The sequence below is a fragment of the Cornus florida genome, unplaced genomic scaffold (genome assembly GCF_030987335.1).
Source record: "Cornus florida cultivar Cherokee Brave unplaced genomic scaffold, ASM3098733v1 CherokeeBrave_3.0.0_Hap2_Chr02, whole genome shotgun sequence".
NCBI lineage: Eukaryota > Viridiplantae > Streptophyta > Magnoliopsida > Cornales > Cornaceae > Cornus > Cornus florida.
This window is the reverse complement of record NW_026775572.1, coordinates 34,976,501-35,120,679: the sequence shown is the minus strand read 5'-3', so window position 1 is coordinate 35,120,679 and position 144,179 is coordinate 34,976,501. Positions and strand designations below refer to the sequence as shown.

At 34.5% G+C, this 144,179-nt stretch overlaps 5 protein-coding genes and 1 pseudogene across 16 annotated transcripts; 2 read left to right on the top strand and 4 right to left on the bottom strand.

Annotated features, from left to right (window-relative positions):
- Positions 1-70,536: 70,536 nt before the first annotated feature.
- Positions 70,537-83,036, top strand: LOC132294674 (protein BONZAI 3-like). Of its 11 annotated transcripts, none has more exons than XR_009478139.1 (20): positions 70,538-71,293; positions 72,119-72,905; positions 73,003-73,185; positions 73,255-73,368; positions 73,637-73,816; positions 74,372-74,511; positions 74,612-74,660; positions 76,421-76,477; positions 77,605-77,784; positions 77,875-78,009; positions 78,334-78,395; positions 78,611-78,707; positions 78,794-78,908; positions 79,015-79,091; positions 79,474-79,608; positions 81,082-81,246; positions 81,330-81,443; positions 81,606-81,702; positions 81,909-81,990; positions 82,625-83,036. XR_009478139.1 is itself a non-coding variant. In XM_059792611.1 (20 exons), the coding sequence occupies exons 3-20, from the start codon at positions 72,126-72,128 to the stop codon at positions 82,714-82,716; spliced, it is 2,784 nt and encodes a 927-aa protein (XP_059648594.1). In that variant the 5' UTR covers positions 70,538-71,013; positions 71,196-71,293; positions 72,119-72,125; the 3' UTR covers positions 82,717-83,036. The 11 variants fall into 11 exon arrangements, 9 of the variants coding, with proteins under 9 accessions (XP_059648599.1, XP_059648594.1, XP_059648595.1 ...); XR_009478138.1 differs by having other exon boundaries at positions 82,613-83,036; XM_059792611.1 differs by lacking the exon at positions 81,909-81,990 and having other exon boundaries at positions 70,538-71,013; positions 71,196-71,293; positions 82,613-83,036.
- Positions 83,037-84,746: 1,710 nt separating this feature from the next.
- LOC132294673 (uncharacterized) lies at positions 84,747-91,523 on the bottom strand. The gene is made up of 7 exons (XM_059792607.1): positions 91,252-91,523; positions 88,914-89,132; positions 88,226-88,312; positions 87,510-87,656; positions 86,463-86,489; positions 86,243-86,338; positions 84,747-85,634 (listed from the first exon to the last, which is right to left on the bottom strand). The coding sequence occupies exons 1-7, from the start codon at positions 91,483-91,485 to the stop codon at positions 85,434-85,436; spliced, it is 1,011 nt and encodes a 336-aa protein (XP_059648590.1). The 5' UTR covers positions 91,486-91,523; the 3' UTR covers positions 84,747-85,433.
- Positions 91,524-97,023: 5,500 nt separating this feature from the next.
- LOC132286474 (probable protein S-acyltransferase 17) lies at positions 97,024-102,934 on the bottom strand (annotated as a pseudogene).
- Positions 102,935-104,064: 1,130 nt separating this feature from the next.
- LOC132294670 (uncharacterized) lies at positions 104,065-109,056 on the bottom strand. Of its 2 annotated transcripts, XM_059792605.1 has the most exons (7): positions 108,679-109,053; positions 107,750-107,968; positions 107,100-107,186; positions 106,421-106,567; positions 105,404-105,430; positions 105,184-105,279; positions 104,065-104,565 (listed from the first exon to the last, which is right to left on the bottom strand). In XM_059792605.1, the coding sequence occupies exons 1-7, from the start codon at positions 108,910-108,912 to the stop codon at positions 104,365-104,367; spliced, it is 1,011 nt and encodes a 336-aa protein (XP_059648588.1). In that variant the 5' UTR covers positions 108,913-109,053; the 3' UTR covers positions 104,065-104,364. The 2 variants fall into 2 exon arrangements, with proteins under 2 accessions (XP_059648588.1, XP_059648589.1); XM_059792606.1 differs by lacking the exon at positions 107,100-107,186 and having other exon boundaries at positions 108,679-109,056.
- Positions 109,057-112,799: 3,743 nt separating this feature from the next.
- Positions 112,800-115,320, top strand: LOC132294669 (gibberellin receptor GID1C-like). The gene is made up of 2 exons (XM_059792604.1): positions 112,800-113,075; positions 113,765-115,320. The coding sequence occupies exons 1-2, from the start codon at positions 113,037-113,039 to the stop codon at positions 114,752-114,754; spliced, it is 1,029 nt and encodes a 342-aa protein (XP_059648587.1). The 5' UTR covers positions 112,800-113,036; the 3' UTR covers positions 114,755-115,320.
- A 2,042-nt stretch (positions 115,321-117,362) lies between these two features.
- Positions 117,363-119,661, bottom strand: LOC132294668 (uncharacterized). The gene has a single exon (XM_059792603.1). It carries the CDS (start codon positions 119,475-119,477, stop codon positions 117,513-117,515), a length of 1,965 nt encoding a protein of 654 aa, XP_059648586.1. The 5' UTR covers positions 119,478-119,661; the 3' UTR covers positions 117,363-117,512.
- Positions 119,662-144,179: the final 24,518 nt, after the last annotated feature.

Below are 144,179 nucleotides of genomic sequence, written 5' to 3'. Positions count from 1 at the left end.
TTCTCTAAACTCACTTTAAACGAGGTGGGGGTAGGGCAGTTCCCCACCGGGTTGGGGTAAATTTCCATCCCTATATACATGTGTCGGGTTTCTACTTGGATTGTAGTAGAGTAGAACTTGTTCGTGAGCCTGACCCACTATTATTTTTCAGGTGTTCGACAATTCTAGTCTTAGAGCTTGATCATGGCGAGCAGAGACGATTATTCACTCTACTGACTTGACGTAGGGTTCTATGTATGTCATCTTTGTTTCAGTTATTTCTTTTGGATTACTATTAGGGGTCCACATGATGGATTCCCGAGTTGTAATACCCCTAGTTTTCAAAAGGATATAAAAGGGATTTAATTATTTGTTTTATTTTATTTTTTTATTGCATTTTATTTAATTATGTGGCTATGTGCTTATGTGGCTATATGTGTATAAGTGTGTTCTTAATAGATTTAATTGTTTGATGTGCTTGGTGTGTATTAACTGGTGTGTATCTGGGTGTTGTGATCTATGTTATGTATCTGAATAGTTGTTTATAGTTGTGTACTAATTAAATGTTTAATTATTGTATTATTTATTTTATTTCATGTTGTTTAAAAAGGAATGGATTTGAATAGTAGTAATAGACCGACTAGACGGGTCACATGGACTACTAGGATATGAAGCCTAGATGTGTATGGAGTATAACCCATGGGCTTTGGATATATATAGATATATTTATACATTGATGTGTATATATATTTATATATAAGGATATTATTATTAGTATTATTATTACAATTAATATTAATAATAAAGATGGAATCAATTTGATATACATATGTATATATTAAAGTGTATATATGTATATAGGTGAATAAAGATGGTATGTATTATTATTATTTGGAATTTGTAGTAATACAGGGGAGTTTTAGTAGAATTACATATATATATATATATATATATATATATATATATATATATATATTATAAGAAGACTTATAATTATTTATTATTATAATAATTATATTACGTTTTTTTTTATTTCTTTTTCCCTAAGCTACGTGAGTTGGTTTAGAGTAAGGATTAGGGTTAGTATGTAGGGTATATATATATATATTTGTTTTGTCTGCCAAGGGTTTTAGAACCCTATTCACGTAACAGTGGAGGCAGGGAGAAAGAATAGAAAGTTTATGAGAGAACGAGGAGAAAAAGAAGGGGTGTTATTCGTGGATTGAACCAAATGCAACAAAGGAATTGAAAACAGTCAAGGGTTACTGGAAAATCTAGGAAGACGACGTTGAGATTTTAATCTGAAATCTCAAAGGAAAGTTCTATTTCTATCTCCTTCCCTTTGATCCGTGTTCTGTGCATGCCTAGGAAGATTCCAGGAACTTTAAATCATTAAAATCAATCTTGTATGCTTACTAAAAGATTAATTACAGCGTTTTAATTGTATGTATATTTGTTGATTAATTTTGTGGAATTATATTGCATAATTCTTGATCGTAACTTGTTTAAATTATGCATAAAGGACTAGAATAATGTTTTGGGTTGTTTGGGACTTAAAAACAGTAGCCTTAGTACCCTTAACGAAGGAAGACGTAATCGCCGGAGTCGTGGAAGACGAACTGTCGCAGTTCGGTCGAGCGGTTTAGGGCACACGTCGACCGGTTTGCATGAACCGATCGACACCTTGGAGATTCAGTCGACTGATTGACTGAAACCGGTTGACACCCGGAGGAAAAACGTTAACTGGTTATTAAACCAGTCGACATCTCTGAGGAACAATCGACATTTTTGACAACCAGTCAACATCTACGACTTTAGGTTGACATCTACCAACTTTAGTTTGACATCTACAATTTTTAGGTTGACATCTAAAGAGAAAACGTCAACCGGTTTGGGGAATTTGTCAACAGTTGGTCCAGTGTTGGGTTGTTCACTTGGAATGTGTTTGGGGTTATTTTATTAACATCAGAGTATGTAAATTAGCCTAACAAATTACTGTATTGCATAATATACCTAAATATGTTAAGTATGAGATTTAATTAACTGAAAAGTTAGTTAGTGTAGGAGTATGATATTAAACTATTTTAAGTCAAATACTTGAAGTTAAATAGTTTAATTATGCTTTGTAAATTAAATCAGTCTATTTGATGTGCATGTTAATTTCTTTTTCTGTAATTAAATGCATACTACTTAGAACTATTTTATTGCTTAGATTAAATGCAATAATTGAATATATGATATTCCTCATGATATTCTAGATTATTTGATGTACCGCTTTATATTTGTACGTCATGAATTGAATTGTATGATTTAATGCACTAGTATTGGACGGTGGCATTATAGGGATAAATTAACCAAATAAGTTAAGTCTTACCTATTTATTTATAAGGAAAATGATCAACCATAGAGTTAAGTCCTCCTTATTCATGTCAGGCCACTGTATCAGATGGATGACATTTGTTTTATCGAATTTTTATATATATGATTATGGTGCCATGATATGAGCTTGAGTCTCAGGATCATGGTTAATGTGCGTATATTGCCTAAGATGGATAATTGGATATAGTAGACATCTGTGTACCCTGATAGATCTAAGTATTCATGCCCACTTCATGTGCGATTTGCATGTTGTCTTCTATTTAGGTTGGGGTAGACCTACAGTCCAGTGGGCGTCTTATAGTGTGTGTGCATATATAAATAAACTATTTAGCTATTATTGAGTTGACTAGGGTGCATATGTGTATCAGGTCTCTACTTGGATTGTAATAGAGTATAACTTGTTCATGGGCCTGACCCAACATTATTTTTCAGGTGTTCTTCTGGTGTAGAGGATTGTTCGTGTTGAGCAGAGATCAGTCTACTTTACTTTTCCGAGTTCACATAGGAGATTCGTTTATGTTTCATCTATTAGATGTAGATAGTCGTTACTTTTATTTATGCAATTTTGGTTTTCTAAGGGTCCACACAGGATAGATTCTCGAGTTGTATTAATGTAGGATTAATTGTATCAGAATGATTTTATTATTTGTGGAAGTTTATTCTGAGGTTTAATTATTGGATTATTAGTTTATTTTTCTTTCAGCAAATTATTTATTCCTATTTATTCTTTTGTACTTTGTGTTCGTTTATTACCGATTTGTTTTTGCTATCCTCGGGTATTCGGGCTAACCCGCATTCGAAAATCTGAGGGTATCACATGAGTTGTATTATCATCAGAGGATTTTGATATTTACTCTGGAGGATTATTTAATTATTAATTTGAGGATTTATAATTTTAGTTTTTCCTTCATCTTATTTATTTATTCTTAGTTATTTATTTTGTATTCAAATGCTTGTTAAATACTTTAATTATTTGATATTCTCTCGGACTTAAATTTGAGCCTGATCAACCGATGTCCCGGAGTCAAGGAGTATCACATGTTTGTTCTGCAAGTGCTGTTTGGCTATTTTTGTTAGGGTAAACTAAAAATAAAAAAATAAAAAATAAAAAGGTCTAATGAATTCACTTCAATACAATCAATCACATAGATTAAAGATTATATTCTACTATATTTTGTTCCAAAATTCTAGAAAGGGAAATGATATTTATGAAATTTATAAACAGAAATATGATTATAAAAGAAATAAGAAATTATGTTATATTAATGCAATGAACACATTAATCTCTTTATCTTATTACATTATAAAGTAGTTGTGACATAAAGTGTGGTGAAAATTCAAAGCTGTCCTTTTTTGTATAACACGTGCTGAAGTGTAATATTATTTAGAGCATTATCATCCAAGTAGTATGGATAATACAACACGGCTGCATTAATATGCCAAATTTAAAAATACATATATTAGGATACGAGTAAATACGACTATATATGTGACACCCCACATTTTCCATGCATAAGTTGATCAGGCTTATACACAAAAAATGAGAAATATCTGGCAATATACAAGCATGGAATACAAAATGATAATAATAGAAGAACTTAGACAGGAAAGGAAAACTAAATAATAAAACATCCATCCATCCTTTATTACATACAATACTCCTTTATACAACTTGGAAATCCTATGTCAAGGATCCCTAAATATAATCTTGAAAGTTCAACTTCGGAAGTAAATAAAACTGAAGTTAAAATAATACATAAAACTTCTACCCTGAACAAGACCGTAAGAGTAGACGAGTTCGGATGGTGGTCCCACACTGCTAAGCCTCAACCTTGAAACGGGTAATGACCGTGTCCTGAAATAACAACAATAGTGGGTCAACCCCACGAGCAAGTCCTCTTTACTATGACCCAAATCAGAGAATCAAATAAATTAATCATTATTATTCGAAAGTATACTATATTTGTATACACCCTAATGAAACTACACAATGTATAATATGACCTCAACCAGAATAGACGGTGATCACTTAGACTCACACGAGGTGGTTAAGTGTCTCATTTCCCTACCTGGGAAATCAGCTATTAATACATGGTGCACAGTACTGACGACACAGACTATAAGTCCTAAACAGTGGTAACACATCTCAAGGTACTAATGAATATACTGAGCATATCACTTAGGCAACACATGCCAATAATATTAAACCACATACCCCGACAGCCACACATCTGTCTATGGCAACGAATGCATAAGGTATAAATGAGTCTAGACTTATTAGTCAGCTCACATGGTTCTATATGGCAACACATCCATATAATATAAATGCGACTTAATTTATTTAGCAGTCCATTTATTACCTGAAATGCACACAGCATAATAGTAATGATTTATATATCATTAACAACATAAATAATCCTGTAATGTATAACGGACAATTTATATGAATCAAATCATGTAATCATTTCATTTAACATTAAATAATAACACAATTAATATTCAAATATGTCATTACATTAATTACATTTATACCATAGCAATCCAAACTGTAAACGATATAATTAATGTTTAGAAATATTAATCAGACAGAATAATAATTAATGGGTAATAAAATAATAATTTAATGTCCCGTTAATCCCGAAAATATCAACCCGAGGCTCAAAATTGAAAGTTTAAGGCTCTGGAAATTACAAAACAGTCCCCAGGGGTATTCTGGACTTTTCCAGTAGCTGTAGGGGTCCCTCACGCTCCGTCACGCGCCTCCCAAAGCTTCCCCACGCGTTGCCACTTGTTCTCACACGCCACGCTCTTACACGCGCCTCCACGCGCGTCTGGAATCAACCACGTGCGCGCACGCGCTGCCACTAGCGCGTTGATGCGTCCTGATGACGTGGCACTTTCTGGTTCGTTGGTTGTATCATGTTTCCGTGGGCGTGCTGCACTGGATTAATCTACTAATCCTAAATTAATCCTACGGCTAATGATTCGTGCGCACCATCATATGGTGTACTTTACTACACTGAATTGATCTAATTATCAACAACCCATCTAACAGCCGTTGATCCATGCGCACACTAACCACAGTGCGCCGCATCACACCGGATTATTCCGATTGTCTTCCCCACTCCCGGTAACCGGAATCTCGCCGGAAAATTCACCGGAAATTATAGAAAAATCCCAAAAAATTCCGAAAAATTCTAAAAAATCCCTAAAGCCTTAAATAATTATTTTTAGCTATATTTTAATTACATAGGCCAATAAATAAATATCTAACACCTTTAATAATTAAAATTTCATTACTTTAATAAACTAAAAATTAATTTATTAAAATTCCTAGCATGGTTTCTATGCTCCAAAATAACCTAAATAAATTAAATAATTAATTTATGGATTCAAACGGGAAAAGTAGATAATAACTTGCCTTATGGATTTGAAACAAATCCGCCGGTTGCGCGTAGTCGGGTAAAATCACCTACACCGGTTCAAGCTTCCTTCTCTCTCTTTTCCTTTCACTCTTCTAAAATAACTCTCTGCTATTTTTTTCTTTCTCTTCTACTTACGTGAGTTGGGTAAGCTAACCAACTAATATATATACTAACTTATATAATATATATAATACAAATATCTAACCTAAATATTAACTAATCAACATTCCCACCTATTTTAAGTTAATGACTTGCTATATAGTCAACCTATTTGACCGACCATTATACCATAATAACAGAAGTCCTATTCTTCCACCTAGTATCTAATGACATGTTTTATTACTATTATTATTATTATTACATAATAATATACTACAATACAAATATAATACTTTAAGTAACTAATATTAATTAATATAAAACATAATTAATTATAATATTTAGAGCATATAATCTATATTACATGTACAAACCAATAATATTAATTTAATAATTTAGCATACACAATTCAAAGGTGAATAAATCTACACATTAAATAATTAACCTAAGATAGAAATAATTTAAATAAACTCTTTAAAAATACGGGGAATTACAATATATGAGTATTAATTTTTATTTATATACATATACTAATTAATAGTATTATAAAATGTTAATGTATTTTTAATTCATATATATATAATGCCATTGTATATTGAAGAAAAAAATAAATATTTTAGAGCATGTTCATATTATTTAAAAGTTTACTGGCAAACTTGTGTTAAAAATATTAAAAATTGCTGATCTTACGGTCGGGAAGTGTTAGCAAAGTGCCGAGAATTATAAATTTTAATTTTTTTTATAAATATATAAAGTATGTATCCAAAGAGTGTCAAGTGTCAAACACGAACACGACACAAGTACGACTCATTCGTAGAAGTATTTATGATTTATAGGTTCTCATAAAAAGATTTATGAGTCTCCTTATTTAATCCTTTAATTAAAAAAATTATAAAATGTTTCATTTGACTTTTGTTGTGTTTTCCACATAGATCGGTTACTTTTCAATAAAATTTCTTTCAAATTCAATAAAATTCCATTTACTGATTCTTGAATTTTGTAAAATATTCATGTCTTATTTTAACGCATTTTGCGTATATGAAAAACGTTCCTTAAACGAAGCTCTTAGTATCTCCATCAATTATACCTATTGAATCGAGTCGACTTTTCATGACTGAAGACAGAATAAAGCTCACAAGACCACAACTACGGGTTTTGGAAAAGGTAAAAAATAAATTTAACTAATATTTTCTTAGAATTTATGGAAAATATCAAATTAAACCCTTTTAGTCATATTTTTAAATGCTCTTATAAAACAATAATAATAATAATAATATCTTTATTTTCGTAGCCTCTCCAAATAATAAATCCTCACTTCCCCTGTTTCCATCTCCATCCTATATGGATTGCTTGGAGAGGACAATGGCTCTCTCTTTCATACACACTGTTTTTTTTTTCCCCTTCATAAATCCCTTCAAAATCATATTTTTACAATTAAAGTTAACTACCAAATCTGCAAACTTTTATTTTCTCATACAAAGAACCATGGTTGATGGAACAATTTCGTTTTATATTCAGAATAAAGTCTATTAATCTCTGAGTTGAGAACTTCGGATGGATTTTAGCTTCCAATGATAGAGCTCAAAAATAATTTAAATCTAGTTACAATTTTCAAAATTAGTCCGAAATAGACACCATTTTTAATTTCAAATTTTGTTTTCTAAAAGTGCTAATATTTTTCTTTCTTTCTTTTTTTTTTTTCTTTTTTTTTTTAATAAAAAAATAAAAAATTTGAGGTATTTTGTGCCAAATGCCTGGTAAATGTAGTCGAGCCTTGAAAGTTTAAGCAAAAATTAGAAAAGAGAAACATTAAACTAATCGATGAGCAGTTGGTTGATGGACATTGGAGCATGAGTTCACTTGACCATTGAACCCGCATGTCAAGCTCTGAACAAGTTGAATGAATAGCCCTCAAGTTTCACCTCGTGAAACTTTTTTTTTTTTAAACAATACGAGAACTGAAAGAGACTAAACTACACCACAAAAGAAACATCAGAAAACAACGCCCTTGAGACATTCGAAGGGACGGATGGCCATTGCAGCAAATGCCCCAAGGCCTTTGGAGCAGACTTGCAAGCTTCATGAGCGGAAAAATTCCCATCTCTAGGGATCCAGTGCAACATGATATTCTCACTCTGGCCAAGCAACCTCTTGCAATCTTCCACAATGACACCCATGGACACCTCCAGCGGACAGAGATGCATTGCAGATTTGCAGTCACCCTCAATAATGACATTGAACAATTTCCAATCCAAACATGCATTAAGAGCCGTACGCAACGTTAAACCTTCAGCCACTACATGAAAGAAATAAATTGAGTCAATTCGGCGCAACACACCCTCGTGATTTCGTGGAACTCAATTTCCCAAATGATTAATTAAGTTACTTCTAAACTTTGAAATCACAGACAGGGGGAGTTTAAAGCATTGCATGGAGTGATTTGGAAGCGCAGAAATTACTGACTTCACCAAGACTTCTCTACCAGCTTTGGACATTAAATCGCTCTTTATGGTCTTCACTTTGGATGAGACTTAATCCATCAGAAAATTGAAGGTGGAAAATTTGGACTGCCCCAAGATAGATGGGAGTCCCAGATATTTATTAATCCACCCAACATTCCGGATTTCAAGAGCTCTACTAATTTGGTCCTTCACACAATAATTTGTTTTAGAGTTGAAAAATAAACTCAACTTCTCAAAATTGACAAGTTGACCGGTAAGAGACCCAAACCTTGAGAGAATGGCCTTCGCGTGCATGCTTGAATAATATTAGCTTTACAGAACAATACAGCATCATGGGCGAAAAATAAATGGCTAATGGGTCTGCAACCCCACCCGAGCAACACACCATTACTATGTTTCTTTCTTTCTGCTTCCTTAATTAGAAGAGATAATCCTTCCATACAAAATAGAAACAAATAAGGCAATAACGGATCACCTTGGCGAAGCCCTCTAGACAGGAAGAACCGTGCCCTACTTTCACCATTAATAGAAACTAAATACGAAACTGTGGTGACACATTCCATTATAACCTTAACTCATCAACTTTCGAATCCTAATTTTCGGAGCATGTGGTCCAAAAAATCCCACTCCACACAATCATATGCTTTTGACATGTCCAGCTTCAAGGCAAAAGATTTGTAAATTTGTCTATTAGTTTTCAAGACATGTAAGACTTCATGGGCTAAGACAACATTAACATGGATAAGACGATTGGGGACGAACGCCGACTGATTTTCTGTAATTAAACCCAGCAACAAAATCTTCAATCTATTGACTAAAACTTTTGAGAACAACTTGTAGATGATATTACATAAAGCAATAGGCTTATAATGAGAAATCTTGGTTGGAGTTCGAATTTTTGGAATGAGGACCAGTTTGGTTTGATGAAACGCCTTCAAAATGTGACCTCCTTCAAGAAATGAATTAAAACCTTCAATTAACTCCTTTTTAACTAAATGCCAATTGTATTGGTAGAATAGTGGGGTGATCCCATCCGAACCAGGGGCATTGTACGGGCCCATGGCTAAAATGGCTTGAAAAAGTTCTGTTTCAGAAGCTGGAGCGAAGAGACTCTGATTCATCTTTGACGTGACCTTAAGCAAAATAAGGTCCCAAAATGCGTTATCAGCCATAGAACCTAAGGCCGTAAATAAGTCCATATCATACGACTCCGCTACCGTTCGAACCTCCAACCTAGAATCTCACCATTAACCATTTGCTTAAGGTCAAAGACAATAGAATGATTTAGACAAAGTAACTAAACCATTTAATAGTCTCGGATTTAGTGGCTTCACCAAAATCCATTGACCACGTCACTAAAATAGAGATGATTAATCCATCTAGCATCAAAATCCATTGCTTCTTTGTGGAGACAATAGAATGATTTAGACAAAGTAACAAAGCCCTATGATCAGAACCAGAGACAGTAAGGTGAGATAATGAGGCTTGGGGAAACTTGAGCAACCACTCCTTCGAGCAAAAAGCTCGATTCAACCAAGCCATAATGAAGTTATTGGGCTCCCTGTTATTACACCAGGTAAAAGGAAATCCCCGGTAACCCATGTCAGTTAAACAACAGTCCGAAACAAAATCATGAAACTTTCTCTAAGGCATTATCTAGAATTACTTTGGGATCAATCTTTGTTGAATGAAATCCCCAAGTATTCTTACTTTTCCATATATGCCAACAAATGAAAGCGGCTAGACCCCTACATTCAGGAAAAACACCTCTCTTTCCAAATTTCCACCAGTGAGCACCATCGTTGGGCCAAGATAAAGAACAAAAATTGCTAAAATCCAACCGATGAGGACTCGTCTTCCATACAATTTGTGAATCAGGACAAAGACACAACAAATGATCCACTGATTCAACATCGAGGTAACTCGTACATACCGAATTGTCCACCATCCTTCTAGCTTTCAAGTTTGTATTCACCGAAATTTTCTCATATAAACACTGCCACAAGAAGAATTGAACTTTCCTAAAATTCAAAATCTTCCAAACATCCTTCCATATGTTCATGAAATGAGAGGAATAACTACACTCAGTTTCTAGGGGAACACGTGTTTGCCTAGTGACATTACATCCCTTTATGTACCGTAAAGCCACAAAATAAGCACTTTTGACAGAGAAAACCCCTGACTTCGTCAACCCCAATACTTCTTATCTTTCGTCTGGGCCAAATTGATAGGGACTTGCAAAATCTTCCATCTATCATGGAGATTAAAACTAGTGTTGATAACATCCGTCTTCCAATAATGAGTCAGCATATCAATCAACTCAGACACCCTCTAGATTAATAACCCATTTCTTTTAAAAGAGATTTTAGAATAAGCATACCAAGGGTCAAACCAAATATTAATAGACTATCTGTCACCAATTCTCCACCTTAAACCTAAATAGATTATGGGTTTGGTGGCATTAAGATTCTTCCAAATCCAAGAAGCACTCCTTTTACAATCAGATTGCAGAAAAATACTGTGTCTGAAATACCTTTGTTTGAGAGTATTAACCAACAAAGAATTATCCCCATTCTCCAGACGCCATGCCATTTTTTAAAGTAAAGCCAAATTAAAGGCTTCTAGTTTCCGAAAACCCCGACCCACCATCAACCTTTTTCTCACATAGAGTATCCCATTTGATCCACTTCGTTTTCCTTGAACTCAATTTCCCTCCCCACCAAAAATTAATCAAATTACTTTTGAGCTTTGAAATCACCGATGGGGGGAGTTTAAAGCATTGCATGGAGTGATTTGGAAGTGCGGAAATTACTGACTTCACCAAGACTTCTCTACCAGCTTTGGACATTAAATCGCTTTTTATGGTCTTCACTTTGGATGAGACTTGATCTATCAGAAAATTGAAGGAGGAAAATTTGGACTGCCCAAGATAGATGGGAGTCCTAGATATTTATTAATCCAACCAACATTCCGGATTTCAAGAGCTCTACTAATTTGGTCCTTCACACAATAATTTGTTTTGGAGCTGAAAAATAAACTTGACTTCTCAAAATTGATAAGTTGACCGAAAAGAGACACATACCTTGAGAGAATGGCCTTCAGATGCATGGCCTGAATGATACTAGCTTTATAGAACAATACGGCATCATCGACAAAAAATAAATGGCTAATGCGTCTGTAACCCCACCCGAGCGACACACCATTAATATATTTCTTTCTTTCTGTTTCCTTAATTAGAAGAGATAATTCTTCCGTACAAAACAGAAACAAATAAAGCGATAATGAATCACCTTGGTGAAGCCCTCTAGACGGGAAGAACCGTACCCCACTTTCACCATTAATAGAAATTCAATATAAAACCGTGGAGACACGTTCTATTATAACCTTAACCCATCGACTTTTGAATCCCAATTTTCAGAGCATGTGGTCTAAAAAATCCCATTCCACATGATCATATGTTTTTGACATGTCCAGCTTCATGGCAAAAGATTTGACATAATCATATGCTTTTAAATAAGATGATTAGGGACGAACACCGACTGATTTTCTGTTATTAAACCCAGCAGCAACAAAATCTTCAATTTATTAGCTAAAACTTTTGAGAACAACTTGTAGATGACATTACATAAAGTAATAGGCCTATAATGAGAAATCTTGGTTGGAGTTCAAATTTTTGGAATGAGGACTAGTTTGGTTTAATTAAGTGCCTTCAAAATGTGACCTCCTTCAAGAAATGAATTAAAACCTTCAACTAACTCCTCTTTGACTAAATGCCAATTGGATTGGTAGAACAGTGAGCTAATCCCATCCAAACCATGGGTTTTGTATTTGTAATACCCCTAATTTTACAAAGGATATAATTAGAATTTTATTTTATTATTTTATTGTTTTTAGGTGCTACGTTGTGTGAATTGATTTGTTGATTTTAACGTAATTATATGTATATTTTTATTTAATTGTTTAATTGTAAATTTTAGATAGATTAAATGTGTATTTTATTTTATTTTATTTTATTTGTTTAAAAGGATAGGCTTGGACAGTAATGATGGGCTAACCGTTTGGGTCTCATGAACTACTCGGACAGGAGAGTAATGGGTACAGTTAATACCCATGGATGATTATACATAGATTCTTGGGTATATGTATATATAAGGTAAATCTAATTATTATGATTTTAGGGTTTTATATAAATATGAAATTCGTAACCGACTTATATATTATATATTTTATATTTTCTTTTCTTTTCTTTTGTTTTTCTGTTTCCTCTTAGAATTAGAATTAGGTTTTGCACTAAGATTATATAAGTATATTATTACGTCTGCTTAGGGTTTAGAAGCAACAAAACATTTTCTCAAACATAGAGTTTTAAGAGAGAAACTGAGAGGAAGGGAACTAAGGTTTTGGCCAACGAATTAGGCCGGACCAAGGACGAAGGTTGAGGGCTATTTGAGGGTTAGAACCAGAGCAGAAGAGTCCTTGACAAAAATCACGATCGCCGGAAATACTTAGGAAGATGGCGACAGGGTTTTTATTCAAAAACCACAAAGGCAAGTTCTTTTCTTTTTCTCTCCCTGTGGCCTGTGTTCTGTGCACACCTAGATGATCTCTTAGACTTTAATTGAAAATTAAATAAATCTTACATGTTTAATATATGATGGATTATTAGCCTTTATGTGTTTAGTTTTGACTGGAACTGTTGTTGTAAAATTGTATCTCAGTGTTTGATCGTAAAGCATGTTAAATCGGTAGTTGTTTTTATTGTTTCTATTAATGTAAACTATTGTAAACAAATGATAGGGATGCTACTGGGTATAAATTAGACTCTTAGGTTTAGTATTAAAGAAGAATAGAAGGGTTGGCGGTGGCAGGAGACGAAGCAGACTGTCGGAAACGGATCAGAAACAAAGCAGGGCTCTCAGAGAGGGAGAGAGCCGGCTCCATGGAAGAGGGAGCTGGCTCCCCCCAAGTGTAGAGACAGCTCTAGGGGATGTAGAGCAGGCTCCACCCCTCTAGAGCCGGCTCCAAGAAGTTTTGGAGCCTGCTCCATTGTTGTTTGGAGCCTGCTCTATAAGTTTAAGAGCAGGCTCACTTCTATGCGTGAAATCTGGACCTTTTGGGCACTGTTTGGGACGAGTTTGGTATTCTGAAATGTTTGTGGGAACATACTGATGGTTTTAAATGTAATATCATGGATTAATAAAACCTCATATGGCATAAATTATACCCCTAGGCTAAAGGATGGAACAGTAGAAAAGTAAGCAACTTTGCACGCTGCTAACGGATAAGAAGGACTAAACTGTTAAATCTTGTTTTTAAAATTTTAATGGATTGTAACATGGATTTCAAACATTATATTATGCTATATTAGAGCCTACATTGAATAAATTAATGTCTTTGTGTTCATGGATTTAACCGTAGGAAAGTTTAACCGATTTTGCATGCTGTTAACGAATAAGCAGTATTAAATTGGTTAGCTTTACTTTAAAATTTTAATGGACTGTAGAATGATTTATGAATCATGTTCTAGATGCAGAATAAAGTCATATACATGTTAGAATTTTTTATGACTATCCTGGACTTTATTTAATGAATTAATAAGTTATATTATATCAAATTACATGGATGTGAGTCTGGATTTTAATTGAAGAATTGTTAAATTATATTTTATCAAGTACATGGATGTTGGTCTGGATTTTAATCGTAGAATTGGTAAATTATATTCTATCAATTTCATTAATGTATTCTGGATTTTTAATTGATGAACTATTCAATTTTGTTTTGTCAATTACATAGATGGATTTTGGATTTTAAACTGACGACCTATTAAACTCTGTGTCAGTTACATGGATACTGTTGTGGATTTTTAGTTGATGAACAGTTTAAATTCTGTTTTATAAACTATATAGATTATGTGGATTGTATTTGATGTACTATATGAAAGGTTGCATTATTTATGGATCATATGCATTATATGCACCGGTATAAGATGGTCGCATATGGAGGGAAGGATTAGATCAAAAGCCTAATTCCTACCCATTTATACATACGAAATGGATTAACTAAAATAATTAAATCATACATGGTTTCATGTCCTATCAACTAAAACAGTTGAATGACATATTGGATGGTTGTTTATATTTCTGTATTAAGAAGGATAGAGATTTAATTAAAATATTTAAATCCTAATTATGTGTTGTATTTTGACAACGAATAGTTGACCGGCACAACATTGTATTTGGATGGAATTTATATATATAACTATGGTACCACGATATGAGCTTGAGTCTCAGAGTCGACGGTTAGGGAGCTCATATGCAGTTGGATGCATAGCTGGCTATGGTGGTTGAGGTATACCCGGTTAGGCTTAGGTAGTCATGCCCACTCAGGTGCATTTTGCGTGATGCCTTCTATTCAGGTTGAGACCCTCATCATAGTCCAGTGAGAGTCCTATAGTGTGTATATATATATCTACAGATTATATAGGTATGGTTGAGATATCTAGGATGTATCTGCGTATCAGATCTCTGTTTGGATTTTAGTTAGGATAGAATTTGTTTGTGGGCCTGACCCACTATTATTTTTCAGTTAACAGATGGTTTTAGGTTTTAGGGCTTGTTCGTACTGAGCAGAGACGGCTACTCATTCTTCCGACAACATAGGAGTTTTCTTCATGGTTTAGCATTGAATTTTCTTCAGTTGTTGTTTCAGTGATGGATTCTTATTAGGGGTCCACTAGATGGATTCCCGAGTTGTATTAGAAATAGAGAAGTTGAATGTATCGGAATAATTCTTATTTATAAAATTTATTCTGGGGTTTCAGTTTCTGGATTATCATTTTAGTTTCTTTTTAGAAATTTTATTATTCCTATTTATCTTAATTGTGTTATGTATTCGTTTATTACTAATTGATTTGATATTCTCGGGTAATCGGGCGTGGGCCTGGCTAACCCGCATTTAGAAATCCGGGGGTATCATAGTATTGACCCATAGCTAAAATGGCTTGAAAAAGTTCTGTTTCAGAAGCTGGAGCGAGGAGACTCTGATTCATTTTTGACGTGACCTTAAGTGAAATAAGGTCCTAAAACACGTTATCAACTGTAAAACCTAAGGCCGTAAATAAGTCCATATAATACGACTGACCATTTGCATCTTCCAAGCCCAAAATCAAGTTCTTCCTGAGTTGAGCTTTACGATGGAAAAATCTGGTGTTTCTATCACCGTGGTTGTAATACCCCTAGTTTTTAAAAGGATAAAATGAAAATTTAATTTTTGATTTTATTGTTTTTATTTAATTAGGGGATTTATTTGTATTTGCTTAATTGATTAATTGATTTATTGTGTGTATTTAAATTGATTGTTAATTAGAAATTGTTTTAATTTAATTGTTTATGTGTTTTGAATGATTTATCTAATTATATTTATTTATTTATTTTTCCTTGGTTTGTTTGTTTTAAATGTATTATTTAGTTATCTATTTAATTGTAATTACAATTTTATTTAATTGTATGGACGTAACTATAAGGTCATTTATTATTATAGTGTTTGCGTATACTTAAGTTTAGGGTTTTCTTTTAGGAGGATTAGTTAGCCGACATATAATTAGTCATGGAATTAGGATTAGGGTTTTAATAGAGCCTATATATATAAGTTGTAAGTCTGCAAGGGGTTTTAAAAACTTTTTTCCCCCGTAACTAGAGAAAGAGAAAAACAGAGAGGTTGAGGGGAAAAACATGAAGGGAAACTGGAAGAGGCTTTCAGTTATGGATTCAAGGTCGTGTTAAGGAGGAAGGAATGGTTTACTGTGAGATAAAATTGGAGCAGTAGTTTCCGGTAGTCATTAGTTCGTCGGAAACTTTAGAGACGGCGTTGAAAGGTTTCAAACCAAAACCTAAAGGCAAGTTTTATTTTATCTCCTTCCTGTAAACTTGTATTCTATGCATTCTAAATAATCTCCAGGAACCTAATTAACTGGACGTTTATACATATTAGATTAGGTTGTAATCTATTTTCTATTTTTGTAACTGAAATTGTATTTTCTTGCGTGAACTGCTTTGATTTGGTTTTAATTTTTGTCAAGCAATACTAGTTGGAATTTAAAGAGTTGTTAGGGCTGGGAGGACTTAATTAGACCTTAAGTAGTTTAAAAACAAAGGATCAAAGACTTGAACTTCGTCAGAAGCGCAGATAGCAACCGGACGAAGCAAAGACGAAGCAATGGAGCAAACTCAGGGAGAGAGCCGGCTCCCATGAAGAGAGAGCTGGCTCTCCATGGGGAGAGCCAGCTCTGGAAGCCATAGAGCTGGCTCCACATGTTTTTGGAGCCGGCTCCCTTGAACAAAACCCCTTCAAGGTGTTTTCAGCTATGTTTGCGACTTCAGGGATTGAAATAAAATTTTCAGAAGGGTCACTAGGAGTTTTTAAATCATTTATACAATATTTTTAAGGCCAAGAATGTTGATTTAAGATATCTTCAGGGACATCATGAAATATGGAAAAATATTATGCATGCTGTAAAGGAAGGAGGAAGGCTAGAGTGCTAGTTTGTTTAAGCAAACCACAGAGTCTGTAATGAAAGTTAGGGCTGGATTATATATAAATAATGTATATATATAATTTAATAAAGGCTAGGGATGTTGGTTTATGTTGTGTTAATGGACTCCATGAAATTTAAATAATTTACATGCAGTTACGGAATATGGAAATTTTATGGCTAAGTGGTCGTTATAATAAATTAAACGGACTACTGGGAGTGTATTTAGGATTAGAGTGTATGTGCTCAGTTTATACTTCTGAGCATCATTATAGCCTGTTTTGGATTCATAATGAAGGATTAATGGACATCATTAAATTTGTATAATAATTTGCATGATGCTAGGGATTGGGGAAGGTTTAAGTCGCTAGTCTGGTTTAGTTTAATTTAATGAACTAGTATGAAAGGATGGTTTGGGATTTTTTAGTATAATGTACTCAGTTTATAATTCTGATAATCATTATACCATGCTATGGATGTTAATTGATGAACTGTTTTAATTTTTGTTTTATCAATTTTATGGATGTGGATATTTTAAATTGTTTATCATTACTTTAACAATTTAAAATGAGGATTTATGACTAGGATCATATACCGGAAGTATGATAGTTCTTAACCATATTTGATTTCTATTGTGTTGGTTTCTGGATATAACTGTTGTGCACTTGAGTGTGCATCATTTGTGGATCATATGCATTATATGCAGCGGTATGGGACAGTGGCATATCAGAGATGGATTAGATCAAAAAGCTAAGTCCTACCTCTTCATACATACGGAATTGATTAACTAAAATAATTAAATCCTACATGGATGCATATCCTGTTAACTAAAACTGTTGAATGACATAATGGATATTTGTTTTATCTTTCTGTATTAGGAAGGAATTTATATATATACTTATGATACCGTGATACGAACTTGAGTCTCCTGATCACGGTTAGGGTGCATATATTGCCTGGATAAATAACTCGACCTAATGATGTTCCCTGGTAGGTCTAGGTGTGCATGACTACACTACGGCATTTTGCATGTTACCTTCTAGTCAGGTGTGATGACTATAGGTTAGTGAGTATCCTATAGTGTGTATCTATATCTATATAGACTATTTTAGATATTACTGAGCTATCTAGAATGTATCTGTGTATCGGGTTTATGTACGGATTGTAGTATGATGGAATTTGCATGTGGGCCCGACCCACTCTTATTTTTCAGGTGTTCGTCAGTACCAGGTTTAGAACTTGATTGTGTTGATGCAAATACAGACATTCATTCTTCCGATTACATAGGATTTCCTTTCTATATTAGCTTTGGATATCAGTATGTAAATTATTTTCATTTGGGGATTATTAGGGGTCTATCAGATGGATTCCCGAGTTGTACGAAATAAAGAATTTTAAATGATATTAAATTATTATTTAAAGTTAGAGGATTTTTATTTTAGATTTCTTTTAGCGCATTATTATTTTATTCTTAATTCAGTTTTTATTCCTACTTGTTTACATATTGATTGTCTGGTATCCCTCGGATCTGTGCTCGGGCTTGATCACCCATGGCTCTAGAATCGAGGGGTGTCACAGTGGTGAAGCCACTTAATCCAAGACTTTTGTTTCCAAAATAATTCCTCTGCTCACTAAGCTTCCCCGAGTTTTATTTCCAATTTGAAAATCTCAGCATCTCGATGCCCATCATCACAATCCTTTAGCTCTCTAAGCTTGCTTTGGAGCACCTTAATTTTCACATCCAAATGAAAGCCTTAAGTCCGACTCCACCGTTGAAGGGTAGATTTATAGTGAGCTAATTTTTGTTGGAGGGTGAATTATATAGAACCACACACCGGATTGAACCAAACCTCTTTGACTACGTCACTAAAATGGGGATGATTAAGCCATCTAGCATCAAAATGCCATTGCTTCTTTGTGGAGACCATAAAATGATTTAGACAAAGTAACAAAGCCCAATGATCTGAACCATAGACAGCACGGTGAGATAACGAGGCTTGGGGAAACTTAAGCAACCACTCATTCGAGTAAAAAGCTCGATCCAATTGAGGAATATAAAGTTATTGGGCTATTTGTAATTACACCTGGTGAAAAGAAATCCTCGGAAACCTATTTCAGTTAAACAACAGTTTGAAACAAAATCATGAAACTTTCTCAAGGCATTATCTAGAATTACTTTGGGATCAATCTTTGTTGAATGAAACCCCCAAGTATTTCTACTTTTCCATATATTCCAATAAATGAAAGTGGCTAGACCCCCGCATTCAAGAAAAACACCACTCACTTTCCAAATTTCCACTAGTGAACACCATCGTCTGGGCTAAAATAAAGAACCAGAATTGCTAAAATCCAATCGAATATGACTCATCTTCCATACAATTTGAGAATCAGGACAAAGACACAACAAATGACCCACTGATTCAGCATCGAGGTAACATCTCGTACATACCGAATTGTCCACCATCCTTCTAGCTTTCAAGTTTGTATTCACAGAAATCTACTCATGTAAATATTGCCACAAAAAGAATTAAACTTTCCCAAAAGCCAAAATCTTCCAAACATCCTTCCACATGTTCATGAAATGAGAGGAATAACTGCACTCAATTTCTGGGGGAACATGCACTTGCCTAGCCAAATTACATCCCTTTATGTACCGTAAAGCCACAAAATAAGCACTCTTGACAGAGAAAACCCTTAACCTCGTCCAACCTAATACTTCTTATCTTTAGTCTGGGCTAAACTGATAGGGACTTGCAAAATCCTCCCTCTATCACGGAGATTAAAACTAGTGTTGATAACATCCGTCTTCCAATAATGAGTCGGCGTATCAGTCAACTCAGACACCCTCTGGATTAATAACCCATTTCTCTTCAAAGAGATTTTAAAATGAGCATACCAAGGGTCAAACCAAATATCAACAGACTGTCTGTCACCAATTCTCCACCTTAAACCCAAATTGATTATGGGTTTGGTGGCATTAAGATTCTTCCAAATCCAAGAAGCACTCCTTTTACAATCAGATAGCAGAAAAGTAATGTGTCTAAAATACTTTGTTTGAGAGTATTAACCAACAAAGAATTGTCCTCAATCTCCAGATGCCATGCCATTTTCAAAAGTATGGCCAGATTAAAGGCTTCTAGTTTTCAAAAATCCAGACCACCATCGAACTTTATCTCACATAGAGTATCCCATTTGATCCACTTCATTTTCATGGAACTCAATTTCCCTCCCCACCAAAAATTAATCAAATTACTTCTAAGCTTTAAAATCACCGACAGGGGGAGTTTAAAGCATTGCATGGAGTTTGGAAGCGCAAAAATTACTGACTTCACCAAGACTTCTCTACCAGCTTTGGACATTAGATCACTTTTTATGGTCTTCACTTTGGATGAGACTTAATCCATCAGAAAATTGAAGAAGAAAAATTTGGACTGCCCAAGATAGATAAGAATCCCAAATATTTATTAATCCACCCAACATTCTGGATTTCAAGAGCTCGACTAATTTGGTCCTTCACACAATAATCTATTTTAGAGCTTAAAAATAAACTTGACTTCTCAAAATTCACAAGTTGACCGGTAAGAGACCCATACCTTAAGAGAATGGCCCTCAAGTGCATGGCTTGAATGATATTAGCTTTATAGAATAATAAAGTATCAGCGGCGAAAAATAAATGGCTAATGGGTCTGCAACCCCACCCGAGCGACACACCATTAATATGTTTCTTTTTTTCTGCTTCCTTAATTAGAAGAGATAATCCTTCCGTAAAAAACATAAACAAATAAGGCAATAATGGATCACCTTGGCAAAGCCCTCTAGATGGGAAGAACCGTGTCCCACTTTCACCATTAATAGAAACTGAATACGAAACTATGGTAACACATTCCATTATAACCTTAACCAATCGACTTTCGAATCCTAATTTTCAGAGCATGTGGTCTAAAAAATCCTACTCCACACGATCATATGCTTTTGATATATCCAGCTTTATAGAAAAAGATTTGTAAATTCATCTCTTAGTTTTCAAGACATGTAAGACTTCATGGGCTAAAACAACATTATCATGGATAAGACGATTGGGGATGAACGTCGACTGATTTTCTGTTATTAAACCCAGCAACAAAATCTTGAATCTATTGGCTAAAACTTTTGAAAAGAACTTGTAGATGACATTACATAAAACAACAGGCCTATAATGAGAAATTTTTGTTGGAGTTTGAATTTTTGGAATGAGGACCAGTTTTGTTTGATTAAGTGCCTTCAAAATGTGACCTCCTTCAAGAAATGAATTAAAACCTTTAACTAACTCCTCTTTGACTAAATGCCAATTGGATTGGTAGAACAGTGGGGTGATCCTATCCTAACCAGGGGCTTTGTACGGACCTATGGCTGAAAAGGATTGAAAAAGTTCTGTTTCAGAAGCTAGAGCAAGGTGTAATACCCTCAAATCCGAGACATGGGTTGATTAGGCCCAAACCCAAACCCGAGGGAATATCAAACAATTAATATATAACCAAACACAGATTTCAAAATGAATTAAGAAATAAATAATTGAAAGCTGAAAGAATTCTAAAATATAATCCTTTAAAATTTAATACTTAAAATCCAAAATCTCCAATAGTTTAATAACTCGGGAATTCATCCAATGGACCCCTAATAAAAAAATCCAAACTGAAATGTAAATATCTGAAAGAACATCCAAAATTAAACCACGAAGAGAAGTCCCACGTCATCGTAAGAGTGAATGATAATCTCCGTTCAACACGATCAAATCTAAGACTGGAACTGGCGAATACCTGAAAAATAGAAGTGGGTCAGGCTCACGAACAAGTTCTATCCTACTAAAATCCAACAGAGACTCGATACGCATGTACATCCTAACCAACTCAACAATAACTATGTAGTCCATACATATATATATATCCACATTACGGGACTCTCACTGGACTATGATAAGGGTCTCAACCAGAATAGAAGGCAACATGCAAAACGTACTAGAGTGGACATGACTACCTAAGCCTAACAGGGTATACCTCAACCAACATAACCAGGTATGCATCCTACTGTATATACGCTCCCTAACCGTTGACTCTGAGACTCAAGCTTATATCACGGTACCATAAATATATATTTAAAGTCCTATCCTGTCCATCTAAAATAAATCCAGTTAGCCATTCAGCTTGTTCAGCTGCACAGACTTACATATAAGTAAGATTTTATTTTTATAATCCATTTCGGCCTTATTCCAATATAGGTAGGACTTACCGTTTTGAGTAAATCCAACCTTAGTATGCCACCGTCCCATACACATGTATACAACTCCCACATCCAGAGTTAATAATACAGATAGTGAATATAAATATCAACCAACATAAATCCAACAATTGATAATAACAATATTAAACATAAACATCATTTGTTCCATACTAAGCATGACAGAGAAAATATATATACTAACATGCTGATTTAAGTGTCTCGAGCTTAGAAAATTGAGCTCGGGCTCGGGCTCGTCTTAATTTTAAAAGCTTGAGCTCGGCTCGCTAATTTTTTTTTTAAAAAAAAAAAATTAACTTCTCAAAATTAATTAGTATTCCATGAAAAAAAAAAATCTGAAAGTTAAACACCACCTGTTTGAAGTAAGAACAACTGAGCAAGTGTGAAGTTACAACACTTAAAAAAAAAAAAAAAAAAACTTACAACACTTGTAATAATAGAAGTTTAGAATTAAAAGTTTGGGGATGGCCAAACCTAATTTTATTAAAAGTAATATTCAAATTCAATAAATTAATATTAGTTAAAAGTATGAACAAAATCAAGTGAAAACTGTAAGAAACTCTTCTTTTGCGAGGCCTACAATCACATAAACTGTAAGCAACTCTTCTGATTTTTATTCATACTTAAATTGATGAGTCTTTGAAGATCATAGAGTCAATTCTGATTTCCATTCATACTTAATTAACATTTGAATATTTTATAATATAATATAGATAAATATTACCCAATTATGAAAAAAAATAGATAAATATTACCAACGGGTCAGTGGCCTAGCGGTATCAGCCTCTTACCTCCCAAAGGGAGGTTAGGGGTTCAAGTCATTCATAATTAAATTGAAGATCATAGAGTCAATTCTGATTTCCATTCATGCTTAATTCACATTTGAATATTTTATAACATAATATAGATAAATATTTGAATTTAAAGATTACAAAATATCTATCTGAGTAAACTGAGTTGTGCTCAATCCTGACTTCCATTCATACTTAAATTAAAGAGTCTTTAAAGATCATATAGTCAATTCTGATTTTCATTCATACTTAATTCACATTTGAATATTTTATAACATAATATAGATAAATATTTGAATTTAGAGATTATAAAATATCTATCTAAGTTGAGCTCAATTTTGATTTCCATTCATACTTAAATCGACGAGTCTTTGAAGATCATAGAGTCAATTCTGATTTCCATTCATACTTAATAGAAACAAAATTATGGTGTCTAGCTTTAGATCAACACGATGATGATTTTCCAATATTATTTTATTTGATATTATTCTTATGCTATTTAGCTTTTGATATGTAAATTATTAATTTAATAATTATCATTTCTACCGATAATGATTTAAAAAATTGTAGTATAGTTATTGATTTTGTTAAAATTGTCTTTGATAATCTATTTAGTATATGTATATTAGTATATATTAATCAATGTTGTACTGTGAAGACACAAAGTGGATTAGTGGTAGCCTGGTAGGAGTGTTAGGAGTTTTATTCTTTCATATTATATTATATTTTATTATATTATATTTTATATATAACGAGCCTTGTCAAGCCCCTGTTCACGAGCCTATACGAGTCGAGCCCAACGTTATTCGAGCTTAGCTCGTTTACTAAACGAGCTTGAAAATTGGGCTCTGGCTTGGCTCATTTACTAACGAGCCGAGCCTGGAGCAAGTTGATGAGCGCTGAAAAGTGCACTTTTAAACTCCTTAAGCTTAGGTATTCTAGGACCTTTATCTATCTTATTTTCCTGCCTTAGATTGATTTCGTATTATTTCCATTTTCAGGTACTTATCCCCAAAATAAGCTAACTCAGCCAAATAAGAGCAGAAATGAAGCAATTCTGGGATAAATCAAAGAAAGGAGCAAAATAGAGCAAAAAGAAGCAAAGGTGAAATTTCAGCATCTTCGATCGATCTCACCTCAAGTTTGATCGATCGAACTTCCATCGATCTCAGCACTTCAAGATAGATCCAAGTCATGATGCCATTTTCAGAGATCCCAAAAGTTCTATCGATCCAACATCATACTTCAATCGATCGAACATTCCTGTCCTTATTCAGATGCCAGATCTTACCCAGCTGTACCACCCTACCAACCGCTTTTGTCCTTTTCCCAAAAATATCTTTAAAATATCTCAGATTTGTTTTTATCCAAAAAGGCGACGCCATTGAGGATTGATCTAACTTCAGTTCAATAGATCTCAGCCATGTTCGATCGATCCAAGTCCAAGGTTCAATCGATCGAACTTTCTCCAGTGCGAAAAAGTTAAATTTCCAGCTCACAAAAAGTTGTCCTTTATCCAATCATTGGAGAATATTTGTTGCACGACCCCAGCTCATTTTGGGTGTCATTTGACCTACCTATATAAGGATAAGGATTACTTTTTGCATCATATTCCATTCCATACTCATCATTCCATATTCTACTCTTTAGAGAACCCTTAATGAGGAAGCAAGAGGAGGAGGAGGCTAGAGACACCGTTGGAGACTCTTCATCTACCAAGGAGCAAATCTTTACCATGAAGTTAACCCTTGAGGGTTGGAGGACACCATCCATGAGTGGCTAGACATCCTCTTGGGGCTAGAGTTAGCCCTAAGTATACTTTCTACATCTTGATTTGTGTATTTTTGAGGGGATTTGTATTGTAATACTTGTTTTGACATAATCATATATATAGATCTTGTTTATTCAATCATTTGTATGGTTTAATGCTTCCAATTGATCATTTCATTTTATCCATATATTTATGTATGCTAGAGTAGATGTTCATGTGTTTGCCTCTATTTCTTGTGTTATTGATGCATATCTATGTGTTTTAATGCATATCTATGTGTATTAATGCTATAGATCTAGAGATTGTCAAGACATAGTGCTTCATGGAATGTCCTTGTGGTTTATTTGGTGGTTCATACTTATTTATTGATGGATTGTGCGTCTCCCTTAGTTTAATTAGTTTAATTCCATACTATTAGCTTAGTTGTAGTGTAGTGGTAGCTAGATGTTAAATGGGAGGACAATCCATGCTTGTTATTTGATGTTCCATACTTATGAATGCAAGTGACATATTTCTCTAATAGTGTGTTGTGTTTGGATTGTGAGCTTAAAAAGGAACTAATGGCTTAATTTGATATATTGTGCTATTTATTGAGTTGTCTAGACAATATATGCTTAAATGGTCATCCATGCTTGTTGAAACAACCACACACACACCATTATTACAATACATGTCTTTCCCCTCATTAATCGCTCATTAAGAGTGTAGAAAGGTTATGTTTAGTGGTGATCTCCAAACCCCAAAATCTCTCTCTCTTATTTACCTCTATTTCACTATTATTTACTTTAGTTTAATTGCATCATTAGCTTAATTTAACCACCAACCAATCTTTTGATCACTCGACCTACTAACACTAATCTTGATTCCACAACCCTTGCGACCCTCACAATCCCTTAGGACAATCCCTACTCACTCTTGCTACGTTAGTAGTAGTAGTGTTGGTAGTTGTTTTATAAATTTAAACTTGACCTAAAAGACTTCTCTTGAACTGCACATTCACTACATTATTTTGGCGTATACAAGTGGCCATCGTCATGAGTCAAGCCTGAGCTGTTTATGAACAGCTCATAAACAGCTCGGTTCATTTGCAGCCCTACTTCCAACAACCTCCAATAATTAACAACACAAATAGTATATGTAACTATCAATTTATCTACAATAAGCATAATGGAGATTTATAAAATTTGCATGCTTATTTGAGATTATTGAAACATGATTAACTAGAAAACCATCACTGAGAATTGCTATAATAAGATTTAGCAATTTAAAATCCTTTACATCCAGGAACAGTAAACTAATTTATTTAAAAACTTTCTACTGTTCAAGTATAAACATCAGTTGATTTATGTTAATTTAACTTGCTCTTGGAAGTTTTAATAAGGCTTAGGACATCTCTAAATACCCTCAATACAGCATTTAAGTGAACCTATAAACTTCCCATTCCAAGCACCGAAGCAAAAATAGTCACTGGAAAACCAAAAAGAAATAAAAATAAAAATAAAGGAGCCAGCTCCCTCAAAGAGGGAGCCGGTTCCAAGCTTTATGAAGCCGGCTCCCTCCTTGAGGGGCCACCTCCAAGGCCCCTGGAGCTAGTTCCCTCTTTGAGGAAACCTGCTCTTTGCTTAGGGGAGCTTGCTCCCTTCAAACGGGAGTCGGCTCTCCTCCTGTTCCTTCATCTCTTTCAAGTCCGGCGACTTTCCGATGAACTGTCCTCCATTCCTAAGGTTCCCAGGTGTCTAACCTAGGTCCCAATGGGTTCCAAAACTAATTAAATTCTTCATTCCTTAATCAACATTAATTCAATCATGAATTATGCAAGAAGAATTTAAAACGAGCAATTAACAGTTCATGAACACACACTGTTTGAAGCAAATCAAACATGCAACCTAGATTAATTTTTAATGATTCCCAATGTGTTCCAGAACTAATTAAATTCTTTATTCATTAATTGACATCAATTAAATCATGAATTATGCAAGAAAAGTTCAAAACAAGCAATTAACGATTCATGAACACATAACGATTTAATCAAATCTAACAAGCAAACTAGATTAATTTTAATATTTATTTACTCCTGAAATTGTGTTAGGTATGTAAAGAACACGAGCCAAAGAAAGAGAGTTAGGATTAGAACTTGCCTTTTGAGATTTCAGTTCAAAACCTCAGCGTCCTCTTCCTAAATTCTCCGGCGATCCTTTACTGTTCTATCTCCTTGTTGTTCTTCCTTGGTTCAACTCATGAACCACACCCCTTTGCCAAACCCTAGGTTTCCCCTCTATTTCTCTCAAGTCTCTCTCTGCTTCACTCTGCCTCCAGTACGTGACTAGGGTTATATTTATAGGTTCAAGGAAAACACTAACCCTAATTCTAATATAATTTAGAGATGGGAACCGACTAATTCATTTTATATCTATAGCGGCTAAATAAAACATGACTACCTAAAACAAAACCCTAAATAAATAATTAAAATAATTAATAAAACTAATACTGCGAATATCATCAACTAAGTCATTTAAACAAATAAATAAGAGAATTTAAAACATTAACAATTTAAAATATTAACTCAAATAAACAAAACAAACAATACAATCTATTCAATTAAATCACCACAATTAAAATAATTAAGTAAATAAGAAAAAAATGACAAATAATCAAATAAAATAAAAAATTAAAATTAAAATGCCGAGACTATCCTTTTAAAATTAGAGATATTACACAAGGAGACTTTGATTCATCTCTAACGTGACCTTAAGCGGAACAAGGTCCCAAAATGCGTTATCAACTGTAGAACCTAAGGTCACAAATAAGTCCATATAGTACGACTCCACTACCCTTCAAACCTCCGACCTAGAATCTCGCCATTGACCGTTTGCATCTTCCAAGCCCAAAATCAAGTTCTTCTTGAGTTGAACTTTACGATGGAAAAATTAGGTGTTTCTATCACCGTGGTGAAGCCACTTAATCCGAGACTTCTGTTTCCAAAATAATTCCTCTACTCGCCAAGCTTCCCTTAGTTCTGTTTCTAATTTGAAAATCTCAGCATTCTGATGCCCATCATCACAATCCTTTAACTCTTTAAGCTTGCTTTGGAGCTCCTTAATTTTCACATCCGAATTGAAGCGTTGAGTCCGACTCCACCGTTGAAGGGTAGATTTACAGTGAGCTAATTTTTGTTGGAGGGTGAATTGTTTAGAACCACACACCGGATTGAACCAAACCTCTTTGACCACGTCTCTAAAATGGGGATGATTAAGCCATCTAGCATTAAAATGCCATTGCTTCTTTGTGGAGACCATAAAATGATTTAGACAAAGTAACGAAGCCCTATAATCAGAACTAGGGATAATAAGGTGAGATAATGAGGCTTGGGGAAACTTGAGTAACCACTCATTCGAGCAAAAAGCTCGATCCAACCAAGCCATAATGAAGTTATTGGGCTCCCTGTTATTACACCAGGTGAAAGTAAATCCCCGGTAACCCGTGTTAGTTAAAAAATAGTCCAAAACAAAATCATGAAACTTTCTCATCCTCCAGCCATGCTTCGGCACCCCACCACGCTTTTCGTCTATAAAGAGAATGGAGTTAAAATCACCCACAGTCACCTAAAGTTTGCCCAACTGAAAACTCAAACTATGTAAGTATCTCCATTGAAAGGCTCTATCATTTTCCGAACAAGACGCATAAACTCCAGTGAAAAACCATGGCTCCGTGCCCGCAGACCCCTGAACTTCGCATATAATTTGGAAAGTAGAAAAATCTATAATCTTTATTTCCCATTCACGTGAGTAAAAAAATGCTAAACCACCTGCCGTGCCTATCAGAGGCACCAAAAAAATCTTATAAGACCCTAGTAAACGACGCACATTATCCAACCATTCTCTATATTTTTAGTTTCTAATAAACAAATTAAATGAGGGGAATGGAGGTGAGACAACCTCCTCAATTGGGAAATTGTTAGGGAACCCCTATATCTTGGCAATTTCACACCAGAACCTTCATTGAGGGGGTTTGGGCTAATTCAGGCTGGGTTCCTCCACCGTCGTAACACTGGGAAAAATTGTCGAGCTAATCTTTGAGAGAGCCACCACTTTCTGCTTTTTCACCCTAACTTCTTCAGCTACCGGTAAATACGAGCGCTTCTTGGTGCGCATCGTCGCGTGCGCAACAAATTGCACTAAAAAGTGTGTAGTGTGACCAAGTTTAAATTTATAGAATGCCATTACCACTACTAACTAAAAGATAGCGAGAGTGAGTAGAGATCATCCTAAGGGATTGCGAACGGTATTTGGCCTGGAAACAATGTTAGATTAGTAGGTCGAGTGATCAAGAGATGGTTTGATTGGTTAATTAAACTACAATTTAAACTACATAAAAGCAATGTAAAACAACTACTAGAGTAAGTAAAGTGTAGAGAATATGAGAGAGGTCTTGGTACCTAGAGTTCACTACTAAACACCACCTTCCTAGACATTCAATGTTTGATGGATTAAGGGAAAATATATGTTGTAAACGAAAGTGTGTGCCATTGATTGAAATAATATCATTGATGGCCAAGTAAGCATACATTGTCTACCCAATCTAGTGAATAGCACAACATATCAAATTAAGCCATTAATCCTTCCATAAGCCCACAATCAATGCACACTCAACAAATTAGACAAATATACTACTTGCATTCATAAGCATGGAACATCAAACAATAATAATGGATTGTCTACCTCTCTAAGAAAATAAGACAACTACACTACAACTAAGCTAGTGATATGAAAATTAAATTAATTAGACTAAGGATATGGCATAATCCATCAAGAAATAAGTCTGAACCATCAAATAAACCTCAAGAGTATTTCATTAAAGCACCATACCTTGAACATCACTAGATTCATGATATCAACACATATAGACATGCATCAATGTCACAAAACCTAGAGATAAACACATGAACATCTATTCTAGCATACATAGACATGTGAATAGAATTAAATGATCAATTGGAAGTATTAAACTACACAAATCATTGTAAAAATAATAAATATATATATTAAATGTCAAGACAAGAAATACAACATAAATCCCTATTAATTATAAAACATCAAAGTCTAGAAAGCATGCTTAGGGCTATCTCTAGCCCCAAGAAGATGTTTAGCCACTCATTGATGTTGTCATCCAACCCTCAAGGGCTATCTCCATGGTAGAAATGATCTTCTTTTTCTTGGTGGAAACCCTAAATGAGTGGAAGAACTTTCCCTAAATGGTATATATCTCTCTCTAATCTCTAGCCTCTATTCTCTATCTAACCAACCCTTTTTCTCAAAATAGCCAAAATTCTTATATAGATAGCTCAAATGTCACACCCAATGGTCAGCCCTCATGCACTAGGACCTCTAAATGATTGCACCACAAGCACATATTTAATTTGGCTTGAAATCAACTTTTTACGTAACTTGAGGCAGTTTGATCCATCGATCGAACCTTGGTGGCGCCTTTTTAGATAAGACAAGGCTAAGATATTTTTGAGAAAAGGACAAAAGTGATAAGTGATGATAAGATCAAAGAGGTTCGATCGGTCGAATGAAATCTTGGATCGATCGAAGAAGATATTTTTCTAAGGATAAAGACAAAAGGTTCGATCCATCATGGCATGGTTGGATCGATCAGTGTGTGATCAATCGGGGCTTTGGTTCGATCGATCATGAGAGCTTTCTTTCACCATTTTGCTTCTGCTCTTCTCCTTTCTTCCTTTGCGCTTAAGATTGCATCTTTTAATGCTCTAATTTAGCTGAATTAACTTATTTTGGGGATAAGTTCTTGAAAAGGGAAATAACATGAAATTAGACTAAAACAAAAAAATAAGATAGATAAAGGTACTAGAATATTTAAGCTTAAGGGGTTTAAATGCGTACTTTTCAGTACTTATCACACCCCCAAACTTAAATATTGTTAGTCCATAGCAATGAACTACAAAGGAAATAAAGAAATGATCAACTATACAACTATGAACTAGAAAGCAATAAATGGATAACGCCACTTTCATAGGGAACGCGATTGCATTTAACATATGTAATAATCCTTTTAAACCCCTAGGTTCACCTAGTAGACAAGTGAAGTCTCGTGAGGGTTTCCAAAAATGATATCCACAAACATTAATTTCATTCTCATAAAAGAGGCACCAATATTCTAAACAAGTATTGGAAGAAAACTACCTCAAGTATGTAATTTTTCAACCATTTCTAAGCAATCTCCCAAAATTTCAACAACATACAAGCAAGTATGGTCCAACACACATCAAGAATATGATCATGCAAATCAAAAAAACTCTAGAATCCTTTTTAAGTGAACCGGTATCAAATATATTGTTATCTAAACCAACTAAAGAAATTGTCGCATCCTTACCCTCAAACTAGAACACAAAATCCAGTACCGATCATCAAAACAAAGAATAGACCTTTTATTAAAGCTTTATTCAATTAGGTGCGCTTATTATTTTCACTCGAAATTTTTTTTTTTTTTAATCCTAAGGATCAAAGATGGAAGTATGGTGCAATGTGTTGATCTATTAAACTTTCTAGCGATCCATGAAGTAGAGCGTTAGGTCAATGACTCCCAAACTAGACAGCTTTAGGCATTAGGTGTTTAAACACCCCTAAGGACTTACAAGCTTAAATCAATTAGGTTACAAATCAAAATAACTTTCATCTAATCATTTCCCACTTCTCACCTTTTGGGAGAAGTTCTCACTTTTTTTATTACTTTTGTAATTACCTTTTTAACATAGACTTTGGGCCCTCCACCTCTCAGCACGAGAAATTCAGTGCTTGATGAGGCTAGAATTCCAGCTACTCAATAAAAAGGGTTTGTTATCCACCTTTATCAAGAATGAAAGCTTTCAACGCACTACTAACTCAATTGGGATATAACTAAATCAATAATCAGTAAAGCATGTATCCCACAACTGAATGCTAGTGTGCGCCTATGCTAGTGTGGAATCCTAGAGTGAATCTCAAAACAATCACAAAATCAAGATAATGTGGACCACAAGTTTAAGCATGATATCAATATTTCAAAAAATTTACTCCTAAATGACATCCACAAGGCATACAAGTAGTATTGGACTCTCAAGTCAAGCAATTTTTAAATTCTAATTAATATAGTTCTCAAAAGATCAAAATCATAGCTAGTCATGGACCAATCATAGAAAATCCCTCAAATACACAAGTTAAGCTTAAAATTTTGAATTGAATGCAAGTAAAGAACTCACATTACCCCCAAACTTAAATGGCAAGTGTCCTCAATGTGCAAAGAGAACAAAAGAAAGAGGAAAGAATATACCAGTGCAGTGGTGATACTCGTCGCGGTGCAACCAAATTTGCAAAATAGTGTGGCCAAGTTTAACATTTATAAATGCCACTACTACCACTAACTAAAAATATAGCAAGGGTGAGTAGGGATCATCCCAAAGGATCGAGGGTGCACTAGTCGTGGAAACAAGGCTTAGGGTTAGTAGGTCAAGTGATCAAAGGTAGGTTAGTTGGTTGATTAAACTACAATTAAAACTAAACAAGATCAATATCAAGCAAGTAATGGAAGGATAGAGAAAATAAGAGAGAGAGGTCTTGGGACTTAGAGATCACCACTAAGCATCACTTTTCTTCATACTCAATTCATAATTAATGAGGGGGAGAGCATATGTTGTAACAATAGTGAGTGTGTGTGGTTGTTTCAACAAGCATGGATGACCAAATAAGTGTATATTATCTAACTAATTCAATGAATAACACAATATATCAAACTAAGCCATTAATCCTTCTTTAGGCTCTCAATCCAAACACATCACATAATTAGAAAAATATACTAATTGCATTCATAAGTATGGTACATCAAACAACAAGCATAGATTATCCTCCTATTTAACAACTAAGGTGACTACACTACATCTAAGCTAATGACATGAAAATTAAACTAATTAAAAAAAAAAGGAGAGGCACAATCTATCAAGAAATAAGCATGTACCATCAAATAAACCACAAAAGTATTCTTTTAAGCACTATGTCTTAACAATCTCTAGATCTATAGCATCAACACACATAGACATGCATCAACAATACAAGAAATAGAGATAAACACATGAGCATCTATTCTAGCATACATAGACATATGGATAGAATGAAATGATCAATTGGAAGAAGTAAACCACACAAATCATTGAATAAACAAATCTATGTATATAAAGATGTCAAAACATTGGTTACAACACAAATCCCCTCAAAAATAAATAAATCAAGGTAAAGAAAGCATGTTTAGGGCTAACTCTAGCCCCAAAAAGATGTCTAGCCACTCATGGATGGTGTCCTCCAACCCTCAAGGGCTATCTCCATGGTAGAAATACTCCTCTTCTTCAAGTAGATGGAAGTTCTCCAAGAGTGTCTCTAGCTCTTCTCTTTTCTTCCTCCCTAAGACTATCTCTAAATGCTCTCTATTGTAATCGTGTGTATTGTGTCACCCTCTCACAAAAGTGGCTCATATTCTTTATATAGGAAGCTCAAATGTCACACTTAATGGTCTAAGCTCGTACACAATGGCTCCTCCAATGATTGCACAATGAGACAACTTTTAATAAGCTGGAAATATATTTTTTTCATATTTGAGAGGTTGATCGATCGAACTTGTACTGTGATCGATCGAACTGAGCTGAGATCTATCAAACTTTGGCTGAATCGATCCTCCATGGCATCACCTTTTTAGGATAAGGACAGATCTAAGATATTTTGGGGAAAGAGACAAAAGTGGTAGGTAGGGGGTGGTACAACAGGATAAGATGGAATCTTTTTGATCGATCTGAGAACTTTTGGATCCATCAAATTTTGTTGGATCTTTAGATAAGGACAAAAGGACTTGGATTCATCTTGGAAGGTCTAGATCGATGACTTTTTGATCGATCGAACTTTTCTTGAGATCGATTGAATATGCTGAATTCCCCTTTTTGCTTTAATCTGCTTCCACTTTACTCCTTTCTTCCATCCAGCTTGAATTAGCTTCTTTTGAGCTCTTATTGGGCTGAATTAGCTTATTTTGGGGATACGTACCTAAAAAGGACAATAATATGAAATTAGTCTAAAATGAAAAGTAAGATAGATAAAGGTCATAGAATGTTTAAGCTTAAGGGGTTTAAATATGCACTTTTCAGTGCTCATCATGCAGCTATGGCAAAGAATGGTCTGGACCCCCCAAACTTGGGATTAATTGTGGTCCTGAAAAGATGGTACTGGGATAAGACCTCATCAGATAACAAATAGGATAATAATGATGCAAAGTGGATATGCTAGTGCAAGTGGGATAGTAAATAAAATAAAGAGAGAGGAATAAGGGTAGTCTTGAAAATTTTGGATAGCACTCTCTCACTGAAGTCACTGGGATACACCTGATAATGGAGTCTATCACAAATAGATATATCAATATAATAATCTGACATCCAAAAATATCATGCATAGAAATAGAATAAAAAAAATAGTATAGGGTACATCACAGTATCTGGCCAACAAAGTGGCCACAAAAATAGAATAACAGTATCAGAGGTATCAATCAAATAACACAGATATATAATAATGAGAGAGAGAGAGATCAGGCAAAGGAAGTCGGTCTAGCGGGGTATGAATCCCGGATATCTCTAGAAATTCCCTGCAGCGCGTCAGCACGTTCGCACAGAGAGTAATCACGTCGGTGCTGAAAGAGGCCACATCCGCTCGGAGAAAGACTACCACATCCTCTAGTGTCTGGATACGCTCCCCCAAGCCTGGTGTCTAAGCTGGAATGTCAAGAATGACGGGATCGGAGAACTGATGCTCATCCTAACTCTGCTCCTAAGAATGAAGTGGTGACCCCTCTGAAGAGTGATATGGTGACTCCGCTGGAGGCTCCTGCTCCAAGTCAATCTCCATATGTGTGCCCTTAGCCGCCGGTGCGTCTGTCGAATCATCTGTTACTGCTGCTATCTCTACCGACTCTGCCTCCTCTGCCGACTCGGCTGCCTCGTCCTCTAGGCTCTTAATAAAAGTATTGTAGCTCTTATTCCAGTCCTTCTTGCCATAGTGGTAAGCCTTAGTCTCAAGATGCTCCTCCGAGTGAAAAGGATAGCGACCAACCAACCCTCTTGAGACTTATATATATCCTAGATATCGTTGCTATAAAATCCCAACAATGTCCATTATATCAGTTCATTGAATTTGCGAAAACAACTAGCCTTTTCGTCTCCCTTCCTTCCTTCTAGACAGCATACACATTACTAATGTTTATGTTCATGATGCCCCTTAGAATTAAACCCTAGCATAAAACAATTGTTTAAAGGTTCCAATAGGTAAATTTTTAAGTATTTAGAACCCCCTTTACTTACCAAAAACTCTGTTTAAGGCCCTAAGGTCAAAACAAATACTGAAAATACCCCCAAAGGGGTATCTGTTCAAGGAAGCCGGCTCCCCCCCATGGGAGCCGGCTCTTCATTATCAAGAGCCGGCTCTCCCTCATGGAGAGCCGGCTCTTCATCTATTGGAGACGTCTCCTTCTCCTAGAAAGCCGTCTATCACCCTCTGAGAGCCGTTTCTGCATCTAAGACTTCGTTCTGCTTCGTTTGGCTGTCATATGTGTTTCCGGTGGGGTTTAACCTTCTATCCCCTTTGTTCTTGAACTACTTAGGGTTAAATTAAGCCCTCATAATCCTAATAACTCCCCAATTTCCATATAGCATTGCTTGACAAAAATTAGAACCGATTCAAAGCAATTTATGCAAGAAAACACAGTTTCAGTTTTTTAAAAGCATCAAACAGATTACAACCTAATCTAATATGCATACAAGTCTGTTTTAAAAGTTAATTAGGTTCTTGGAGACTATTAAGAATGCACAGAACACAAGTTTACAGGAAGGAGAGAATGAAATTTGCCTTTAGATTTCGGTGTGAAACCTTAAGCGTCGTCTCTAAGTTTAAGTTTCAAAATTCTCTACGTCTGCTTCCCCTCTGCTCTGCTCACAGTTCCCTTCCTCTATTGTTTCTTAGTTCCATCCAGAAGCAACCCCTCTGTTCTTCCTCCAGTCTTCCTCCTTTAGCCTCACAGATTATATTCCAAGAAACTTTCTATTTTCCTCTAAAAATACTATTTCGTGAATAGGATTTTTTTTTCTAACAGACGTAAAAGAACATATATATATATATATATATATATATATATATATATATAATCGTCTATAAAACCCTAACCCTAATTCCAATCCTAACGTATGACGGCTAAAAATCACAAAAGAAAACCCTAAACTTACACTATATATAAAACCAAATAAAAATAATAATCCATTTAAACCATAAATTAATCAAATAATTAAATTAACTCACAAATAAAACAATTACAGTTAAAACCACAAACTAATCAGATAATTTAAATTAAAACAATTTTAATTCAACAATTAAATTAAACACATAAATAATAATTAAGCAATTAAGCAAATACACATAAAATAATTTCACCAATTAAAGCAATTAATTTAAACAACTAAGTCATATAATTAAATACAAATGAAATAAAAATCAAAATCAAAAATTTAAATTCCTATTTTATCCTTTTGAAAACTAGGGGTATTACAGACCCTTCCCCTTGGCTTTTCCTTGAAAACCACTTTTGCACATGTCCATGGGGATAGTTGGAAGTAGAATGTAAGACACTAGAACAAGTTATGCAAGATTCATTCGAAACATGATGAGTATGACTAGGGGAGGAAGATACTTGATTCACCGAATTTTGGTTGGTCAAAAATTGATCAAATCTTTGAGATAAAGACTGGACTTCGGTGGCTATGTCATTGGAATTGTCAACTTGATACAAGTCAACATTATTCCGTCCACCTAGAATTCTACCGTTTTTGGAAGACAAAGATCGATGCATTGAATTCTCGCTCATGCTCTCATAAAGACGCCATATATCGTCCCCATTCCTATCAAGATATGAACCACCCATGGAAGCATCTACCATTCTTTTATGATTATCCGACAAACTTTCAAAAAAAAAATTACACCAATTGCCATTTAAGAATGTCGTGATGTGGACACTTCCTAAACAAGTCATTTAGGTGCTCCCATGCCTCATGAAACATCTCCCCGTCCCTTAAGAAAACTCTCGAATTGAGATTCTCATTGCATTAGTCTTTGAAACTGAATAGTACTTTTTCAAGAACTCTTGTTGCATTTCTACCCAAGAAGTTATCAAAAAAGGTTTTAGATTGTTGAACCAATATTTCACCTTATCTTTAAGGGTAAAGGAAAGAGTTTTAATCGCAAAACCTCTTCCGGCACGTCAGTGTTTATTTCACGGTGGAACACACTTTAAGAAACTCATCTAAATGCTTGTAAGGTTCTTCACGTGGAAGTCTTTGGGAAGCATTTGAATAGTTTGTTGTTTAATCTCATAATGGTGTGCTCTAAATGGGGGTAATTGAATGCATGTCGGTGCATTGTACTCATTAAGCACATAATGATCTCTCAAAGCAATAGGGGGATTCACAACCGGTGGTGCTACACAAGCACCATGGTTTCCTTTAACTATAGGAGGTTGTGGTGGAACAAAAATTGGCCGAGGCATTCCCAATGGAACTTGGACTTATTGTTGTGGAATGAAAGGTCTTGGTATGTTTAATGGTACTTGAATGTTGTCATGATGCATATTAGGGTGGAGGATACATTGTTAGTCAATGTAACCAAAGTCCTCCACATAGTCCTCATTAATGTTCTCCATTAATGAAATGAAGTGATGAGAGCTACCCCTTCCCCTAGGATTATGGACAATAAATTGAAGATTCAAATTAAGTGGGACAAGAGTTGGATTCAATGATCTATGACCATGCATGCATAAACAAAACCATAACTAGCAATAAGCAAGTAGCAATCACTTCGCCTACGCAACAAATCAATCAACAAACCTCCACATACAATGTTCCCATACTCCTATGCTTTGAAGTTTGAACAATATGCAAGAAAAGTAAATTGCCTCCACATGGGCTCACGATTTATCTAAGAAATTAAAAACTTGCCTATATGCGGGCTCACGATATAACTAGAGAGATAGAGTTATAAAAGCTCACAAAGGGTCCTTAAGCAACTTCAAATTGTTTTTCATTTTTTCTTTGCCTTGTTTTGCTTTGCAATTGTTTTTTTATTTTTTTTTATTTTTAGCTTTTTATGCTTTTGCTTAGCTTTGTTTGGCTTGCTTCTTTACTTTAAAATTTCCCTTTGTTTCACCCTCTTGCTCAATTTACCTAGCCAATCAAGAACAAACACAATAAGTAACTAAAGTAAAATAAAATACAAATATGATCAAAAGAGTACTAACTCCTAATTATTTCCAAAATACGGCGTTGCCTAAACAATCCTCGACAACAGCGCCAAAACTTGGTATGTGTCGTCGCGTACGCAACAAATTGTACTAAAAAGTGTGTAGTGTGGTCAAGTTTAAATTTATAGAATGCCACTACCACTACTAACTGAAAGATAGCTAAAGTGAGTAGGGATCGTCCCAAGGGATTGCAAACTTTGGCCTGGAAACAATGTTGGATTAGTAGGACGAGTAATCAAGAGATGGTTTGATTGGTTAATTAAACTACAATTTAAACTAAATAAAAGCAATGTAAAACAACTACTAAAGTAAGTAAAGTGTAGAGAATATGAGAGAGGTCTTGGGACCTAGAGTTCACTACTAAACACCACCTTCCTAGACATTCAATATTTGATGGATTAAAGGGAAATATGTGTTATAAATGAAAGTGTGTGCCATTGATTGAAATAATAGCATGAATGGCTAAGTAAGCATACATTGTCTAGCCAATCTAGTGAATAGCACAACATATCAAATTAAGCCATTAATCCTTTCATAAGCCCACAATCAATGCACACTCAACAAATTAGACAAATATACTACTTGCATTCATAACATGGAACATCAAACAACAAGAATTGATTGTCCACCTATCTAAGAAAATAAGGCAACTACACTAAAACTAAGCTAGTGACATGAAAATTAAATTAATTAAACTAAGGATGTGGCAAAATCCATTAAGAAATAAGTATGAACCATCAAATAAATCTCAAGAATATTCCATTAAAGCACCATGCCTTAACCATCACTAGATTCATGATATCAACACACATAGACATGCATCAATGTCACAAAACCTAGAGATAAACACATAAACATCTATTCTAGCATACATAGATATATGAATAGAATTGAATGATCAATTGGAAGTATTAAACTACAAAAATCATTATAGAACAAGATTTATATATATCAAATGTCAAGACAAGAAATACAACACAAATCCCCATTAATTACAAAACATCAAAGTCTAGGAGGCATGCTTAGGGCTATCTCTAGCCCCAAGAAGATGTTTAGCCACTCATTGATGTTGTTATCCAACCCTCAAGGGCCATCTCCATGGTAGAAATGATCTTTTTCTTCTTGGTGAAAACCCTAGATAAGTGGAAGAACTTTCCCCAAATGGTGTATATCTCTCTCTAATCTCTAGCCCCTATTCTCTATCTCACCAACCTTTTTTTCTCAAAATAGCCAAAATCCTTATATATATAGCTCAAATGTCACACCCAATGGTTAGCCCTCGTGCACTAGGACCTCCAAATGATTGCACCACAAGCACACATTTAATTTGGCTTGAAATTAACTTTTCGCACAACTTGAGGCAGTTCGATCGATCACGAGGTTGCTTGGATCGATCGAACCTTAGTGGCGCCTTTTTGGATAAGACAAGGCTGAGATATTTTTGGGAAAAAGATAAAAGTGGTAAGTGAGGATAATATCAAAAGGGTTTGATCAATCGAAGGAAATGTTGGATCGATCGAAGAAGATATATTCCTGAGGTCATGGCATGGTTGGATCGACCATTGTGATCGATTGGGGCTTTGGTTCAATCATTCGTGGAGAGCTTCCTTTCACCACTTTGGTTCTACTTTACTCATTTTTTCCTTTAAACTTGAGATTGCATCTTTTAATGCTCTAATTTGGCTGAATTAACTTATTTTGGGGATAAGGGCCTGAAAAGGGAAATAACATGAAATTAGACTAAAATGGAAAAATAAGATAGATAAAAGTACTAAAACGTTCAAGTTTAAGGGGTTTAAATGCGCACTTTTTAGTACTTATCACTTTGTGTCTCAATAGTACGCTTGACAACTGATGACTCATTAATTTGAAAGCCTCTAGCCTTCCTTTTCCACTCTCTTGAACCAGAATATTGCAAAGGAGGTGCTAGTGCAAGGGAATTAAAATTGGATGCTACCTCGTCTACACTCGTGGGATCCCCTGATATGATAGTGTTAGGGGGTTGAGAAACTAAAGAAAGAGGAGAACCTTCAGGACAAGAGATTTCAAGATTCACTGTAACAGTTGTAGATAAAATCAGAAGTGGTCCTAAATCTAGTCCAGAGTCAATTGGGCCTAACTCGGGACAAGTCGTTGAGTGGATCTGGGTCTCCTCGTTATACACCTGAATTATTTGGGCCTTAGAATTGGAATGAATTAGGCCCATGGGGAAGTCATTAAAATGAAAGTCCGGGTCAGAAAGACTGTGACCCTCATTTTTCGACCTCTTTTATGCTTTATCCGCACCATCATGAGATAAATCGCCCTTGGACAGATACACTTGGTCCTCGGTCCTGTTCATGCCGTGTAACAGATTATCTTTCTGAAAAGCATCTGACATCTTTTCCGCAGTCTGTAATGGCCTTTCTGAAGTCTTTGCATTGGATGATACAAAGTGCTATTTTCGAGGACACGCGCCAACGAGAAAGTAAAACAAGATGTCGCCGACGTAGTCTTGTGCTTGAAATCCTTACTCAAACGACCGATTCCGCTTGAAGCTTTAAGCCAAGTGCTGAACTCGGATTCTCCTTTTGACAATGGATATTGCTTGGCCCCACGCCATAAACAAATCTTAAATTTGTGGCCAACTCGTCCACAATGAAAGCACAAATCAGGTAGCCGTTCATATTGGAGATCCACCCAATGCCGCTTGCCATCGTGAAAGAACTTTATACATCATCGGAATGGGGCAGCAAGATCCACCCCAACGCGTATCCGTAAATACTGCAGACCATTTGGCCACAAATCTCAAACTTTCAACTCCTCAACAGAGCAAAATTTAGAGGCTACAGTGCGAGTGATAACCATTGAGTTTAACTCTAAAAGAATATTTATGGCCCGTACCCAAAACATGACAATATTAAAAGATTCCTCCACAATTAACATCCTCGGACTCCATAGTTGAAAAGAAATTAAATGGCCATCAAAACACCATAGACTGTTGAGCATGACCTTGTCCCGATCTTTCAAATAAGGGAAGATAAATTGACAAATCCCTGGTTTGATTAAATAGATCTGAAGCAGGTGAAAATCACCTTCAGTAAAATAGTGTGTCATTTACTCCATTTTGAAATAAGTAATTCAAAAATAGCCACATCACTCATGTTTGGGATGCATAGTAGAAAAATATTGAAATATACAGTAGAAAAATGTTAGAATACACCTTACGAAAATATTGGGATGAACTTTTACTTACAGAAATAGAGAAAATCAGCTACTATGTAATTGGAGGTGATCCTTACCTGATCTGAAGCTGTTCACAATCCCATACCTTGCGAAAAGCTTTGCGGATTACCTGTATTTTGATGGATTCCACCTAGAACATCTTCCCCACCAAATAAGCTCCATCTTATAGTGTATGTGTATATCTAAATCTATACAGAGAGAGAGAGAGAGAGAGAGAGAGAGTGTGCGCAATTTGTACTGAAGTGATACAACTTCTAAGGAAAATGATTTAGGTCCAACGGTTTCCACTTATTTTATGTGAATGGAAGTTTACTGTTCAACCCGCTCAACGTCCCAAGAGCAATGGCGATATAACGAATTTAAACAAATATCGATATTAATTGATCGAATTAATTGGTTAACGATATTCCACCTTTGAAAAAATAATTATAAACTAAATAATAAGCTGATATTTAAAGAGTAATTAACTATGACAATTGAGGCAATTGAAACCATGCGATGCCATTTGAGACCTTACCTTTTTATTACAAATATTAGTCAATTTCTCTTCAACTGTCTCCATAAATTTTCAATTCAAATTCTATATATAAATGTGAAGAGACAACCTATTTACTCCTTTCTGGTTAGGTTATTATTCTTCGTCATAATGGATTTTGGATTACGTCAAATCAATATAAAGAAATTCACTTTAATACTAAGGCTAAAATATATTTTTTCTTAACTGAAAAATGGTAATACGGTACACTCCCTCCTTCCTAGTTTACTTGTCACTCTTGGAGAGTTGAAATTTTTAAAGAGACATGTCTTGTCTCTTTGAAAAGTTACTAATTTGTCATTTTAAGTTTTAAATATTGAAATTTGAAATTTTAAACTGAAAGGATATAAATGTAAAGATGTAAAATATATTGACAAATATTTTGGGGCAGACTAAAAAAGAAAGCATGACATCTAAACTGGGACTGAGGGAGTAATACTTAGCATGTGCGAATCACACTCAACCTCTGCTTTAGAGATGTTATCATTATAGTTAATTTTCAATGATCACTTCTTACATTGTTGCTAATACTAGTCTCTTAAAAAGAAAAAGAAAAAAGAACCGAAGAAGGAAAAAACACTCCTCTCTTCTGATTTGCATATTGTAGGTGTAGTAGTTACGATAATTTTTACTAATATAAATGGAGGGATCTCATGTGAGGCATGGTTGGGACTTTGGCTCCAAAATTCACCAAAATTAATCTTGTTTAACTCGGCTTATATTTCAACTATACAACCAAATTTGAGTTCAAAAAATTAACAAAGATTTGGTTAAAATTTCATAATGTTCAATAAAATTTAGAAAAACTAAAAGTAGGACTTCATTCGATCTAATATCATTTGCTAACTTTTTGGCCAAAAATTCAGACCTTAGGTTCAATTTGGCAAAAATTGGGACAAGTTGGTCAAATATTAAAAATAATAAAAATAAAATAAAAACAAGAAATAAATTATATTTTTCAAAAAATAGTTTTGAATTACACTTTCAAATTAATATTAAGTTCCCTAGACTAAACCTTGCACAAAATAAGTGATCACACTGTCCTGCATACAAAGAGGCAATTCAAAATCAAAAACACTATTAGCTTCATTAGATATGTATACATACATACATATATATATATATCCTCCAATTATAGAGATTGTAAATTAATTATATGTATACCATCAAACACTGTGTTTTAAGTTCCTAAAATTAAGCTCATTTTACGATTTGGCCAAATGATTCTTTCCCATTACAAAAAAATTGGCACAGATGCATTTTTTGGACCAATTCAAAATGTCATGATGGAGTAAAAGAGAAAACCATGTATGCCTGGTAAAGGAGGAAAACAACCCATACATGCATGTGGGCTCCCCAGGATAAATAACCTTTTGTACCAAAATCATGCAATCACCATATGACATGCATGTATGGTTGATTATAAAAGTAGACAAGTTCATGTATTATATATACCACATTTACAACTTTTATAATTTTTCAATCTCATAGCGGGGGTGGACTTTCGGGTGGTCGGTGCTCAGTTTTGTTTTTTGTTTTTTGGCAACCGAAATTCCATTACATAACAATATTACAAAAGTCGTCCTTGCCCTAATAACATAGCATACATGAGGTCAATCCTAATATGCTTTAATATCATAATTTGGTCGCAACATATGATGAAAGACAAATCGAGAGGGAGCCAAGATAATACGGCAAGAGTAAGACTCGCAAGAGCTCCAAAAACATTTCCTTCACTCTAGCCAAGTGTGGCACCATACCACCAATATCCACATGACCTTTCACCAACCCCACCCAAAGCTGTTGCCAAACTCGATTCATTGCGGGCTGCGAAAAGCCGCCAACAAGATGAGCACATTGGAAGTGAGCTGCAAGATTAGTCCAATACCCATAACAGAAATTCAACTCCATCAGAGGGTCCCCTATTATAGCCTCACACATAAGGGTTGAAAAAGGGACGTAAGCCACCAAAGACTTGGGCTCAATAGAGTCAACCCAATGTGGGTTAGAATATTCATCTTGGCCCAAGCCCACTATTGGAATGGAAAATCAAGACTATGCCAATAGTGGAAACCATAAAACCCGAAGGCCAGAGGTCCAGCAAACCCATACTAGAACCTTCCATTAGTATGTGGTCCAAAACGAAAGCGTATATGATACGTCATTCATGCAACGTAAGCAACACCAGTGATGACGTCATGTCTACCTGCTATCCCAATGCATTTATAGTCACGGTGAACCGAATCCGGCGAGCTTGATGAACAAGAGAGCAAATCGGCCCGTGATCCTGCTTGGTCCTCTTGTCCGAGATACAAGGATAGCAAGAGAGGGTAGACTTTCGTATGGAGAGCAAAAGAAGAAAACAAACAGAAAACACCCACAATACAAAATACATATCACATTTGATTAAAAAAAAAGAACCTGGATCAAACGGAAAAATCGTCAAATATAGGACATCAGGTATGTCACCGTTCCAAAGTGCCCATGAAACGAGCAGGAACACACCAGATCCAATCCATCCAGCCAACTCAGATAAGCTGCTTCCGAAATTGTTGAGGACAACCATCCCCCAAAACACCCTATTGGAAAGAAATCCAAACTCTGATGAAACAAAGAACTTAAACGGGGTGAGGAAAAAACAACTCTGATAAACAAAGAAGAGAAAACTTGATCAAATTTGGAAGAAAAGTTGAAGGATCGGAGGGGATTTTGGGTTTCTCTCTATTGATTAAAATACAACGAGAATGGACATGTTTTTCATGGTTGAAGCAAATTCACGTGCTCTCACCGCATCAATTTAGAGGTGGCAAGTGGTATGTTTTGTATGATGCTATCTTGGATCTATGATAATCTTGTCTTCACTGCCCACCATACTTGATGTATATTTCCGATATTCTTCGAAATAAGCTCAATTGTATTCAAACTATAAATTGGTGCTCAGTTCAAAATATAAATATTTGTGCAAACTGTTATGTTAGGAAAATTTTCAAATAAAGTATTAGGGAGTACTTATTAACTTACTCAATGAAGCGAAATAGAATAATAAATTTCATTGCTGAATAACTTTGAATAATAGATTAATACTATTTTGTAAGTCTTTCCAAACAATAAATGATACTCTAATATGAATAAAAGCATAACCGCAAGTCATGTAGAATTTAACAAAACAAATTTAACAATAGAAAATTAATATAATAATAAAAATTTTAAAAAAAATGATAATAATAAAATAAGTAAGAAAGTATTGTCGTGAAAAAGGATGCATATGTAATTATATTGACTTAAAGCTGATGATATTGACAAAATCAGTCCGCTTGAAAAGACGACACAATTAGTTCACGTCTCCTCTATGCGCACAACCACATAAAAATTACGTCAAAAATTTATATTAGTCTCGTAAGCTTTATATATAAAAATATATATAATAATATCTCAAAAGAAGTAGATGTAGAAGAAAAACTTATAAATAATATAATTGAGAGACGAAAGCTGCTCCAAAAATCTCACTCAATCACACACACACAAGATTATAAAGAATAACAACTGTAGTGGTTTTTCGCACTTAATATGAAATTAAGTAAAAATAAATTGATCATATTAAATATAAATTAATAATATTTAATATATTATAATTAAATATATAATTTAATACTCCTATATATTTATTTACTTTTATTATATAGTATGACTGTTAATTGTGCAGCAGCCTTAAGTGCCAAAAATGAATAATACCAAGAAATTATCTGCAACTAACCCTTAAAATAAAATAAAAACATAGGGACTGAAGTAATTGGATATATTGAATATTTTATTTATTTGTTCTTCTTTTCTTTTCTTTTCTTTTTTGAATTTTCAAGCTACTTATTTATTTGTTCTTGATTACAAATGCAGACTCTTTAAATTGTGTGGGGGGGCTTATTTTTAAAGATCTAATTATAATAAATATTTAATATTTTTATTTTTTATGAGACAACCATTCTTATAAACTCAACTCTTCAAATGATTCGTATTTTTATAATGGTTATAATAATGAAGGCCATAGGGTAATATATAAAAATTCACGCTCCCACTCAATTTTGAATCATTCATAATTAGTGTTTTTTATTTATTCACATACATGATATAGATGCATGCAAAACTTCTTGATTTTAATTCAATTAAATTTTAAAAATATTTAGATTTTAAATGATTCGCTAATATTTAATTTGAAGCACACATTTAAAAATAAAATTATTTTTCAAAAATATTTTTTCATTTTCCTCTTTAAGTGCCCTTTAATTAATTAGTAATCAAATCAAATTAATTTTCATAATTTAATTAATATAAATCAAGTCATTTAAATAAATATCATAGATACAATGCATGAACAATAATTAATTAACAATTATCTATTCCATATATTTCATACATCACATAAATAAATAAATAACAAAAAAAGTAAATAAAATGGCCAATAGATTTAGTTTTTAACATTTAAATGCTCTAATTATTGCACGACGGTCCTGCATCAACTTGTTAACAACTGCAAGAGGTTGGTACGAGCTTGGAGAAACAAAACAACGCTTAAGATGCTTCCGGAGGGACCTGCACACGCTGAGATGCACCTGGAAGGTACTGCAACGCGTCCATATGCACTTGCATGCGCTAGGGGAGTGTGCAACACCTTCCCATATGCAGGCACGCACTCGGGGAGCATGCAGCGCGTCCCTACACGTTAGCACGTGCTGGGGAAATCAGCAAGCGCGTGGCTCGTGCGGCCACGCATTGGCAAAGTGGTCAAGGTTTTGGCGCATGGTCCTCATACACCAGCTCGATGTAAGCGCACCGAATGTAATGTTGCTGCACCGCATGGGATAATTATCCCCTCTGTTGACTGATCCTAGGGCTGGGAATCCAGGCGCATGGTACTATGGTGTACCGTGCCGCACCAGATCTAACAGCTTACCTTAGGACCGCTGACAGCCCTCCGACCACGGGGAAACAGTCGAAAATTTTCAGAAAAATTAAATTAGGTTCAAAAAATTCCAGAAATTTCCTGAAACTTAATTGAACCCTGTTGGACCTTCTTAAAGCTTCATATTATCCTTTAATAAATATTATATGGCTTTAAATAAATTTTATACTTGAAATACAATGAACAAAAAAAATTAAATTACATCATTGAACTTTCAAATGACTAAATCAAAGCCTTAATTACATTTATTCCAAAATAAAATTACATTCAATTAACCTATAAGCTTCATCCATAGCCTAAACATACATTATCATCATTCAATCACAAATATACATACATCATCATCATATATTAATATATATATATATATATATATATATATATATGCATATATATAAATTTGGATCCATGAATGATAATTTTCTTCAATAAAATATGATCCTATACATTAATCAAATATAGCTTTGATACCACTGTTGGGGAAACGAAAGTTTTTTAAACTTAATAAGGGTTTTTCAAATAAAGATCTTGATTCATGTGTAAAGACAAGTTTTATGCATGATGATACATTCAATTAGAGATAAAAAATTTACATCAAAGTTTGAGTAAATCTTAGATCTCTCCTCTAAAGTGAATATTCTCACTTATTGTATATCCATTTATAAGATACCTCTTCTATGAATCTCCATCTTATTAGTAATGATAGTAACTTTAAGAATCACCCAAAAGCCTCTATTAATGACCTTAGAGAGTTAAGCTTGTGGGAGTCTATATCAAATGAGAACACTAACCCTAAAATTCTAGAGAGAAAATTTTTTCTTATCTTCTAAAAATTATTGCACAAAGGCGTAACTTAAAATATACGTGCACCCATGTATATATAGGCAAAATAAAAAAATATAATTAAAGACAATATATTTTCTCAATCTTTAAAATTAACATGATATCTCAAATCTAATAGTCCTCCAATAACAAGTTGGGCTATGAGTGAGAATCCTTTGGGTTTATTATTTTATTGGCTACAATAAATTAATAATTGACCTAGTCCGTGGACCCAATTCAATTAATTCATAAATTAATTTCTACTCCACTAAAAGAAATTAATTGAACTCTAATTAAATAATAAATAATCTCTAAGTCAATGTTGTACTTTGACCCCTCTATGCATAATTAGTTACCGGATAAATAAAGCCATCAATTCGACTACTTAATTGATATATTTATTTTGGTACCTTTGATTATTTCTAGCTTAATCACAATAAAATATTTATTTGACAAAAATAATAATTTAAATAAATAAATATATAGGAATTCATTTTGTTTAAAAACATATGAAGACCTTCGAATTTACTTTGTGAATAATCATAATCAATACAAAACGAATACAAATAGCAGTGATGCAAATATTGAAAATGTAACCCTCTAACTATTAATTATATAATTACCCAAAGCGTCGGTCTATGGATTTCAAAAATTTTGCCGAACAAATCAAAATAATTGTTATTTAATAGAAGAGTCTATATTTCTCTCATACTTAAGAATCAAATATAATAACAGTGATAGGGAACAATTGCATGCGACGACTCTCGCAATATATCTCAACCTAACGTGGATCCATTTTAAATCTTAGTTAATAATGAATCCATCCATAATTACCGACTATGAACCATTTATAATTACTATTTATATTCATGTATTGATCGTCATCATATACATATATAAATATCGCTTATAATCAATTGGATACTATCAATTCCACAATGAATAGAAACATAATATATTAAATTCACCAATTGTATAAAGTATAAATATTTTAAATATCTTAGGAACATATGTCACTTTAATCCAATTAGAAATTCTCGATACCAGGGCATATAAATCCCAACAGTTAGTACTAGTGAAATAATTAGTTTGAATTCAGGTTAGTTTGTCTAAGTTACAACAGAATCAATAGCCGTTATAACGTTTTCCTTAAAAAAAATTGATGAAGTGACAAAGGAAACTCCAAATTAGAGAAATTATTCCATTACAACCGTTGTAAGGTAATTTGGTGCATCGGACAGTTACAAACACTCCACCTGTTAGGGATTGTTATACCCTCTAATTTCGAAACACGGGTTGATTAAGTTTGCGCACAAAATCAGGGGATATCAAAACAATTAAAGTATTTCAAACAAACACAAAGTACAAAAATAAAAATAAAAATAAATAAATAACTCGCTGAAAGAAAATCTATTTAATAATAAATCCATTAATAATTCTCCAAAATTACCACTCGGGAATTCTGTAATTCAAGGATCTCTAAAAACATTATCCAATAAATAATAATACTACTTAAAAGTAAATAAGATGAATAGGTGAATGACAGTCTCCCAGCTGCGGATCTTCAACCTCGAGACTGGAACTTCTAATAACCTAAAAAATAAATCGTGAGTTAAACCCACGAACAAGTTCTCTCACCAGGCCTCTGAAAACCAATAAAGAGATCATATCTTACCAAAACCAAACCTATAATGTTTTTATCTTTAATATATAATGATACACATATATATAAATAAATATATATATAAGACAATGATTCCATCCATTAATAAGTTTATTAAATTTTCACAACCATTAAACAATGATTAAATCAATAATCACATCTAGACCAATCCACCATTTCTTTTAAAGAAAAATTCCTTAAACCTTAATTTCATCCTAAACAATTATTAAAATATTTAAATAATAAAACATAATTAAAGGAATAATACATTTAATCCAATCCCTAATAGTAATTTTAATTATCACATATTCCATATCCAAGCTTTGACAAATCATCCATATCTCTACCAATATTATTTTATTAATATAATAAAATGGATGATTAACTTGTAAGTACTAGATTATTCTAATATAAGAATATCTAATCCAAATTCAACTTACACATACAATAACCACAGATGAAATTTTAATCATTTAACACATAGCACTTTAATTACACTTTGGCAAATCAACCATGCCATTATAAATATATTTATTTATATGTTGACAACTCAATCATGTCTGCTTAAGTATATTTATTTATAAATTGGCCAAATCAACCACGCCTGCATAAGTATATTTATTTATACATTGGTAATTCAATAATGCCTCTTTAAGTATATATTTACTTATACTTTTAATTAACAACTCATCTATACTTTCTATGTATGTATTTTATTCATACAAATACCCTTGACAATTCAACCACGCCTACAATTCAATTATGTACCAACTTTAAAAGTTAATTTATCAATCAAACAATTCTTATGTTGGCAAATTAACTTTCCAACAAAACAACTCATACCTAGGCATTCCATGCATATCATATGCATATAATTAATTTAATAATCAACCTATCCAGATATAACAAATAAGACTAATAATATGATTAATCTTAAATAATATATACATATACACACATATTATTTAATATATATATATATATATATATATATATATAGACGTCCATCCATATAACTCATAAATTAATTAAACCAAATATACACATATATAAATAAATGTGTGTGTGTGTGTGTATTCCTTCCTTCCATCACCAATATATTAATTTAATTATATTTATGCAAATTAAATACTACTAAATATCGTCATAAATGATTTTTCATAAATATTCCATCTCAATTTAAATAATTTTCCAACACCGTCTTACTAAAATGTAAATATCTCCTACTAGAATTAGAATCTAATAATGAAATTAGTACCATTGGAAAGAGGACAAAAAATTCTTAAATTTGAGCTCAAGAATAACCCAATTTTAAATTAAGATGACTGAGTTATGACCGTTTAAATTTTGAGTAATAAAACAGGCAAAATAATAGGTTGAAATCAATTACTACTGTAAGCGCGACCGCACTGGATCATTTCTTTGTTGACCAGAACAAGTCAACAGTCCAGATCTTAGTGTACAGCACTCCATGGTCTGCGCTACACCAGATCATTCACAATTGACTAGACCACTTGTATGGCCCAGAATCACATCTGCACCAACCCTCTATGCACCGCGATGCACTAGATCAATCCACTACCTTTAAATGGTTTAATGGCCCAAATCAACATGTGTACCTCCATAGGCCGCACCACGCTAAATCATATGCCAATCATCATACTTATTTAATGGTTTTGATTTAGGTACATTGAAGTACTGTGTACCAACCCACACTAGATCCCAAGCCCTATTGACACGCTAATACACCCGCAACCTCCAATTCATACAACAGTATATATATACACAATATTTATACACACACATAAATAAATATATATATAATTTTACATATCTAAAAATTATAGAAAAATAAAAAAAATACTAAAAATTCTATAAATCCTAGTTAACCCTCTTGGGTTATAAATCACATATAACAATTAATTTAAATATATACAACCTATATATGTAATTAAAATCTAACAATTCTAAAAATAAAATAATAATAAAACATGCTTTTAGTATTACAATATAATCCTTATTTAATGAAATAAAATTAACTTAATACTTTTGATTAAATATGTTCTAATCATGATTTAAATTAATAAATTAAATTTAAAGTCTTGATACTCAAGGTGAAATCCTTACAAGTTCTAAGAGTAAAGTTAGAAAAGAACTCGCCTGAAGATTTCGAAACGAAACCAACACTTCAAGCCTTAATTACCTATTCCAAATCCAACGTCCTCTTTCTCTGATTCGGCCTACTCTTTATCAGCCTTCTCCTTTTCTCTTTCTATCTCTCTTATTTTTCTAACGTGTAAATTTTTTAATTATAAAACCTTATGTGTATATTTAAATACATAAATAAACTAATCTTATTCCTAGTATGACTACCAAATAAAAATAATTATTATTATACTTAAATAAGATATATATATATATACACACACACACACTAGCAAAAGTGCAAGTGCATAATGCATGTGATAAAAAAAAAAAAAAAAACCATTGGAAAAAATTACATTTAAATTTTTTTAAAATTATAAAAAAATAATAAGTTTGAAAAATTTAAGTATAAAAATGAAATATAATATAATATGATATCATATAAATCACTTTATATATATTTGTAGAGACATAGTAATATTGTAACACATCATAAACTGTTCTATTTTTTTTTCGTGTCTTTTAAATATTTCTTTTTTGAACTTGTACAAATAAGTTCACATCTCAAAAACAAAACAACAATTATGAATATATAAATTATTCTTGGCTTGCAATCATAAGTCTAAAATACAGTTGTCACAACTTGCATATTATTTCCAAATTTTCTTCGATAATTTATTTTTCACAAATTTTGTCATCAATTATCCTAGAAAAGCTCTAATACTTAATTAATAGGGAAAAATAAACCTATCTTGACCTAATGATAGATGCAACCAAGTGTTGACCAGCTGCCAGATCTTTTCGATGATCAAACAATAATATTTTGTTATTAAGGATAACGATTCCCATGGATAAGGATGATGTCAAATCTTATCCAGGATAAGATTTGCATGGGATAAGTTCCATGGGATGAGGATGATGAAATTCCCTTATCGAGAATAAGGGAAGCGATGATAAATAGGACGACGACTCGGAAATAAGGTACGACGAATAAACTATTATTAAAAAACTGTCTTTCTTTTTAGACCTCCGGTGACTAACTTGATCATCGGAGAGCTCTTGGCAAGAACCACACTAGTGTTGTCAAGGTTCATCGATCTTCTCCTCTTTCCCTTGCAGGTAAATGGTGTCGTATCGGACCGTGTAGATTTCACCCTTAACAATTGGCACCGTCTGTGGGAACGACGACTCCCTTAAATCAATTAATTACTTGGTTGGGTATATACGTTTACGGTCCGGTATGGTTATCAAAGGAACACCGTCGCACGGATCTAGTCAAAGGGTAGAGTCGGGTAAAAATCTAGACGTCCCAAATAACCCTTACAGCGTTGGAACTGCAGGTCCAAACTCTGAGTCAGGGAATGGACCAGTTGATCCAGCAAAATGTAACGCTCCTGTAACATCTTATTCCACCGGTTCAACAAAACTTGCTACAGCAAAATCTCTCAAATCCAGATGGAGGTAATTGGAATCTTGCAAAGCAGGATAATCATCCCTTCTAAAATGAGACCGAAGTGGAACAGAGCCATGTGGGAAATCGACATAGAGAGGTGGTACACCCATCTCTCCCACAGAATTCCTGACCTCAGGAAGGTACAGCTTTCTGTCTTAAGGAAAAGACAAAGAAAGTTACCTATTTCGACCTGCAGATCGAGGATCTCAACGGGAAAATGAAATGTGTAATGCAGGCTATGGAAGGGAAAGGTCCTGCCGTCGTAAATGACCTGGTATAAAGGACTCACTTGTTGTTCAGCCCTGTCGTTATGAAATGTCCACTGCCTAGCAAGTTCAGGATGCCCTCATTCGGAAGCTTTGATGGGATCAAAGATCCCCTTGATCACCTCGAAACCTTTCAAGCTTTTATGCATTTACACGCCATACCAGACAAAATTATGTGCCGAGCTTTTCCCACTACACTTAAGGAATCACCAAGAGTTTGGTTCAACAAGCTGAAGCCAGGAACCATCAACACCTTCAAAGAACTGAGTAAGCAGTTTGTGAGCCACTTCATTGTAGGTCAGAGGCATAGGAGGCCAGCCACCTACCTGCTTACCATGAAATAGCAGGAGGGCGAGTCGATCCGAGAATACATCACTCGATTCAACACAAAGATGTTACAGGCAGAAGAGATGGATGGTAAGGTGGCCTTGACCGCTTTCATAGGAGGACTCCAAACCTCCAGATTCTTGTTTGCCCTATCCAAAGAACCTCCCACCAGCATGGCAGAGTTGTTGATTAGAGCGCAGAAACACATGAACGCTGAAGACGTTATGAATACATGGAAGGGAAAAGAAGGAGAGGACAAGAAGAGGTCAGCCCCTCTCACTGGGGATGAGAAGGATACCAGTTATAAAAGATCATTCTTCAACCAAAGTCATAGGACATATAGTGAGGAGGACTCAGATAAGTATACCGATTAACAATTGTCCCACAACTAGAATTAGCCTTATCAAGTCATTCAAAATAAAGATCATGGGCATCTCAGTTAATTATTTCACATGTTATTTTATTTTATTTTCCAATAAAGTCACCATCAACAATGAGGTGGATAACCCTCAATTTCTACATAATAAAATATTGTATTTTCAGTTCCTACTACCTATGTGGTAATATTAAGCTCATAATAATCTATTTATTTTCTTAAATTACACATTCTTCCCTTATTAAAGGGATAAGAAGCCAACTACTCCTCCTATACAGAAAGGTGAGATAATTAAAGCTTCTTTCATTTATTAGAGAGACGAGACGACTATATCCTCGCACTATAAGGGATAGTAAATGAGTGTCATGTATTACCAGGACCCGGGCTAAATGAATCCCGTAATCAATATCCCCGTATTATAAGGGATAGTAAATAAGGTCCTGTATTAAATAGATTCGGGCTGAATGAATCCCATAATTCATATCCCCGTACTATAAGGGATAGTAAATGAGTGTCCTATATTACCAGGACCCGGGCTGAATGAATCCCGTAATCTATATCCCCGTACTATAAGGGATATAAATAAAAATCTCTTATTAAAGGGACGAGTAAAACTCGTAAAATTTAATTCCCTTATTAAAGGAGTGATGACCTGAGTAAAGCTGTACAATTTATCCCCTTACTAAAGAAAGATTACCCAAGGAAATTAAAAATAATACCCAGGGGTAGAGTACCCAAGGGTACCAAAAATAGAACCCAAGGGAATAGTACCCATGGATTTATCCCCTTACCAAGGGAAGATTACCCAAGGGTACTAAAAATAGTACCCAAGGGCAGAGCATCCCAGGAAAGATTACCCAAGGGTACTGAGAATAGTACCCAGGGGCAGAGTACCCAAGGGTACCAAAAATAAAACCCAAGGGAATAGTACCCGTGGGTTTATCCCCTTACCAAGGGAAGATTACCCAAAGGTACTAAAAATAGTACCCAAGGGCAAAGCACCCCAAGGAAGATTACCGAAGGGTACTAAGAATAGTACTCAGGGGTAGAATACCCAAGAGTACTAAGAATAGTACCTAGGGCAAAGTACCCAAGGGTACCAAAAATAGAACCCAAGGGAATAGTACGGTACTGTTCGCAGGGAAAAAAAAACAAAAAAACCCTACCAATGGAAGATTACCCAAGGGTACTAAAAATAGTACCCAGGGGCAAAGTACCCAAGGGTACTAAGAATAGTACCCAAGGGTACCAAAAATAAAACCCAAGGGAATAGTATCTGTGGGTACCCAGGGGAAAGAAAGAAAAAAAAAAAAATATATATATATATATATATATATATATACTGTTCACATGAACAGTACCCGTGGGAATAGTACCCATGGGTACTATTCCAGGGCAGGGGGAAAAAAAAATTTTCCTACTGTTCACATGAACAGTACCCACGGGTACTATTCTACTGTTCATATGAACAGTACCCGCGGGTACTGTACCCAAGAATATATATATATATATATATATATTACTGTTCAATGAATAGTACCCATGGGCATTGTTCCCGGGGTCAGGGAAAAAAAAAACTTACATTCCCAAAGGTAGACGAGTAAGCTTGGGAATGAGGGGCAACTAATAAGGAAAAATAAACCTATCTTGACCTAATGATAGAGGCAACCAAGTGTTGACCAGCCGCCAGATCTTTTCGACGATCAAACGATAATATTTTGTTATTAGGGGTAACGATTCCCATGGATAAGGATGATGGCAAATCTTATCCAGGATAAGATTTGCATGGGATAAGTTCCATGGGATGAGGATGATGAAATTCCCTTATCAAGAATAAGGGAAGCGACGATAAATAGGACGACGACTTGAAAATAAGATACGACGAATAAACTATTATTAAATCACCGCCTTCCTTTTTAGACCTCCGGTGACTAACTTGATCGTCGGAGAGCTCTTGGCAGGCACCACACCGGTGTTATCAAGGTTCATCGATCTTTTCCTCTTTCCCTTGCAGGTAAACGGTGTCGTATCGAACCGTGCGAATTTCACCCTCAACGTTAATCATTTCAATCCCCAAATTGTTGAAATCTAAATAAATAAAATTTAATTTAATACAAAAAATACTCCACCGAAAAAGCCTAAACCTTGTGTATTTTTTTTTTCTTTCTTGAAAATAAATGATGGAAAGTCCATTTTATCACAATATAATCCACTTAAGGGAAAACAAGAGATTTGAGTTGTTATATTCATATTCAATGTGAGAAGGATTATATTTCACCTTAAATCGATCCTGACTTCCTAAAGGCTTATGAGAAAATTGGGAAATTAATTTGTTCAATTCTAAAAAAATTTAATATGTAACATATAACTATCACAAATTCGATCATGAATAAAAAATGCAAACACCAATCACTTGCATGCCAATATTTCTCCATAAATAAACTATTTCTTTTTTTTTTGACAATTAATTATAATTGACTAATTTACTCCATAAATCATAGTACTTGAAAATAATTGCAAACAAGAAAGTAAGAACTGACTCAAGGTTATCCAATATTGCTGGTAAAGTTGGAGAGTCAACTTACCCAATATTGCCAGAGTACTTGGCGCCTTTAAATCATAGTACTTGAAAATAATTGCAAATAAGAAAGTAAGAACTGACTTAAGGTTATCCAATATTGCTGCTAAAGCTGGAGAGTCAACTTACCCAATATTGCCAGAGTACTTGGCGCCTTTATATCCAAATATCTTCATAATTTCTTGCAACAAATAAATTTTATTTTTTAAAATTTTTTATTTCAGGTAACAAAACTTCTATATATAATTAAATAGAGTAATTTTATGAACAAATTGGTTGGAGATACATATGAATATGTATGCATTATTTAAATCATATACGGAAGCCATAGAGGAAGAATTTGCATTGGAGGGTCACTTGTTTCTGCCAAAAAAGAAAAAGTAAAAAACTGAGATATTTAATTTTAGTACTAATATGTGAGAATCCACAAATATTATTAAGTTAATAAAAAACGAATAACTCGATATATATATATATATATATATATATATATATATATATAAATTGTTGGAATTGAAATATAAAAAATGGAAGAAGAATGAGGATGCAAAATTCATTATAATAAACATTGCTGTTTTGCTTGTCATTGTCATGCCCACCGCGTGCACTTTCTCACCACCATTGTTATAGAAAGGCAATAATGTATCATCTTAACAAGATTGTAATCTCATCTAAATAGATGTATTTCATCACCTTAGTAACCGCGGAAATAACTATTTAGATTAAGAGTAACTCACAAGATATACCTTGTGATAATGAGCCACACATAATTTAAGAAATATTTGTTAAGAAACTTTGTGAACAATAAACAATCACATAATTTAAAAATACTATTAATAATATTTTTAAACAAAAATTGTACTTTTGTTTTTATTATTATATATATATATAATAGAAACAAAAGTACAATTTTTGTTTAAAAAAATTATTAATAGTATTTTTAAATTACGTGATTGTTATTTGTCTAGAATAATGTGAATTAGGCTCTAGAATTTGTAGGGAGAATATATACATAATAAAAACAAAAGTACAATTTTTGTTTAAAAATATTATTAATAGTATTTTTAAATTATGTGATAGTTATTTGTCTAGAATAATGTGAATTAGGCTCTAGAATTTGTAGGGAGAAATTTTTTGGGAAGAAATGATTTCCTTTTTAAATAGTGGGAATATTATAGATTTTTTTTTTTCATTTATGGTTTTTTCTTTTTCTTTTTATTTTATGTGTGAGAGTTAAATTTTTTATATAAAAAATATTTGTTTTTTTTTTTTTTTCCCCATTGGCGTTTTTTTTTTCCTTTTTCTTTTTGTTGCGTGTATTTATTTATTTTTGTTTTTAAACAAATATGGTACTCTTTTTTTTTTCCTTTTACATTTTTTTTTGAATAATATGAATTAGGCTTTAGAATTTTTGGAAAGGAACGGGGTTCCTTTTTAAATAGTGGGAATATTATAATTTTTTTTCCCTTTTATGTTTTTTTTTTCTTATTTTTAATTTGTGAGACTTAAATAAGGTGATTTAATAACACATCATTAAAATTTTTATAAAGGAAAATTGAAAATTATATGAATCATAAGGGTTGTAATTGAAATGAAAATAAATTGGAATATAATTTTGGTGCACTTGGAAAAACTCCAAATCAGATGTAATGGTAGAAAACTAAAAGGTTGTAAAATTTATATCATAACATTCAAAAATAAATAAATCATTACACTTAATATCAAGAAATTAAAGGTTGTAACATTTATAGAGACATTATGAATCATTATGTAGTTAATATATATGTTAATAATTTTTAAAAATTAAAATTAAGCAAAAATGTTTGAAAAGGGTGGGCATGCATTTCAAAAACAAAAATGTATGTTTTTTATTTCATTTTGTTGCGTGAATATTTTTTTGTTTTTAAACAAATAGGGTACATTTTTTTTTCTTCTACAATTTTTTGTTTTGTTTGGAATAGTGTGAATTGGGCTTTGGAATTTTTTTAAAAAATGTATTTTTTTTTCCCTTTGGCCTTTTTTTTTTTTTTAGCGTGTATTTATTTATTTATTTTTAAAACAAAATATGGTATTTTTTTTTTTCCTTTTACATTTTTTTTAATAATGTGAATTAGGCTTTAGAATTTTTGAAAACGAATGAATTCCTTTTTAAATAGTGGAAATATTATAGTTTTTTTTTCTTTTATGTTTTAAATTTGTGAGAGTTAATAAGGTGATTTAATGACACATCATTAGAATTTTTATAAAGAAAAATTGGGATTTATATGAATCATAAGGGTTGTAAATGAATTGAAAATAAATTGAAAGATAATTTTGGTGCATTTAGAGAGACTCCAAATCAGATGTAATGGCAGTAAATTAAAGGGTTACAACCTCTATATCGTAACATTTAATAATAAATAAATCATTACACTTAATAGCAAGAAATTAAAGGGTTGTAAACTTTTATAGAGACATTATGAATCATTATGTAGTTAATATATATGTTAATAATTTTTTAAAATTTAAATTAAGCAAAAATGTTTGATATTGGGTGGCATGCATTTTAAAAACAAAAATGTATGTTTTTTTTTTTTTTTTTCCTTTTGCGTTTTTCTTTTTCTTTTTTCATTTTGTTGCGTGAATATTTTTTTGTTTTTGTTTTTAAACAAATAGGGTACATTTTTTTTTTTGGTTTCCTTCTACAATTTTTTGTTTTGTTTGGAATAGTGTGAATTAGGCTTTATAATTTTTGGAGGAAATTTTTGGAAAGGAACTTTTCATTTTTAAGTAGTGGGAATATTATAACTTTTTTTTTCTTTTTATGTTTTTTTCTTATTAAGGAGTATTATTTATTTAAAATAGTTAAATAAGGTGAATTAATGATACGTAAAATTGAGGTTTTTAATAAATAAAATTTGGAAATTATATGACTTAGAAGGGTTGTAAATAAAATAAATAAATAAATAAATTGGTAGATAATTTTGGTGCGTTTGTATAAACTCCCAATCAAATGTAATAGCAAGAAATTAAATGATTTTTCATTTGGAACCGTTATATAGTAAAATTTAAAAAGACATAACCATTGCACGTAATGAGAAGAAACTAAAGTGTTGTAAGAGCATCTCCAACGGTCTATTAAAATAACATTTTGTATAAAATATACACTACCACCTATGATGTATAAAAATTTTCCATCTCCAACAGTCTGTTAAAACACATTGCAACATCACCAATGTGTAAAAAGGTTGTGTAAAATATACAACCGTTGTGTAAAATACACAACCTTTTTACACTGTCAGATCAACATATTTCCTTTCTTATCCCTCTTTCTCGTTCCATTAAAGAATTAACCATATATTAGGTAGGTTTGTCAAAGTTATGTGGGGTCCTGGCATGACACATGGTTGATTGTCATTGTGAGATATATTTTTACACAAAAGTATAAAACAACCGTTAGAGCTAAAATTAAATAATACAAAATTTTTGTGTAAATTCATCATGACACATCAGATTTACACAAAAAAATATACACAACGGTTGGAGATGCTATAACATTTATATAGACGTTATGAATCATTATACAGTTAATATATATGTTAACAATTTTTCTATATTTAAAATAAGTAAAAATGTTTAAAGTGGAGTTGATGTGTATTTTAGAAACAAAAAAGGTGTGTTTTATTTTTCTTTTACATTTTTTTTTAGTTGTGAGAGTTAAATAAGGTGATTTAATGACACGTCATTGGCATTTTTATAAAGAAAAATTAAAAATTGTTTGAATCATAAGCTGATTTAATGTTTAGTATTTAATGAAATAATTTTGTATTTTTTAAAAATCTAAAAATGTTAAAAAAATTAGCTACACTTTTAGAATAGTATATATATTATACATATAAACATATATTATACATATATCATATATTATACATATATATATCTACCTTTCATAATTAATTATTATGAAAGGTACTGAAATAAAATATGGAAGTATGCAAGTCAATAATAAATAAACAATAGAATATGAATAACTTTGAACAACTTTGATTAAAACATGAAACTTATAACTTTGATCTTTGAATACTACATTTTTGTTCTGAGCTGAGCTCATTGGATGTAGTAAAACTAAAAACTTATTACAATTTGAATTGAGAACTTCTGAAATAAAAACTAAGAACTAAACTTGAAGTAAGCCTGTCTTCAACGTCTTGAGGAGCTATTATTTATAGGGCCTCGAAGGAGCCTTGGGGAGCCTTGGATTTCTTGGGGATAAGGATGCAGCTGGAGGCCATGTGCAAAGGCTGAAAGGTTGAATTGAGGTGATGTCTTCTGAATGATGTTGGAGGCCATATGCAAAGCCTGAAAGGCTGAATTAAGGTGATGGCCACTGACTTGCCTAAAAATGGAGAAACGTTGAATAAAATTTTAAACTGTAGATTTTGCCTCCTTTTTTTTTTTTTTTGTCGTTATGCAGCGGCATTGAATGACCGAAGTCAGAAACTTTTTTTGAAATGAAATGATGATTTTTTAGAAATTTGGTTACTGGAGCTGTTGGGTAAAAATACCAAAACAGTCATCTTCATTGGGTTGGGCCAGATCTGTTTGGGAGCCATAGAATGAACCTGAGCTTTCACTTCTGTTGGAGCCCATTTTTTAGAAGGCTATGGGATTGACTTGGGCTAAAGCTTCCATGAGGAAGGCTTCATACTCATCTTGGGATTTTGCTGAAGAAAGCTTTGCTTGGGTCTGGCTTTTGGATAAGAGGAAAGCCGAAGACTCTCCTAAGCCAGAACATGAAATTGCAAGATGCTTTGAGAACCATTCTGAAATTGCTTTTGGAGTAACATCCTTGATAGAGAATTGGTTCCACCATTTGATTTTGAAAATCCTTCCTAGAAAAAGAAGATTGGAAGGGGTTTTGAGGATTTGGAATTACCATAGAACTATCCATGATAATGCGAAATTTGCAAAAAATAAGAATGATTTGGGAAATTCCGAAAGCTCAGGAGGAGCTTGGAATTTTTCATTGAAAATTGAAAATCCCTTGGACACCGTTTCAGGGATAATTTCTTTGCAGGGACCAAACATATGACACTAGTCAATGAACCATCTGGGGACATTCAGATTGAAATTCTTTTGGAAAAGAATAAGCCAGGAATGGCTATAATCCTGATTTTGGAAATAAAAAGTATTATACCAGGCATCCTGATAGTCTCAATAATTGAAAGTTTGAGAATTGCGAGGGTGCGAAAATTGCCTCGGAACATTGATGTTTTTATCTCAGGCTGCCGGAGTAATGACTTTTTGAATGGTACATGTGGTGTGAGAAATGAAAGAAGAAGAAAATATTAGTATATCAAACTGATCATTTAAATAATCACATAACCATTGGCCTTTATTAATTAACCCAAAAAGGTTTCATAAAAGCCAAAAACTACATCTTTTGGTCCAACTTCCCCCTCAAGCCTAAATTCAATTAATTTTAATAAATTAAATAATTAAATAAATATTTAAATTAAAATAACTAATTACATGAAGCAGGTAAACAAAATATAAAATTATAACAAAATCACACCATACAAATAAAATCAACACACCAATAACTCAATCAATAATCAAACACACACAAAACAATCATCATATCAATTCAACGAATGTAATCACGAAATATAATCTAATTGAAAGAAGACAATTAATCTAAGCACTCAATTAAATAAAACAAATCATTTAAAAATAAAATAAAAGCAATTAATCCCAACTAAATCAAACAAATCATTTAAAAATAAAATAAAAGTAATTAATCCCAATTAATAAATCCTTTAAAACATCGAGGTACTACAGAAATAAAGAGAGTATAAAACTCTATATTGTATTGATGTGTGAGATCTGTAATACAAGAGTACAGGGGGTCTATATAGTATAATATATTCTTACAACCTTCTCAAAGTCAAGGTGGGTTAAATGAAAGTATCTTGAGTTTGAAGACAATTATTTCACCCTGATGTAACTGACGTGGCACCGATGCTAATGTGATTGATGACATGGCAATTGAAGTGGCAGGTGACTTGGTACCCCTGCTACGTGGCAACTGATATGGTAGGTGATATGGCACAACTATTGGCACCATTGCAAAATGTGTCTGATGTCAGGTAACGTAAGGTGGATCTGTTGGGTGATGAATTTGTGAAGATTCACCACGTTAATTAAAGGCACATGTGAGAGCATAGTGACTATTGATGGCACATGGTGGCGGGGTGACAGAGCTGATCCGACAAGTTAAGGTGCAGAATTACTGCTAGTGCACGTGAAAGCGCATGGAAGAATGGGATTACCACTTAAGGCGCATGACGGCGTGTCGACGGAGCTGATCCGACACGTTGAGCATTTCTGAACGAGGCATCTCATTAAACAACGAGGCTTCCCTATACAGGGTATCCCTAGGCGGGGCTTCTCTAAATGAGACATCTCGTTGGATTTCTGGGAGGAAGACTTGGATAACGAGGCTTTTCTAGACTAGGCATGTGGATATCTTGTAGTGTGAAAGCATGGGTTTACTGGTTAATGGGGCTAATAGTGTCATCCTCGGCGGTGACCACGATAAAGTGGTAAATTGTTTACCATAGATTGGAAGGCTCTGATACCATGTTATAAATAAATAGATGATATAGAACTCTGTATTGTATTACATGAAAGTTTATATAGGAAAGGTCATGTGTGGAGAACAAGTCATTACCATATAAGGTAATGCTATATATGGTAATGCTGATAGGTTAAGACATTTATCATACAAGGTAATGTTATATGGAATATATGTTAATGATATGTTATAAAATATATTCTAACAATACATGCTAACAATATAGTATAGAATATATTATAAAATCACCGAAACGCATAGATTAAGGCGATGATGATTAACCCCAAATATTAGACTTACATTACAGAAATAGTTTCGAACATCCATTTTTATCAGATATCTCATTGGTCTTGTTTCAAATAGACATCTAAAAAGTAAAGGTACAAAGGATGTCTCCCTCTAAATTAAAACTTTTTTTTTACCCTGACAAGAAAACATCCATATAGCATCTATAAAGGCAAGAAAAACCATAATACAAAGAACCACCAGAAAACAAGTAAACCAACCAAACAGCCCCACACAACCTATCACTAAACTAGGTCATGACACTAGTCATGATAATATCCTAAAGCTTAAAAGGTGTCCAAAGCCCTGTTGAGATTAAGAGGAATCCAAATTTGAGCAATTAGATTAGCTGGACATCGATGATCCCTCTGAGTTGTATCCTTTGCAGATAAAATGAGTGTTTCCATCTCCACCATAATTAATGTTATCCCCTATATCTGCTTAATAATTCCTTGCTCCAGCACCACCTCAAACAGCACTAGAGGATGAAAGTTAGAGGAAACAAAAACGTACCATAGGATTAGAATAGACCAGAAAAAATAAAGCATCACACATACATCGCTGGGTGATCACACAAAAGATACACAATGAAATATGCATTAAAAACATAAGTATAATCATAAGAGGATTCCCCAAGTCAACCAAGCACAACTTACACAAATGAAAAAGCCAGCCACATAAACCCCAAAGAGATAAACAATAAATGTTAGCAGATGAAAAGGCGTAAAGAGTACACTCAACCTTAAGCACGCAAGATTTGACTAAAAAACATATGCCGATATAGGGAGGCGTACCAAACAACAAATACTTCAACACCGCTTTAAACAAAAGGTAGCATAGCTAATGAGATAGCCCACCAGCAACCAACATAGAGCATCGAAAACAACGTACCTATACGTCAGCCATGATGTAAAAAAATACCAACCGAAGAACTCCAGGCCGACCGCCAAAGCCGACCCATTAAAAAACCGCCAATCACAGCATCGCAATCCTTAGAAACTACGAACTCCGGTATAGTATGCATATCCTGCAAAACCATTCCCCATCGCCAATGACTCCCTAAAAAGAAACACAATAAAGGATTAGCCTTACAGGTCCCTCGCCGGAGACCCATTACGAAAGAGACAATCACTATGAAACAGAGTTCGGTAAGCCGGCATAAAGCTTCCATTGGAAGCTTCCCAAACGTCATCCGTGACATCACCCCCAACCATGTCGACAAATTCCACATCGTCCTGCAAAGCCGATAAACCGAAAAGCCCAAAACTACGCCAGAACCATCACAAACTCCAGCGATCATTGGGTAACACTAGCAAATGATCCAATTAGATGGCCCCATATGACGAGAACAACACCAAATCCAGTGGTGCAACCACCCCCAAACTGATTCCCCAATCCAGATCCAACACCGTAGAAGAACAGGACAACCGAGGATCATACATAAACACAAGAACACCCAAATTCGATCCCATCGCGGTTGAATCCTGATCCAAAGATGATGTATAAGCGCATTAGAAACCCACAATAGTAACAGACCACCACTGTAAAGCATCCCACCATTATTACAGACCAAGAGACGAATTAAGACAGAGGAAGAGAGAAGATGCAAAGGAATAATACACCGCCAAAGTTTCCACCGGATAAGAAGTTTGCCAAGAGCAAACCGAAATCGGGAATAACGACCAAAATAAGATATGCCTAAGAGAAAGGATCAAGATTCCCAACACACAAACCCAATCGGAAAACAACTAGACAACAAATCAGAGAGAAACAAAACAACTTCTGAAAAACAGAGACCTCGGCACATAGAAAACTCTACCCTAAAAAGACCATGAATAGAATTAAGAGTCAAAAAAAAAAAAAAAACACAAAAGCCACCCAAGAGATGAGAGAGTAGAGAAGAAAGCGAAGGAAAAAAAGAGTAAACACGAGATCGGAATGATGTAAGCAAAGCGGGTCCGAAAAAATCACCTCTGACTAGCAGAGAAACCTTTTACGAAGAGGAGAAACCTCCTACGAAGAGGAGAGAGAGGGTGAGACCTTCCTATCATCACTTCTAAATTAAAACTTCATAGACCATAATATACTACAAATGAAACATCATGCATTTTGACTAATTCTTCTAACTTTACTTAGTGGCCAGTGCATTTATTTTAGTGTTTTTTCATATATATATATATATATATATATATATTGTTTTTTGGGTTAATAATATTGAGGATTGAATTAAACAATCCACCACAACTTACTGTGGTCGAAACTATGTTAGGAAAGCCTAAGTGGTTGGTTTCATATTTAAAATTATAAAATTTGGAATATATATATATTTGCACGGACAATTAGTTGAGAATTACATAGCTCTCCATGTAAGAAATGCGTTGTGATTGCATGTATCCCGTTCACCATGTAACCTTTTCAACCAAAAGATCGTCAGGTTAATAAAAAATAAAATAATAGGAGAAAAATAAAAAATAAAATAAATTAATAATAATAATCTTCGTTGGACAGCGTTAAGAGAGTATGAATTCACTTCTTCGTTTTTTAGGGGTAAGTGTAAAATTTACCCAGTATTTTAAAAAATGTGCAAATAACATTTTTGTTATTCAAACTTGATCTCTCTAATTTTAAAATAATGCAAATAAAGAATTTTTGTCTGAACGATAAGTAAAAATACAAAAATACCCCCAATATTCTTTATTTAATAATAATAAAAATATTAGAGAAGTTGAAATTACCCAAATAAACATGAACTTAAATTACGTCCTGCACAATTACAAACTACGTCGTTTTGGGTTGTGCTATGACTAGTCATATACTTCTTCTTCCCAAACACAGCCTCAAAATTTCACACCGTTGCAAAGCTACTCCTTCGATCCTCCAATCAAACCAGTCGTTGACGGCGGCCGTCTCTACTATGATCAATAATATTGATAAATTTTATTTTTCTATTATATATATGTGTGTGTGAATGGTTCAACATGATGTCAACATATTCATGTACCCTTTTTTGAGAAAATAAATTGAGTTTTAAAGGCCTTTCAATTGTATCTATAATGTTGAGTGCTTTGCCTACCAAAAAAAATAAAAATGAATTGTGCAAATGCTTTTTTTTTTTTTTTTTTTTTTTGGTATTATCAAGGATTGTGCAATGTCAATCTTAATTTTACTCTGGAAGTCCTGGTTCTGCTTCATGCTGATTTCAATAGATTTTGGCGTACTAACAGTGTGTTTGTCAGCTTTGTGCTTCCAATACCACCTTATATATATGAGTAGTATATATAGAAATGAGGGATATTTGGATATAATATAAATATGAGAGAAATAATAGGAATATGAATATAATGAGTATTATACATATAAATTATGTGTATTATATATAGATTATTTATAAAAAGGAAATTAATTAATACAAATAAGAAAAAAAACATAGAAAGAGAATATATATATATGTAGAAAGAGAGAAAAATATGAGTATTGTATATAGAAATGAGGGATATAATATAAATAGGAGAGAGAAATATGAATATAATGAGTAATATATATACAAAATAGGAGAGAATAACAAAATTTAAAAATTATTTTCATGTTTCCAATAAATCCCCTGTATTTTTAAAAGTGTGCAAAAACCCCCCTGTATTTTCAAAGGGGTATTTTGGGTAGTGCAAAAGGGTATTTTTGGCATTAAAGGCCAACTTTTACTAACATGCACGACACATGCCAAATTTGTTAGTCAGAAGCCCTTATTTGCAACTTTTTGAAATTAGAGGGGCCAAGTTTGAACAACATGGGTGTTATTTGCACATTTTTGAAATTACAGAAGTGTTTTTTGCACTTACCCCTTTTTTCTTACCTTTAAGAGTTATTTTTGTCTTATTTTAGTTGAAAAATGCGATTAAAGTAAAAATATTAACAAATTCATTCATTTTAATAATTAATCTTTTGTGAAAGTAAGTATATTTCGATGGGCAATGTTTAATTTGTCTCTTAAAAACAATTATCAAGAATTATTTAAGAAAAGTATAAAAGATAATTATCTAAAAATAAAATTTTTTTTAATTGGTTTTAATTTCAGAAAAACAATTCTTACAAATTGTCAATAAAAAAAGATTATGTACGAAAATATATATATATATTTTTAATTCTCATAAAACATAAAACTGAACCAAGCAGCCAGCAAGTCCTAGATTTGTTTGAGTGTCACCATTTGGCATTCTCGGGGTTTGGACTAGCTAGGCTTCAACTAATCAATAGATCAGATCGGACAAAAAAAGTAGGGCCCAACCCAGTTCAATGGGCCTACAAGCTTTTATTTAAAAAGCTATTAAAATGGAATTAAAAATTTTCCCTCCTAAAGGATGGAGTACCACGCCAAGGCACTGTACCTTAGCAGTACTTTCTTATGTGAATAGTAGAACATGTTCCGCACAATTTATGATGTACTTTACAAAAAGGTTGGGATATTTATTAAACACCTAGCTTTTTTGTAAGGTGCATCTGGAATTGAACGAAACATGTCTTACTATACCATTGGAAAGGATTCGAGTCCCTATGCAAGGTGTGGAATAAGCAAGATATCATTCCCGGCCAACACATATGTAAATTGGGGTAAGTGCAGAAAACACCCCTGAAGTATATGTTTCGTAGCACTTTTAGCCCCTATTTAAAAAGGTGTGCAAAAAATACCCCATATTCTTTTCAATTTGAGCAAAAACACCCCTCAATTAATATAATATTTATTTTACCCTTTTACTCTACCAAATATACCCCTACAAAACCTTACTCTTTACCCCAAAATGGCAACCCCATCTCTTGCATCACCGCCTCATCCTTGCCATACACAATCCTCCAACCTCCACCCCCCTCTCTCTCTCCACCCCCACAATCGCCACCCACGATTAGATACACAACCTACCAAAATAAGTACACTACTCAAACCTCCGATCATCATCTTCAAACCTCCACCCCACAACCATCACAGGCAATAACATGATAAACTCATATCTGTTACAAACTAATGCAGGTGATAGTAACATCGTATGCTGTACAAATGGAAAAAAGGAAGTGTTAACAGTACTATCATCTCCAGCGACTGCATCTTCAACGTTGACGGCGAGAGCTAGACGTCAACAATCCTTGCCCACTGATTAGCATCGTGACTCTTACAGCAGTTGTTCACTTCTTGTAAGCAGAGCATTCTGTCCTTGCTCGTCGCTAGTTCCATATGTGCTCGTCGGATAGTTACTCACCAATTTGATCACCACCGAACTCATCGTCACTATCGCTTCACAGCAACACCACCACATCCATTACCACAACAAAACCCCCAAAACCAACAAAGACCCAATACTCCAAATGATCTCAAAATCGTATTCGATCCAAACCCACTTCTAACAACTCAACAGTGAACCAAAAAAGAAGAAACAGAGGATCTCAAAATCATATTTTCTATCCAAACCCGGCTGCGCAATAGTGAGGATCCGGAGTTTGGCTGGAGCGAATAAGCTTCTCCGATCTGAATCTCGGGCGGAGCGATGGTATTTATGATAGCGGCGTCTTTAAAATCCCCAAGGAACATGCTGCTGCCACCAATCGCCACCATTAGCACCTCCAGTACCTTCGCCGATTGGTCTTCATTGCTGCCAGTACCTTCGGCGGCCCCAGAACTCGCTACCATCGTTCCGCCATCAAGCTTGCAACTGTCGATCTCTTCCCCGCTCTTGACAACTTTGATCAAGGCTCTGCCCTTGCAACCGTCTCTGTGTGTTAGGGTTGCACGGTATTTTGCAGAATAATGTTTAATGTCCTTTTTGGGTTTTTTACAGAAAAATTATTTTTATATAAATTATTCAATAAGGGTAATTTGGTCAATTTAAATTTTAAATATGTGAGGACTTAATTGCACCAAATTAAAACTTGAGGGGTGTTTTTTGGGTATAAGGGGCGTGATACGCACTATAAACATATTTGAAGGGTGCTTTTTGCATTTGACCCTATATAAATTATATATAGGTTTATACATAAATGATCTCTTGCCCATCAATGAATAATAATTATCCACACCAAATATAATGACTATAAAATATGATTCTAAGTGTCAAAAATGTAGTAAAAAAAAAAACATAGCAATCACATAAATTTCTTACTCCCCTGTATGCAAGAGATCGTCTCTTTTCAAACGCTATGCAACTAATATATAATTTTACAATTATTTATAAAATTAATATATAAATAACTTATATGTCAATTTTTTAACAATTAGTAATGTTTTAGTACTTCATCCTCTCAAAGAGCATATTTAATTTTTTTTTTATATATTTAACAATTAATTGAACCGAGTAGTTTCATATTTCAAGATTCTAAAGCAAAATAGTTGAAAAATGTGTTGGGCCTGGGGCCAACACTCAAATCTGTAACAAAGAAATTTTTGAATGAATGACACAGTGTAATTACACTAAAATCTTTGAAATCATGCATGTAAATTTGAAGGAGCAGGAGTGCCAAATTCTAAGACCTCAAAAACACTAAATTTTTTTATATGAAAAATTTGTGAATTAAGAATGCATGTTTAATCATTATTTCCACAAATTATTTTAAAAAATTTATTTATAAGTAAATTGAGATAATAGATAATAGAGTTTTTAAAAGAAAAGATTAAAACAATATTGTTTAAAATTGCTATTCACCCATCTCCGAGTCTAGTAGATCAGAAAATCTTGCTTCATTTTTTACTTGATTGTTACTAAATTGTAACTACTGTCTCAAGTCTTTTTCAGTTAATTTCGTCATTCTAATTAATTAATAAAATAAACTTTCATAAGTAATATTGCCAAAAATTGAGGGGAGCTGTGTGAGCATTTTGTAAACTATAAACTAGTGTACCAGAGGAGAGGTGAGTGTAATTTACCTTATTATTTATTATAAGATTATTATATATTTGAAAATTTTTGCCGAGAGAAAAAAAAAAAAAAAAAACTATAACTTTAATTACTTTATAATTTCTTACATGAGTTAAAAAAAATATATTTATATTATTGTTATTATTATTTTTCATTGTAATTATGTTTTTATTGACATGAAATGTCACACGGCATTTGTTTAATGTCAAATTTATGCGCCCATACCTGTGCCATACACCACCTAATATCGGTCTGGAAAAGGTTGTTCTAACACGACACGTGTTTCTTAGGTTTTAAATATTCATCGATGAAAACCCAACTCTGACCCTTTTTTATTTTATTTTATTTATTTTTTATTTATAATCCGAATGCACCTCTCTCTCTCTCTCTATGGTGAACACGCCGTCAATCTTCATTGTGGATCTCATCCTCTAGCAACTGCTACGTCGGGGAATTCGTGCCCCTCGGTCCTGCATCTTCCTCATCGAATTCGGTTCATGCTTGCAGCCGTCGATCTCATCCTCGAGCCACATCGTATCATGCAGCCGTCGATCTACATCATGCTTGCAGCCGTCGATCTCATCCTCGAGCCACTTCGGCCCTTCTCTCTCGCTCTCTCTCACACACAAGTTCACTGCCTTTCCTATCGGCGTCGGAACAAGCTTCACGGGTGGATTTTGGTTCGGCCCTATCAATTAGGCCGACTGACACCAGAGGGAGTGTTTGGTTTGGTGACCATGGGAAGCCGGAAATTGATATCGAGACCCCTTTCACGCCAAATTAAAACTAAACCGGTCAGTTTATCTAATTTTTTTAACGCTTTACCAAACACTAATTTTTTTTTTCCCTCTCTCCCCCACTTCAAAAGACGATCAAACGAAAAAAAAACAGACTTCACATTTTATAACATTTCAAACAATTTAGGGGGGAAAAACCAGACTAGAACGTTTCAAAGTCTTTTCTTTAGGGTTTTCAGATCTTCCAGAAGGGGAAGAGACCAGTTCAAAGACTTACCAAGTCTTTTCTTGAGGGTTTTCCGATCGCAAGAAGGGGAAGAGACTACTTCAAAGACTAGTAAGTCCAAAGCGTTTTTTATTCTTCTTGGGTCTTTTTTGATCGTCCCATTGTTGTTAGTTTCTGGGTTTTTAGTTTTTACTTACGATCTTTATTGTTTTTTTTTTTTTTTGATCTGATTGTCTTCAACTATTAGTCGTTGGATTTTTCTTCGTTGAATTAGGGTTTCAATTAATTAAATACCTGTTTCCTATTTCTTCTTAGAAGCCTCTTACACCAAATGAATCTCATCTCACACAAAACAAAATTCCCACATCTTTCTTGGGGTCTTGGGGTTGTTCACGATATTAGCCACTGCTCAAATACCATGTATCTCGAACTCACAATTATTTCTAGGGCTTAAATCATAAAACCCCACAAATCACCAAAATTATTTTAAAATAAATAATAAATAATAATTTCCTTTGAACCCCATGTTTCTTTCATTATACTTCAATTTGTTTTTGCTAAGCCATGCTCTTCCTTTTTTGGTATCTGTAATTACCAGTTTGCTATTTTTTATAACAAGAAGGTTGTGGCAGATTTTGTTTGTGGTTGTGGTACATTAGGTCTTGCAGCTGCTCTCCCACACTCCCTTCTCATATATGCGTAAAAAATGTTCAAAATGTTCATTTATATGTCTTTAAGCCCACCATGTGACCATGTCGCTTGATTCATTGCCAAATTAGAACGTTAGCATCGCACTAATCCCACATGTGACATGGATACCTATTATTTATTGGCAGTCATACATAGGAGTCAATATTGACAACTAAGTCACTGTCCTGTCCATTTTTTCTGGCTTTTAATTTTGTTCTGACCATTTTTTTTTCCCTTTCTTTTTAGATTCAAAATGGATCCTGCCATGCAGGATAGATGTTTTCAAAACACCCTTATAAATTGTATAATAGAAGATGGAGACGCTGTACAGTTGTCTTCACTGTTGAGGAATAATGACAGTGAGTGGGCTTCCAGTCTCAGACTCGATAAAAAAATTTGGAAGATTTGGAACAAGAAGCATGGAATAAGCAGCAGATTTGTTAAGTTTGACCTAAATTTGTTCCAAACTATCGCCTTTCGCGGATATCGCCACATTTCCAAATTTCGATTATACATTCCCCCCTTGTATTTGAGAGAACATAAGATTTCCGTCAATCTTATCATTGCCAGCATTTTGAGAAGAGAAGTGAAGGAACTTATCGTTGAGACCGACGGTGACGTCCTGTATCGAATGCCTTATAGTTTTGCTGACATCGGTTCAGGACTCATTTATCTGAGTCTTTCACGTTGTTCATTCATTACTGGATGCAATTTTCTGAGATTGCTGAGTCTTCAGTTGGAAGACGTATTTTTTAATCCGAAACCAAATAGAAGATTTGGATTTAGTGCCCCACTTTTGAAGAATTTGGTTTTGAACAATTGCGATGGCATTGCTGATGTTGACTTCTATCTGCCAGAAGTTGAGTCTCTAGATATTTTGGGGACTGCGCATGACGTTAAGAAGATAATTGGGAATATACTAAAGTTAAAACAGGCTACTATCGGACTGTCATTGCAACTACCTGTGTGGCCGGCGCACCTCGGTCATTTGGCCAAGGTTGAGGAATTGACTCTGGATGGGAATTTTCTGAAGGTGAGATGTTGGTTATGGTTATGTTGTCTCCCTTATTTTTAATTCTTAAAGTATAAAATCTCACTGTTTTGTGTTTTTTTGTTTTTCTCTTAAAAAGCATTTGATAGATCCAAGCGAATTTCATATTTCCAACCCGGTTCTAAAGACTCTAGAACTTAACCTCCTAAGGAGGTTCCATCTGCAAGAACTGAGTTTGCAAGACATGGATCAAAAAAAAGCTGCGCTTGCCTTGCTCAGAGTTTCTCCAAATTTGGAGAGTATGAGCATATCAATAAAACAGGTAATTTTATTAAATACTATATGATGTTTATTTGAATTTAAAATGTTCTAATGTAGTTTTCTAATGTAGGAGGACGATTCTATCAGAAAGCTGTACTTTGTGAAGCCATCTATGATGCAACAAGAGCTTCTGTCCCTATATATACAAGGGATGTACCCTGGCCTTAACAGAGGCAATCAGCAGGTTGAGAGTTAGTTTAGTTTAGATTTTTTGTGATTGCCAACTCTGGTCCCAACTAACACAGTAAAAGTGTTCTTCCTGGTGGGACCCACCTGTGGCTTCCCCCCAAATTGAAGACGTGCATGTATTGAAAACTGTGCGATAAATTTAGTAGCTGAAGGATGGCTTTTCAGAATAGTGCTTCTATATCTCTTTCTTAAATGATGCATTTTCTTGTAGTTATCTTAACCTGAATATAAATATTTACTTTTCCTTTTTTAACTCTTGACAGATAGTGACCGAACAAAGTTCGAGTTTGACCCCCAGTCGTCACAATAAAACTGGGCACAGTGGTCTGACAAACGTTGGGACACTAACGGTCCATGCCGAGGAAACTGTCGGTTCAAAGAATGCTGTTGAGATGGCATTCCATTGTTCCAACTTGGAAAACAAGGACCTAATTTCCAGAAGTGTAAGTATTTGAAAGCAGAAATCATTATATGGAGCTTTGATTTTTTTTTCTTTCTTTACTCATTGGTTCTGTTGTTTCAATTTTCATTGACTATTTGGCATATTGGCCGCCTTTGTGAATCTGATTTTTGGAGTGACAAATATTTGTATTGTAAAGAATTGTCTGCACTAGACACAGAAATGTTACATGAATTAAGAAAATGTAGCCGTGGTTGATCGGTTAGGTGCTGTCTCCATTCTGCTATCTCTATAGACATTTCACTGTGTACTGAATTGACCATATAGCATGTGTGAATATCCATTCCCAACTCTTAGAAAATGTGGGAAAGCGGTTCTCGAATCCCCAAAATGAAATATTTGATCAACAAAGTTTTAATTTATTTATGCCCTTCATTTCCAACTGCCTATGAGGGAGGAATTCATGAATGTTTTTTTATATAATTCATCATAAGAGGACAAGCTGGTAGATAGATATATACTCTCTGATATGTACTAAGGAATTCTACGAAAATTGTCATTATATGGTTTGACCTTGAATTTTATTTTTTCATTGCAGAGTGATCCTATGGCAGTAGTATATGAAAAGAAAAGAGATGGAACCTTAGAGGAAATTGGCCGTACGGAAGTGATAATGGATCCTGCTTGGATAGGAAAAATTAATGTTTCGTATCAGTTTGAGATTGTTCAGCCTCTGATGTATGCTTGTCGTATTTCTCAACATCCTTGTGTCGATTTCTCTTGTTCACTATATCTAGTAGACCTTTCTTGGTCTTAATTGCCCATTTTGTTTTTTCAGCTTTCGTGTGTACGATGTGGATACGAAATACCACAATTTACCAGTGAAGGTACATTGTGATTTCACTTTCTCAGGTCATTTAGTACTTGGATTTGAATTGAATAATCCTCATTACATAGCTTAGATCTATTTTACACTTGCCAATGCCTAAAGAATGCAATATACCAATGTTGGAGAATAGAGAGAGAATTAAGATTCACCCAAAAAGTAATCGTGGTAATATTTATGAACTGATGCATTTTCTACTGCTTTTGGTTTGGATTTGGAATTCTGATAAAAATGGATAAAAGTATTCAGTTTTTAAATATCGAAGATGCTTGTTGTCTAACATCATACTAGACGGCATGACGGTATGAGATGCTAGTAAACTACTTTATTTTCCACTTACGGATATTATAATTTAAATAGTACATAACAATAGATCTGTTGTTTGTGCCCAGTTGGTGGTTTCTTACGCGGCTTACACAAAGTTATGGGTGCCAGAATTCAACTTGTTTGCCTTGTTGTGGAATGTACTTTACGTCTTACATGTGTGTTAGCTGCGAGTTAGGTGGAAGAAATTTAGAACCGGGGTAACATATGGAGCTGTTTTTTTATTTATCTTTTTTGTTTTTATTTTTTTATGTTGTTTCATTTTTTATTTTTATGTGAATTTGAGACCTAAATAAAATTATGAACGAAGATGAAGACTCATTCACATGTCCTGAGTAAGACAATGATCACAAAAATTTCTTTTTGACTCTGTAACGCTATTGCAGAGTAGTCAACTGCTTTAGCTACTAATTTGGTAGTATAATTCTTTATTTTGACTAGTATGAGTTTGACTTTTTTCTTTCTTCCTTTTTCTTTTGGTTCGTTATTTTGCTATGATATTTGCACACAGAGGTACTAAAGTTTGCTTTAAAAACATTGGTTCAGGCCGTTGACCTTGATCTCCTTCCACTCTAGAACTAACTTTGCTTCAAACCATTCAATATCATATTAAAACAGATCTTAGTGATTTTATTTCGCTCCTTTCTATATTGTTGCCTCTTCTACGGTACCTTTTTATGGTGGGGTGGCCTGAGTATTTAAAGTAGACTATATTTCACATATAAATTCAGTATCTTCATGCCCGTTATTTTCACGGATGGATAAATGATGATTCATGAACTTTTTTTTAGTATTACATTTTCATGTACTATTGTCATGTGCTATCATATGTATAAATTAATTTTTTGTGATGTATTTTTTAATGGTGCAATGGTTAATGCGCTCCAACATTCTTGGAGAGAGTTTTTGGAAATTTATCTTATTGAAATATTTATTTTAATTTTCTTTGTGTTCTTTCAGGAGTTTTAGGATATTAAATGTACTTTTAAGAATTATTAAGCCACAAAAATATTATTATCATTTATTATTTTTATTTTATAGAATATATTTTTATCATCAATCCATTCCTAAAGACCTACCAATTGATTCAATGTACAATTCCGATTTAACAACCTTGCTTCACAGGCCAACCTTTATTATTATTATTTTTTATGACTTGAATAATGTTGGTGGACTTTATTCCCAAAACTTAATTTTCTTCAAACAAGTTCTACTAAAGTTTGAGTGTGTGATCATATGATCCACAATATGGGTTAACATTATGTGTTTCGAAGGTGTTTGGCTGCAATTCATCATCCCACTGCAAATAGTAACTAATTGCAACTTTTGATTATCATAGGTAAACAAAAAGTTTGCAAACTAATTGCAACTTTTGATTATCATAGGTAAACAAAAAGTTTGCAAATGATAAAGTTCTTCCATTTTGTTACATTGCAGATGCTGAAGTTGGAAGAACAAGAATTTCTTGGCGAAGCCAGTTGTGTAGTATCTGAGGTAAGATTCCTTGTATTCACTGGGGCCAAATCGAATTCAATAATGATGTTGCACACTTTTCCAGCTCTTTTGTCTGCCTATTTCATTGAGTTTGCTCCATATATTACATAAGTGGGTCAGTTTGAAAAATTATATACTGAAATGTTGCAATAGGTTTTTCAATTAAAAAAATAAAAGAAAAAGGGAACAGCTTTTCCTTGACCTCTTTGGTTGACCAGCATTACATAACTGAGCAACTAGTCAAAATATTAGGTCCGTTATGTATCACAGGATATGTTTGGTTTGAACCATGTGTGTGTCTAAATATGTGTTCATCGTATATGCCGAAGTCTTAAAAATCATTGGATTTTGTTGCTTGGTAAATAGTTCAACTGGTTGCCTTTACCTACATTTGAGCAAACTACATGTTTTAATTATTAGAGAAACTTTCCATCTAAGCAATTAAACAATATTAACCATAGAATTATTATTCTCGTGCTAGCACTCGCATATATTAGCCATCAATAATTATCCTGGCATTCTTCATCACTCTATATTAACAGTGTCAAAGTGACAAAATTTGGATATAAGCATACCCAACAGTTCCGAGTTGGCGGGAAATCTGTGAAAAGTAGATGCATATGGGACTTCTTGAACACATGTCCTCATTTAAGTCTAAATTACACACCTTTGTCCGTGGACTGTTCTTTTGACTACATTGCTGCATATTTCACAACACGTGTCTCACTGCATTCTACTGGCCCCCTTTTGGGTCCCATGACATGCGTTAAAATGTGGATTCAAGTTTTGTGCAAGTCCCGATCAAATTTGGTTTGATCCACTCAAGGAACTCAAATTTGAGCAATGTGTGGAACTCCTATTACAAGCGCAACATATTTGGACAATTCTTTTCTGGCGGGACCCACTTGTGGCTTCCCCGTAGTTGAATATGTGCATGTATTTAAAACTGTGCAATAGATTTCTTCACTGAAGGATGGCTTTTCAGAATAGTGCTTCTATATCTCTTTCTTAAATGAGGCTTGTTCTGTAGGTATTATAATCTGAAATAGTTGTTTGGGAAGTTCTTTCTTTTTATGTAGAAATATTCGTAAATGTTTACTTCTCTTTCTCCTTTTTTAACTCTACAGATATTGACTAAACAAAGTCGGAGTTTGACCCTTCGCCTTCACAATAAAAATAGGCGCAGTAGTCTGAAAAACTTGGGGACACTAACTGTCCATGCAGAGGAAACTGCCGGTTCAAGAAATGCTGTAGAGATGACATTCCATTGTTCCAACTTGGATAACAAGGACCTATTTTCGAAATGCGTATGTATTTGGCAGCATATATCATTATGGAGCTTTTAGTTACTTGTGGAATTTTTAGCTCTTAGATATTTTTGTCCTTGCTGCTTTCAGGATCCTTTCTTGAGTGTATCTAGGATTGTTGAGACTGGTATTACTGTTCCAATTTACAAGACAGAAGTCGTGAATAACAACTTGAATCCAATTAGGAAGCCTCTATGTCTCACAATCCAGCAATTTGGGAGCAAGGCAAGTTTGTCAATTCTTGTGATTAGATCTGGAATGGATTAAGCTTAGTTTATGATATCTGTGGTTGTCTCATGTTTTTGTGGCAATGATTTATGTTTGAGCTAATTTAACATAAAGGCTCTTAACAATTTTGCATTTTTGAAGGCTTAGTCACTGTTGGAAATGTAACTGAAGGGACATAATTATTTTATCTCTCAATCATAACACTTTCTCCCTTGATCCAGATTTGTTAATTTACATTTTGTGATGGATACAACTACAGGTTGCTATTATTTATTTATTTTATTGGTTGTTTACCAAAAAAAAAAGCTCTCTTTGGTGCAGGATAATCCATTAGTTATTGAGTGCTTTGATTTCAATAGCAGTGGCAATCATGTACTGATCGGGTAATTGTTCAATTTATTCGTCTTGTCAATTCCTTTTTTTTTTTTTTTTTTTTTTGCCTTTTGTCTAACTGTTCCTTCTTTTGTTTTGTTTTGTTTTGTTTAATTTTTTTTTTTTTTTTTTCTGTGCCTTTTGCTTGTTTTATTATTATTTTTTTTCAGAATTCCTTTTTTCTTTTATTGCTCATTATATTGACACTGCAGTTCATATGAAACAGTAAAATGCAGAAATCAGTGAAGGATCTTGAAAAACTTCACAAAGAAAAGATTGGTGCAAATTTTATCATACCATCTGCTCGCCAGGGTCATGAAAAGGTATTTATTTTGTACTTGAAAAGGATTTTAGCCACTTGTTGCATGTCTGTCATGTCTTAAACTGCACTGTGCTTATCTGTATGTAGGTTCTGAAGGGCCAACTGTTTGTTTATGGCTTCCTTGAAAAGGAACTGCACAGTTTTATCGATTACATTTCTAGTGGCTTTCAACTCAACTTTATGGTTGCGGTTGATTTTACCGGTAATAGACCTTCAAAAGTTAAAAGAGCTATACCATTCCAGCCAATTTTATATTTGTATATAGAGTTGTTTGGCTCATGAATTGAATTTGATTTTTTTTTTTCCAGCTTCAAATGGAAATCCTCGCAGTGTAAGTTCTTTGCACTACATTGATCCTTCAGGCCAGTTGAATGATTACCAGCAGGTAAGGTGGTGCCACCTGTGGTGTTCAAATTTGGAAGTATCTATAGCTTCAAAAATAATTTAAAAAATCTTCAATAGTTTATATTGGGGCTTAATAGCCTACCATTTAGTCAGATACCCTTGAGTGTACTCCTGTGGTGTTCTTAAACTCTGGAAGTGTCTATGCTTAAAGAATAAATTTTAAAATTTGTACTAGCTTATAGGGGCTAAAGAGCCTACATTAAGTCGGGTACCCTCGACTTCTCCCATGGGAATGCAGACTCATAAACTTGTTTTATCTTTTGATCACATTGATTTGACCTGTCGATGTGATTATGAACTGCTGATTCTATGAAAGTGACTGTTAAAGTGAGTGCTTAATTTAATGACTGAACTCCTCGCAGGCTATAACGGAGGTAGGGGAGGTCATACAATTCTATGATTCTAACAGGCGATTTGCAGCTTGGGGCTTTGGAGGAAGGACGTTTGATGGTTCAGTATCTCACTGCTTTAACTTGAGCAGCACAGGTGGCTTTGAGGTAAATATCTTGCAAGGGATGGAAGAGACATCCTACTTTACTTCTTTTTAATTTGGGTATTACCTTGATTTATCCTGCCCTGAAGATTTCTAAAAATACTCTGACGTCCCCTGCCGTGAAGTAAACATTAGGGCCGTTAGACAATTTTATGTGAAAGTCCAAAACTACCCTTACAGTAAACAAAATGACATAACTGACCTTACAAAATTTATGGAAAGACAAATTTAACCTTTCTATTTGGACAATAATACCCTTATTGATTGAGACCCATTTCATTATTTTAACATCCAGCTTTTATCTCATTCTCTCTCTTTTTGGTTGTTGGATAAGTGGCTTCCTCGCTCTCAAAACACGAAGCTGCTCTCTCCATTTATAGAGCACATCTTCTTGTTAAGAGCTTCTCTCCAGCTAGTGCCCAATATTTTATGCCTCTCTCTCTCTCTCTCTCTCTCTCTCTCTCTCTCTCTCTCTCATGTTATCTCACTGTTCTGGTTGCTATTGTGACTGTTACTTTATATTAGTTTGGATTGGTTGATCTATGTTTTATTGGTTGTAGTAATATACACTTAAAAAAAGTTCCTTGAACAAACATACCAATTTCTTCTTTTACTAGGAAAATTGAAAAACAGAACCAAATAATATTCAATCCACACGTAGTTGGTAGTTGAACTTTCAGCTCAAATTGGAGTTAGAAATAGAAAAAGAAACAAAAAACAAACAAATATGAGATCAAAGAGGAAAACCTAAAAGCTAATAAATTAATATTCAAACATATGCGAATATCTAAGAACTCATACAAGTAATGGAACTTCAAGGTCAAGTTTGGAAATTGGAAAACAGAACAAACCGAATAAGTGACTCATGATCTGATTCTAAAAATATAACTGAGTGTTGAAGAAACATTGAAGAGAGAGATATGCCAACTCTACCTCACAACCTTCACAGCGAACGGTAAAGACTTGACAGTGGTTAATTCTGGCTGGTGTCAGATATTTATTATAAAACTTTCATCTGATATTTTTTACCCAAACCTCAAGGGAGGTCGAAGTAATTTACACTTTTAGTTCTTGTTTTATGTGCTGCTTGTCTTGTTTCTAAATGCAGGGTGTGCCACCTTTCAACTTGGTGGTAAGAAGGTATCTTTCATTCTGTTAGGAACACAGTTAAGATACCTCTAGGTTTCATTCTGTTAGGGTGTGCCACCTTTCTAGGTTACAAATGTCAGTGCCGAAAGTTGTTTAGCCTAATCTATCGTTAGTCTCTTATTTATCCTAGTTTATGTATAAAGATACCAGACCGTGTGGAAAGACAAGCTTGATTTTTTGTGCAGTATGTTGCCTTAAACATCATATTTTCATCCCAGTGATGGGTGTATGGGGGTAGTGATCCTGCCGTCATTGATGAATAATCATACAAGTCTGGTTCCTTGCATCTTTTACATGATGTGATGGTCAATTTCCCTTCATGTTACAGGTTGAAGGAGTTGAAGGTATATTGTCTGCTTATTTAAGTGCTCTACACAATGTTGCTCTTGCTGGACCCACCTTATTTGGTCCGGTTATCAACAAGGCTGCAGAAATTGCTGGGCATTCCTTCTCATACAACAAGAGCAAGTACTTTGTCTTGCTGATTATAACGGTAGTGAATCAAACGACAAATATTTGCTTCTTTCTTCTTTCTCTTTTTTATTTTTGTAATAAAATAATTTCATACTTTTGTAGGATGGAGTCCTTACTGATCTTCAGGAAACTAAAGATGCTTTAGTGAGAGCATCCAACCTACCACTTTCAATTCTTATTGTTGGAGTGGGTGGTGCAGATTTCGAAAAAATGGAGGTAGTATATCCTTATTTTTTGTATTCAGATTTGGCCTTCAATTAATTCACTTTTATTAGCATAACAGCACTAAAAATCCTTTCATTGTTGGTGTTGGATGTTATCCTTGTACAAACCTGTGTTAAAATTGGTAATGTGACATAATTCTTGTTTATCTTGCAGATCCTAGATGCTGATGGTCGACAAAGATTAGAGAGTTCCACAAGAAGGATAGCTACACGAGACATTGTACAATTTGTTCCGATGCGTGATGTGCATGGTGAGTTCATCCTTGTTTAGCTTACAAATTTTAAAGATGGTAGAACATTTCGGTCAGATTTTTCTTGTTCCTCATATGCAATTCTAAAACATCATTGTTCTTTTCATGTTCCTATTTTTGAGAGTATGTGTACCTACTGTATTCTTGTCAACGTTCTTCGACGCTTTAAGCTTCTTAGCTTGCCTGTTAATGATCTCAAGTTGCAGGTGGATTCAAAGGTGGTCTTGGTTATTAATACCAAATAGTGCAGTTGTGAGGGGTTCAAGATCAAATTTTGATGTTCATTGGGTATTTCTGTTACAATCTCACTCTAATGAATACATTTATTATGTTAGGAGCAGATTACTGGTTCAGCTGAGCTTAGTTGCTTCAAGCTTGGCTTGTCCCAGCAAGCCGCCTTTGATGCTTTGAGCCTTTTGGTTGTTTAACCTGGAAGAAGCTAATGTGAAAATGGATTAGGAGACATGATTCATGCATGATTCTAATTGATTGGAATTGAGAAATAAGTTTTCCCAACAGTTCAGAGAGTGATTTTGATGGAAACATCAACGGTGATGGTGGGCAGACTTCCAAGGCACTTACTGCTAATTGCCGTGCGCAATTTGTAGCTCTTAAGTTGGTGTTGAAAGAAATAGCTAGGTTGGAGAACTAGACTACCAATCAATAGTGCAGTGCTGCCTTGTTATGACATGACTAGGAAATCTATATTTTGCTTTTAGCAGTAACACTTAATGTTGTCTTGAGCCTGAATAGGGTTCTGCTAATGCACACTCTTGAACCTGATGTAAACCTAGCAATTTTCAAAAGGCAGTTTGTGTACGAATTAATTATATGTGAAACTATCCTCCTTCTGTTTTGTTATAGTTTTCATCTTTTGCTTTTCTATTTCACTGTAAATAAAAAATTTTAGTCCCTCGTGCAGGTGGGCAGATCTCGGTTGTTCAGGCTCTCTTGAAAGAGCTACCTGGCCAGTTTTTGACTTACATGCGGAGTAGATGCATTAAACCGGAGTAGATGCATTAAACCACACATGGGCATTGTATCCCATCTTGGTTGAAGCTGTGTGCTGGCATCACTACATGTACAGGAATTTTCTTGTTGTTTCAAACTTTATCATTTGCAATTGAATGGTCAAAACCGTATATCCGTGAATGGTCAAAACCTGTATTCAACATATTTCAAGTCAATTTTTTGTATCTTAAAAATTGGGATTTAAGGAGCTCTGACACTTGGGCATGCACAAGCACCTGATGGACAAACCTAAATAGGTTGTATGTGTAAAGGGATAGAGAAATGTGTAACTCTCTGTTTCATTATTGCAGTTCTGAGGTAAATACGGTGTGTCCTTTTCTCCCTCTTTGGATTGGTGTAGATGATGCCTCAATATACCGTCAGGAAGTGGGAAAGGTAGCCATGTTTAGAGGAAGGCAAGTAAGCTGTGGATGACAGCTCTACTAAGCATTGTGTTGAATACATAGAATGAAAGGATTAGGAGGCCCTTTTAAGGGTGTGGAAGTGTTTATGCAGTTCTTAGCCTTTTTTTCTTCTTCTTTTTGAAGCATTATTTGCATTAAACCCATCAAAAACATGATGAGCTCAATTTACAATCTTTTGTCCAACAAAGGGTCATAAGTTCGTTTACCCACCCAGTGTGGTACCTAGTAGAATGAATACAGACCTAATATTTGGCATCATTTAAACAAAGTGACTGCTCTCAACTACCTAACAAGCTGAGCATTTTAACAATGCACCATGCAGTTGCCCCTAATCTTACCTCAAATACAAAATGGTGATAAAATCAATTTTCAAACGAAAAAATGACAAAAAATAAAAAAATAAAAGAAGTCATTAAAAATGTAAACTAATCATGTCACTATCTTTTGGGTTATGTGGCCCCCATTCTTTTTATTTACAAAAATACCTATAGTTTTTGTTAAAATCTTAAAAATGCCCCTACTCAATTTTTGATAATACCCAACTATATATGTGTTTTATTCAATTCCGCCTCCTCTAATACATTTCTCTGGTTTGTCACTGTACTTGTGCGGTGACTTCTGTGGGTGCAGTGTGTGTGTTTATATTACACATGTTTGCATGACAAAATGCAAGAAAGGGAAACCTGTAAGACAGGGTTAGGTCGATCGCAGCAGTAATGATCGAGGGAAAGGAGTGCATTGATGCCTTTCGAGCCAAGGACAAGCCCAACAAATTAATCAAAGAATAAGAAATGAAATTGGAGAATGGAGAGAGAGAGGGTATGTAAATATATACTAGGTGTGATTTAAGATAGTTTATGCATAATACCGGAGATAATGGTAAGCAGCAAAAGTGATGAAGTAGTGAATGTGTTCGATGAAAGCCCCCTGAAAGATGGGCCGATGACCGCGGAATAATGATACGATGATCAACAGCCACATCTCAAGGTCAATGTCCCTTCCCTTGGTTTTTTTAGTTACTACCAACTACAAAAGTCCCGCCTATTAAGCAAAGACAAACAAAATACAACAAAATGCGTCCACACAAATAGAATCAAAAAAAATCTTTTGAGGGCAATGGGTTTAGGGGACAGAATGTGTAACGTAATTAATGAGAAATTATTACGAGGTTTGAGATAATAGAAAAACTGATTTTTGACGTATTTACTGATGATGTGTCACACACATGATTATTGATCTAGAATCATGTAATAATTTTTCATAATTTAAGGCAAATTTTTATAATAGTATTTAAATTGAAACTAGTAGTATGAGAGTGTCAAATCCAACTTAATAGTAGTGGCTCCACACGACCCATTGATCATCCATTTGAAGATAAATTAATATATGGTATAGGGATCATTGGTTCTGGATCAATCACCAACTAATATCCAAGTAAATATGTCACTTTTGCAAAGGTTTTAATGAATTTTTTTCCTTACATGTCACTGACTAATATGCAAGTAAATACGTCACTTTTGCATAACTTTTAATCAATTTTTTCCTTAAATGTCAATTATTAATTAATGAATCTCTTAAGATAAATAATTCCACAACTATGTAATAATTTCTCTGATTTAAGACTATTTCAGCCCAAATAGTAATGCTCTTTGGACAAATACTACAATTATAGTGTAATGTTAAGCCAAGAGTGCAAGTCTTATTAACATATGAGTGCGAGTTAAATTTGCCACAAGAATTTTTTTTTTTGAAAGTTTTAATTTGCATGATAATGCAATGGGCTATTTGCTTTGGAGTTTTTTTTTTTAATTTCTTTTTTTCCATGGGGCTAAACAGGTATTTTAGGCAGTTAAAGGGTTGGAGCACCTTTGAAATAAATTTCTTTTAATTTTAAATTCAGTGGGCAGATTCAATGCTTCCAAACTCAATATTGACCACGACAACTACAAACAAACACAAGGAGAGAAAATTTGTTTGCACATAAGAGGAAAGATTACAGTGGAATAATTTCATTTGCATAGAAGTTAAAACAGTCTTGAACTTTAAAGAAAGCTTGAATGTTGTCTTTCGCCTCTCATTACAGTTTAGCTTCATTTTTTATCTGGCTGGATACATTTCACATATATGAACAACTGAGAATCAAACTATTAATCCCCAAAAGGAAAATAAAAACAAGGTATTGGTAGTGGTTGAACCAATCATCAGATTAGTAATCATAAACCTCAAAACAAGAAAACCATAAAATAATGGTTTTAATAAATTGAACATCAGGCATCAGTGCAACCAAGTCGAAGACTATAGGTCTGCTTCGTCTATGGCTTTCTCTATAATGTCAATGCAAAAACCCACAGATTTTTCCTGAGACATGGCCTCTGCTAGCTTTGCTCGGGCTCCTTCATGGCGACGCAATATTAGAATAGTATTGAGAACAGCCCACCTCACCTGAGAATCCGCCTTCTTCTGAGTGAAACCCAAGCTTTGGAGCAACATGTCCAACTGTTACATCAATAAAATCATTCAGTTAGTCATATAACTACTGTACATTGTATCATCCATGTCATAAGTAACTCAGCCAAAGGAACCTGTTCGTTAGCGGCCAAGAGAGGACACCAAAGTTTGATGAAATGACAAAATGATTTGCATAAGATTGTTAACAATGTGAACGAATATCAAAAGCGTGCCTAAGATTGTTGAAATTATCGTTGAATGAGAAGCTTAAAGTTTCGGTCCCTGCAATGGCGGGACAAGAATTGGATATTGTCCCTTTTTAATGTTAAACTAAATACTGTCTAAATTTACGGTGAATCAACTCTAGTGACACTGAGTCAAAGTGGATATGCTTCGAGCTGATGCATTGGGTCCTCATTTAACTTAATGAAGCGAAAATGAGTCACTTGACTCAATGAAGCAAAAATGAGTGATTTACTATGGCACCCTCAAAAAATGAGTAGACGATTGTGGCACTAACATGGCTATATGCAAAGGGACTCTGATTGAGTAAACTCTATCACATTCAAAAGCATGAACTCGCAGCTCTTTGCATTCAGCTCTCTGTTGTGACACAGATTCTTTTTAGAAAATAAGCAGAGAGGATAAGTGTAAACCTTATTGATATCAGAAAGGCCTCCCTCGGAGTATCCATGTAGAAGATACTCAGTCGCCACGCCCGCTAGCGCTATACAAGAGAATCTGTTCAGCATCTAATAAGAAGTATCCCTTCGTTAGAATTTCTTTACTTCCGACAAGATAGAATCGATAATTCATGGAGAAACATTCAATCTGCAATATCTACGTGAAGCAATGATCATGTGAAAGGAGAAATACCGTGGAGGATACTTTTCCAGCATTAACCTGCATATTATGTGAATAGCTGCACATCAAAGGACAAAGACACGTAATAAATCAAAAATTAAAATCTCTCCAAATTCTTCTACTAGACTATTTTATTTAGCAATTATCAAATAAGCTTTCATCATCAACAATTTTCAGGGTGTTAATTGTCAATCAGTAACTAATTTCCAATACCTTTGCATTTACGGGATGCCATTTTATAGTTTCAGATTTTAGCCTCAAATAAAATATTAGTGTCAGTATGGATGCAGACTGGATCATCCATACCTTGAGAAAATTGTATGTAATCGGCCTCAAAATTGAGCCAATACATCGCAATGTATGGTCCACAGTTAAAATGCAAAACCAGGAATGGTGACTCAATAACGCCTTAAATTTCATAGAGGTCTATTGTCCTCTCTTAAGGTAAAGGTACAAGTTATGAGACATGAATCAGTTAGATCTAAGCATTAAAACGAGGAACGTGCAGCAATTCAATATATTGATGCTGGCGCAGAGCAAAAACATTTATGTTGGTATATTAGCTCAGAGTTCCGTCTTTTTTAGCCTTCGGATTTCTGTTTATCTTCACCGTAAATACGCAGGATCAACCAATTATTGAAGCTTTTATTCAAATTTCTAGCTATTTATGCCTTACTGGTTCAATAAGGCATCATAGTATAGGGAGTGTAGACTACCTTCTCCATGGATATAGTGGCAACTTAACTTGTGACTATGGCATACACAAAAAGCCATCAGCTATGGTGAAAATATCTTCCATACCTTGCGACAGGTTAGAGCTACTGACAAGAACCATACATTTCCCGTGTACCAGAGAAGGTGTGGTAGGGTGCTCCTCCATAGGCTAGTTACGAGAGTATGAGGATCAACATTCTCCCAACTCCCAACCCAACCCAACAATTAACTTTTAAAAATAAAAAATAAAAAATGTAAAAGGGTCAGGGCCAAGACAACAAAAGCACAAATAATATAACAGTTACGGAAGCCTATTAGAAATGGTACTAAAATTTTGAAGAAAACTACTTCATCAAACTCAAGATCCACAAATGCAGTTCCTGCCTGAACATTGAGTGATCCTTCCTTCTTCAAAGCTTCCAGACTTGATAGCGTATACCCCTTGGGAAGAATTCCCAGCAAGTAAGCAATTAAGAAATGGCCAGCTTCATGCTGCATTAAATTTTGTGAGATGATCAATTCAAGACGAGAGATATCAGTCTCATCAAGATGTGATAATAAGCAGACCTTTTTTTTCGGTAAATAGATAATTAGCAGACTTCCATGCTGATAAAAATGTACACAGCTAAAAAGGTAACACCAAAAGTATACAGAGTTACACCTCTTTAACACATTTCAAGGTTTGGAACAATAAGTTCTTGAATGTCATCATATACATGCAAAATAATTTGCACATGATGTTTCTCTAATTATGCATTACAGAATTCTTAGTCTAATGGTGACTTGGATTCGGCAAGTCGTCTATATATTGGACTGAGTCTAATGAAAAAAAAAAAAAAATAAGGCCATTACCCAGTATTACGTCACTGTGAGGTACTAAGAGGGCTGGAATAATACAGCAGTAACATTTGACATTTACATAAGTGGTTCTTCCCAAACATAAAACCTGCATAATGTCATACTTAGCAACAGGAGCTTTTACCAGGTGATGGCCCAATTAACAGAAGAGATTGAATACATAAAGACGCATGCGCTCAGAGACACACAGATAGAGATCTTACTTGAACAACCCTATTGTGGTACTTTTGGCTAAAGGTGCGACCAATTGTATCAAGAACCAAGTTGCTGACTCCTCCATTAAACGAAACCTATGAACACGCGATATCTGAGTCAGTCATTGAAATCAAACACAAGGATTTCAACAAAAAAGAAAAAAGAAAAGAAGAAGCTCATCCCAAGTTGAACTTTCCTCATCCTTATCAGATGCAGACAGTTTGCGAGTAATTTTGTGCACCCATAGGGATTAGGCTCAACTCTAAAAAAGTTAGGGACATGATCATGAGGTTTGGCAAATCCAGTGTTTGTGTTTTTATCTATTACATGTAAAACAACTAACAATGTAATTCCAGCAGATGATCACAAAACTAGTCTTCTTCTTTTTCTTTAATATACATTCTCGGGAAAAGGTTAGGACATGGGGTAATTCATCATAGCCTTCAAAGTTCACATGCAAATAGAAGTCATAAACTATTTAAAGAAATCTACAAGATTCCAACTTTCTACATCAAGGCTACCCAAATGGTGTCCAAGGTTATTATTGGGCAAAAGGAATGTAAAGCAAACAAGATATCTCCACAACTGAATGCAAATAAGTCCGTTCGCGTTTGTGAAATATTGCCCAACTAAGGCAACATGTTTCTATAACGAAATGGATCAACAGTGAAAGTCAGATAAACATGAATAAGTTACCGAGTCTAGTGTCCCTAGAAACAACAATCCCAAGGAGAAATAGAAGATTTGTTGCGTGCTAAATCCAAACACATTCCATGCAGAAATTCCTCCTAAGACACCTGCAAGCTGCAGGTTTCTTTCTATGGAACCAAGAGTTGCATCCTCTGGCGATAGAATAGACGAAGTTTCTATTCCATTCAGTTTTAGTTCATCCAAGGTGAAGAACCTCTGGGGTACCTGTGCAGTAAATCCACTCATTCAGTATACCAAGCTCCAAGTTGTTGTAAGATAAATATCATAAATTGCGAGAAAGTGTTGGGATTTATATGCCCTGGCATAACAAATTTCTATCCGAATTATAGTGACATATGTTCTGACATATCTAAAATATTTATGACTTATATAATTGGTGAATTCAATGTATTATGTTTCGATTCACTATGAGATTGATAGTGTCCATGTAATTACAAGAAATATTTATGTATATGTATGTGATGGCAATCAATGCATGATATATAAATAGTAATTATAAATTGTTCATAGTCGGTAATTATGGATGGACTCATAATTAATTAAGACTTGAACTGGATCCGCGTTAGGTTGAGATATATTGCGAGAGCCGTCGTATGCAATTACTCCCTATCACCGTCATGGCATTTGACTCTTAAGCATGAGAAAAGTATAGACTCTTTTATTAATTAATAATTACTTTGATTTGTTCGGTGGATTCTTCGGGATCCTTAGACCGACACTTTGGGTAGTTATGTAATTAATAGTTAGAGGATTATATTTTCAATATTTGCATCATTGCTACTTGTATTTATTTTGTATTGATTATGGTTGATCACAAACTAAATTCGAAGGCCTTCGTGTGTTTTTAGACAAAATGATTTATTATATATATATTTATTTAAATTATTATTTTTGTCAAACAAATGTTTTATTGTGATCGAGCCAGAAATAATCAGAGGTACCAAAATAGATATATTAATTAAGTAATCGGATTGATGGCTTTATTTATCCGATAACTAATTATGCATAGAGGGGTCAAAGTGCAATATTGACTTAGAAGTTATTTATTATTTAATTGGAGTTCAATTAATTTCTTTTAGTGGAGTAGAAATTAATTTATGAATTAATTAAATTGGGTCCATGGACCGGGTCAATTATTAATTCGTTGTAGCCAATAAAATAATAGGCCCAATGGATTCTCACTCATAGCCCAACTTGATATTGAAATCATATTAGATTTGAGACATATGAATTAGAGATGGAGAAGGATTTGTTGTTTCCTTTTCTTTATTTTTATGTTGCCTATAAATATACATGGTCTATGTATATTTTGGTGGGTGATTTATAATGAGAGGAAAAAGGAATTTATTTTCTCTCTCTAGAAAATTAGGGTTTATGTTCTCATCTAATAAAGGCTCCCACAAGCCTAGTTTTTCAAGGTCATTCATGGAGGCTTATGAGTGATTCCTAAAGGCAAGACCATTACCAAGAAGATGGAGCTCCAAGGAGAAGGCATCTTGCTAAGGGATTTACAATAAGTGAGAACATTCACTTTAGAGGAAAGATTTAAAGGTTTACTCAGACCTTTGATGTAAGTATTCAATCCATTAATTGAATGATATATCATATTTTTATTTTTTTTGCATAAAATTTGTCTCTATGTGATGAATCAAGATCTATGAATTAAAATCCCTCAAAAAGTTTTTAAAACTAACACGTTTCCCAACAGAAAGAACATATGCGCTTATCATAGTTTATAGTGATTCATTTGCATTCTCATGTAGAAATGGTAAACTCCTAATGATGCTGCTTGAAACTGTCTCTAACCAAGCGCAAGCTCGGTGCCACCCATATATACCATAACTGGTTCACAACACATCTAAATAAGAATCTGAAAACCATGCTCTCTATAAATTATAAACCAGTACATTATAGAATGATCCAATGACTTAGGAGTTAGGACCTCATTGATTCCTAATCAAACACACATCATCAGTCATGAGCAATTCTAATTAAATTTTAGTTCCTTAAAAGAACACCAAGTAAAAAGCAATTTCTTTCTAGGGTCATTAGAACCTTCCTCAATAACACATGGGTGAAGATAATTTCATTAATCCTTAAAAAAAATTCATAGCTCAAAGGGCAATTCTAACAAAATTTTCATTTGCTTAACATTTGTGGGGGTCATTAGAGTCTTCCATAGCACACATGGGTGAAATACAATTTAATTAAAAATCCCAAATTGCAAAGCTATAAACTTCAACATTTCAAATACAAAGAACAAACATTAAAATGGGTAGCATTCGAAAAAAAAAAAAAAAAAAAAAAACTGAAGCAATCAAACTTGCCTTGCAGCACCAAAACAACGCAGACCCCCAGGTCTGGCCTGCAAATCCTTGACAAGTGAAAGTGCAGCTCTTTCACCCCTTTTTCTTAGCTCCTTGTCAACTTGTTCCAAGACTTGCCATCTTGATGACACACTGGGTTCAATCAAACTTGCAATTCTAAAACTGGGTAATCTCAGTCGTGAATGGGATGATGACAACCCTAGCCCTGCATGATAAACCACACTGCCCATACAAGGAATTTGCAATACCAAAAGAACAAATTTGGAGTACTAGAAAAACCTGTTTGCTTGCTATTTCAAAACAGTTCACATCATCGGGCGTTTGCCTCTCATTCTCAACGACTGAATAAAAGGATAATTAACATAGAAAATATGAGACTAGGGTGTGTTTGGTAGGGTTGATTTGGAGGGATAGGGTGGGAGTGTGTTGGGTAAGGTTGATTTGGAAGAATGGGGAGATAAAAGAGAAGATAGGGCCTCTCCCTCATTTGGTTTCTCACATAATTTGAGAGGGTTAATTTCACTCACATTCTTTTAGATTTGGCTGAATATTAACTTCAAATATCTTTCGATAATAATCATTCTTACTTTTTCGTTACAGAATTCGTTAAAAATATATAAAAGATATTGTTGCCCTAAATTTTTTAATCTCATCTAATCTCAATTATCAGATGGACAATACTTGCATCCAACTCAGGTTGGATGAAGTTTGTCCAACCTGGGTACATGGCCCGTTCAAGTCATGACACATGTCATAAATAATATAAAATTCTGTTGAATATTGCCCGTCAATTTTCGGATATTACCCGTTTTCTTGCCTAGCTGCCGAGTCAACTCCTCCATCTTCCCTCAGATCCGATTCTCATTTGGTGGCTATTGGCAAAGAAGCAACCGGTGTTGAGGTCGGCGGTGTAATCTGTTGTCGCCGAGGTGGCCTAAGAAGAGTATGGAAAGGATAGAGCGAGTGGTGTTGGATTGGTGGCTGTTGGAGATGAGTTGACTCGGCAGCGAGGTAGAGCCACGGCCAAATTGATGAAGACCTCATTGCCGACGGCGATGGCTTCGATTTGGGTGTAGGGTTGGTGGCCGACCATGACTACCGCCACCGTCGGTCCTCTCATCTCTCTAACCTCCTACCGCCACCCACAATCGGCCCCTCCACCACTGCTCACCCACCATACGAAACAACCATCTCCACCCCTTCCCTGCACCACCCACAATCGGCATCCCTGCGAGCTCTCTCTCTCCGTTTAGATCACACAGTTGTCAGAATCTAGGTTTAGGTTTAGACTCCATTTTGTGCTATTGATTCATCACCGAAATCCCCAAATCGAAGAACGAATCAGCCATCATCGTCTTTTGATTTGACGGCGGAATTGGCTAAATTCCCAGTAGCGGCGCTCCATTGGGTCAGGACGAGTTACCAATCAACCTTGCCGTCGTCGTCCGGTATCTCGTCACCATGGTAGGTCGTCTGCCCTGCCGCCGTCATCTCCTGTAACTGCCAGGACGCCATTTCTTGCGCCGACAGCTCACCAGTATTGGTTGTGGTGTATATATATATATATATCTGTATAAGGGTTTACTGGTTTTGGGGGTGAGAAAGATTAATGATGAAATAGGTTTTTTTTTTTTTTAATTGGGTTCACTGGTTAGGTGAGTGAAAGAAAGATGGCGTTAGATGGGTTTGTTGGCTGGGTGAGAGATAAAAGAAAGAGAAAGGAGGTCAAGAATGGTGGTGGTGGTGGCAGCGACGGAAAGATACGAGGTAGGGAGCGATCTTCTGAAAAAACAAAAAAAAATTTGTTCTGTCGGGTCAAACCCATAATTATAGCAAACAGAGGAAAAAAAGTTATAGTTTACCATATCAATCCATATCAAATTACCATATCAATCTTTGTTGCATAATTATAGCAAACAGAGGTGGTTGTGATGGCGGTGGATGGGTTTTGCAGATTCGAGCGACATATAATAAAAACAATATTTGGGTAGACATAAAACCAAAAGGTGTCATAGACTTCGGCGGCCAAGAAAGCGAGATTCTTAAACTAGAGTTGAAGATGCTGAAATAAGAGTTTAATGAGTCTTGCAGATTATGGCAATGAGATTGGTGATGGGTTAGGGCAGTGGTGGTTGTGGTGGCGGCGACGATTGGTGATGGGTTGGGATTGGGATTGTGTGGGTGGTGGCGTAACGATTGGTGATGGTGTGGGTGGTGGCTGCGACGGATGGTGATGGGTTAGGATTTGGATTGTATGGGTGAAGGCCACGGCAACTGGTGATGGGTTGGGATTGTGTGGGCAATGGTGGCAACGATAGCAATGACGGGTGCTCTGTGGTGTATATCTATGTCTATGTGTATATATATTGGTGATGGGCTGGGATTGTGTGGGCGGCGGTGATGACGGATGCTCTGTTTGTATCTATGTTTGTGTGTATATATATTGGTGATGGGCTGGAGTTGTGTGGGCAGTAGTGGCGACGACGATGGCGATGGCGGATGCTCTGTGTGTATCTATGTTTGTGTGTATCTATATATATGTGTATATCTTTATATGTAATTTGTAAATTTACAAATTTTTAGGGGTATTTTAGTCTTTTAATTTAATTATTTAGGTTGAAGATTGTTTTGACAAATTCAAAGGGTATTTAAGTCATTTTATATCGTGTCAAATTTGTTCCACTAACGGTTGAGGTGTGAGTGAAAAACAGAGCCAAAGTTAGTGATAATTATTTTCGACATATATTTGAAGGTGATATTCGGGGCAAACTTGAAGGAGTGTTAGTGAAATTAACCCAATTTGAAAAGATAGGGAGAGAAATGATAGTGGAGTAAGTGATTAATTAGTAATACCAAAAATACCCTTCACAAATTAATATACACAAAAATTATTCCATTTATGTCCCAAACAAGAATAATAATTATATTTTTTTTTTTCTGAAAGGATAGGACAGTAATTTAGTCACTACCTTTTCTTTTCTTTTCTCTCCTTTATTTTATCCAAACAAGAATAGCTATCGTTTTTTTTCTTTTCTCTCCTATCTATCCAACCACATATAGAAATTATTAGTATCATTTATTTTCTTTTCTTTTCTCTCCTAACTAATACTATCTTCCTTCTTTTTTTTTTTTTTAACCCTATCAATCCAAACACACTGAAAGTAGGGCTTGCTTGGTTCCGAATTATGAAAACTCAATAATACAAAATACATGTTTTTATAATTTTTTAAAAATAAATTTTTGTTTTGTGAATTTTTAAAGATTGTTTTCAGTAAACTAAGCAGTCCTTAAGTTGTTTTTTTTTTTTTTTTTTTTCACAAGAAATTCGGTGGTTCACTCTGCGTCCAAGGAGATTAAATCCTCACACTTCTAATTTCTAATTTAAAAGGCCTGATGTACCCCTATAGCGCTACTGTTTTAAAAATGAGATAAGATAAAAAATAATAAGAAGAAGAAGACGAAGAAGAAAGGACAAAGTGAGAAAAATATCCCTAATATTTATTTTTTGGACAAATAATATCTATATTCTTTATTTTGGTTATATAACCCCGATAATGTTGAAAAATGTGACAAATAATGGCTTAATGTCAGAAAATGACCTTTTAGAACTATTTTAAGTTAGAAAATTACTAAAACACCCTTTCGCTATCCACAAAATACTCGTTATACCTTATATATATATATATATATCACATTTTCTCTTGGCATTTCAGTCATTTTACATTTACTTAGTTTTTTTAACTTTTTAAATCAGTTACATAAGTGCATTTTAGTCTTTTAATCCCTCCACTGACAACTCTTGTTCGCTTCAAAAGTAAAGATTATGAACTTTTAAAACCATGTAAAGAGTTATATGTCATATATACATACCATAAAAATGTTTATTGTCCTCAACCCAACAATAAATATATATATCTTATTTCTTCACAAATAATTTACACCCCTATTTATCCATGTTGTCGTTAGACTTAAATCTCTATCTCACTCAAAGACTTACTTTATCCTGAACTTAAATATCAACCTTTTTTTTTAGTTTCATCAGCATTTTAATTTGAAGACTGAGGAGGTATTGAACTATAGTAGAACCGTATGATTATTAATTCTTTTAAAAAATTAATTTATTAATTAATTGAATAAACTCACACATTCACATGCCCCTTCACAGATTTAAACATTTGACCTTCTATTTAAAAAACTAGCCTACATAAGAAACAGTCTTAAGTTGATAAACACCCCAAGACAAACCAATTATAAGCGTTCATTTGAAGCTTTCAATTCGTATCAAGATTCAAATTTGTGTTCTCTTGATTGAGAGTTCAAACAATTTACCAATCCCACAAAACAACTACCCCTATAAGCAATGTTACAAAAACCTAGCAATTTTGTAATTACTTTAATTAAAAATAAATTAACAAAAACTCTTTTCAAATTTTAAAAACAGCAAAACTTTTTCTTTATCTCTCGATCACTAATTCCCAGATCGTAGTCGGTAAAAAAAAATTACAATTATATCATTTTCTAAATTTAATTACTCCATGATAGAATTTGTCACATACATACTCTAAAACTACAAACGTCACAAATCGAAAGGAAAGTACAGTACTGTCCTCCCCCTAAAAGTTGAAACTGGCAGCAGGAGTTTGCACGTGCCACTGTGTGCCTATCTCATCTTTCTTCTTATTGGCATTTTGGTAGATAGGATGTACATAAAACAACAGTTTTGTCATATCACCCCTCTGAAAGGCAAGGCCGTACACGACGGACTCCGTGTGCTGTCACGTGCCCTGCTAATATTAGTTTAAGCCCAACAAAATAAATTAGAGTAATTTGCTCTTGGGGCCCTTATCAAATTTAATTCAAAGTGAAAACTATAACCGTTAAATGCTTATCCCAGTAGCCAGGTGGCTAAAAAAAATAAAAAACCATTTAATATAAATATATTTTTAGAATTTAACAGTATTTCGTGTAGTAATTTAATGTACATCTAGCACATTGTGTCTTCTATACTACAATATTGATTAAGACAACATCGTTCTGTTTCCCATAGATGACTTACAATAACCTTTCTAGGGTTTCCAATTCGTTCTGTTTCCCATAGATGACTTACAATAACCTTTCTAGGGTTTCCAATTCATTCTCTTTCAGCTGAACATTCTTCACAAGGTAAACTTTTTCCAAAATCCCTAATCAATTTCCATATTATGCATCAACTTGTCGATTGTAGTATTTTACAGAGAACTAGACCAATGGTGGCAACTATGATTAGTTTGATAATATTGAGAATGCCATAGTGGTTTTATGAACATTTAGCTGTTTTTGAATTATTTATCTTCTTATATTTACCATCTTCTATTTATAGACAATCCTGTCTACCTTCCAGAATTTCTTATATAAATATTAGCATAAAGTTTCTACACTCTCGACACGCTACACTCTCTTCGTTACCAAGACTCAATCTGCTGAATGTCTCTCACTTTGCAATTTCCCGTTCAACAGCTATTGACTTCAGACTTAGCCTCGAACCCTGTAGAAGGATCGCTAATAGATCAACTTTAAATTAATTTTATCTTAATTTTAATTCTGAAATAACAATTTTATACCACTAAACATAACACATACGAGTACTTTTTACGGAATAATGCGAAATAACCATTCGAGAGTATAGTCAAGTCACCAAAGGGATCAATGTTGGCTCAGTGAATCATTCACCACTATAAATGCCAATCAGTCTAATTTTTACAGAACATCTACAAAAGAGAGCGAGCAAATGTAACATGACAGCCCACATTTTCTGCTTTAGCTAGACTCCCACTTCACAACATATATAGTTACTATATATATACATACATCAAGATGACTACTACTCTACATCTTTGCATTCGAACTAAAACTCGAGCATGAAATATGGGAGCATTTACACAGAGGTTTCCCCATGCAAGCACATTTTCAGGCAGCACGGGCCTGGTCACAAATTACCTCAAAGATGAGGAGTAAACAGGTTAAAGGCTTCCGATTTTTAACACCATCTGCCGGCCATGCAAGATTGAGGATCATGAGAACAGGTTACAGAGAGCACTTGATGCTCAGACGAAATCCCTGTCAAACACATGGACAGCTACTCTTAGCCCGATTTTGATTTCATTTGCGAAAATGATGATCTTGTCGAGAGTGGGAAGATGATCTCATTAAGATTGTGCCAGGATCCTTTATTGTAAACATTCTTCACAGCCTCCGCATCCTCCAGGTGGGATCTCCTACAGCAGCCCTTCCATTTGCTAACCCGAGGCTTCTTTTCAGGGTTCAATCCACTAAAACTCGCTTTGGGCGCTGCAGTGCTTGCCGTTGTCTCATTTACCTTCCTCTGCCAGCTAAAGTAGTCTTCCCACTTCATAGTCTGTAGTTTCAGAAAGTGAGTATAAATTTTAGAGTTTAGTACTGACTTGATGTACAAGCAGTTACAGGACCACAGACTAGTTTAAGAAACATCAGATAAAGAAAAAGGGAATCGAACAAATGGATTTCAATGCAGAAAAGAAGCCAAATATTTTGAACAGCATGACTAATCTATCGCAAGTTCACTATATTGTGCTCTTAAAAAAAATTTAAAAGACGCGTGGAATAAATCAATTTTTAAAATAACGACGGATAAGTGAAATAGACCTCATTCGTGGTAATATTTTTGAGACAGAGGTTAACATGAAACCCAAAGAAAACAGCTAGTATCAAAGAAACTGCGACCAGAAACAACATAAGTAGTATTTGAGTGTCGTAGAAACCCATCAACCACTGTTACAAGCCAGAAAACCATTAAGACAAAAGTTCTGAGGGGATGAACCATTCAACAATCTTGAAGTAAATTGCGATGATGAAAATTGGATATTGCAAAGAAAAATAATAACTAGAAATAATTAGTCCATGGACAAAGCAATAATGCATACACCCTAAAGTACCAACAGACGAATGCTTCCACCATTGTGTATTTTTTGACACTGAGGGAAAGGAATGGTTTTGACCATACCAACTGATTTGCTTTCCAGCAATTCCAAACAGAAATTTGTATTCAAGCAATGTTAAAAAATATATATATGTAAGAAGGAAAGAAAGAAAGAAAGAAAGAAAGAAAAAATTATCATTATTCTTATTTAAAAAAGAATAAGTATTAAGTTAAAATGTACACAAGCTGGTGTGTCAAGTGTCAACCACTGAGAAATTACTTTAGAAAGGAAACTACAACAGAGACCAATTTAGGTCAAGATATTTCCTTAAGTGTTCAAGATACATTATCACCCTTCAATTATCTTGAACACTTGAGGAAATATTATGACAGTCATAATAAACTGTGCATGTTATCAAGAAACTAACTTGTAGAAGTCGAGTTCCTTCAAGTGCGGGTGAGGGGGGGACTTGATAAGAATCAACAAGTATATGAAGTGGAAAGAAAGAATTTTTTTTAGAAAAAAAAGAAAAAGAAAAAGAAAGGAAGAAAAGAAGAAAGAAAGAAAGACAAATCCTACGTGGTTTACAGCTGAACTGATGGGGAAAAAATATTAGGTTTTTCCTGACTGTGTAAGCGGAAAAATAAGATATTTCATAAATATGGGTACTTCGCTAATTTTTCCAAATTAAGCGTAATTTTAGAAAATCTCAATCAACAAAATCAGATATTTTGTAAAAAGGGGTACTTGTGTTGACTATGATTTTTCAAAGACAAGAACTGTTGAATTAGGGGGTGAGATTCTCTCACTCTTCAGTGGGGCTCCTGAAAGCCTCAGTGAGATTCAAATTTCAAAGTATAACCTTCTCTTTCTTCTTAACTTCAATTTCCAACACTACTATGCATAGTAGATAGCCACAACCAGCCCTTTAGTCACCCTAATCTAATTGCCAAAACCTTTGTGCTTTATCATGTAATCCTAATCCTATTACCCAACTTTCTGTTCCTAAACCTTTATTTTTGCTGCTACCCAATTACTGAGAAGCTCTTCTTCAATTTTTTTTATTTTTTTTTAATTTTTTTTATGTCAAACGACTCAAACCCAAATTAGCCTTAAACCACGGCCAAATTAATCCTTATACCATTTCTAACCATTGATCTTACCAGCTCATCCAAAAATCCTATATATAAAAATCCTAGCCCACCATTATTTGATTGTAGGTAGCCCTAGTTCTCCTTACTTAAGGTTTTGTCCTACATCTAGAATGGGTTATCGAGTCTTCAACATATTCTTTTACATCAATGGCATGAGCAGCAACTATTCAGGTGTTAGTTGAGAACACTCCTGAACAACCACTTCATTCATCCTGTTCTAAGTAAGATTAAAGAGAATAACATGAGAAACTAGGACAGGCAGAAGAACTAAATTATATGAAATTGAGACAAGGGAAAAGTGGCCGGATGAATCTCAGCAAGAGTCAAGAGATGCTGTAGTGAGGAAGTAAAGAGACACTACTACAAGTTCCTCGTGACACAATACATGATTAAAACATTTTAAATGACGTTTTTCCCATGAGTTATCTTCTTGAAGTAACATGTTCCCATCATTTTGAAACTCACATAACATCAAATATGCCAAAAAAAAACCAATTTTCCATTGAAATATATTGTTCAGAAATTTTACAAGGAGATGAACAATATGTTACATAAGTCCAAAACATGGAAAGGCCATCAGAAATTCATTCTTCCAAACAAAATACTATAGGCCACATGAAAAAAAAAAAGTCTTTGGCAGAAAGCTAAATAGAGTACTCACCTGTACAACATGCGGAGCCAAACTATGGAATGAATTTTCAATGCCATAATAAACTGCAAAGAGAAACTAAGGAAATAAACATCCATTTTTCAGCTCTCATAGGCTACTCAGCCGCCAACTACAAGATGTTATATACAAATAAAATGCACCTGTTAGAATGTATATAACTTTTAATTCTTTCAACCGACCAGCAATAAGCAACCCGATGCCTACTGTTCCATATAAACAAAGAAGGAGATGCCTGCATAAGACTAAAGAAACACTTACTACAAATAGATATAAGGATCAAAATGGATGCAGCATATTGCTGTATTACTCAAAGGTGGAGAGGACCAAACAATTCGGTTAGATGGTGCAAACACCAAATGCGCACTTGCGGATTGGGTTTACACCCTCCACAATTGTGAAGTCCAAAATTGGAAATTCCACATTGACAAACTTTATTTAAAAACTGATATCTAAAATCCTACATTCAGTTTTTCCCCTTCTGTTTTCACAAAATATTTCAACTAATGGGGATGCATAGGCAACCTGAAGTTGATGTTTAAAACCTTGTTTGGTGACCCATTCATTACTGTTACAAATTACAATTACTATGCTAGTTTTAACATTAGATTAAAAATAAGTGGATCCATTTGTTAAAAAAATAAAAAATTAAAGTCCTAAATATGGATCATTTTTTAAGCATAAGAACAGAAGTACACAAAGGGCAAGTCAGTAGATCCAATTAATACCCATTTTGCTAACTTGAAATATAACAATTGCTGCTAACAGTGATAAATCTTACCAAAGAAGAAAAGCCATGAAGTATCGGGTGTTTCGCTCCCCTATGCAATTATTCTGTAGCAAATGAAAAAAATACAGAACTTTGAGGAGAAAAAGAAAATGTTAAATATACACCACCTAAAAATCTAATTCCACACAAACAAAAAGAATGGAGTAAGAAAAAGCGAACCATCCATCCGCAATGATGGTCAAACCGAGCAACACACCGATCACATATTCTGCAGTGCTTGGACCTAGCAGGTCTGAATCAACTGGTAAATCCCATCAGGGTATATTATAAGGGTGAATTTTAAATATTCTTACTACCAAACCCATGAACTCACTTTAAAATCTTGCAAGTTGAACATTCTTTCTCCAAAAAGATGATATTATCGTAAGGATAGGCAGAAAGATATTGAGAAACATTCTCAGCATTCACAGTTCCTGGATCAGAAAAGCAAACCAACAGAAAGAGTAGAATACCCACACCAACCGCCAAAAAGCTTGTGTACCTGCAAGAAGATACGGCGTCCAATGAGATTCAAAAAGATATTTAATAGAAGAGAACCTTACAAAGTGTGAGGGAGTTAATATATGCAGTGGTTGATGTTGTACCTATGAACTCCACTTAGATAATACCCAGGAATATAGCAAAAGCATGTCTTCGCAATAATGTAATAATAAGCTCCATTAATTGCCAGATATATGATCTACAACAAAAGACGTGATATAAATTATTAACAGCATGCCAACCCAATTTCTTTTAAGAAAAGGAAACCTTTATTAGACATATTTCAAGTCAATTTTTTGTATCTTAAAAATTGGGATTTAAGGAGCACCAACACTTGGACACACACAAGCACCTGATAGACAAACCTAAATCCATGTAAATAGGTCGTATGTGTAAAGGGATAGAGAAAAGTGTGAGTAACTTTCTGTTTCATTAGTGCAGTTGTGAGGTAATTACGGTGTGTTCTTTTCTCTCTATGGATTGGTGAAGATGATGCCTCAGTATCCCGTCTGGAAGTTGGAAAGGTAGCCATGTTTAGAGGAAGGCAAGCAAGTTGTGGATGCCAGCTCTACTTAGCATTGTGTTGAATACATAGAATGAAAGGAATAGGAAGCCCTTTTAAGGGTGTGGAAGTGTTTATGCAATTCTAAAGTTTTTGTGGCTTACACAATCGGCTTCATTGTCTGTAGATGAGCTCAATTTACAATCTTATGTCCAACAAAGGGTCATAAGTTCATTTATCCAGTGTGGTCCCTGGGACCTGATATTTGGCATTATTTGCACAAAGTGACTGCTCTCAACTGCCTAACAAGCTGAGCATTTTAACAATACACCATGCAGTTGTCCCTAATCTTATGTCAAATACAAAATGGTGATAAAATCAATTTTCAAGAGAAAAAATGACCCAGCAGGACAACTAACAGGTGAACCCTAGCTGTCCAAATTAACCCAAAAAGTACCCCAAAAAAAAATAATAAAAAAAAGGGCACGAAAAATCGAAACCAATCATCTCACTAACTTTTGGGTTATGTGCAGGGACGGACCTATTAAGGGATCAGTGGGGGCAGCCGCCCCCATTCTTTTATTTACAAAAATACATATAATTTTTGTTACAATCTTAAAAACGTCCCCACTCAATTTTTAATAATACCCAACTATAAATGCGTCCGCCTCCTCTCATACAATTCTCTGGTCTGTCACTGGACTTATGTGGTGACTTAAGTAGATACAGTGTATATACATATATATTACACATATGTATGCATGACAAAATGTAAGAAAGTGAAACCTGTAAGATAGGGTTGGGTCGATCGCAGCAGTAATGCTTGAGGGAAAGGAGTGCATTGATGCCTTTAGAGCCGAGGACAAGCCCAACAAATCTCCTATAATAAATGTATAGTATGAAATTAATCAAAGAATAAGAAATGAAATTGGAGAATGGAGAGAGAGAGGGTATGTAAATATATACTAGGTGTAATTTAAGATAGTTTATGCATAATACCGGAGATAATGGTAAGCACCAAAAGTGATGAAGTAGTGAATGTGTTCGATGAAAGTCCCCTGAAAGATGGGCCGATGATGGCAGAATAATGATACCATGATCAACAGCGTGAGCAGGCCATGGCACACAAGAATTCAGTATCCTACCTCCATGACACATACAGATAAATTGAGAAGAGAGAAGAGAGAGTGGTCTTCCTGATATTGTTGCCCTGAAAAACTTCATCTCAAGGTCAATGTCCCTTCCCTAGGTTTTTTTAGTAACTACCAACGACAAAAGTCCCGCCTATTAAGCAAAGCCAAATGAAATACAATAAAATGTGTCCACACAAATGGAATCAAAAAATTCTTTAGAGGCCAATGTTTTTAGGGGACAGAATGTGTAAAGAAATTAATATGAAATTAGTAGGAGGTTTGGGATCATAAAAAAATTAATTTTGACGCATTGATGATGTGTGACATGATTGATTTTTCATAATTTAAGGCAAGTTTTGATAACAGTATTTAAATTGAAACATCGTAATATGAGAGTGTCAAATCCAACTTAATAGTAGTGGCTCCACACGACCCATTGATCATCCATTTGAAGATAAATTATTATATGGTATTGGGATCATTGGTTCTGGATCAATCACCAATTATTATCCCAGTAAATATGTCACTTTTGCATGGGTTTTAATGAATTTTTTTCCTTAAATGTCACTAACTATGTCACTTTTGCATAACTTTTAATCAATATTTTTCTTAAATGTCAATTATTAATTAATGACTAGCTAAGATAACTAATTGCACAACTATGTAATAATTTCTCTGGTTTAAGACTATTTCAGCCCAAATAGTAATGCTCTTTGGACAAATACTACAATTATAGTGCAGTGATAAGCCAAGAGTGTAAGTGTATTAACAAATGAGTGCGAGTTAAATTTGCCACAAGAAAGTCAAAAAAAAAAAAAAGTTTTAATTTGCATGATAATGCGATGGGCTATTTGCTTTGGAGCTTTTCTTTTATTTTATTTCTTTTTTTCCATGGGACAAAACAGTTATTTTAGGCAGTTGGAGCACTTCTGAAATAAATTTCTTTTAATTTTAAATTCAATGTGCCGATTCAATACTTCCAAACCGTATTTCTACAATAAGTTGATTTGATTATGAGATAGTAGAGCCTTGTTCATTAACCTGACTCAGATTGCCACTTCGCGAATACAGTCGTCGAATCCATCGTCAACAACAACTACAAAACACACACAAGGAGAGAGATTTTGTTTGCACATAAGAGGAAAGACTACAGTGGAATAATTTCATTTCCATAGAAGTTAAACAGTCTTGAACTTTAAAGAAAGCTTGAATGTTGACTTTTGCCTCTCATTACAGTTTAGCTTCAATTTTTATCTGGCTGGATACATTTCACATATATGAACAACTGAGAATCAAACTATTAATCCCCGAAAGGAAAATAAAAACAAGGTATTGGTAGTGGTTGAACCAATCATCAGATTAGTAATCATAAACCTCAAAATAAGAAAACCATAAAATAATGGTTTTAATAAATTGAACTTCAGGCACCAGTGTAACCAAGTCGAAGACTATAGGTCTGCTTCGTCTATGGCTTTCTCTATAATGTCAATGCAAAAACCCACAGATTTTTCCTGAGACATGGCCTCTGCTAGCTTTGCTCGGGCTCCTTCATGGCGACGCAATATTAGAATAGTATTGAGAACAGCCCACCTCACCTGAGAATCCGCCTTCTTCTGAGTGAAACCCAAGCTTTGGAGCAACATGTCCAACTGTTACATCAATAAAATCATTCAGTTAGTCATATAACTACTGTACATTGTATCATCCATGTCATAAGTAACTCAGCCAAAGGAACCTGTTGTTACCGGCCAAGAGAGGACACCAAAATTTCAGATGAAATGACAAAATGATTTGCATAAGATTGTTAATGTGAACGAATATCAAGAGCGTGCCTAAGATTGTTGAAATTATCGTTGAATGAGAAGCTTAAAGTTTAAGAAGCCTCCCCGGTCCCTGCAATGGCGGGAAAAGAATTGGGTTTTGTTCCTTTTTACTGTTAAACTAAATACTGTCTAGCTTTACGGTCAATCAACTCTAGTGACACTGAGTCAAAGTGGATATGCTTCGAGCTGATGCATTGGGTCCTCATTTAACTCAATGAAGTGAAAATGAGTCACTTAACTCAATGAAGCAAAAATGAGTGATTTACTATGGCACCCTCGAAAAATGAGTGGATGATTGTGGCACTAACATGGCTATATGCAAATGGACTCTGATTGAGTAAACTCTATCACATTCTAAAACATGAACTCGCTGCTCTTTGCATTCAGCTCTCTGTTGTGACAGAAATTCTTTTTAGAAAATAAGCAGAGAGGATAAGTGTAAACCTTATTGATATCAGAAAGGCCTCCCTCAGAGTATCCATATAGAAGATACTCAGTTGCCACGCCCGCTAGTGCTATACAAGAGAATCTGTTCAGCATCTAATAAGAAGTATACCTACGTTAGAACTTCTTTACTTCTGACAAGATAGAATCGATAAGTCATGGAGAAACATTCAATCTGCAATATCTACATGAAGCAATGATCATGTGAAAGGAGAAATACCGTGGAGGATACTTTTCCAGCAGTAACCTGCATATTATGTGAACAGCTGCACATCAAAGGACAAAGACACGTAATAAATCAAAAATTAAAATCTCTCCAAATTCTTCTACTAGACTATTTTATTTAGCAATGGTCAAATAAAGCTTTTGTCATCAACAATTTTCAGGGTGTTAATTGTCAATCAACAACTGATTTCCAATAGCTTTACATTTATGGGATGCCATTTTATAGTTTCAGATTTTTGGCCTTAAATACAATATTAGTGTCAGTATGGAAGCAGACTGTATCATCCATGCCTTGAGAAAATTGTATGTAATCGGCCTCAAAATTGAGCCAATACATCGCAATGTATGGTCCAAAACAGTAAAAATGCAAAACCAGGAATGGTGACTCAATAACACCTTAAATTTCATAGAGGTCTATTGTCCTCTCTTAAGGTAAAGGTACAAGTTATGAGACATGATTCAGGTAGATCTAAGCATTAAAAAAATTAACATGCAGCAATTCAATATATTGATTCTGGCGCAGAGCAAAAACATTTATGTTGGTATATTAGCTCATAGTTCCGTCTTTTTTAGCCTTCGGATTAACCAATTATTGAAGCTTTTATTCAAATTTCTAGCTATTTATGCCTTGCTGGTTCAATAAGGCATCATAGTATAGGGAGTATAGACTACCTCCTCCATGGATATAGTGGCAACTTCACTTAAGGCTTACACAAAATGCCATCAGCTATGGTGAAAATATCTTCTATACCTTGCCACAGGTAACAGCTACTGACAAGAACCATACATTTCCCGCATACCAGAGAAGGTGTGGTAGGGTGCTCCTCCATAGGTTAGTTACGAGAGTATGAGGATCAACACCTCTCCCAGCTCCAAACCCAACCCAACAATAAATTTTAAAAATAAAATATAAAAAAAGTAAAAGGGCCAGGGCCAAGACAACAAAAGCACAAATAATGTAACAGTTACGAAAGCCTATTAGAAATGGTACTAAAATTTTGAAGAAACCTACTTCTTCAACAAACTCAAGATCCACAAACGCAGTTCCTGCCTGAACATTGAGTGATCCTTCCTTCTTCAAAGCTTCCAGACTTGATAGCGTATACCCCTTGGGAAGAATTCCCAGCAAGTAAGCAATTAAGAAATGGCCAGCTTCATGCTGCATTAAATTTTGTGAGATGATCAATTCAAGACGAGAGAAATCATTCTCATCAAGATGTGATAATTAGCAGACCTTCTTTTTTTTTTTTCGGTAAATAGATAATTAGCAGACTTACATGCTGATAAAAATGTGCGCAGCTAAAAAGGTAAGACCAAAAGTATACAAACAGAGTTACACCTCTTTAACACATTTCAATGTTTGGAACAAAAAGTTTGAATGTCATCATATACATGCAAAGTAATTTGCACGGATGTTTCTCTAATTATACATCACATAATGAAAAAAAGAAAAGAAAAAAGGCCATTACCCAGTATTACGTCAATGTGAGGTATTAAGAGGGCTGGAACAATACAGCAGTAACATTTGACATTTACATAAGTGTTTCTTCCCAAACTTAAAACTGCATGATGTCACACTTGGCAACAGGAGCTTTTACCAGGCAATGGCCCAATTAACAGAAGAGATTGAACACACAAAGGCGCACGCGCTCACACACACACATACACACATACACAGATAGAGATCTTACTTGAATAACCCTATTGTGGTACTTTTGGCTAAAGGTGTGACCAATTGTATCAAGAACCAAGTTGCTGACTCCTCCATTAAAAGAAACCTATGAACACACGATATCTGAGTCAGTCATTAAAATCAAACATGAGGATTTCAACAACAACAAAAAGGAAGCTCATCCCAAGTTGAACTTTCCTCGTCCTTATCAGATGCAGACAGTTTGCGAGTAATTTTGTGCACCCATAGGGATTAGCCTCAACTTTAAAAAAGTTAGGGACATGGATCCAGTGTTTGTGTTTTTATCTATTACATGTAAAACAACTAACAATGCAATTCCAGCAGATGATCACAAAACTAATCTTCTTCTTTTTCTGTAATATATGACTCTCAGGAAAAGGTTAGGACATGGGGTAATTCATAATAGACTTCACAGTTCACATGCAAATAGAAGTCATAAACTATATTAGAAATCTACAAATTCCATCTTTCTATATCAAGGCTACCCAAATGGTGTCCAAGGTTATATTTGGGCAAAAGGAATGTAAAGCAAACAAGACAGCTCCACAAGTCAATGCAAATGAGTCTGTTCGCGTATGTGAAATATTGACCAATTAAGGTAACATGTTTCTATAAAAGGTGACAGTCAGATAAACATGAATAAGTTACCGAGTCCAGTGTCCATAGAAACAACAATCCCAAGGAGAAATAGAAGATTTGTTGTGTGCTAAATCCGAACACATTCCATGCAGAAATTCCTCCTAAAACACCTGCAAGCTGCAGGTTTCTTTCTATGGAGCCAAGTGTTGCATCCTCCGGCGATAGAATAGACGAAGTTTCTATTCCATTCAGTTTTAGTTCATCCAAGGTGTAGAGCCTCTGGGGTACCTGTGCAGTAAATCCACTCATTCAGCATACCAAGCTCCAAGTTGTTGTAAGATAAATATCATAAATTGTGATAAAGAACATATGTGCTTATCATAGTTTATAGTGATTCATTTGCATTCTCATGTAGATATGGTAAACTCCTAATGATGCTACTTGAAACTGTACTCTCTAACCAAGCACAAGCTCGGTGCCACCTATATATACCATAACTGGTTCACACACTTAAACAATAATCTGAAAACCATGCTCTCTAAAAATTATAAACCAGTACATTATAGAATGATCCAAATGACTTTGGACCTCATTCATTCCTAATCAAACACTAATCATTAGTCAAAAACACAATGAGCAATTCGAATTAAAATTTTAGTTCCTTAAAATAATTCCACCAAGTAAAAAGCAATTTTTTTGTAGGATTAGAACCTTCCACAATAACACATGGGTGAAGATAATTTCATTAATCCTTAAAAAAAATTCATAGCTCAAAAGGGCGATTCTAACAAAAATTTCATTTGCTTAACATTTGCGGGGGTCATTATAGTCTTCCATAGCACACATGGGTGAAATACAATTTAATTAAAAATCCCAAATTGCAAAGCCAGGAACTTCAACATTTCAAATCCAAAGAACAAACATTAAAATGGGTTGCATTTAAAAAAATAAATAAATAAATAAAAATAAAATAAAATAGAAAACTGAAGCAATCAAACCTGCCTTGCAGCACCAAAACAACGCAGACCCCCAGGTCTGGCCTGCAAATCCTTGACAAGTACAAGTGCAGCTCTTTCATCCCCTTTTCTTAGCTCCTTGTCAACTTGTTCCAAGACTTGCCATCTTGATGACACATTGGGTTCAATCAAACTTGCAATTCTAAAACTGGGTAATCTCAGTCGTGAATGGGATGATGACAACCCTAGCCCTGCATGATAAACCACACTGCCCATACAAGGAATTTGCAATACCAAAAGAACAAAATTGGAGTGCTAGATGAAGTTAATCAGAAACACGCCCGATGATGTGAACATGTTTTGAAATAGCAAACAAACAGGTTTTTCTATTGCGGGTTTGCCTCTCATTCTCAACCACAGAAGAAAAGGATAATTAACTTGGAAAATATGAGACTGAGGAAAATGAGAGACTAGCAATTTTGAAATTTCAATAATAAAAAATATGTTTTTATAATTTTTTAAAAATAATTTTTAATTTTGTGAATTATTGAAGATTGTTTATAGAGTTATAAACCAAATAATTTTTAATGTTTTTTATTTTATTTTATTTATTTATTATTATTATTTTTCAACAAGAAATTAACTTGTTCACTATTGAACACTCACTCTTCTAATTTATAACTTTAATTTCAAACTTAAAAGGCAAAATGTACCACCAAACTATAGCTACTGTTTTAAAAATGAGACAAGATAAAAATATACTAAGAAGAAGAAAGGGCAAAGTGAGGAAAACATTTCTAATATTTATATTTTGGGTAAATAATACCTATATTCTTTATTTTGGTTATATAAGGTCGTTAAGTCTAAAAAATATGACAAAAATTTAAGGTTAGAAAATGACCTTTAAGAACTCAGGTGTATTACCCATGACTATTTTAAGTTAGAAAATTACTAAAACACCCTTTCGCTATCCACAAAATGTTCCTTATTCCTTATATATAAATCACATTTTTTCTATGCATTTTAGTCATTTTACATTTACTTAATTTTTTAATTTTTTTTATTCAATTACATAAATGCATTTTAGTCTTTTAAACGCTGCATTGACAACTCTTGTTCGTATCAGAAGTAAAGATTTAAAAACTTTTAAAAACATATAAAAAGTTATATGTCATGTATTCATACAATAGAAATGTTTATTGTCCTCAACCCAACAATAAATATATGTATCTTATTTCTTCACAAATAATACAACCCCCAATTGACTTAAATCTCCACCTCGCTCTAGCACCCACTTTGTCTTGAACTTAAATCTCAACCTTTTATTTTAGTTTCATGAGTATTTTACTTTGAAGATTGAGGAGGTATTAAATTGCAGTGAAATCTTACCATTATTAATTTTTTAGAAAAAATTAATTTATTAATTAATTGGATAAACTCACAAATTCACATGCTCTTTCACACATTTAAACGCATGACCTTATATTTAGAAAACTGGACTACATGGTAAACAGTCTTAAGTTGAAAAACACCCCCAAAACAAACCAATTATTTTAGTGTGAAGCTTTCAATTCATATCAAGATTCAAATTTGTGTTCTCTTCCCTGAAAGTTCAAACAATTTACCAACCCCACAAAACAACTACCCCTGTAAATTTAAGAGCAAATGAGCAATGTTATAAAAACCGAGCAATTTTGTAATTAGTCTAATAAAAAAAGTTTAACAAAAACTCTTGTACCCAATAATTTTTAAAAACAGCAAAACTTTTTTCTTTTATCACTAATTCCCATGGGTAAAAAAGCGTTACAACTTACAATTATATTATTTTCTAAATTTAATTACAATTGTAAAAGCCATGTTAGAATTTGTCACATACATGCCCTTTAACTACAAACGTCACAAATCAAAAGGAAAGTCTCCTCCTAATAAGGGTTGAAACTGGCGGCAGGAGTTTGCACGTGCCACTCATGTGCCTATCTCCTATTTTCTCTGACTGGCATTTTGGTAGATAGGACGTACATAAAACAACAGTTTTGTCATATCACCCTCTGAAAGGCAAGGCAGTACACGACGGACTCCGTTCGCTGTCACGTGCCCTGCACGAACGCAAGCTTTTGTCCCTTTGTTTTTTGTCTCTTCTCTTTTTCTTTTAATTTTCTAAAATAAAATAAAAAAAAAATTGAAAATCAATTAAATAATTTTATTTGGTGGGTCCCAAAAAAAAAGAAAAACAAACACGGCAGCTCAATTTGTCGTTTCTCTCACCTCTGTCCTCATCCAGTCTTGTGATGTATGTTGCATTTGACCATATATTCTTGCCACACGCTTTGTTTTATGCAACAAATCATACTACTACTAATTAAATTGACTTTTAAATAATCAAACTCAACTGTTAAAATTAATAAAACAAATTTAGATTTCTTATTTATATATATTCTGAAAAATAATATGTGAATATATGCACATATATATATATATATATATATATATATATTGATTCTATGTACTGTGTTTTATGATAAATTATATTCACATTTAATAATAATTGAACATGTGTATAAAATAATGTATGTATATGTACACATATAATTGTCATTACTGATCAGTTTTGTTTCGTTTTGTTTATTGCACCCTCATCTTTTGTTTTCTAACACAAAAGATGAGTTAAAGTACTCTTGGATCAACAAAAGTTGTTTTATAAATTTTAATTTAATTCATAATGACCTTAAATTTTAATAAAGACAAGAGTTAAAATTACAAATAAACTTGATAGGTATTAATTTCATAACAAACAATTTTATTGTAAAAAAAAAAAAAATGAAACCTTACGTAAATAAAATACAGTTAAGAACACTACATTTAAAAATTGATAAAAATCAAATCAATTGAAAAATACTAAAGTCTAAAAAACTTTTACTAAACGAATTGAAGATCGAGCATGACTCATTTCTTGGTAAATGAGTTCGACCGAGTTTTAAAAGAACTAATTTTAGAGCCGAAACAACTCTATTCATACATCTTTTAGCTAAGAAAAAAATTATTGCTGCAACAATTTTAAACACTCTTGACCACAAATAATTGTTTGCTTTCCATACTTTCCTCTTTTTTTTTTTTTTTTCTATTAACAAAAGTTATAAGATTTATCTCTAGTTAATTTTTTTTTTTTTAAATAGAATAATTAAGTCCATTACTCTTTTCATTTTTCTGTAATGCTGCTAGTTAAGGAAAATTTATGAGTATTAAGCCTTCTTTCTTTCTTTCATTCTTTTTTTTTAAAAAAAAAATAAAAAATAAAAATAAAAAAATAAAAGAAAAGTTGTTAATCTCTCTCCCTCCGGTTAATTAATTTTTCATTTTATGTTAGTTAAATGAAGGATTTAGTGCTACAGTTCGTATGAGGAGAACACAAGAGAAATGGTAAGATCAAAATCAATTTGGTTAGTGCAAAATCAATTTGGTTAGAAATGAGGTAGGTTTCGTCTCAAATTTGATTCAAGTAAATTCGTGGAATTTGAAAAAAAATTAATTTAATTATTTTTTTAAATTTCACCGACCCTAATTCTAAAACTAAAATTTTATATAATTCAATTTTTTTAATTATTTTCTTAAATTTCACTGATTTTAATTCTAAAACTCTAATTTTATATAATAGAAGACACTCTTAATAAATTTGGTTTTGATTTAGAATTTAAATTTGGGTTACAATATGTATCATTATTGAAACTTCTATAAAAAGATATAGTCTTTTGTTTTTATTGTGAATTTTTTTTAAGACGATATTAGATTGAAAGCTGTCTAACAAATTGAGTGTGAATATAGAGATAATCATGAAATAGTCACGTCAAGACAAACATATTTTGTTTTTATTGTGATTATTTTAATTGATTAAAAGCCCTATAGCAAGTTGTGTTGGTTATGGTATACATTTATAAGTATTTTAGACATTTAAAAAAAATGTATAAGAAAATTTAAAACTTGATACTGTTGTTCTTTTTTAAGTGACAAAAAATTATTCCCATCACTTTCTGCTGCTAAGATGCATCTGCATCTCTCTCAGCTTTTATTTATTTATTTGTTTTAGTACATGGCATAAAGGATAATTACAAAAAACTTTAATTTTTTTTTTTTTTTGTATCATTATGAAAATTTTCATTAGGGGTCAATTCGCATCCATCGGAGCCCATAAAGGCTACGCCGTCAGCATCATCCCGTTTCTTTCTCTTTCCTCACGCCACTCTCTCTTCTCCTCTGTTTCATAAAATTGTCCGCGATTGAGAAGAATGATCTTAGAGTGTGAGAAACGCGATTAGGATTTTTCTCATTTGGTGCTTAGAACTGTGATCTGTTGTCTGAAGAGATTTTTCTCATTTTGTGGCTAATTCTTCTTCAAGAACAGTCTTATGGCTGGTAGTAATGAAGTTAATCTCAACGAGTCTAAGGTACCCAATTTCATTTCCTCTTCATATACACACAGATAATATATGTATGATATATGGTTCTGTTGTTTGATGACCAATTATGTACATGTTGATTGATGGGTATATTTTAATTGTTTTGTTCTTCAATTGATGGGTTTTGGTTTTGTGGTTTTGATTAGTAAATTTGTTTCTTTGGGTCTAAGTTTAGGTTTTAAGTGGGTTTTTCAGGGGTTTTGATCAATTATCATGATTAGACGATGATTTATTGATGGTATTGTTGTACTTCGTTGGTTCATTTAATTTTTGGGTTTCATTTTTCTGATTATATCTTTGGTTCATTTAACTTAATTTAGGGTTTAAGTGGTATTTTCAGGGGGCATTGATCAACTATCATTGATTTTAAACGATGATTTATTGATGGGTTTGTTTTAATTCTTTGGTTTATTTCATTTTGGGTTTAATATCTCTGATTATATCTTAAAATCTTCGGTTCATTTCGGGTTTTCTTGAATTTTTCTGTTTCTCTGTCAACTCATTTTTTACAATGTTAGCACATAATTACTGCAAATCCTTGTGATTATAATTAATTTTCGAGTAATTCATGTGGGTAATGGATGTAGATGAGGCAGTTTGCTATATGCAGTACATGTTATCATGCTTTGTGACTTGAAATGTCAAAATTATCAAATTTGACTCCATTTTGTGTATAGATGGTGGTTCCCCTGAATACATGGGTCCTCATCTCTAATTTCAAGCTGGCTTACAATCTTCTACGTCGCCCAGACGGCACTTTCAATCGTCACTTGGAAGAGTTCCTTGACCGGAAACTGCCTGCTAACTCAAATCCGGTTGATGGGGTTTTCTCTTTTGATGTCCTTATTGACCGTGGCACTAACCTCATATGTCGAATCTATCGGATGGCTAATGCTGAGGAAGGTCGGCCAACCCTTGTTGATTTTGAGAAGCCCGTGAGCTCTAATATTGTCCCTGTCATTATTTTTTTCCATGGTGGAAGCTTTGCACACTCCTCTGCCAATAGTTCTATATATGACATGCTTTGTCGACGTTTAGTGGGCATTTGTGAAGCTGTAGTGGTATCAGTGGATTACCGTCGAGCACCTGAAAACAGGTACCCTTGTGCCTATGATGATGGTTGTACAGTTCTCACTTGGGTTAACTCAAGACCATGGCTTAAGAGTGGGAAGGACTCAAAAGTTCATATATACTTGGCAGGAGATAGCTCTGGTGGTAATATAGTTCACAATGTTGCTTTTAGAGCTATAGAATCAAACATTGAAGTATTGGGAAACATATTGCTCAATCCAATGTTCGGAGGCCAAATGAGAACTGAATCAGAGACGCGATTAGATGGGAAATATTTTGTCACTCTACAAGACCGGGACTGGTACTGGCGAGCATTTCTCCCTGAAGGGGAGAACAGGGACCATCCAGCATGCAACCCATTTGGTCCCAATGGTATAAGCCTTGAAGGAATTAAGTTCCCCAAGAGTCTTGTTGTGGTGGCTGGTTTGGACCTTGTTCAGGATTGGCAGTTGGCATATGCTGAGGGGCTTAGGAGGGCTGGCCAGAATGTGAAGCTTCTATACTTGGAGCAGGCAACCATTGGGTTCTACTTGTTGCCTAACAACAAGCACTTCTATACCGTCATGGATGAGATAAGTCACTTTGTGGAAACTTAATGGTTAATAGGTTTAGAATTCCTGACAAGCAGCAATGTGTAAACGAAGCTTGACAGTTCACCTATGGTTTATTAATTTTGGAAGGGCTTGCTTTCAGTTTATAAGATTGTGTAGTATTACTGCTTCAGCTTTTAGTATATCCTGTTGTTATCTATTCTGCTCGGTTCATCTTGGATGAAAGTTGGCTGGGTTTGGTTGTTGGTGCAGCAAGCATGGTTGAGCATCTAGTTTGATTGGAATGTTGTCTATCCCGTTGTTACCCAGGTATCTGGACTCTGGATTATATGGTTTGAATTGAAATAGTTCTGGCTTGTAAAGCCATTTAGCAAAGTTTAGCATATCCACCAATTCAAGATTACCCTTTCTGACTTCTGGCACCAAAGGAGTGGAAGACAGGAATATGGGGGTAACGTTTGGTGGCCGATCAATTTGGGATCGGTGCCTAACTAAGGTTATATAGCTAATTTTAGGACATGGATGGGAAACATCCACGGTATTGTGAACTTGTACAATGTTTATACACGTGTTCTAGAATTATATAAAGATGTTTGCTTATTTGCTGTTTACTGTTCTTCTTGACTGCCTTTGATCTTCTCTCTATATGCTGAACTTGTTCTGCAGTTGTTATTCATTTTGGCAGTTGTATGGAAAAGTGAAGTCATTTTCACTGTATGCTTGAATCAAAGATGCAAAGATTTCAAAATTTATTTCGGGATTTAGATGAAATGTAATCGACGTTAATGAATTTAACCTCAAGGCCTCTTAGATTACAGTTGAACCTTCTTATTTGAACTTAAATATTTCTAGTTTTTTGTTATTCAAGTTGAAGGTTCAGAAACTTTAATGGAGTGTTTGTCTTTCCTTTTTCACTAAAACAGTATTTTGTGGAGAATGAGGGACTTCTATACTAACTACAGGCTCTAATAGTCTTGTTCTTACTATATTGAATGAAACTACTGTGAACTGTTCATCGATATGCTGTCAATATGTGTTAAAGCACCATAATCTAATCTTACATTCTCGAGATTCATTTGCAAAATATGCTCACAGATGTGTGAATGGATTCATAGAACGTCTCGACTCTGTATGTGGGTGATACAGCATTCGTTGAGAAGTAAGGTTAGGTTGTTCCAGGGACAATTTTAGAGTAAAAGTTTTTGTTCTTATTTCTGGCAATGGATATGGGAATCAGGTTTGAATGTTGAAGTTGATGCAAAAGGCATATCGATACCATATTATTTCAACTTAAGAAAAAATAAAAAATAAAAAAAGGTCGACGTGAAAGTGTCAAGTTGCTGGAATTGCATTATTGGAACAGTTCGGATAAGATTTTGTATTCAGCATTTAAGTCCACAATCAATTTATATTTTGAACCTTTTTGTGTGAATTTTTTTCTTGTCAATGCCTATTGTTGTGGATGAGTGATGTAGAACTAGGGATTGAAGCATATACAAAAACTGGCTTGTTTTGACAGGGGTGGATAACCCATATGGTAAGTGGTTGAAATTTAAATGTACAAAAGGGACCACATCAGAGCCACACACATTGCTTTTATGCTGGTGGGGATATGCTTTTTGAAAATGATACTGTAATAAACAGTGGAGCTTTGGACAAAGACATGCAGACCTCTGTTTGGCTTGGACATACATGTAAGCCTTTGTAAATTCATCTAGTTATGATTTTTCTCTGTTTTATATGATGATTATATATTATATTTTCTTTAATTTGTTCTTTTCTGATTTAGCTGGTTAAAGGGTAATCATCATTTATTGGCTGACAGTATATGGAAGTTCTTGTCATCTAATAAGTATTGTTTTAATCATGGAAAATGACTAGGACTGCAAAGTTTTAACAGGATATTTTTTGTGTTTGGTGATGGAATTTTCATAGATATTAGGGCTGAAATGCTAACCCTCGCATTAGGTTGTTCTCACTCAATCTGTCACATAGGGTTCCTTAAACCTTATAGGAAATTACTATGCTTGCTCTTCCAACTATTCATGAAAAAGATGTTAGCTTTTTGGGGTTCCTTTTACCCAGTGAGATTGACCGAATATAGATTATTTGTACGCATGTGTCTTTCTGTTGTCTGAACGACAACACCGTGCTGTGCACAAGATCGGATCCTATCTGGTTTAGTGGAGACCTGAGTCGGATTAAAAGCGAGATCTTGATACCTACAAAGAGATTTGTAGAAAAGCAAGAGTGAATGAACATGTCTAACAGTGTGGAGACAAATTCATTGATCATCAGCTTCTAATCAGTCATAAATCTCTGGATCATAGGCAAATCAACATAGGATAAGGATATGGAACCTAGGAGTGGTGCACATGAACAAGTCTCATAATTTTTCCTTTAGGTTCTCAATTCAAATCTTGTCTTTTTGCTGTGATAAAAGTTCATGCTTTATATTTTGCTTTAATTGATTGTTTGATTGAATAGAAAGTAATATTTGAAAATTTATAAACTTTTATAATCCACAAAACAGAGTTTGAGGGAGAGATTATAGTATTCAATGGAATAATTCTTTTCCCCATGAGCCAAAAGAGGGATAAAAGAACATTACTGCAAGTGAACATAACTTTGTAGGATTTGAATACGCAAAAAATAACATCAAAATATTGCATAATAACATATGAAAAGCATAGGACAACTACAGTTCCTTATGTTTAAGAAGTGATCAAGAACATCTAGGACATGATTTCCACATCCATGACTACTTTCTTCTTACAATTGGTGACAAAAAGAACAGCCACGCTTATCGACCACGAGCAATGTATGCAACAGAAGCTGCAGCAGCAAAAATTGTTGTTGCAGAGGACACCAAAGTCCAGAAACTCTTCTTCTTATGAGCTTCTCCTACAGCATTTTGCAAAAACTCGACTTGTCGCTTCAAGTCCTCTACCCTACTCTCCCTGTTCTTGAAAGAGTTCTTGATAGCTTCCAATTCCGCGGCATAAGGCTCCATTTCTTCTCCTACCTTCTCTTCATTGTTGAGCAAACTTTCCTCCATAACGCCTCCTTCATCTTTAATCTGACGAACCAATGAAGCCGTGTTCCTCAACATGTTTAACGCAAGCTCCGAGATACAATCCGCTACTTCCACTTTGGCCTGCATATCATCAAAATCTTTTTGGGTTTTTGAAAGTGTATTCTTTAGTGAAGCTATTTCATCCATCAACATCGTACACCGGCTTTGCAACTCTTCCTTTTCCCGCGTTAGGCTGCAATTTTCATCCTTCACTTGCCCTACTGTCTTGTGGGATTCTTCAATATTGTTCTCTAGTTCCAAAATTTTCGCTCTCAACCTTGTACCATTCATTTTCTCCTCATCAAGTCCTTTTCTAGTCTCATCCCTTTCAATTGTGACTAAATTCAATACATCTCTATACTTGATAACTTCAGATTGTAATTGCCCATTTTTCTTTACTTGATCCTTGCTCGACTCTTCCAAAACTGATACAACATTCCTAAGTTTAGCAGTCTCTTTCTGCATTTCAACAATTTCACTTTCCCTACTGACTTTCACTTCATCAATCTCAATTTTCTCTCTAACAATTTCATCCAACATTTGCTTTTGATAATCTAACTGCTTCAAAGCCTCGTCCAAATCTTTCACGATGACACCCTTTTCTTCAATTAAGCTCTCAAAGCTCTTTTCCCTCTTCTTCTTCTCATCCACCAATACATCAATCTCCATCACCATCTTCTTTTCCTTCTCCACACCTTCAACACACCACTTCTCCAATTCGGCAACGTTCACGCGCAACCTCTCTTCCTTCTTTTGCAGAAGCAGTAGCATCTTCTTGAGCTCAGACACAAAACTTTCCAACTCAATTTTCTTTCTCGCTTCCACATTTCTCTCCTCCTCAATCCCTTCTCTCTCTCTCACAATTCTCTCAATCTCTCCCTTCAATTCCTCAATTACCCGATTCGCCTCCACCAAGCTTCTCTCAATGGCTTCCATGTCCCTTGTCATCGATTCAATCCTTCTTTCTCTCTCTTCTTTCTCCACCATTAGGCCATTGTACTCTCTCTCCAGTTTCTGAAACTCTTCTCGAATTTTCCTCTCTCTCTTCACTGTCTCAACAAGTTCTGCTTTCAACCCATTTGTTTCCTCAATTTGAACATCAAGTTCAGTCCTCACCACATCCCTCTCTTGCCACAAATGTTTGGATACATCTCTTTCTTTTTCAATTTCAACAAGAAGCTCGCTCAATTTCTTCTCCAACAACCCAATTTTAGACTCTCTCTCTCTCTTCGCCTTCTCAATCCCACTCTTCTCTCTCACCACTTCCCTCATTTCTCTCTCTAGATTCTGCAATCTCCCCTCAATCTCTGCTCTTTCTCTCACAAGCCCATTTCTCTCCTCCGCAATCACTTCAACCTGTTGATTGACCTGCACAGAAACAAATTCAGAAACCAAGTTCCTCTCCAACTCCAGTCGTGCTATACCGTCCTGCAAGTGAGTCAACTCGCCCTGCAAGACCCCCCTTTCCGTTTCAGACCGAGTTAGCTCCGATTCCAAAGACCCTTTTTCCTGGCGGAGTGAGTCCAGTTGTTTGCGTTTCTCAGTGGTCTCCTTGAGAAGAATACTGTTGAGGCTCTTCAAGCGTTGAAGCTTCTCTGAAGCGTCGTCCATGGCTGCGGCTTGATGGGTCTGTTCTTCTTCTTCTTCGCTGTTGGGTTGTTTGTCTTGGTGGGTTACCTTCTTCTTGGCCATGGATTAGCAGGGTTGGGGATTTGTATGGATTTATGTGGTGTATGGTGCAGAAAATGAGATGGAAGATGAGCGGTCTACGGTTTTTGTATACGGTGGAGATTGAGATTGTCGCATAAGCTAGGATAGAAAATGTAGGGTTTAGATGCTTACCTAAATAAATATAGGGTTTAGATGCTGCCTCTGCGAGCGTGCCAGAATGAAATGAGAGGTTAGGGTTTTGAAGTTATCTTCAATTAAAATTCGTTGAATTGCATCGTTTTTGCCATTATTTATTCATGTGGACTCCAGAGTGCATTGTGGCGCGAAAGTACAGTAGGGAGTTTTCGAACAAGTCAATTTTGCAAACAATTCTTCGGGTCCAGACAGACTTTGTGTACCCCTATGGGTATGGTTCTATGTGAGTGTTATCCTCACATAAATCATGCACTCTATTTCCCGTGAGGTGGTCTCTTTTCTCCCTCATATGAGAAATTATTAGGTAACCCAAAGTCACATGATTTCATGCAATCACAAGATTAACTATTACTTAAAACCTAAATAAAATTGACTTTTTTAATTGAGACATGGTCTGGACAATTTAATAATTTTCATGCAGACAGTACCATGTTTGGGTTCCATTAAAACTATTTTGATCTAAATCAATTATATTTTTTTAGAGCATTTTTCTGATTATATATAGCAAGGGGTAAAATAGTGTGAGTAAAAGTCCATGAACCAAAATGACAGTGAGTTTTTACACTCTCCTATCATGTTGGTTGACGATATTAACAGAGTAAACGAAATGATTATTTTACCCTCATTATTGAATATTGTATACTTTACCCCCTACAAGCACTCTAGACACAACCAAGACTTTGAATCCTCTCGGGGCTAGCCAGCGGCGGACCCAAAAACTTTCACCCGGGGGCCAACCAATAGTGTAAAATAATAATAATATATATATATATAAATTATAACATATATAATTTTTACAATAGCAATAAAAGATAAATTATAGCATATATAATTTTTACAATAGCAATAAAAGAAGATAAAAAATACATATATACAAATGAATTTTGTAATCCATTGAGTATTTACAAAAACATGTCTAGTTAATTCGGGAATTGATATGTACAAAGTTTGAGAAAAAAAATTTGTCATTAAATTGTTAATTATGACATAATTATGTAAGAAAATGGCTCGGATATAAGAAATTGTTAATTATGACATTGTTAAATTAATATTTTAGATTAAATTAAATTATCAAATTTGTGCTTGATTAATTATGTAAGAAATTGTTAATTATGACATTCACATAAGAATGTAGTCTTGGACTCTTGTGTGAAAAGAGTTAAATTAATATCAAATAATGGACTTCAGACATTAACAAATATGAAAAGATATATTAATTAGACATGTAGAGAAAAATGATCAAAACTAAACAAGCATTGTATTAGCAAAACATAGAGATAAAATAAAATTCACACATTCCTATATATATACACACATATTATAACGTTTTGATATTGAGTATATGTTGTCTTGGAAATTAGTTGATATAATTTGAATTTTGATATCGTGTACAGTAAGTATAGGATACACTTTTATGGGTTTGAGATTGTATTTCAAGAGAGTTTTGAAATGACGTGGGTTTGATTTTGGGCCAAATTTAAAATATTTAAAGTTCAAGATTTGATTGGAAGTATCTACTAGATTTTGTAAAATTTTGGAGGGGCAAAATCATAAATATTCAAAACTCAAGACTTAAATTAAAGATAATATCGGATAGGGATTAAAGGATTTTGGAAGATCTTTCAGCAGGCTTTGGGTATAGAATTGCATCTTACCATTGCTTATCATTCTTAGACTGATGGCAAACTGAGAGGGTTAATCAGATCATGGAGAATATGCTCCGTTCTCGTGTCCTTGATTTTAAGGGCAATTGGGAGGATTATTTACCACTTGTGGAATTTGCATACAACAATATATTTCAGAAGACTATTGGTATGACACCATTTGAGGCATTTATATGGTCAACCATGTAGATCTCCTGTTTGTTGGTTGGAGGTTGGAGAGAGCAAATTCTTGGGTGCTGAGTTCATTAAGGATATCTCTGAGAAGATCACTCTTATTAAGGATTGTATGCGCACTGCTCAGAGTAAGCAAAAGAGTTATGCAGACCGTCGTACTCATGCATTGGATTTTCAGGTTGGAGATCAGGTTTTGCTCAAAGTATCTCTTATGAAGGGAGTAATGCGCTTTGAGAAGATAATGAAGTTATCACCGCATTTTGCCAGTCCTTTTATTATTACAGATCGAGTTAGAGCTATAGATTATCGGTTAACACTTCCAAACCATTTACATCGTGTCCACAATGTGTTTCATGTTTTCATGTTGCGAAAATTTCTACGAGATGAGGATCGTTATCAGCTTATCAATGTTGGTAAGATTGAGCTGTAGCCGAATGCAACTATATGGAGCCACCGTGTCATATTATAGATTGTAGGGATCAGGTACTTCTCAACAAGGTTACACATCTTGTACGTGTTCAGTGGAGCCATCATAATGGGGTTGGGTCTTCTTGGGAACGGGAGGACAACATTCGCTTACAGTTTCCGGAAATTATGAAATAAGGTAAGGGCGAATTCCGATGACGGAATTCCTTTGTTAAGGGGGGAGGAAATGTAGTACCCCTAATTTTCAAAGGATTTAATTATTTATTTTATTGCATTTTTAATTGATTATTTGATTACATGACGAATGGTTTATGTGTTTATTTGATTTGTTTGTTTAAATTAATTATGTGCAAAAAATTGTGTGTTTTTAATTAATTGATTTTGTGTGCTCGCTTGTTTAAATGATGTGTGTTTATTTAAAATTAATTGTTAGGGTTAAATGTTTTAATTGTTTTATTTTATTTGTATTTTTATTTTAAAAGAGTTGGATTTGAATAATAGTAATGGACCAACCAAATTGGTCTCATGGACTATTTGGATAGAAAGTATAGATGGGTAAGTATATGACCCATGGGTATAAGTTATGGGTATATATATATATATTAATGTGTATATAAATATTTATATTAATATTATTGTTATATATATATATGTGTGTGTGTGTGTATATATGTTACTGTGTCTATATATATACGTATGGTTATATAATAATTATATTATTTATTTTATTTCCATTTATTTTATTTTCCTTATAGCATACTTGGATTAGAAGTAGGATTAGGTTAGAATTTATTGCTTATATATATGCATGTATGTAGTCTGCATAAAGGTTACAAAACTTTTATACGTAGAGACATACAAAGGCATTGAAACAGAGAGAAATAGAGAAAGAACATGAGAGAAGGAGAGAGGAATCGGCTGAGGAGAAGGTCGAAACCAAGGAGTAAGGAAGAGGGCTGTTCGTGGGCTAGACTATGAGCAGTAGAGGGCAGCAAAGGCAACCAAAGGTCGCCAGAAAAACAGAGAATAGATCGGGGAAAAAGAAGATAAGGTTTTCAATCCGAAACTTTGAGACAAGTTCTTCTTCTAACTCTTCTCCTTTGGCTTTGTCTTCAATACATGCTTAGGCCAACTCCAGGATGATTAATTGGAATTAATAAACCTCTTTACATGTAAAAATCAGATTAAAACAGTGTATGATTATATGTATATGGTTTTTTTTTTATTTTAATATAACTTGCATGATTTGATGCATGAATTGTATTTTAAATTGATGTAATTATGTTTAGAGGATTTAAAATAAATTATTAAGGACGTATGAGTCTTAGACTGAAGCTTAGGACCCATAACAATGGATTTTGGAGTAGTTGCAGAGGTTGGAAAACGGAGAAGAAGACTTGCAGCAGGAACGAGTCGACTTTGTTCCAACTAAGGCGGCTCAGTTTCTAAACGAGCCGACTCGTTTGGAACTAGGTCCATTTGATTAATGAACGAGCTGACTCGTTTAAGAACGAACCGACTCAGTTAGGAACTAAGTCGATTTCTTCTAAGAATAAGCCTACTTAGTTATTCTGGAAGTTGGATTTTGACGTTTTAATGCCCAGAAATTGTTTTAATCAAATTTAATTAATTAGCATGGATTAAATGGACTTGGGAAGTTTCAAGAATGCATAAGATACATTATTATGCTAAGGATTTGAACAGTATGTATTATTAAATGAATTATAAGTTGTTTAATGGATGGATTTAATGTGTTAATTGTTGTAACAATTGTAAAAGGATAATTAATTGATTATAATCATGTTTGTGGAGATTTATATAATTTAATTGAGATGTATGTTAATTACTTGTGATATAAGTTAACTGTATGCTATTTAAATTGCTTAAATAAATGAAATGGATATGTATATGATTAATATCATATTTTATTTCTGGATTATTTGATGGATATATATGCTTGCATCATTGTTTGGTTATGATTATGGATTAATGCACTATTGTCAGGATATAGGGGCATATTATGGATGAACTGGCTAATAAGTTAAGTCTCATCTATTCGTGTGAGGTCACAGAACCATGTGGATGATATGTCATTGAAATGTTATAGTGGATAGTACTTTATTTTATGTTTTTGATAGGATATGAATATATATATATGTCACGACGTGAGCTTGAGTTCTCAGGATCAGTGGCTAGGGAGCGCATATTACCTCGGGATGTGTAGACACTAAAATTTTAGTGGACTTTTGTTTTGACGAATTAACCTATCAAATATGGGTTTAATGTTTAATTAAGTTATTTAATTAGTTCAAACTTGGTCCATTTAAATTATTTAATTAGCTCAGCCCAGATGATTAAATGAAAAGATAATTATTCCTAACAAAATATACCTGGAATAATTATTTTTAAGGATAATTATTATAATATAATCGGCCCAGCCCAGTTATGATTTTATCCTTATCAGGAGAGGACACATGTCATCATTCTATTAATCCAAGAAGCCTATAAATAGAGGCATGGAGGAAGGAAGAAGGGGTCCAGAAATTGAGAGACTCGGAAATTCAAAGGACCGGACAGAATTCCAGAGAGAAATACAGAAGCTCTGCCAACACTCATCCCCAACACTCAAACCTGAAAGCAAAGAGCAACAAGCATATCAAATCGTGCCATTCTTCATTAAAATTTAACAGCGATCAACAATAAGTACAACCAAAGCCGTGTCATCTTCCACAAATTCAACAACAAATCTTCTGAAGGTGAAGAACAACTAGCACATCTAATCCAAAATTGTGTCGTTCTTCCTCAAATTCAACAAGCACAACCAAAGTTGCGTCGTCCTTCCACAAATTCTTTGAAGACAATAAACAACAAGCACATCCAATCCAAAGTCATATCGTTCTTTCTCAAATTTAACAAAGAACAACAAGCACATCAAAATCGTGCCATTTTTTCTCCGTGATTCAATAAGTTTGAAGAATCACCAAACAACATTGTTCGAGATCAAGCTTAGTCAGCCCTCGATCATAAATCATTGGCGGTCTTCCTCAACTACAAATACTTGAAGTTGTCAACAACCCGATTCAAGATTAAACTCTAATAACTCTTGAATCCAACCAACAAAGGAGATCGAATCAGAGGATATTTTCTTTCTTTTGTAAAAAATATCTCAGAGGATTGTGCTCAAATTTTCATAAATTAATAAAATTCTATTTGCTCCTTATTTCTTGCAGACTACGAAATTTATGTGTACAAGTTTTTGGCACGCTCAGTGGGACATCCTCTGCCTCTCATCTCTTTCTCCTACATCAAATTCTCAACAAATTTATCGTCAGATTCTATGATTTCCAACAAGATTCAAACGAAGAGCAAGAATACCCCCAAGAACATCGCAGTTGTGATGGACAACATCATTACCACCACGAACAGTGGCAGAAGGTTGTAACTTCGTCAAATGGTACAAACATCTCTGCAAGTTCAATGATGTGGAGCATTGTCAAAGCATCTATTTAAGCTAAAGGCAACACAATGCAATGAGAGTCAATTCCGCCAAATCTATCAAAGTGACAACTCAAACTCATACCGCCTTCACCTCGTTGGGGTAAGGAGGAGGGTTCCTACAACCTCAAAGGTTGCTCCAGTCATAAGTTCAAGTTCAAGGCTGGTCCACCCTAGGCCAAAGATTTTTTCTGACTCCGTTACTATGCCAATCATGATGACGAGTACTACTTCGTACGAAGAGCAATTGATGAGTATGGCCTGTGCAATTGAAAGATTACAACACACTCTCAAGGAGAAATATCTTAAAATTGCCTCGCTGATAGAAAAGTTAAAATTGCGTGACGACAATGCTGAGTCAAGCAAAGGCCGAATTCCTCATTCTAATTCCATGCCAGAAATTACTCCAATTGACGATCAAAATGACATATTCGTTAATCCAACAATTGAAGCTGCCTCCGTCACCTCACTTTCTGTCCAACAACTTCAAGACATGATAGTGAATTGCATAAGAGAACAATACAGTAGCGTTCCTCAAAGTGCTCGCATGTACTCAAAGTCTTACACAGAAAGAATTGACATTTTAAAAATGTCGGTTGGGTATTAACCTCCAAAGCTTCAACAGTTTGACAGAAAAGGCAATCCCAAGCAACATGTCGCACACTTTGTAGAAACTTGTGGCAATGCTGGTACAAACGGAGATCTCCTTGTCAAGCAATTTGTTTGTTCCCTTAAAGGGAATGCATTTAATTGGTACACATACCTGAAAGCTGGAGGTATTGACAGTTGGGAGCAGATGGAACGAGAATTTCTCAACCGTTTCTACAACACTCGTTGTACTGTATGTATGCTGGAGCTTACAAACACAAAATAGATGAGGGTGAACCTGTAGTTAACTACATCAATTGTTGGCGAGCTCCGAGTCTTGACTGCAATGATCGTTTGTCTGAAATTTGTGCAATTGAAGTATGTATGCAAGGCATGTGCTGGAAGCTTCTTTACATCCTACAAGGGATTAAACCTTGCACATTTGAAGAGTTTGTTATTCGAGCCCACGACATGGAGCTTAGCATGGAAAATCATGGTGCTAGGGAAGATATTCTTGATATACTCAACAACTTTCAAGAAGATGAGGGAAGTGAGTCTGAAGAAGAAAATAATATACTTACTAACTTAGATGACGAAGTAGCTTTATCTTTCATTATAAGCATCATCTGAGAGACTTGCATAAAAAAATGCACCATGCTACAACAATGACTTCAACCAAATGTGTTAAATCACAGGGGACATTAAGTCAAGGAAATCAAAAAGAAAATCCTTAAAGTGACGACGAGATAGTCCGTGCCCTTCAGCATAAGTTTGGATTATCGTCTGATTCTTGCAAAGTTGAAGAATAACTAAAATTGAAGTGCTCCCATATACGAGCCTAAATTGTCGATGACACTCCTGACATGAGTTTAAACTATTTATCTGGGAAAAAAATAACATTTCTTGACACGAGTTTAAACTGTCTATCTGTAAACAAATCAAGAACTCCTTGATATGAGTTTAAACTGTCTCCAAAAAAAAAAAAAAAATGACACTCCTTGATACGAGTTTAAACTGTCTACTTGAAAAAAAAAATCAAGAACTTCTTGATATGAGTGTAAACTATCTCCCAAAAAAAAAAAAAAAAAAATGGCACTCCTTGATACGAATTTAAACTGTCTACCTGGAAAAAAAAATCAAGAACTCTTTGATACGAGTATAAACTGTCTAGAAGAGAAAAAATAATAATAATAAATGGCACTCCTTAACACGAGTTTAAACTGTCTACTGAAAAAAAAAATCAAGAACCATTTGATACGAGTATAAATTGTCTGGAAGAGAAAAAAAAAAAAAAAAAACTCCTTGACACGAGTATAAACTTATTCAAAAAAATTTGAAATACATGATGACTTGATCCCTGTTCAGGGTATGTAGGCATCTTGGAGGCCTATTCCAAGTTCAGTCCACCACAAAAAAAAAAAAAAAAAAAAAAAAAAAAAAAAAAAAAAACCTCTTTACAATTGCAAAACGACAAAGTGCGCTTGTTAAGAGATATCAAAAGGGCTAGTCGCGATTTGTCAACTTCATTTGTTGTCAAGATATTACTGTCACTCATCATACAATATCAAAAGTGCTCGTCGCACCCTGTCAACTTGGCATGCCACCGAATTGTAGATGTAAAGGAAATTTTGGTTTGCTGCCAAATTGTAGCTGCAAGAAAGAAATTAGGCCCGCCGTCAAAATTGAGCTGCAAATAATAATTTTGGTTCGTCGCCAAAATTGCAGCAGCAAAGGAAAATTTGATCCGTCGGCAAAATGTCGTCGAAGAAAATAATTATGTTCCACGCCGACGTATTGTTGAAAGAGAAATTTTGCTTTCCACTAAGGTGTCGTTGAAGAAAAAAATTATACTCACCACCGAGGTATTGCTGAAAGGGAAAATTGGTTTTCCGCTAAGGTGTCGTTGAAGAAAAAAAAAAATTCTGCTCGCTACCTAGGTATTGCTAAAAGAGAAATTTGGCTTTCCGTTGAGGTGTCACTGAAGAAAATTTTTTGCTCGCCGCCAAGGTATTGCTGAAAAAGAAATTTTACTTTCCACTGAAGTGTCGTTGAAGAAAAAAATTATGCTCGCCGCTGAGGTATTGCTGAAAAGGAAATTTGGTTTTTTATTGAGGTGTCGTTGAAGAAAAAAATTATGCTCGTCACCGAGGTATTATTGAAAAAGAAATTTGGCTTTCCATTGAGGTGTTGTTGAAGAAAAAAATTCGCTCGGCAATAAAACCATGAAGAATATTAGTGGCTAGGCACCAACATTCGAGGAATGCTTTGAATACATCTCCATGGCGATCATATGAAGACAGCTCGGCATCTGAGACAATGGATTCTTCATTAATCTGATCAAGACCGAAGTTAGTGGAATCGCAAGTGGCTTTGCATGTCCAATGAAGTTGAGAATTTAAAATCAAGTCCAATGGATTCTTCATTAATCTGATCAAAACCGAAGTTGGTGAAGTTGCAAGTGGCTTTGCATGTCCAATGAAGTGGAGAATTTAATATCAAGTCCAATGGATTCTTCATTAATCTGATCAAGACCGAAGTTGGTGAAGTAGTAAGTGGCTTTGCATGTCAAGTCTAATGGATTATTCATTAATGTGATTAAGACTGAAGTTGGTGAAGTCGCAAGTGGCTTTGCGTGTCCAATGAGATGAACAATGGTCACTCTCAGGATCAGGCATTTGAATGTGTGTCCAATGAGATGAACAATGTTCATTATTAGGATCAGGCATTTGAATGGCATTGCGACTGAGAAGTGAGTCAGATACACTTAATGTGGCTCCTTGGCCTCTTCGACTACTTTCGCTCTCTAAAATAGTCATTTTTTGCTTTGTAAAATACTTGAATACCACCATGATAGAACAACAAACAAAATTTGAAACCGATCGATGTTGTTTAAAAGAAAACTCAATCTTATGTTTTGCAGAATCCCGAAGAAAAAAAAAAGAAAAAAAAAATCTCTTCGCCATGCTACTCATTGGTTTCTCCTTCCCGAATCTGTAACAACTTATCATCATGGTGCTTCCTTCTCCAGTGCATTGATTGGTTCGCCTTGCAACATTGATTGTTTGACTCTTGCTAATGCTGGGAGAGTCCACGAAAGCCTGAATTTATAAGCACAATCTGCATGCATGCAAATCCCACAAGTAATTGGAAACCTTATACAAATGGGTATCTTTCATGTACTTACAATAGGGTTTCTTTCATGTACTGGGATTCATTGCGATGAGTTAACAAAATATATATATATATATATATATATATATATATATATATATATATATATATATAAGTACGAGATCATAAGTGAATCCTTACACGTGTCTTAAGGTGGCTGCTGGCATAGTGATTGAATTCTAATTTGACTTGTGTATTCTCAAGTTAGTGGTCTGTACACGGAAAAGAATGGAAGGTAGTCTATGAGAACCTGCCTTCTTTGGCATTGTGTACATGCTAAAAAAAATTGTGATAAACAAGAGGTGTGTTAAAAAAAAAAAAAAAAAAAAAAAAACATTGTGAAAGGAAAGCGGGGTTGTTAGATTCAAGGAATAAGAAAGTACGGTAAAATAATAATAATAATAATAATAAAATAAAAAAAAGATGGCATCAAGAACCAAAAAAAATAAAAATAAAAAATGAAGGAAGGAAAAAGAATGAAAAAAAAAAAAAGTGTGAAAAAAATGAAAGAACTCACCAACAAATCTTAACTTATATTGCTGAGAATTGTTAAAGACCAGTCCACCATGTACAATTGAAGTTTGGGACTGTGGAATTGACGTCAACCCTATAGCATGAGTAGGTATATATAGCCAACAAAATACCTTCTATTTGTATTGGGATTTGTATAATTCAGTTCAAATTGGAAAGTAAAATTCTAATCCAAAGTTGGATAGGAAAAAAAATACTTCCTATTTGTACTAGGATTTGTATAATTCAATTTAAATTGGAAAATGAAATTTTACAATCTAAAGTTAGATAGGAAAGCAAAAAACAAATACCTCCTATTTGTACTAGGATTTGTATAATTCAATTCAAATTGGAAAGGGAAATCTTATAATCCAAAGTTGGATAGAAAGTGAAAAAAGAAACTTTACAAATTCAAAGACCAAGTTGGATACTACAAGTTCCACTTGAAAAATAAAACAAGTCCGGTAAAACGTGGGACTCGAAGTGGGGGCAATTTGTAGACACTAAAATTTTAGTGGACTTTTGTTTTGACGAATTAACCCATCAAATATGGGTCTAATGTTTAATTAAGTTATTTAATTGGCCCAAACTTGGTCCACTTAAATTATTTAATTAGCCCAGCCCAGATGATTAAATGAAAAGATAATTATTCCTAATAAAATATATTTGGAATAATTATTTTTAAGGATAATTATCATAATATAACCGATCCGACCCAATTATGATTTTATCTTTATCAGGAAAGGACACATGTCATCATCCTATTAATCCAAAAAGCCTATAAATAGAGGCATAGAGGAAAGAGAAAGGAGTTCAGAAATTCAGAGACTAAAAAATCCAGAAGGTCCAGAAATTGAGAGACTCAGAAATCAAAAGGGGCAGACAAATTTCCAGAGAGAAATACAGAAGCTCTGCCAACATTCATCCCCAACACTCAAACCTGAAGGCGAAGAGTAAAAAGCACATCAAATCGTGCCGTTCTTCATCAAAATTCAATAGTGATCAACAATAAGCATAACCAAAGTTATGCCGTTCTTCCACAAATTCAACAACAAATCTTCTGAAAGTGAAGAACAACAAGCACATCCAATCCAAAGTCGTGCCGTTTTTCCTTAAATTCAACAAGCACAACCAAAGTTGTGTCATCCTTCCACAAATTCTTTGAAGACGAAGAACAACAAGCACATCCAATCCAAAGTCATATCAGTATTTCTCAACTTTAACAAAGAACAACAAGCATATCAAAATCGTGCCATTTTTTCTCCGTGATTCAATAAGTTTGAAGAATCACCAAACAACACTGTTCGAGATCAAGCTTAGTCAGCCCTCGATCATAAATCATTGGCGGTCTTCCTTAACTACAAATACTTGAAGAAGATTGTCAACAACCCGATTCAAGATTAAGCTCCAACAGCCCTTAAATCCAACCAACAAAAGAGATCGAATCAGAGGATATTTTCTTTCTTTTGTAAAGAATATCTCAGAGGATTGTACTCAAATTTTCATAACTTAATAAAATTATATTTGCTCCCTATTTCGTTTTTTATTTTCAGACTACAAAATTTGTGTGTACAGGATGCATAACTGAATATAGTGGATAGTTATGTGCACTGGTAGATCATGGTACTTATGCCCACTATGTATGCGTTTTTCATGTTGCCTACTATCCGGTTGAGGCCGCCCTATAGGCTAGTGAGAGTCCTTTAGTGTGTATATATATATATATATTGATTATGTAGTTATTGTATGCGTTGTCTATGATGTATTTGTGTATTAGGTCTCTATTTGGGATGTAGTAGAAAATGACTTATTCATGGGCCTTACCCACTATTATTTTTTTCAGGTATTCATCAAGTGTAGAGATTGTTCGTGCAGAGCATAGACCAGTTTTCATCACTCTTTCGATTATTTATGTCCTCTACTTTATGCTTTCAGACTTTGGATTTAGTTATTTATTTTAGTTAGGATTTTATTAGGGGTTCACATTATGGATTCCCGAGTTGTAATCTAGAGGATTATTGATATCAGTGTATTTGAAGGATTATTTTATTAGGTTATTATTTTGAAAATTGTAATATTAGTTTCCTTTTAGTTTTATTATTTATGATTTATTTATCTTTTGTAATCCGTGCTTGTTTACTAGTTTAATTGTTTGATATCCCTTGATTTTGTTCGCGAACCTGATCAACCCATGTCCGGAATCGAGGGGTATCACAAGGTGCCTAGTATCAACTTTTTCACGTCTTACACCATATCGCGCTCCCTCTAGGTCAAGTTAGTACCGGACTCGCGAAATCTAGTTTTTTTTTATAAAAACTTTATTTCAACCATTTCTCATTCTCATTCCCACCATGCCATGCAAATATATCATTTACATCAACTTAACTTCAACTCATCAATGCAACAATGGTGGCATAAGCATGGCATATTCAATGCAATGAACATAAGCATGATATTTGCTACAATTTGAATACAAGTGTTGCATTTCTTTATCATTTAATCATAAGCATGCTCTTCAATTAAATCAATTGCAGTACAATCATGCTAGCATTTAGTTTCAATATAGAATAATCCACTTACTTCACATAAGCATGCTTTAGACATTTAAACACATTATTAGCAATCATATAGCAACAATCTCATAATATAGCTTTTAACTTGGAATTCATGGAAGAATATAGTAGAAATTCTCAATAAAAAGGTAAAATTCAACATATTAGGAAAACCCCTACCTCAAAAGTGTGCAATTAAGTAAGCCTTTTAGCCTAGCCCAAATTCAAAATTCTCCAAACCCTTGCACCATTGGTGTCAAATGAAAGCCCTCTTCATGCTCTCTAACTTCTCCTTCTATGGCTTCATCAAAATCATGCCCTAAACCCCTCAAAATGAATTTTGAAATATGGAAGATATATATGTATAAAGGTGTATATAGATATAGAGAGAGAAGGCGAGAGAGAGAGCAAAATGATGTCCAAAATGAAGAGGAAGGGAATGGGGTGGCTTGTCTTGCATCCTTTTTCTAGGGCCAAAAGTATGCCACATGCCAACTTGTGGGTGATCCCACCTTTTGCTTAACTTACCTTATTGTCCTCAATCTTCTATCATAATGCCAATCTTGTCCCACAAAATATCTCCCAATGTATACTTACAAATATATGTATATGTGTATGAAATGTCCACAATACCCCTCAATGAAAATGGCAAAACCAGGAGAAATTCTCAAGCCAGAAAATCGTCCCGACTTCCAAAAAAATTTAAAATTGATTTTGTCCCCTCTAATTGACTTAAAATAAATATATAAAAAAATTCATTTCTAAAACCCTCGGCTCGAGAAATGACCTAAACAACCCTCGGGCCCGGGAGGCACGCAAAACGAGGCACAAAAAATAATTAAAATAAAAATTACAAAAAATTCAAAAAATTTCGAGATATTACAAATAAGCTTTTTGATGATTAATAATTATTAAAATCAAATATGTGGATTAGAGAGTTTATGACATCATATTTTCTCAATTTTTTTAAGAAAGTTCAAAACATACACACGCACATGCATAGACAAGGATTACATTATTTGAATTGTAATATATGACCATAACACTCATGCAAGACATTTATATTGATGAGGTAATACTCATGTAACATATTCCATCGAGAATTCAACACCTTTACATCGTTATTGTATTTTTTATTTAAGACAGTTGTAGGTTGTTAGGTTGTTATTTTAAATGTACGGAAGGACACTTAACCTAAATGTAAATCGGGGAGGATCTAAATTTGCTGACCACCAAAGCGGGCATCTAGTCCAAAGGTATAACCTCCCCATCTTCAAAGAGAATGGGAGGAGTTCTAGCCAGGATATGGACAAAAAGTGTTTGCAATTGTATTTCTTGCCAAGGTAAAAAAGAAAAAAAAGGACTTATACCCGAGTTTGGCAAGTCCACGCAGTAATTACATGTTCTAATTTTCTATAGTGATGGGGCGACCATCGAGAAATTTAAAGCAAACGACATTAGCTTCACCATCATTTGGTCAGACCGACTTGACGCACTTCGAGGCCTAAAGCGAAATATTTAAATTAGGCATTCTCACATTAATTATATTAATATAGCAAAAATTATTTTATTTAAAAAGTATTCGTCTAACTTGCTCGGTCATCTCCGCGTCCCATGAGGCTAATGATGTTGCATATCATTTAGCACGGTGGACTCTTAGGAGTAAATTAGAAAAGTTTTACACTTTTTGTGATATCCTTCGATTCTAGAGTCACAGGTGATCAAGTCCGAGCACAAATCCGAGGGATACCAAACAATTAAGTATGTAAATAAACACATAATACAAAAAGGATTGAAAAATAAATAATAAAATAAGCTGAAAGAATTCCAAATATTAAATCCTCAAAAGTTATAAAACTAATATAATCCAAACTTTCCAAAACCTCTAATAAAAGTACAACTCGGGAATCCATCTAGTGGACCCCTAATAAAATCCCAAAAAAAATAAAGAACGGAAATATAATCCAAAGCTAAAACATGAAAGGAAATCTTACGTAGTCGGAGGAGTGAGTAACTGTCTCTGCTCAGCACGATCAAGCTCTAAGCCTGGAACTGACGAACACCTGAAAAATAAGAGTGGGTCAGGCCCACGAGCAAGTTCTACTCTACTACAATCCATACAGAGACCCGATACGCAGATACATCATAGATAACTCAGAAATAACTAAAATAGTCCATATATGTATAAATACACACTGTAGGACGCTCACTATCCCATAGGTCTGTCTCAGCTTGATTAGAAGGTAACATGTAAATCGCACATAACGTGAGAATGTATACCTAAACCTACCAAGGGACCAGGTATCGACTATGTCCAGTCATCCATCCTAGGCGATACACGCACCCTAACCATGATCTTTAGACTCAAGCTCATATCACGGTACCATAAGTATATATATAAATAAAATCCATCCAAACCAAGGTATGTCATTCAATTGTTCACTGATTTGACACGAAGTATAAGTAGGATTTAATTTTATAATTAATCCATTCCCTTATTCCATAATAAGTAGGACTTAGTGTTTTGAACTAATCCATCCCTAATAGGCCACCGTCCTATACCGATGCATACTATCCACAATAAAATCCATTAGTTGATAAACATATATAAATATTTCATCAATTAAAATCCAAAGCTTATGCATAATAAAAATCTGATAAATATATGATTATATTATGCATCCAATACAAGATTTATAAATCATGTCACAGTTGTTTAAATTACTAAAATAAGATTAACAAATTAAATCCTCTATATCCACTAACATCATGCAAACTTATTTAAACTTTCATACTGTTCAAATCATTAGCATATAGATAAAAATTATGCATCATGGGATCCTAATATATCATGAAAATTATTTAGAATCCCTATTTATTAACCCAAAACAGTTCTGAAATCCCAAAAATATCCAAACAGTGCCTAAAAACACTTCCCGTACATATCGTAGCAAAATAGCAAGCTCTCAAAAGTTAAGCAGGCTCTGCACCAATGGGAGCCGTCTCCCCTAACCAGGGAGCCAGCTCTGTGCCTTGGGGAGCTGGCTCCCTTTACCATGGAGCCAGCTCTCTCTCTCTCACAGAGAGCCACGGCCAAAAATATTTAGGGAGTCGGCTCCATCCCCTTGAGAGCCGGCTCTGTCCCTGCTTCCTATCATCGTTTTTATCTTTGACGATGTTAAAATCCCTCTGTAAGTCTTAGTTAAAGTCCCTAGATGTCCGACCATGTCCCAAATCCCCAAATCATCCTGAAAAAAAGCATACAAGCCCAGTACGCATCGTTAACATGAACTAAAACATAATATGAAACAATTTATACAAGAAATCTATTTCAATTAATCGACACATAATATAGTTTAAAATCTGAATTAACATGCATAAAATAACAGTTTTAAAGTCCGATTAAACCCTGGAGATTATCTAGGCATGTACAGAACACCAGTCTAGGGGAGAAAATAAGAATAAAACTTGCTTTTGAGATTTCTGGTTCAAAACTTCAAACTCCTTCTTTGCTAATTAATCCGATGAACTTTGTTGCTTTCACAAACCCTCCGTTGCTCCTGGTTCAACCCACGAGCAAGCTTCAACCACCCCTCCTTAGTTCAACCCTTGTTCCTAACCAAACCCTAATTATGTAATACCCCTAATTTTAAAAGGATAGTCTCTGTATTTATTTATTTGTTTTAATTATATTTTTAATTATTTAATTTAATTGTATTTTTAATTATTTAATTGATTATTTGACTAATTGCTTATGTGTTTAATTGAATTAGGTATTACTTAATTATTTGATTATGTGTCTATGTATTATTTGTATTTGTCTATGTGTTAATTGTTTAATTAGATTATGTGCTTAAATGGTGTTTTGATTAATTGTAAATTAAATGATTTCTTTTCTTTTATTATTTTATTTTATTTTTCTTTTATGGTTATGGTTAGTAATCATGGGCCAACCAATTGGGTCCCATGGATTACTTGGATAGGAGGTTGGATGTGTATGGATTATTACTCATGGATAGTTGTGCATGTATATATATAGATATATATTATATACATATATAAAAGGGAAAGTAATTTATTAATTACTTTTATGGTAACTTGGGTAGTAATATTTAATCTGATGTATATGTTTTATATTTAAATAATAAAAATATACATACATTTGATACGCGTTATGTTTTAAGTTACTTTATAATATTATGGTAACTTAAGTATTATTGGATAATCCATTAATAAATAATGGAATGTGTATAATTTATTTATTTAATAAAGATATACATAAATTATATACGTAATATATTTTACTTACCTTTTTAATATATATTAAAGGGAATGTAATTTATTAATTACTTTTATGGTAACTTGGGTAGTAATATTCAATCTGATGTATATGTTTTATGTTTAAATAATAAAAATATACATAGATTTGATACGTGTTATGTTTTAAGTTACTTTATAATATTATGGTAACTTAAGTATTATTGGATAATCCATTAATAAATAATGGGATTTGTATAATTTATTTATTTAATAAATATATGCATAAATTATATACGTAACATATTTTATTTACCTTTTTAATATTTTAATATATATTTTTTTAAGTTGACTTGGATTGGGAAAAGGGTTAGAGTTATTTTATTTAGCCTATAAATATATAGCTATAGGTTGTAAAAGGGAGTTAGAAATATTCACGTGATATATTCTAGAGAGAGGGAATGAGGAAAAGGAAGGAAGGAGAAGAAAAACCCTGTAGAGAGAAGATCAAGGAAGAAGAAGTTTAACTTTTGATCCGAAAGTTTAAGGCAAGTTCTTCTTCTATCTCTTTCCCTTTGATTCGTGTTTCTGTACATGCCTAGGAAATTCCATGATTTATTAAACACATAAAATTAAATAATTATGCATGTTTAATTGGATTAGAATATAGGTTTTATGAATTTGGTTCATATCTGTTCTTGTGTTATGAATTGATAAATGCATGATTTTGATTTGATTTTTGGTGTGAATTTTTACATGTTTAAATTATGTATTTTACATATCTGTGGAATGATGGAACGTAGAAACATGCCCATGATTCCTGAACATTTAATAGAAACTAGGTTTGGGTTTAAATAAATTTAAATGGACTCAATCATAATGATGCTTGCTATTTGAATGTTTTAAACAAACGAATGAACTTAATCTTTTAATATGTTTTAACAATTAAGATTAAATGTGTAGGATGAATTGGATATGGATAATGCTTATTTGACGGTATAATAAAATATCATCATATGTATAAGATTCAGTTTATGTATAACATATGATATAGGAAGCTTAAATAAATAATAAGTCATTCATACTTTGTGATAACTTGATATCATATTATTATAGTTATTTCTGGATTGTTTGATGTATTTCCTTAATCGTTACATCAATTGTTGGATTGTGTGATTTAATGCACCAGTATGGGACGGTGGCATTCTAGGGACGGATTAACTTATCAGTTAAGTCCTACCTAATTTATATAAGGGAATGGATTAACTAAAATGTTAAGTCCTACTTATATTCGAGTCAGGGCAACTGAACAAGTTGAATGACTTATGGAGGATTAATTTATACTGAATAGGATGGTTACTAGATTATATATATATAAGTATGGTGCCATGATACGAGCTTGAGTCTCAGGATCAGTGGTTAGGGTGCGTATATCGCCAGGGATGTGTAACTAGATATAGTGTAGTTGTGTACCCTGGTAGGTCTAGGTACTCATGCCCACTATATGTGCGTTTTGCATGTTGCCTATTATTCAGGTTGAGATAACCCTATAGTCTAGTGAGGTTCCTTTAGTGTGTATATATATATATACGGACTACAAGTTACTGTTGGATTGACTAGGACGTATACGTGTATCGGATCTCTGCTTGGACTGTAGTAGAGTAAAACTTGTTTGTGGGCCTGACCCACGATTATTTTTCAGGTGTTCGTCAGAAGTAGAGGTTGTTCGTGCTGAGCGGGGATCAGTCTACTTCATTCTTCCGATGCTACATAGGAGTTCCTTTATGATTCAGTTTCCTGATTTAGACAGTTATTGCTGTCATTTGTTTAGTTTAGATTTTCTAGGGGTCCATACAGTATGGATTCCCGAGTTGTATTTTGGAGGATCAGTTGTATCAGAAGAGTTTATTAATTAATGGAAATATATTCTGAGGTTTATTGTTAGATTATCATTTTAGTTTCTTGTCAGCATTTAATTTATTCTTCTTTATTCTTTTGTACTCTGTGTTCGTTTATTGCCGATTTGTTTTTGATATCTTTGGGTATTCAGGCGTGGGCCTGACCAACCCGCATTCAAAAATTCGGGGGTATCACAAATTATCCCTCTCAGTTCTCTCTGTTCTTTCTCTCTGCTTCCACTGTTCGTGAATAGGGTTCTCAAACCCTTTGCAGACACATAATGATATATATATATATAGGCTTCTATGAAAACCTAATTCTAATTCCAACTCAATTATAAGTCGGCTAGCCCAACCCACGTGATTTTGTAAACATATATAAAACCCTAAACCTATAATTATACATATAATAACTAATGCTACTAATTTAAAACATTTGCTCAAAACGAACAATTTATTTAAATTGCCACATAAGCATATAATAATGAGAGCAAATAATTCAATTGAATAATTAAACAATTAAATAAATAAACAAATATGTCAATTAAATAATTAAACAAATAAGCAAATAATCAATTAATCAAATAAAAATGCAATAAAACAATTAATAAAAATACCGATACTATCCTTTTAAAATTATGGGTATTATATTCTTCCCCCCTAACAAAAGGAATTCTGTCATCGGAATTCGCTCTTACCTTCTTCCATTATTGCAGGAAATTGCGAGCGAATGATATCCTCTCGTTCCCAAGTAGACTCAGCCTCATTATGGTGACTCCACTGGACACGCACTAAAGGGATAACCTTATTTCAAAGAATCTGATCCCGACGATCGACAATACGATACGGTGGCTCCAAATATGTTGCATCCGGCTGCAACTTAATCTCCCCAACATCGATATGTTGATAGCGATCCTCGTCTTATTGAAATTTTCGCAACATGGAAACATGAAACACATTGTGTACACGATCCAATTGATCCGAAAGTGCCAACCGATAAGTTACAGCTCCAACTCGATCTGTAATCATGAATAGACCAACAAACCGTGGTGACAACTTCCCTTTCTTCTCAAAGCACATTACTCCTTTCATAGAAGACACTTTGAGGAGAACCTGATCTCTAACCCGAAACTCCAATGCACGAGTACGATGGTCGGCATAACTCTTCTGCCTACTCTGGGCAGTATGCATGCGATCCCTAATAAGAGTAATTTTCTCAGTAGTATCTTTAATGAATTTAGACCCAAAAACCTGCCCTCTCCAACCTCCATCCAACAAACAAGAGATCGACATGGTCGGCCGTACAATGCCTCAAACGGTACCATACCAATAGTCTTCTGAAAACTATTGTTATACGCAAACTCCTTAAGTGGCAAATAGTTCTCCCACTAGCCTTGAAATCAAGAACACAAGAACGAAGCATATCCTCCATAATCTGATTAACCCTCTTGGTCTGTCCATCAGTCTGAGGATGATAAGCAGTGCTAAGATGCAACTCTGTACCTAAAGTCTGCTAAAAACTCTTCCAAAATCCTGACACAAAGCTCGAATCCCTGTCCGATATAATAGATAACGGAATGCCATGTAACTTCACAATCTCTGTAATGTAAAATCTCGCCAACTGCTTCGAAGTAAAGTTAGTGCGAATAGGCAAGAAATGAGCTGATTTAGTGAACCTATCAATGATGACCCAAATGGAATTGTGATCCTTAAATGAATTAGGCAATCCATCCACAAAATCCATAAAAATGTTCTCCCACTTCCACTCTGGTATAAGTAGTGGCTGTAGAGATCCTGGCAGCCTCTGATGATCAATCTTGACCATCTGACAAGTACTACATTGAGAGACAAATATTGCAATGTCTTTCTTCATACCTGCCCACCTAAACTGCCATTTCATATCCTAATACATTTTGTCTCCTCCTGGATGAATAGAAAACTCAAAGTGATGAGTCTCAGTCATCACATCCTTCCTCAAATCGTCAGCAGAAGGTACCACTAAAAGTCCCTTGTACCTCAAACCTCCATCAGTCCCCACATAGTGAAATGGAACCTCACCAGAAGCTATCTCTGTAACTTTATCAATGCACTGTTGATCCGTGAGTTGTGTCTTTCAGACTTTGTGAATGATAGAAGGTATAACTACCATGCAAGCCATAAAAGCATTAGACAACTCATCGACTGACTTCAAAGCATTCCACTCAGTGGTGAATAAAGTAGAAAGACTCGCATAGGATCGACGACTGAGTGCATCTGCCACCACATTCGTTTTCCCTGGATTGTACTGTATAGAAAAATGATAGTCATTTACAAACTTTAACCATCAGCGCTGTCTCATATTCAGTTCCCGCTGAGTGAACAAATACTGCAGACTCTTGTGATCACTAAATAATATGAAGGACTCTCCCAACAGATAATGCCTCCAAATGCATAAGGCAAAGACTACAGCTGCCAACTTCAAATCATATGTTGGATAATTAAGCTCATGAGGCTTAAGCTTACAAGATCCATATGAAATTGGTCATTCCTCCTGCATCAGAACACACCCAAGACCTTGCAAAGAAGCATTTGTGTAAACAAGATACTTTATCCCTCTCTATGGAGTAGACAAAACTGGTACAGAAGTCAACTTACTTTTTAGCTTATCAAAAGCTTTCTGACAGTGTTCATCCCATACGAACTGTACACCCTTTTTAGTTAAGTGAGTGAGTGGTCCCGCTATCTTCGAGAACCCCTGAATGAACCTACGATAATATCATGCCAATCCGAGGAAACTCCGAATCTCGGTAGGTGAAGTAGGTTGTCCCCACTCTACCACGGCTGAAACATTGGCTGGATCTACCGCTATTCCCCTTTCTGACACTACGTGACCCAGAAACTTCACTTCCCGCTGCCAAAATTCACATTTCTCGAACTTGGCATATAACTGGTGTTCACGAAGCGTCTGCAACACTGTGCAAAGATGTCTAGCATGATCGTCCTCTGACTTAGAATAAATCAAAATATCATCAATAAAGACGATAACAAATTGATCTAAATAAGTCCTGAAGACTCTGTTCATTAAATCCATGAAGGCTACTGGTGCGTTAGTCAATCCAAAAGGCATGACACGAAACTCATAAGAACCATATCTAGTGAGAAACGCTGTCTTAGAAACATCCTGCTCCCTAACCCGAAGTTGATGATATCCAGAGCGCAGATCAATCTTAGAGAAGTATGTACCTCCCTTCAACTGATCAAAAAGATCATCAATTCTGGGCAAAGGACACTTGTTCCGAATAGTCACATTTTCAACTCACTGTAATTTATACACAGACGAAGTGAACCATCCTTCTTCTTCATAAACAAAACTGATGTTCCTTAGGGTGAAGTACTCTTACGTATAAAACCCTGACTGAGTAATTACTGAATCTGATCCCTCAGCTCTCGCATCTCCACTGGTGCCATCCTGTATGGTGCTCTAGTAATAGACATAGTACCTGGAGCTAAATCAATCACAAAGTCTATCTCTCGACTAGGTGGCAACCCTGGAATCTCTTGAAAAACATCCAAAAATTCCTGTGCAATTGGTATGCTGTCCAATGACACAGTAATCTTCTTCTCCGTTTCTTCTTCCACATAGAACAAATAAGTACTAGCAACCCCGTCATAACGTGGCATAGCGACAACATACATATCCTAACCAGGTATGGTGAAAACAACAGACCTATCATAACAATTAACTTGGGCATGGTAGTGAGATAACCAATGCATCCCAAGTATCACATCATAAGTGTACATGTCTAGGACCAATAGATTGGTTAGAAATCTGAGTCTACCAATATCTAGTGTTACAGGTCCATCACTCTCATATAAAATGACAGTATCGCCTAAAGCAGTAGAAATACCATGAGGTCTATTGCAAACTTGCGTCGTCATCCTAGATAATGCAACAAAATATTTAGACATGAATAAATGTGTAGCACCCGTATCAAACAAAACACGACCATATGTAGCATGAATAAGAAACATACCCTCAACAGCCTAAGGTGCCTGAACATCCTATGGCATGGGGTTATACACCCTACCATAATGCAACTGATGTGGTGCCTGTCCCTAAAGCTGTAGCGGTGCTGGTAAAGCTGGATATGTCTGTCCCTGAATCCGTGGAATCTGTGGAGCGGGTAAAGGTACCGGTGCCCTCTGTCCCTACTGCACATGTTGTCCCTGTCCCTGTCTTGCTTTAGGACATTGCCTAGAAGTATGACCAAACTCTCCACAAGTGTAGCAACTACCCTGGAAAGTGCCAAATGACCTCCTCTGTCGGTTAGCCTGTGGCTGACCCTGTCCTGCCTATGGTCCCTGATCCTGCTGCCTCTGAATAGGTGCCCCATTCCTATGAGCATCAGAACCACCCTTGTGCTTCTTTCAATACTGCTGTGCCTGGAATTTGCCCTTATCATTCTGTGCATGTCCATTGCCATTTCCTTTCTCAGCTGGATGATTAGTAGAGTCTCTGTCACCCCGCTTCTCACCCTAGCCTGTCTAAAGTCCACGGTCAATTTATACTGTTGTAGTGCGACGTCTACCACCTAAGCATATGTAGTATAGGCTGGACTACCTGTAATAGATCCCTTAATTTACCATAACAGTCCCTTAACAAAATTATTACGTGTCATCTCCTCTGTATTCACCTCCTCTGGTGCAAAAAGAGACAAACCCGTGAACTGTTGCTCATACTCTGCCACTGTCATGTTCCCCTGTTCAAGATTAAGGAACTCTGTCTTCATAGCTGTCTTAACTGTATATGGAAAGTATTTTTCATCGAAGCAAGCACTGAACTGATCATAGGTCTATGATGTCCTCTCCTATACGATGGTAACTAACTCCCACCACTATAATGCATCCCCAACAAGCTTAGAGGTAGCAAACATCTGCTTCTGAACCTCCGTGCACTGAACCATTCGAAGATGTCGCTCGATATCCTTTTTCCACTGATGATCTACTTTCTCATCGGTGGAGCTTGTGAACTCAGGTGGGTTCCCCTTTGTGAAGGAACTCCTAGCCTTTTCCCAAGGATCAATCTGAACCACTGGTGCTAGTGTAAGTGCCTATTGAACCTGTGGTTGATTCCAAAGTGCTGCTGTTACTCCTGCTTTTATAGCCCGAGCAATGAGGTCATTGATATGAGGAGGATACTCTGGATCTCTTCCCTGATCCTGAGTCTGCTGAACTTCATCCTGCTCTTCGTGAAACTGACCATCATCATCTTGAAACCCTAACAATTGCTGCTCTTCTTCCATTAACTGATGTTTTAGGAGATCTTGTTGCCTACATGCCGCTCTCCTTTGCTACTTGTTTCTTTGCATGTTCTGTCCTCTTCTAGCGTTAACCATTCTGTTAGCACAGAAAGATAGACATCAGTACAATTTTAAACAGATCGTACAGGAATACAACGAATCTTAAACTTAAGCTCTAGTCAAGAGAATATGCTACGCGGAAGTCTTATACGATAGAATCCTAGAGATACTTGAACCTGGAGTGCTCTGATACCAACTGTGATACCCCTCGATTCTAGAGCCACGGGTGATCAAGTTCGAGTACAGATCCGAGGGATACCAAACAATTAAGTATGTAAATGAACATAGAATACAAAAAGGATTGAAAAATAAATAATTAAATAAGCTGAAAGAATTCCAAATATTAAATCCTCAAAAGTTATAAAACTAATATAATCCAAACTTTCCAAAACCTCCAATATAAGTACAACTCAGAATCCATCTAGTTGACCCCTAATAAAATCCCCAAAAAAAA

What these genes read in the sequence shown, in the direction of transcription:
- LOC132294674 (XM_059792613.1), top strand. Translation starts at nt 72,126, where the DNA reads ATGGATCCTGCCATGCAGGATAGATGTTTTCAAAACACCCTTATAAAT. An exon ending in AGGACCTAATTTCCAGAAGT is followed by an intron (nt 73,817 to 74,371) that starts GTAAGTATTTGA and finishes TTTTCATTGCAG; the next exon opens with AGTGATCCTATGGCAGTAGT. An exon ending in CCAGTTGTGTAGTATCTGAG is followed by an intron (nt 76,478 to 77,604) that starts GTAAGATTCCTT and finishes TTAACTCTACAG; the next exon opens with ATATTGACTAAACAAAGTCG.
- LOC132294668 (XM_059792603.1), bottom strand. Translation starts at nt 119,477, where the DNA reads ATGGCCAAGAAGAAGGTAACCCACCAAGACAAACAACCCAACAGCGAA.
- LOC132294670 (XM_059792605.1), bottom strand. Translation starts at nt 108,912, where the DNA reads ATGGGCAGTGTGGTTTATCATGCAGGGCTAGGGTTGTCATCATCCCAT. An exon ending in GTTTTGGTGCTGCAAGGCAG is followed by an intron (nt 107,969 to 108,678) that starts GTTTGATTGCTT and finishes TTTACTGCACAG; the next exon opens with GTACCCCAGAGGCTCTACAC. An exon ending in CTGGAAAAGTATCCTCCACG is followed by an intron (nt 105,280 to 105,403) that starts GTATTTCTCCTT and finishes ACTTCTTATTAG; the next exon opens with ATGCTGAACAGATTCTCTTG.
- LOC132294673 (XM_059792607.1), bottom strand. Translation starts at nt 91,485, where the DNA reads ATGGGCAGTGTGGTTTATCATGCAGGGCTAGGGTTGTCATCATCCCAT. An exon ending in GTTTTGGTGCTGCAAGGCAA is followed by an intron (nt 89,133 to 91,251) that starts GTTTGATTGCTT and finishes TTTACTGCACAG; the next exon opens with GTACCCCAGAGGTTCTTCAC. An exon ending in ATCTTGAGTTTGATGAAGTA is followed by an intron (nt 86,490 to 87,509) that starts GTTTTCTTCAAA and finishes CATAATATGCAG; the next exon opens with GTTAATGCTGGAAAAGTATC.
- LOC132294669 (XM_059792604.1), top strand. Translation starts at nt 113,037, where the DNA reads ATGGCTGGTAGTAATGAAGTTAATCTCAACGAGTCTAAG. An exon ending in TTAATCTCAACGAGTCTAAG is followed by an intron (nt 113,076 to 113,764) that starts GTACCCAATTTC and finishes TTTTGTGTATAG; the next exon opens with ATGGTGGTTCCCCTGAATAC.